Source organism: Podarcis muralis, chromosome 12, assembly GCF_964188315.1.
Source record: "Podarcis muralis chromosome 12, rPodMur119.hap1.1, whole genome shotgun sequence".
Classification (NCBI taxonomy): domain Eukaryota; kingdom Metazoa; phylum Chordata; class Lepidosauria; order Squamata; family Lacertidae; genus Podarcis; species Podarcis muralis.
Window position 1 is genome coordinate 44,971,605 of NC_135666.1, and position 144,179 is coordinate 45,115,783.

At 45.3% G+C, this 144,179-nt stretch overlaps 2 protein-coding genes across 7 annotated transcripts; one reads left to right on the forward strand and one right to left on the reverse strand.

The window, feature by feature from the left end:
* Positions 1-3,570: 3,570 nt before the first annotated feature.
* Positions 3,571-89,841, reverse strand: OSBPL10 (oxysterol binding protein like 10). 5 transcript variants are annotated; one of them, XM_028749997.2, is made up of 13 exons: positions 89,169-89,838; positions 68,925-69,100; positions 66,431-66,510; positions 58,927-59,121; positions 54,314-54,524; positions 51,490-51,641; positions 44,543-44,596; positions 35,263-35,409; positions 20,904-21,381; positions 16,179-16,365; positions 14,851-15,033; positions 12,795-12,948; positions 3,571-3,816 (listed from the first exon to the last, which is right to left on the reverse strand). In XM_028749997.2, exons 1-13 carry the CDS (start codon positions 89,504-89,506, stop codon positions 3,772-3,774), a joined length of 2,400 nt encoding a protein of 799 aa, XP_028605830.2. In that variant the 5' UTR covers positions 89,507-89,838; the 3' UTR covers positions 3,571-3,771. The 5 variants fall into 5 exon arrangements, 4 of the variants coding, with proteins under 4 accessions (XP_028605830.2, XP_077772468.1, XP_028605832.2 ...); XM_077916342.1 differs by lacking the exon at positions 58,927-59,121 and having other exon boundaries at positions 89,169-89,839; XM_028749999.2 differs by lacking the exon at positions 44,543-44,596 and having other exon boundaries at positions 89,169-89,836.
* Positions 89,842-108,043: 18,202 nt separating this feature from the next.
* GPD1L (glycerol-3-phosphate dehydrogenase 1 like) lies at positions 108,044-133,691 on the forward strand. 2 transcript variants are annotated; one of them, XM_028750518.2, is made up of 8 exons: positions 108,044-108,151; positions 113,771-113,948; positions 115,430-115,570; positions 116,830-116,968; positions 118,686-118,798; positions 124,317-124,550; positions 125,955-126,061; positions 129,401-133,691. In XM_028750518.2, the coding sequence occupies exons 1-8, from the start codon at positions 108,102-108,104 to the stop codon at positions 129,495-129,497; spliced, it is 1,059 nt and encodes a 352-aa protein (XP_028606351.2). In that variant the 5' UTR covers positions 108,044-108,101; the 3' UTR covers positions 129,498-133,691. The 2 variants fall into 2 exon arrangements, with proteins under 2 accessions (XP_028606351.2, XP_077772470.1); XM_077916344.1 differs by lacking the exon at positions 108,044-108,151 and adding an exon at positions 108,186-108,309.
* The last annotated feature ends 10,488 nt before the right edge of the window (positions 133,692-144,179 follow it).

A 144,179-nucleotide genomic window follows, 5' to 3' on the forward strand; every position in this document is an offset into this window, starting at 1 on the left:
ACCCGCGTCCCGCTGGCAGGCTATAACAACAACAAAAAGCACCCCCGTAATACAATCAATGAAGAGACCAGCAAGGAAATGGAGGAAAATACAATGCCAGTGGAGAGCATTTTCCATCTCTTTCAAGGCAAGTAGCAATTCTGGTTTTAACAAAAGCATTTGTGAGACTGACACTGAGATCCAAGAAGAAATCCCAGTTATGCTTATGTGAAGTTAACCAAAATGCCCTTTAGACTGGAAAAGCGAAAAACCAAGTATGGCCAGTCTTACTTGCTTCCTTACCTTATTATCCAAGGTGAACAGTTCCGCAACGTTGTTCATAAACTGAATCAGAACTGAATGGCAAGGTCCATCTTTTCAGAGCTCAGATCCACCTTTAGCCTCATTCATATAGTGGTAAATGCTGCTGGCAGGACCCACCTTGGGTCTGGTCTTGACCCATGACCAATGTTTAACTTCTAAGAAAAGCACAACTTGCCTGTTCATTATACACAAGTCTCCCAAGTCTTGTTAATGCAATGCCTGCAGGAGTGAGTGGATGTTTTAGCAATTAATACTAGCTACATGCTGGCTCCATTGTCAATACTGGTTTCCAACCCACACGGTTATGTACGAGCTGAACAAACAGCGCATCAGAATCAATAAATTCAAATAAAATTTATTGAGTGTTTCGTTTGTGAGTTCAGTTCACAAAATTATGAAAGGAAGGCTAATCAGAAGTGACTGCCAGAGAATTGGATCTTAAATAAGTATAAATTCGTTTACGAACAGTTGTGTTTAAGAAAAAATTTGCATAGGTCCTACAGCTGTGCACAAAGGTTAACTGCAAGAACATCAAAATTTACATTACCATTCAAAGTGTACAGCATCTACACTGAAAAGAATCCTTCAGTTGCAGGTGCAAGACAAACATGAAATAACTTACAAATAAGGCATGTTGCTTCTCCATATTCCAAAATAATCTGTCATAATTGTGAAATACAAGGAGCGGTACATAAAGTTGGAACGCAAGGGGAAAGTCCACCTGGCTTCCTGTTTGGAATCTCTTGTGGTTTAACTTTATCCAAATACGAGCCTGCACCTCTTAGTGCTGGAAAATAAAATTCTGGCTGATTTCAGTAGAGGAAGCAGGTGTTTAACCGACATGAGGAAAGAAAGGTATTTACTAGAACGTTAAACGGTGTTTTTTAAAACCATGCGGTGCTAAGTAGAAAAGACTCTTTAACACACCAGGAATTGTAAAGTGTTCATTCAAATGTAGCTTTATCCTGCAGTACTGGTAACCATTTTCAAATCAGAAAAGGAAAATACAACCTAGACATTCAAATTAACATTAATAATGTAATCTGAGGATGTAACAATTTCTTTGGCGAATGAGCAAAATACTGAGAGGTGATACTTTCGGATTTCAGGTGACACTGAGAGCATTTGTTTACTACTTGTGGTTTACCAGAGACTTAACAGGTTAACCTCTTTAAAACAAGAGTTTATACAAGCAGTGCAAATCAGGTTCTGCTGCAACTAGAGACCACTCAGACTTAGAATTTGAAAACAGAAAATCAGTATCTATAAAACTTTCCTTTTAAACAAGATTTGTATTACACTGAGGATGTACATTTCCCCCCTTTAAAATATGGTTTAAACACGTTTAAGAAAATTTTGCTTTTATAAATACAATGGCTTTCATATGCTGATACAAGTATACAACAAATAGGGACAAAGGTAGAGCTTGATTCATAGGTATTCAGGTAAAATGTTTGATGCTCTTCAAAGGCAAGAGCTAAAAGCAAGGATAATGCAAAGTTGTAATACATTCCTTTATATATAGATATATGTGTATAGTTTGGACTGCCACCTTACATTTCTGCTGAGAAAAATATTAAAAAGCTAACCAATGTATCTTTCCTTTTTTTAATATACAATCTGTGAGTAGTGAATCAGAGCAGACAAGGCACAAAAATAATACAAAGAAAAAATCAGCATTCCTAACTAATACGTAGAATGATTTAGGGGGACTGTAAAGACGATTTGATGGACTACGCAGAGAACCTTCTACACTGATCCATTATTTTAAATCAAGCCTATTTAACCATTAGGATATACGAGAAACTGCAGCTACAACTGAAGCACAACTAGAATTCCTTCCTCTAACGATCTCACGGTAAATTCACGTGACTCTTTTCCTACTCTGAAATGGATTCTGCAATTCCTTCCCAACAGGTTTTCTTCATGCATCCCGATCGCATCTATGAATGGTTCAAATGTATGTACAAAAAAGGGAGGGAATGGCTGCTGGCTCTAACAGAGCAATTACCCATTGAACCATTCAGAGTGATACATAAGCACCCCCAATCACCTCAACGTGGCTATGCTTAGTCAAGCATCTGTAACGTGTGTCCAAAGGACTGATGTACAGACAATTCTACTGCCCAGTGCTTCTTGGGTTATTCCAAATGCCATCAACCAGGAAATGAGAAATTAGGGGCCAGGGGGTGGGCTGGGTTTTTACTCCCCTGTTCTACCTTCTTAGCAGCTGATAAACAGTATTCCGAGCAACCAGTTTGGACCATAGATTTCCTACAAAAAACCAAAAAAACTTAATAGTAGACAAGATAGTACTCTGACAACCTCTGGCGTCACTTAACACTTTAGGGCATCTCTCTTACACTACAAAAACTATGGTGCAGGATTTCCCCCCCCCCCTTTCTAAAGCCCTTAACTTATGCCAAGTAGTATAGTCTCAGCATCTAAATTAAATCTCTATTGTAGAGCTGATATTTTCTTCAGGGGCTACACATACGCTCCCCCTATATGGAAGAGTATCAAAGCAATTAGTATCGCAAAAGAATGGTATACAGACACAAGGCGAATCTGCTTACAACTTGAAGGTACAATGAATAGTCTCTAAAGCAGGCTTCCTCAACCTCGGCCCTCCAGATGTTTTGAGACTACAATTGCCATCATCCCTGACCGCTGGTCCTGCTAGCTAGGGATCATGGGAGTTGTAGGCCAAAAACATCTGGAGGGCCGAGGTGGAGGAAGCCTGCTCTATAAAGCACGGTATAACAGAAGTCTCTGCTGCATCAGCTGGCAAGGGACTCACCAAGGAGATCTGGGTCTTCAAAAGAATGACAATGGGCGCGCATAGCATACAGTTGAAAAGATGAGGGCAACAGATGAACAAGGCTGCTTAGGTATTCCTGTCTTCCTACAAGATGCCAAGAAGTGAGTGCTTGAGAGTGAATCACCGACAGAAGCATTCTATTGTATGGATGCACAAAGGAAATTTTCTTGTGTCAGACAAAGCGAGTTGTTTCAGCCACAGGCTTGACCATGAAACTGCTGCCAGTGTCAAGTGGCCTTAAGTGCAAAACCTTTTTTATTCTTTTTTTTTTTTTTTTTTTTTTGCAATGTGAAAAATTGAAAATCTCAGCTAATAATAATACTAAAAGTGTCAATTACCAATACGAAGGCTGATCCTGCAAGCAGTGTGATGGACGTTGTGACTTGAGTGCAAAAGAACTGTGTCTTAATCATCGTCCGTGTATTTTTTGGGGTGCGGGGGGGGGGTTCTATAATAGACGTCTATATAGCAATACACTGTAAGTGCATATATCTAATATGAACAGGAAATGGCTCTTCAATAAACTTGAGCTTTTAGTTGTTTTGAGCTGCATAATTTGCAAGACTAAGATCACACCTGAAATTTAAAAAGTGCATCTTTTAATGCCTTAGAAAATGGGCTCCTTTCGAGTCCAGGTGAGTTGATTATCAATGAGTCTTCCAGAGGGGATCAAAGTATATCCACCCTTCACCCTGTAAAGAATCACAGAAATTGCAAGTCAGTCTCACTTTAGTGCCGTACAACAAATTTTCAAAAAGTTAAATACTCTGCAAAGTCCAGCATAGCTTCTGCAAAGCTTGCATGTTCTGAGTCGTGATCCCAAAGTCACAATTAATCTGGCAATAAGCATCCACATAGAAAATATTTCCTCTGATAGCCTCTCTGCAATATAGCTCCACTCCTGAGGAAGCAAGCCACTTCGCAGACTAAGGGAGCTTGCCTCTGTGAAGCTGGATCTACAACAGAGAAAGATTTAAAGAAAGATTCCCCTGTGGATAAGGTGCACTTACAAACTTGTAACTGCTGCTTAATACAGCAGTCTGCCTTGTTTTATCTCAGTGGCAGGGCAATTTTCCTACTGGGGTGTCTCTAACAGGGAATATATTCACCAGAGAATGTTATCTCGGCTCCTCTTGTTTTCTGTCTGCAAGGCTAATTGCACCTCGTGGCCAAAGCTACTCATTTATTAACCTTACTTTAAACCAGGGATGGATGAAAGTAGACCTTCAGGTGCTGGGTTAAAAAACTCCCTGCATCCCTGAGCAGGCTGGCTGGGGATTGGAGTTCAAAAACATCGGCAGGGGCACAGATTCCTACCCCCACGCTAAACGTTCTGTCTGAACGAAAAGATAATAGACAATCTGTTTGGCTTCCAGAAAAATGGTTTGCAATAAAACCGTCTTCTTATTGGGGGACAACAGTAATCCTGTTTCTAGATATTAGCTCTTCCACAAACCACAGAAAAATATCAATTGAGGGGGAAATCAATGAAAGGAAAAGGAAAAAGAGACAGAAAGATGCACACATTTGGCCCTGAGCTTATTGCTTTAAGCTTGTAGTGGCTCGTGACATTTCATAGAGTTGTGCAGAACTCCATAAAAGTCTCCCTATAAATAACTGAATAAAATATTTATTGTGGTAAAAGGCATCTAATAGGTTCCATCTCGCCCATTCTATTCATCTCCCGGCTTCCTGCATTTAATAAGAATTAATGGTTACTAAGATTAAGCAGAATAGCCTGAAAAGTAACTTTAAATGGCATCCAAAAATAGTTTGTCAAAATTCGCTCCAGTGTTGCTAAATGGGGCATTTGTCTTTCCTCCATCTTTATCTATATTGCGTGAGTCAACATCAGAGAACTTTCCAACAAGGCATGTTCTATGGCTAAGACAAATCTTAAAAATCAAAGGTCCTCGTGATCCTAACGATCCTGGCAGTGTTCAGATATCACGCTGAATGATATTTTCCTTTAGTGAAGGAAGCTAACTGCCTCCAGGGCTTGAAGGCTCTCCTCCTCTCCTTCCACACGGGGCCAGAGATTTGATGTAATTCAGAGGCAGTTACTCCCTATTTTAGTAAATATCATACGCGCTTCATGTTAACCATAGTTAGGTCCAGCAAGCCATGGTTTCAACCCATGGTTTTTGAAGTGGGTTTGCTTAAACTAGCCAAAGTTAACGATGATCTCAGTTCCAGGTACAGGCAACACAGCCATCTGTGGTTACCAAAAGGCATAAAGTCCTCTTTGAGGAGAGGACAAGTGAGGAGGGGAAGGAGACGCATGAGCACACAGGAGGATGCAAGGTTCATTCACGTCTTGCTAACCCTAGTTGAGCATGATGTCTGAACACAGTTGTTTAATGCATTGCCATTGTAAAAGGAGGTGATGGGACCAGTGGTGTGGGACCACTGGTCACATCACCTCCTGGCAAATAGAAGGGGAAGAAATGGAGGCAGTGAGAGACTTTACTTTCTTGAGCTCCATGATCACTGCAGATGGTGACAGCAGTCACGAAATTAAAAGACGCCTGCTCCTTGGGAGAAAGGCGATGGCAAACCTAGACAGCATCTTAAAAAGTAAAGACATCACCTTGCCAACAAAGGTCCGTATAGTAAAAGCTATGGTTTTCCCAGTAGTGATGTATGGAAGTGAGAGCTGGACCATAAAGAAGGCTGATTGCCGAAGAATTGATGCTTTTGAATTATGCTTTTGAATTATGGTGCTGGAGGAGACTCTTGAGAGTCCCATGGACTGCAAGAAGATCAAACGTATCTGTCAGGGGTTCAGGAGCAGAGGGACAGGAAAGGGAGGGATTGGAGACCGAGGGAGAGGAATCCGAGGGAGAGGTCAGCGATGATAGCCATCCGAGGTCTCTAAGTCTCTCCAGCGAATCAGAGGATTCACAGAAAGGGGCTCCCGTGGTCAGAGCTAGGGGGTTGCCAGAGGGAACACCCCAGGAAGGAGGGGCCAGAGGGGACTCAGAGAGCAGCAGCTGGAAATCGGGACCAGCTTCCCCACCGGAGAGCAGTAAGGGGGAGGAGTCCCAAGCATCGGCAGCAGGCAGCTTTCCGTCAGCGGAAGGACATGAGTCAGGGTTAGCCACGCCTGCATCAGAGAGCGAGGAAACGGTCAAAAGGAAGGTCAGGGGCAGCGCGCGCGCGCCAAGTTCAAATGTACAAGAGGGGGGCGCAATGAGCAGCCCGGAGAGGGAGCCGGGTCCTAAAGCCCGGCGAAGAGAAGGGGAGGAGTCCGAAGGGTCCGCTTCCGAGGCGTCCAGGAAGGAAGGCACCCAGGGGGGTAGTAGGACCCAGAGGAGGAAGGAGAAACGTAGAAGGTGGAGTAAGGCTAGAGTCTTAAACTGGTGTACAGGGGGCGGAGACTCAGACGAGGCTTCGCTGGTCTAGGGTCTAGACGTAGAGACGCACGCTAGGGTTTGAAAATGGGAACTAAACTTCAATAAAGACTTTGTACAGTTCCGCTGGCTAGCGTTGGTCTTCTGTGAGCTGAGACCTGGGGGCCGTCTCTGACAGTAAGCCTCATCCCTTGTTTCATCGGTTTTCTTCGCCTCAAGCATCGCTGCGGGAGCGAGGCAGGGAGGGCAGAAGACTGGTGCCTTGCGAGCTCACAAGAGTCAGGCAAGATGACCACAGAACAGAAAATAGCTTCCCTGCAAGAAGCGGTGACACAACTCAGCGCTGAAATAATCGCATCCAGGAAGAGGGAGGAAGAAGCGGCAGCTGCCTGCAAAGATCTTCAAGCCAGGTTGGAAGGGCTTGTGAAGCAGGGGCTACCGGGACCCAGATCCGAGGGAATTGGGCTGGGGAAGAGAGGAGGCAGCATTGTATCTCATTTTGATGGGAATTTGCAGCAGTACCCCAATTTCCGAGCAGATGTGCTGTTTGCGCTGCAGCTGCTGGATAGAGACTTTAGAGATGAGCGGGAGAAAGTGGGGTTTATTTTGTCTCATCTGCATGGGGACGCGAAAGCATGGCTGCGCAATCTGTGGAGGGATAATGATCCAGCGCTCCAAAGCGCAGATGCATTCATTAAAGCAATGGACTCCTGTTTCTTATCCAACATAGACATTGACATTGCCCGGAAAGACATATTTGGGCTAAGACAAGGGAAAGCCAGCGTAAGGCAGTATCATTCCCGGTTTTTTGCATTGGTCAACGCGCTGAATTGGGATAAGGATTCTCCGCCAGTTAGAGACCTTTTTTTGGAGGGATTGAACCCACAAATCAAGGATGAGATGGCACGGGGAGAGAGACCCACAACCACTCAGCAAGTGGTTGAAAGAGCGCTGTCAATTGGGGTGAGGCAGGAGGAACGCCCATGGAGCAAAGAAGAAGGGCGTTGGGGACGCACACCAGCGAGAGTGCCCTCCCTCTTGCCTAGAGAGGCAGCGCGTGCGCAGTCCAGGCCTCCACAGGGAGGGGGCGACGAGCAGATGGAGATTGGCGGTGCTAGGGCTCACTCAGCTACCAGAGCCTTAACACCGGGAGCAGTAAAACCGAAGCTGCCTAGAAGGAACAGGAAGTGCTATATATGTGAGAGTGAAGAGCACATGGCGAAAGAGTGTCCCCAGAGGATCCACAAGCACACTGCAGCTTCAGTGACAGTATTGGAAACAACTCAGCAGAAAGAAACACAGCAGGGAAACGACCAAGTCTGGCTGGAAACGGAGGCACTGGGGCCCAGCCAGACGAGTCAGTGAAGAAGCCCCCAGAGATTTTACAGCCCACAGACCCCCTCCCGCCCAAACCAGTGGTGCAGCTCACCGCATCGCTCCAGCTGCCCAATGGACTCACCTTAGAAGTGCCTATTACAATTGACTCTGGCAGTAATGCAGACTTTATAGGACTGGAGTTCATTCAACAACACAACGTAGCTTTACTGCCAGCCACGCTGCCCCTGAAGGTTGTCACAGTGGATGGCAGGGAACTGCCAGGGGGGCAGGTGGTGCAGCAGACGCCGCCGATGGTGATGCAAATTGGGAATCACCGGGAGGTCATCAGCTTCAATGTCACCCAACTGTCGGACACGCCTGTAGTATTAGGCATGAGTTGGCTGCACAGGCACAGCCCAGCATTGGCTTGGTACCAGCGCCAACTGACTTTTGGCTCCTCCTACTGTGCAGAACACTGCATTATACCCAGCCCAGAAGGGGAAGAGGAGGACCCGCAGTTACAGTTGGGCACGCTGCAAGCAGTACCCCTCAAGTATGCGGAGTTTTTGGAGGTATTCTGCGAGAAGGAGGCGGACAAGCTACCTCCTCACAGACCCTATGATTGCAAGATTGACCTCCTGCCGGGGGCGACGCTGCCAACTGGGAAACTGTACTCCATGTCTGAGGATGAACTGCAGGAACTCAGGGAGTTCATAGATCACAATTTGAAGCGTGGGTTCATCCGGGAGTCGAAAGCGGTGGGAGGCAGTCCAGTATTCTTTGTGAAGAAGCGGGACACGCCCCAAAGGAGGCTGGTGGTGGATTTCAGAATTTTAAATTCGAAAACCAAGCCCTCAGCTTTCCCCATGCCCAAGATAGACGACCTGCTCGCGACGGTGCGGAAAGGACGCGTTTTCACCAAGTTGGATCTACGTGGGGCGTACAACCTGATTCGCATGCGCGACGGTGACGAGTGGAAGACGGCCATGTTCACGCCTCTGGGCACCTACGAATACAGAGTTATGCCCTTCGGATTACAAAATGGCTCTCACACTTTCCAAGCCTTTATGCATCATGTGCTGGCGGGGCTCCTTTACAAGAAGTGCGTATGCTTCCTGGACGACATCCTGATTTTTTCAGAATCGCGAGAGGCGCACGAGAGGGATGTCAGGGAAGTTCTGCAGAGACTGAAGGAGCACAGGCTGTACGCCAAGCTGGAGAAGTGCCAGTTCGACGTGACGGAGGTGGATTTCCTGGGCTACAAGTTGTCGGACAAGGGGCTCGCCATGGACAGCGCCAAGGTTCGCGCAGTTTTGGATTGGAAAAGCCCGCGCAATCGGAAGGAAGTCCAGCGGTTTGTCGGCTTTGCCAACTTTTACCGCAAGTTCATCAAGGGATTTGCCATGCAGACAGCGGCCATCACCGACACGCTCAGCTCCAAGAAGAAGAAATTCATCTGGACGGAGCAAGCGGAGCAGTCCTTTCAGAAACTCAAGCGTCTCTTCGCGTCCGAAGAGCAGCTGCTGCATGTGAATCCCAGCAGACCCATGAGGGTGGAGACGGACGCCTCAGACAGAGCCGTGGGAGCTGTCCTGTTGCAACAAGACCAGCAGGGGGACTGGAGGCCGTGCGCCTTCTACTCGAGGAAGCTCAGCAAGTCGGAGCAGAATTACACTATCTGGGACAGGGAGTTGCTAGCCATACATGCAGCATTCAAGGCATGGAGGCACTTCCTCATCGGAGCCAGACATACAGTGCAGGTCCACACGGACCACAAGAATCTGGAGTACTGGCGCACGGCTAGGTTCCTCAACCAGAGACACATTAGATGGGCAGAGTTCTTCGCGGACTTCGACTTCAAGATAGAGTACATCCCAGGCGACAACAACGTGATGGCGGATGCATTGTCCAGAAAACTGCAATACCTTGAGGAGGCGGCACCGTCGGCGGCCAAGCACATTTTCGCACCGGAAGCGTGGGCATGCGCGTCGGCAACCGTGGACCTGGACGCCGTACGTCGCGCGCTGCGGGAAGACCCCTTCGCACAGGCCAAGATGGAGGAGGTGCACAGGGGCACAGCGAGGGCCGACGAGTTCCAGATACGCGATGGGTTGCTCCTCCACAAGGGAGCACTCTACGTGCCGGGAGACGACCTCCGCGCAAGGGTCCTGCAGCAGCTACACGACGCTCCCACCGCCGGGCACTTTGGCAAAGAAAAGACTGTCGAACTCGTAGCCAGAGACTTTTGGTGGCCCAAGATGCGGGGGGAAGTAGCGGATTACGTCTCGAGATGTGACACCTGCCAAAGGGCCAAGTCAGTTCACAAACCGCCGGCAGGACTGCTGGAACCGCTGCAGACACCGTCTGAACCGTGGGAGAGGGTGGCCCTGGACTTCGTCACGGATCTGCCCAGCTCGAGGGGAAAGACAGCGGTGCTAGTGGTGGTGGACATGTTTACTAAGATGGCACACTTCATTCCGTGTGCGAAGGTAGCCACGGCAGAGCAGACCGCCAAACTGTTCATAGACCACGTGTTCAAAGTCCACGGTCTGCCACGGTCTATTCTCTCCGACCGGGGGCGACAGTTCATCTCGAACTTCTGGCACAAGCTGATGGGCATTCTGAACGTCAAAGTCAATTTGGCGTCGGCGAGACACCCACAGACCAACGGGCAAGCGGAGAGGGTCAACGCCATCATGCAACAGTACCTGAGATGCTACGCCAATCAGCAGCCCACGACATGGGTGGACTACCTGCCACTCGCCGAATTCGCTTACAACAATACGAAGCACGTGTCGACGGGGGTGACGCCGTTCTTCGCCAACAACGGGAGGCATCCCAGAACCTTCCCGGGTTTAGAGAGAGTGGGGGAGGGGGAGCCACAGGCAGCAGAAGCCTTAGCGTCGGAGTTGCAGGAGGTCCACGAACAACTCAGGAGGCAGTTAGAACTAGCAAAGCACGCATACAAGGTGCAGGCTGACAGACACAGAAGAGTTGGGGAAGACATACAGGTGGGAGACTGGGTCTGGTTAGCAGCGCAAGCAGTGCCGACCAGATCGTTAGCGAAGAAGAAGCTAGGGCATAAGCAGCTAGGACCTTACCAAGTCCAGGCACAGGTCAATCCAGTGGCCTTCCGGTTGGCTCTTCCGGAAGGTTCCAGAATGCATCCGGTGTTCCATAGATCGGTGCTCACGCCCTACAAAGCACCTCATAGATTTCAGGAGCCAGACACAGCACCAGACCCGCTCAGAGAAAGGCCCAGACAGGGGGGGTCGCCTAGGAGGGGGCACATCAACGAGGTCACAGAGATTTTAGACTCGAGATGGGGGGAAGAGGGGGTAGAATATCTCCTAGCCAGAGAGGGTACCCCGGCCAGTGCCAACAGCTGGGTACCGGACTATGCCTTGGAAGAGCCTCTGCTCAAAGAGGAGTTTCATGCCCTCTTCCCGCACAGGCCCATGCCAGCAGAGTATTTCGACGACTGGCTCTTCACACCCACTCTTTCAGCCAGCACATTCCAGGGGTTCGCCTCGGACGAGGAACAGGCACCAGTCCCGAGCTCCCAGGTGGGTTCGCCACCAGGGTCTGCCTCAGACCACTCGTATTGGTGGGACGATCAACCAGAGGAGCAGTGGCGCAGGAAGTGGCTGCGGGGTCCTTGGCTGGGACCACCCGAAGAGGGGGAGGGGGGCGAGACGGACATGGACGTGTTGGGGGACAACGTGGGGTTCGAGCACGGAGACAGAGAGATGGAGGCAGAGGAGAGCGAGGTCGACGAGTACATGGGGGACGAACTGTATCCTGCACGCACCCCCGCTACGACGGAGCACCCAGTACCCACACCGGAAGGAGGGGAGGGGGAAGGGGGGGCTTCGAGGGGGGGATGGATGTCAGGGGTTCAGGAGCAGAGGGACAGGAAAGGGAGGGATTGGAGACCGAGGGAGAGGAATCCGAGGGAGAGGTCAGCGATGATAGCCATCCGAGGTCTCTAAGTCTCTCCAGCGAATCAGAGGATTCACAGAAAGGGGCTCCCGTGGTCAGAGCTAGGGGGTTGCCAGAGGGAACACCCCAGGAAGGAGGGGCCAGAGGGGACTCAGAGAGCAGCAGCTGGAAATCGGGACCAGCTTCCCCACCGGAGAGCAGTAAGGGGGAGGAGTCCCAAGCATCGGCAGCAGGCAGCTTTCCGTCAGCGGAAGGACATGAGTCAGGGTTAGCCACGCCTGCATCAGAGAGCGAGGAAACGGTCAAAAGGAAGGTCAGGGGCAGCGCGCGCGCGCCAAGTTCAAATGTACAAGAGGGGGGCGCAATGAGCAGCCCGGAGAGGGAGCCGGGTCCTAAAGCCCGGCGAAGAGAAGGGGAGGAGTCCGAAGGGTCCGCTTCCGAGGCGTCCAGGAAGGAAGGCACCCAGGGGGGTAGTAGGACCCAGAGGAGGAAGGAGAAACGTAGAAGGTGGAGTAAGGCTAGAGTCTTAAACTGGTGTACAGGGGGCGGAGACTCAGACGAGGCTTCGCTGGTCTAGGGTCTAGACGTAGAGACGCACGCTAGGGTTTGAAAATGGGAACTAAACTTCAATAAAGACTTTGTACAGTTCCGCTGGCTAGCGTTGGTCTTCTGTGAGCTGAGACCTGGGGGCCGTCTCTGACAGTATCCATTCTTAAGGAAATCAGCCCTGAGTGCTCACTGGAAGGACAGATCGTGACGCTGAGGCTCTAATACTTTGGCCACCTCATGAGAAGAGAAGACTTCCTGGAAAAGACCCTGATGCTGGGAAAGATGGAGGGCACAAGGAGAAGGGGACGACAGAGGACGAGATGGTTGGACAGTGTTCTTGAAGCTACCAACATGAGTCTGACCAAACTGTGGGAGGCAGTGGAAGACAGGAGTGCCTGGCGTGCTCTGGTCCATGGGGTCACGAAGAGTCAGACACGACTAAGCAACTAAACAACATTGTAAAAGGAAAAATAAAAAGCTGACTGCCACTCAAGTAGCGGTCTCGTTACCTCTTTGATGAAATATTTTGGTTTCCAGACCGTATTGCTAATTGCTCGCTGCCTTTCCTCTACTCGCTGCCGCTCCTCAAGAAGCTGTTTGTGGTCTGTTGCTGCGCTGATGTTGCCTTCTCTCAGGGCGTTCGTAACGTGTTGCCAAAGATGCCTGTCGAGTAGATCAGACCAGGACATAAAGGGAATTGGAGAGAATGAAGAAAATTGCCAGTCCGCTTTTTGGAATGGAAAGGAACCTCCTAGCCAACAGGTGGAAAACAACTGAAGCCTAGTAGGAGGGAACAGCATGCAACTCTAGAATCAGCTTCTTGTTTTTACTTTAATAATTTTTATTAAAGATTTTCTTGGTTTACAAAAGTACATGCCTTGTCTCTTTTTCGGGTTGTACAGTCTTTCTTACAGATCAGTTAAATTTGTTATGAGACATGAGTGTTGAGTCGGGGAAGAGGAGGGGTGGTGGGGAGACCTTTTTTTTTTTTTATAGCGTACATGTGGGGTTTTGTGTCAGTGTCAACCGAATAGGTTCTATTTCTATTCACTTGTTACATTTCCTTGGTCATGAGAGGGATTGGGGGTCCGGGGTGCGGTTGGTTGTCTGTGGCTGGTTGCAGTTTGGGTTTGTTTACATGGGGGGGGAGGGGCTTGTTGGCTCAAGAAAGCCAGATTGATTCATATGTTGTCAGTGGGTTCTTGTCGTCGTCTTGTTGGGCTGCGCATGTGATAAAGGGAAGCCATACTTGGGGAGAGGTGTCCTCTTCTATTTGTCCCTGTGTCAGTTTCTGTTTGTTGGTTAGCTTTTCTAGTTTCCCATACAATTTGGTACCAGTGGCCCATGTTTACTCCTGTCAGGTCTCTCCACTGTCTGGCTATGAGACTTCTGCCCGCTGAGAGTAGGTGGGTTATAAGCTCTGTATAATGTGAATGGTCATTATGATCTTGGAAAGATGTTCAGTAGGGCCAGTTCTGGGGTAAGTTCTAATACCTGTTTAGTTAATCTCTTGCATATCTTGTTAATCTTGTTTGTGTATCTCTTGTCGGACTGCTGTCCAGAAAGGTTGGATTTTGGGGCATGTGGAGGTATGTGCCTGAGAAGGTGCAGCCTCTACAACATTTTGGGCATATCAGCACCAGCTTTCGTGGTGTTAAGTACAGTCGTACCTTGGATATTGAACGGCTTAGTTGCCAAACCTTTTGGCTCCCGAACGATAACCGGAAGCGAGTGTTCCGGTTTTCAAACTTTTTTTGGAAGCCGAACGTCCAACAGGGCTTCTGCGGCTTCCGAATGGCTGCAGGAGCTTCCTGTAGCCAATCAGAAGCTGCGCTTTGGTTTCCGAACATTTTGGAAGTCAAAAAGACTTCAGGAACGATCCCCCCTTTTCTCTGGGCTACCCATCATTCTCCATCAGTTAGTGAGAAAAGGAATTGTATCTGAAAATTAGTGCAGGGCGGCAACATTTGGGAACAAAATCTCTGTGAAATTTTCATGGGTGGAGTGTGCGAATGTCATTGAGCTTACCTATAACTCTTGTTTTGTCTGCACTGACTTGGCAGCAACTCTCAAGAATTTCAGACAAAGAGTTTCTTCCAGCCCTACCTGAAGATCCCGGGACTCTAATTTGGGACCATTGCATACAAGAGAGATGCTCTGCCAATGAGCTATGATGGCTCTTCCCTAAACTACAGCCCTTCTCCCAATGATATCAATGTATTACGTGACTTTTCTTCTTGCTTGTTCTGGCCCCTCCGTATTAGAGGGATAAACATTCAACAAATAAAAATAACATCTACAGGAAAGCAGTTTCCAAAGAGCCTTTGTGCAGCAGCAATTAGCACAGTGGGTGGAAGAACCCCCATGCAGGCAGAATGTCAGCATGCTGATTCAGCATACAAGTCATTGGAGATAAACCGAAAACTTGGAAACATCCTTAGGGAAGCAAGATGTTGCTCTTTCCACACTGCTGTACAAACAGGGACAAGTGCTTCAATATATCCTTTCTTTTCCTGCTTCTCTTAAGCGCAACTAGTCATGATGGTTTTGCAAAAGCATCCTCACCTTGATTCAAATGGACCTTGTTTTGCTATCGGTCTGATCTTCTTGCGGATGATGGGTAGCTTGGTGGTGTCGATTATTTTGGTTTCTCCGTTGCTGTACGTGAACTCCAGCGTGCCGTTCCACTCCCCTTGTGCTTTACACACTATGGTGTTGGTGGGGTTATGCTTCACCTCAGCTGTAACCCTGCATCAAAATGATAAAACATGGAGATTAAGACACAGGTGAGTCCAGAAAGGAAATCACTTGCATGCACAGCAAATATTTCCACTGGACTCAAACTCAGAAAAGGAGGCCAAGAATAATCATTTTGTTTTTTTAGAAAAACCACAACAAGAACAATTCAGAGACATTTCTGAGCTGGAGAGCACTCAAGTTGCTACATTCATTATGTATTGACCGCATTCTCATAAACTTGATGTCTCCATTACAAACAAAATACCAGGGACCATTGCTCTATGCAAATGTATTGCCAATTTTGCGGCTCCTAGCTTAGTCTGGATTTTTTTTTAAAAAAAAAAGAGGGGGCACACTAAAGAACTATCTTGTTCTTGCACAGTGTCCTTTCTTTTCATCTGAATTACTTCCCTGTGGTTGGCGCTTCACATTTCACACAGCACCCAGAGTTAAAATATGGTGATTAGGGTTGGACAATATATCAAAACCAATTTGAAGTCCATATCGTGATACCAGTCTCACAATTTTCAACCTGGTAATATAATGTAAATCATGATGTATGTGTGTGCGCATGCGCTATGCAAAAATCACGATGCAGGGGAAACTGTGCAGCCAGCCAACCCTCTCCCCCCTTATTTCAAACATTGTGATATAGCGATATGTTGCGATATATACTTGGTGATTATATCACGATGCTGGAAAAAACAGGTATCACCCAGCCCTGCTGTTCACCTCTACACAGTTCCACATCCTTATTTCAGACACTGTGATATATCGGTATATCACGATGTTTAGCTAGTGATAGATCGCGATGTTGAAAACCAGGTATCTCCCAGTCCTGATGGTGATATGGATTCAAGACCCTGTGAAGTTTCAGCCACTGAGTGCCTGGGAGTCTCCTTCAGTTCCCTAAAGCTGCAGGAAATGGAACAGCCTCAAATACGAGCACATGTTGTTGTTGTTCTTATGAAAGCATACAGAACATTGCTTGCAAAGCACATTTCTAAAGTAGTATAAAATCACTAGCAACTGCAGCATTATAAACAGTAAGCAGTTTGGCAGTTAATATTGCTTGTCTTAGTATTTTATTTTTTTCCTACAGAGCAATCTTTAGAAAAGAAAAATAAAAGTATGCGAAAGAGCAGTTTCAGTACCTGTGTACTTTTCCCCCATAGAAAGGCTTGGTGTGGAATGTGACTGTAGCCGAATAGCCACTCTTGGCACAGAGAATGCTCACTTTACCTCCCAGCTCCACCCAAGGAACGGTAAGAATGGAGCGAGCATAGGCACAAGGCAGCGTGAACACATATTCCTCCCCATGTTCCAGCAGATAAAGAATACCTATGGATGGGGGCAGAAATGGGGGGGTGGGGATGGAGAGAAATACATTTCAGCACTGAAAATTTGACAATATTCTTTCCAGAAGGATGATCACTGTTTACCTGGTACTGAAAAGAAGCAACATAGTTTATAGTAAATGTTATTTATTTTCATTTTCCTTGAAGGGGAGGAGAAACACCAAGACTGATATAAGAGGAACGATCTCCACCAAGAATAAGATGCTTTTCGCAACTGCCCTTTTGTAAAATCCTCCTTTTCTTGGGGTAATTTGGTTTTAAAAGGCTACAAAATTTAAAACGAAAACCAGACATGACTGGTGAAGCCATTCAAGCAATCCAATCTGGTCTCCACATATCCAATCTATGTCTCTGTCATGGTTCTAGGGGTTGCTCGTGCGTAAGCCGGTGCTTATCTCCCCGGCTGGGTGCAAACACCTGGCTGGGTTGCCTGAGTGAACCTTTCCTGTCCGGACAGCCACTCACCCATGGCTGACTCAATCGCTGGCAGAATCCGTCAGTGGGCGTTTCTTAAACTTCTTCCAGCAAAGAAGTTCTTTGACGCCCAGTCTCCTCCTACTATCCCTGCTCGGAAGCCTTCTGCGCAAGGAGGGCGTAGGCAGCGGAGGACCCTTCCTCTCCCCGCTGGTCCCCGGCAAGGAGTCATGGGACCGCCTCGCCAATTCCCCCATCTGCCCCCCTTCTCCACTGGAGCAAAGCTGATTCCCTTCCCCAGAAGATGGGCTGCCTCTCCCACTCCCGGGACGCTCTCTGGGATCCCTTTGGAGCTTGCTCTCTCCCTCCAGCACTGATGGCAGTTCCCTGGCAGTCTCCAATCTATGTCTCAACATAGCTGCAAGCTTAAAAAAAAAAAAGTTGTGTTATATTCCACCCGCCAAAGAGAAAAGTGCCTAACTTCCAAAGTCGCTCTCCTGAAAATTTGATAAAATAACGTATCTATCCCACTTCCTGCCAGCTTTGAATAAGAAGCCTACATGCAGTGGAAGTCCCACCATGAGAATGACCTATTTGCTTAGATTCAGCCAAAACGTCAGGTACTACCTGACTTGCATATGAGGTGCCTAATATGGCAAAGTGATACCAACTGCAGGTAGCCTGGCAGTACATCTAACAAGGCTCCCCTAAAACAATATTTTAAAACCCAAGAGGAGCCTGCTGGATCTCACCAAAGACCCATCTAGCTCATCATCCTCACGGTGTCCAAACAGATGCCTGCCTTCTGGAGAAACCTGCAAGCAAGACTCAAGTCTTGAGTAGTCAAACCAAGAGACCCTTATACTGTATCCACCATCCGTTACCATTAACTAGAACTGACAGTATGAATTGATAAATACATTCAGCACACACAGAAAAATAAAAACACAGATTTGAGCTGGACATGTATCCTGGGATATAGTCCCAGCATCCTTGATTCTGGGCATTTAATGTGAACAAATTCTTCCAAATTCCCTAGCAGAAAATCTGAAGCAGGTCCAAGTTATTGTCATTGCTTATGTGAGACAAGGAAAGCTCTCTACAAGCATCCATTATATATATTGCTAAACGTATTATTCCCCCCCCCCCCTTTGACCCCATACTTTTGAGCAACATGTTTTCTGCAGGTCACATCGATAAAATACACAAGGTGATGCTGTAGGTCAAAAACCATGGGTCTGCAGTTGTTTTTTAGACTACAACTCCCATCATCCCTAGCTAGCAGGACCAGTGGTCAGGGATGATGGGAACTGTAGTCCCCAAAACCGCTGGAGACCCAAGTCTGGGAAACCAATTAAAGAGTTGGTGACAAAGTCATAAGGAGTCAGAATCAACGTTCCCTTTCGATTCTGTTCAGATTCATGCAATGAATGGTTGTGGAAGACGTCAGCAGTCTTAAGTGGTTTCCTACAAGAGAAGGGTCCTCACGCACATCTCTTATTTTTCAATCACATGGTACTCGCTTAGGCTACAACTTCAGTCAATTACGACAACCAGCAGCTACACTGATTTGCAGAACGAAAATAACTGTGAGCAGCACGGCGAATGACGCACATATGATGCAACGCCTTCATCACATGAGTATTTCTCTTCAATCCTAACAGCATGCAAACATTAAAGCCAAAATTCAACAAACCCAGATTAAGAACAAAGCAGGAAGCATCTTACAACCAGGAGGAACGGAATCAAATTTTCACATATTAAAAACCGTTAAAAGTTGTGCAGAATAGAAGCATGATCAATCCCCACCTATAAGCAAGCAGAGAGACTGATACCACCTGGGAAGACACTAATAATTTATTCCAAACTGCTTTTTTTCAATGAGCTTAAGATCGTGACAGTCTAATTGTATACACTGCTATCCTAGCAAATAAGGATTGGACACATGAGGGCTTGCCCTCTGAATTCAAAATGAAGGCTTCTTTCACACATTCCCAAGGAGAGAAGAGATGAGAAAATTCATACTTCCCAGCATGAAATTAATTTCTCAACTTGGGGAGGCTCGCCATAAAGAATCTCTCATATATTAACTTCCAATCAGCATGTTTTGTGAGGGTTTTTTCCCCTTTTGGCAGACCATGAAGTACAGTTGGCCTGGAAGCAGTTGCAGATCCAACATTATTCCAACATTCTTTATATCAGTCTTCTCCAATGTATTTCTCTCCAAATATTGTTGAACTCCAGCTCCCATCAACCCTAGCCAACACCATTAATGGTCAGGAATTATGGTAGTTGTGGTTCAGCAACATCTGAATTGGGACACGGGTGGCGCTGTGGGTTAAACCACAGAGGCTAGGACTTGCCGATCAGAAGGTCAGCGGTTCGAATCCCCATGACAGGGTGAGCTCCCGTTACTCAGTCCCTGCTCCTGCCCACCTAGCAGTTCGAAAGCACGTCAAAGTGCAAGTAGATAAATAGGTACTGCTCTGGTGGGAAGGTAAACAGCGTTTCTGTGAGCTGCTCTGGTTCGCCAGAAGCGGCTTAGTCATGCTGGCCACATGACCCGGAAGCTGTACGCCGGCTCCCTCGGCCAATAAAGCGAGATGAGCGCCGCAACCCCACAGTCGGCCACGACTGGACCTAATGTATAACTGGACCACGACTGGACCCTTTAACATCTGAATGACATCAGATAGGAGAGGCGAGAAAAGGCCCACAATTCTTAAGACGAGACTGAGCAAAGACAACTGTACTGTAAGAAGTAATACACAGTGAGCAAGAACAAATGTTCAAAACCATGTTACGACCCAAAGCTCAAGACGTATTCCTAGGCTATTAGGTCTGCCAGGAACCAAAAATGAGAAGCAGTGATTTACAACTTGTGTTATCGTTCCATTAGTATGTTTGCGCTATGTGCTTTTAATGGGTAAGTCGGAGTATGCCATATTTACTAATATTGTAATAATATGTTTAATATGTATTTGAAAGAAATATATGAAAAATCCAAGCCAGTAATGTGGCATTTTCTCACAGCCAAGGTGTGTTGCAAAGCCTGGGGTACGTACCGTATTGGACCGAATATAAGCCGCAACCACAAATAAGCTGCACCTTTAAAATTCAAGGGGGGAGGGAGGAAAAAGGACAATACCCAAATATAATCCGCTCCCTTAAAATTGGGTTACAGGTTGAAAATTGCTGTGGTTGGTAGAATTGTAACTCCAATCCAATTTAAGCCTTTGATCTTGCAAGCCGGCAAAAGGTACCGTACAACCGCTAAAAACGCAAATTGGTATTCAATTGCTACAATTCTGCAGGCACTCATACCTGTAAACGGAAAATGTAGAAGAAAATCATACAGGTACTATAGAGGACCTGTAAGTGGGTTAAACACCTGTTCGTAGCACCATAAATGCAAATAAAAAATCAATACTGCACTGTAAAATACGGGGAAAGCAATGAATGACATTAGAATTAATTGCACAACAGTCTCAAGCTCGCAAATCGGCAATAAAACATTTTTTGTTCCGTTTTACTTCATGTCTGTTTCAGCAGCGATATTGTAAAAGTCAATTTTTGTAAGGTCGCAAATTTAAGCCACACTTTAACTTTTCAAGGTTGGAATCTTTTGGGGGCGGGGGAGTGCGGCTTATATTTGGGCCAATACGGTAAGTCAGTTGGGGAGGAATATGAAGATCCAGAGATATAGCTCTGTTGGTGGAGCATGAGACTCTTAATCTCAAGGTCGTGGGTTCGAGCCCCACATGGGGCAAAAGATTTCTGCATTGCAGGGGGTTGGACTAGATGACCCTCAGGGTCCCTTTTAGTTATACAATTCTATGATTCTGTGACCACATGTTAAATTGTTGGGACTCCTGAAAAGCTTCTATAAGGGACATTTCCACTAGTTTTATTTTAGTGTCCTGAAGCTGAAAAGCACATAAAGTGCTTTGCTGCTATTACTCAGAAGTATGTTTCTTAATGGAGGATGGTAGATTTCAGGGTTTGTTTGTTTTGAGGGGTGCGGGACTTCTCTTCAATACTTCCTAAAATCCTGTGCAATAAGCAAGCCTGCTATAATATATATTGTATCTTTGTGGTATGTCTTACCTTCACCTACCATAGAAACACCTATAGACATCCCCATGAACTTGCTTTTGGTCCATACATGAACATTTGCGCACATCTTCTTCTCTTTGCACTCGCAGTAAAAGCAGGAGACTGGTGGGTGATGGGATACCTGTTCAGCTACAAACCGCAGCTTGTAGTTTTCTGGTGGTGGTGGCGACGGCGCCTTGCCCTTGGGGCTTGGAGAGGGAGAGTTAGTTCTCGACTGCTTCACTTTGTCTTTAGGCACATCCCAAGAACAATGGAAAGTTTCTCCAATAATTGGGTTGTAGGGCTTCTTGGCAACGGCTCCTTTCCGGCCTTCGTGAAAGGCTGTTAAGTAATACTCCACAAAGTAAATTATTCTTTCCTCAGGGGTGCTTCCGGACGAAACTGTCAAGAACAGGTCGGGGTGGGCCAGGAAGTTCGCGTACATCTCCAGCAGCGACCTCTTCTCCAAAATAAAGGTTGGAAGAACTACCTGTATCGAGGGCAGGGGAAAAGCAAATAATCATTTTTTTTTCCCCATGACTGCAACAGGGAGGAATAAACAGTTAAGGCAGCTGCAAAACTTCCTGTGCCAAAATAAACGTGCTATTTTCCTCGCACTGCCAGAGAGCTCGCTCTGAGGACTGAGAAGTGCAAATAATGAATGAAGGCAACACTCATTGCTTTGGTCAATTCTACAAGTCACTATCTATTTCGCCAGAGTCCTCGACGGCCTCACAAGGTCACGCTATTCAAACTGCCTGGACTCTTTCGTTGTCTTGCTCTGCTTAGCTAATAAGTGAGCCAATTGTTCCCTGACAGAGTTCCTTGTTTACAGAAAGTGGTACATCAGTTTGGTTCAAGTTAATTGAGTTCTACTAGCGACGTGCCAACTTTGGCAGCTGGCAGGCTGGATGTGGGTGGCACAAAGAAATCTGTATCTGGACACCGGTAGTTCTGACACATTTCAAATCAGAGCGAGGCGAAAGCGTTGCCCAGGATTCCACTCGTAAGAAAAACAAACCTGATTATAAGCACACACTGTTTCACATTAATTTTCCACCGCTCTCTAGTCTTGGCATGCAATGCTTCAGCTGTGCCAAAGAGCAGGTGTTTTGTAATGATGGCACTCTTAATGCCTCTCCAAAACTGACATGGAGCTTCATGCAGCAGAAAGTTTCTGATCCCACTTTAATTTTGTCTTTGCCAGTTGAGGATTGGCGTTATTTCTTTTTGAGAGTATTTATAGGCTGTCTTTCCAGGTCAGACCCTCTCTAGGTGGCTTACAACATGCAAATCGCCGTAACGATGAGCAATTCTGTGCCAAGGAACCAGAATGAACCATTAAAAAAAAATTAAGCCCAGAATACAACACTAAATTTAAATCAAACGCTTTAAAAAGCACCAAACCAAGTGATAGCACAAACAGTCCTAGGTAAAAGCAATGTTTTAAACAACTGGGTCTTTAAAGCGTGATATGGCCACATCATCATATACAGGGACTGCTAGTGGAAGCGTGCAATATTCTCCTTTAGGGATGTTACAAAAGTAGAGATGGAGAAGATTTTCATTCAGTCCACATTGCCAGTAGTACAACTTCCACTGCTCTTTAATATGCAGCGCAGGGCACCTTATTTGATTGATCCGGACCTTACAACAAACCTGTCCACATTAATATTTCAACTGCACAGATGGAAACACAGAGTTCTCGGTTACTCTCTCTGCGTCTTTATGGTTCAGCATTAATCTGAACCTAAGTCTTCACGGGGCCAAAGCCAACAATGGTGAAAATAACTAGATGTTTGCTTCTGCCTTCTCAAAACATGTTATCATGATTTGCCATTCTTATATCTGCACTAGCCATAAGGACACTAAATCAGGGTTGAGACATATGGAGCAGTCTGTAGGAACATGGGAACCAAGTTACTCTACCCCCATCCTCAGCCAAGCTTCAGGGTTTACAGCGTGATTCTGGAGTTTTAAGAACGGCACTAATTATAATTAGCAATTTCTAATCCAAAGCAATGGTACGAAAGAGCCAGGAGAAGAGAAGGGATTTATGTGCAAGAGAGAAGGGACAGAAGGGGGAAAGCATGCAACCCAGCAGCTTGATCTGTATACCTAAACCACAGTTATGCGTCACAGCTGCACCTGGTCTAAGCATGCATACAAATATTCGTCTTTACAAATAATCTCCTTTTCAGAGACCTGCTGATATAGTGCTGTCATTACTCATAGTGCCACCCATTTTTCCTGCTCACTCTGCTGTTGTCTCTGGATAAATAGGTTTAGAAGGTTACTGAAGCACTATTGAAGCCAACATGTGTCATTCGATCAGTGAATATTAGCACAACCTAAGAAGTGGTGTGTGGCACTGTGAAACCACAGAGCCTAGGGCTTGCTGATCAGAAGGTCGGCGGTTCGAATCCCCGCGACAGGGTGAGCTCCCGTTGCTCGGTCCCTGCTCCTGCTAACCTAGCAGTTTGAAAGCACGTCAAAGTGCAAGTAGATAAATAGGTACCACTGTGGCGGGAAGGTAAACGGCATTTCCATGCGCTGCTCTGGTTCGCCAGAAGCCGCTTAGTCTTGCTGGCCACATGACCCGGAAGCTGTACGCTGGCTCCCTCGGCCAGTAAAGCAAGGTGAGTGCTGCAACCCCAGAGTCGGCCACGACTGGACCTAACGGTCAGGGGTCCCTTTACCTTTAAGAAGTAAAATCTACCCAAATAATTCCCTATTCTAACACACACACACAGTGTATAACAATGCTATTTTGTAGACTTCCAGGCCAGATGCAACATGGAGACAAGAAGCAGCATGTGGCCGGGGCGGGAGGGAGAGAATCTGCACATCTACAATATCAATTTCTGGTAAGCAGACGCCTGGGATTTGGCAGGGCTGCCCGTGAAAATGGAATAGTAATAGCTGGGGAGAGAAAGGAGCATAAGCATCAGCTCTGGAATAATGCCCAGCATTGTCGGACTGATCTGACTACCCAACAGCCATGTGTGTGATTGATGATACTGTTTGCCAAACTGTTCTGTCTATTAACGGACAGAAATAGCAGCTGTAAGCATGCTGCAAGAATAGCTGTGTATTTTTTATTTTCAACAACAATAGATGCAATATTTGTTGCACTGAAAAGGCTAAGGAACAAGGAAGCTTCAAAAAGTTTGCTGCAGGCCGATTTAGACAGACAGAAAAGTCATCTGCAAATCCAATACAGAACTGGCCCTCCCCACCCCACCAGCGATGCTTGAATTTGGGAAGGCTGCCAGTGTAATAAAGCCCTTTCAAAAGGAAACTCGGCTACATTCCTCTTTAGCACCTGTGCAACACTCAGGGCTAATATTGACTTACAGAGGGAACGGAGTCAAAATTGCACGTGTCTAGGGGCCACTACCAACAATCTTTATTTACTGGGAGGGGGGTGCATGCTAAGTGATCCTACTTTTGGAAGAGCATACGAGCTTACATAATGAGCAAGTCCGTCAGGAGCAAAATGCCATTAAGTTTTCTGCAGAGGAGCTCTCTGGCCAAGTCTGCACCCACGTTGCAATTTCAAGTTTAATAAGGAAAAGACCCTGAGATTGCAGGTACCAGCATTTAGGTTACATAAAAGGTGGTTTATACAAGTAAAACAGCAAGTTTTTAATTTAAAAAGTGGCACCTCTTCTGTAATAACTAAAAGCTATTAATCTCACATTAGTGTCACGGGCTGGTTGGACGCAGAAGAATGGTGGGAGGAAGCAGCCGGGGAACCCCCAAGGGAAGAAGACTCACAGCCTGAGGAGTGGTGGTGGGACAACAGTGAGCGGTCAGAGGAGAAGAGGGAGAAGCCTAGGAAGAGGAAGTGTCAGAAGCTGAAGAGGCAACAGGGCTTAGTGAGCAGGGAGAGTCTGTGACAGAGAGAAGTCCAAAATCAGAGGCAGAAGCTGAAGCTGAAGCAAGTGAGTGGGAGGAGGGAGGCCAAGAGTCAGAGGCACAGGTGTCTCACCCTCCTGCTATGACAAGAGCAGTCTCCGGGGGAAAGTCCTGTTGAGGAGGCGGGGACTTTCAGTCTCGGCAACTGATTTTTGTGGGGGAAGACCATCGGGAATGAGCTGTTCTGCTCATTAGGCCTGACACTCAACCAAGCCTGTAGGGGTCGTGTTTTTGCTAATCAAGAGTTCGTTCCATCTTTGAACTGTGTGATGACTGAACCGGCATGCTCCTGTGACTATCAGGATACCCAGAGGTGATGCTTTTAAGGGGAAAAGTAAGGCCTGACACAAACACAGCTTTTTATCTTTAAAATATAACCACTTTTTCATAATACAGTGGTACCTTGGGTTACATATGCTTCAGGTTACATGCGCTTCAGGTTACAGACTCCGCTAACCCAGAAATAGTACCTCGGGTTAAGAGCTTTGCTTCAGGATGAGAACAGAAATCGCGCTTCGGTGGCGCGGCAGCAGCAGGAGGCCCCATTAGCTAAAGTGGTGCTTCAGGTTAAGAACAGTTTCAGGTTAAGAACAGACCTCCGGAACGAATTAAGTACTTAACCCGAGGTACCACTGTACAAGCAAGGTAAAGAAGGATGAATGATAGCAAGAGCAGCCCGGTTCCATTTGGTTCTGCTCCCACAGTGGCCAACCAGTTGCTTGTGAGAAACCACGGGTCACGGGTGCAACAGCTCCCTCCCCACTTGTGATCGTCACCCAATGATATTAAAGGGCATGCTGGTTGTGAAAGGTAGAAAACAGCCTTATCTTCCAACAGCTTGTCCAAATCTCCTTTCAAACCATTCAAGTTGGTGGTCATCACAACAACTTGCGGGAACAAATCCCATAGTTGAGTTTAGCTATTAGAAAACCCCAGAATATAAAGCAGGCTATTATCTGATGCCAAGACTGCAGTCCTAAACACCACTATACACAATGGGGTTTACATTTGAGTAAGCACGGGTAGGAATGCACGGTGAATGTGTTAAGAGCTTCCCTCCCCAAAATATAAGTGGTGTAGCAAATAAAGAAGGGCCAGATCCAATGCAGGTGGACTCTACCAAAACTGTAAGGTGGTGGTGGTGGTGATTTATTATATTTATATACAGTGGTACCTCTGGTTAAGAACTTAATTCATTCTGGAGGTCCATTCTTAACCTGAGGTACCACTTTAGCTAATGGGGCCTCCCGCTGCCGCCGTGTGATTTTTGTTCTTATCCTGAAGCAAAGTTCTTAACCCAAGGTACTATTTCTGGGTTAGCAGAGTCTGTAACCTGAAGCATCTGTAACCTGAGGTACCACTGTACTGCCCTTAATCATAAGAGCTCAAGGATCTTGATAAACAAGGAACTTGTTTGGTAAACAGATGCAGGGCACACCTAGCAACCAGAGGAGAATGAACCCCTTTTACCTGTCCCAATAAAAACCCCTCCTCATTGACTAGCTAACGGTAGATACATTTCCATAACTCACCTGCAATTGAGAATTGTACCACCACCAACCTGGCAGCATTTTGCATTGCAATTAATTTTTGTTTTGGATTCTTAAAGAACTAGGAGACACATTCAAGTGGAAAGCCCCACACAAAAGAGAAGACAAAGCAAGCAAATGAGCAGATGGGTGACCTAGACAAGGCCTCCCATGCTCCCTGTCTCATCGCGGTTGTCGCCACTGCTGACGGGAAGACGGGAAGTACACCTTGCTTCAAGTCCCCCACTACCACTGGGACATGGAAGGCTGCATTTCAAAACTGCAGACTTCCTTCCCTTGGCCAAGATTACAGCAGTCATTGCACAATTTGATCCAAAGTGGATATGCTTAGACAAAGCTGTGCAAAGCCTAGAATTCAACAGCGCAGTGACTAAAATCAACACAGATATCACACGATGAGCTTTAACGCTCTGAACTCTGCTATATTTACTAAATGATTAGGGTCCAAAAAAAATAATAATCTCCAAAGATCAATTAGGGTGCAGAATGAACCCAAATGGACCTGATTACTGGTGTGTAAAGAAAGTGAGATTTAGTTTCAATGCTTTTGAACAGATGAGTATATAGATGCTGGCGGTTTCCCTCTCTAACCCTATTATCTGTCCAATATTGTCTCTTCTCTTTTTATTTCGGCTATGTACCCAAAATGCTGAAACCCAATAAATATTTTTCTAAAATACAACACAGATCCTTCCATTGTTACCAAGGAAGAGAATTCTAAAACAATTTCACTTAGCCATATTTATTCATTCTGGCATCATCCTTAGATAACTGTCAGGGAACTGCCATCGGAAGGACAGGAGGTGCAAAGGCTCCCTCAGGTTGAAAGAGACGGAGCAGCTGAAGAGGGAACCAGTAGGGGGCGAGCAGGAACTTCCAGGGAAAGTGAGTCGGAGGGGTGGCTCAGAGACGTTTCCAGCGAAAACAGTGGAGAGGTCTCAGGACCTCCTATAGGGACACCCACGCCTCGCCGGAAACTGTCACGCAGAGAGTCCAGAAGACGTGTTTCCGTGAAAGAGCTTTTATGTTGGAAACGTTTCCGAAAGCAACCACTTTCGGATTCTACTAGCGATTGACGCAGCCATGCCGGAGGGGCTCCGTCACAGGCAGAGGTTTGAAAACCTGATCAAACTCTGAGGGACTTGCATTTTACGCACAAGCAGCTCATCATCCCACCACAGCAATCCGAAAGTCACTGAAAGCCAGCTTGTGCAAGCAGCGGCATCATGAGCGACCCAGCCGGAACCGGAGGAGCAGGAGCAGCTGGAGGAGGTCCAAGCCTGGAAGAAAGGTACAGGGCGTTGGAGATCCAGCTGGCCATGCAAACGGCGAGGCTTGAGGAGAGGAGGGCTCAGGATGCAGAAAAGGGAAAGGAGAAAACCACCTCGATAGCCAGAAAGGTGCCAGGATTGGTGCAGAAATTCGGGGGAGATCCCAGAAACTATCATGCCTTTAGAACTGAGATGCAATACGCTCTCAACCTGCAGTATGATGACTTCCCCGACGAGGAATCGCGAGTGGCTTTTGTAATTGGCCATCTCGAAGGGGGGGCGAAGGATTGGGTTCGACCCCTGATGGCAGTGAATAATGAGATACTAAAGGACACGAGGAAGTTTTTTTCGTGCCATGGACCTGATGTTTTCCAGTGACATTGAGCAGGGGGTGGTACGAAGGCAGTTAATGGCTTGCAAACAGGGGAGCCGATCTGTCCGTGAGTACTGGACTGAGTTTACTATGCTGATTCATAAATTGGGGTGGGACCTATCGGCGGAACCCATCCAAATGCTTTTTGAAGAGGGGCTTTCTTCGGCCGTTAAAGATGAACTTTCCCGGGGGCCAAGGGCGGAGTCTATGGACCAGCTGACCAAATCCGCGCTGGCCATAGGAGCGCGCCAGGAAGCGAGAGCTTTGGAAAGGCGGGAAGGGAAAGGAGAACGTTGGAGGGAACTGCGCATTCCGGACATTCCAGAGCCACCTTTCCCGCCGGCAGAGCCGATGGAAGTTGGAACAGCGCGGGCGCGCGCAGTTTCAAATCCCAGTGAAGGGCGGAAGAAGGAGGGAAAGAGCGCCAAGAAATGTTATCTCTGCCAACAGCCAGGGCACTTTGCCAGAGTCTGCCCACAAAGAAAGGAATGGCAAGGGATGGCAGGAGCTGTGGGGGAAAGGGAGGAGGAAAACAAGGAGCAAGTAAAAGCCAACGCCTGGCTGCCACCGTCGGGGCACAGCAGCCAGGCCAAAGAGCAGTGAAAGTGCCCACGCCAGAACCACCCAGACCTGCTTTAGTGATAGAAGTGTCACTAGAGCTGCCAAATGGACACCCCCTACAGGTCAAGGCGCTTTTGGATTCAGGCAGCTCCTGTAATTTTATGAGTAAGGAGTTTGCAGCTGAGCACCAGATACAGACCATCCCTTTAAGTAATCCCTTGCAGGTGACCACGATTGATGGCAGAGAGCTGTTGGGAGGAGAAGTTAGCCAACAGACTGTCCCGATGATAATGAGGGTGGCAAGGCACACCGAACGGATAGCGTTTAATGTGGCCACCTTGGGAGGAGCTCCCATCATCTTGGGGATGAGCTGGCTGGCGCTACACGATCCGCTAGTGGGCTGGCATCAGAGGGTGGTCTCCTTTGGGTCAGCGCATTGCCTAGAACACTGCAAGCAGGGGAAGGTTCAGGGCGGAGACAGAGTCACCCTAGCCGGGATGGAAGTAATGGGCAGAGGGAAGGTGCCCCCGCAATACGCAGATCTGAGCAACGTATTCAGCGAAAGGGAAGCAGACAAACTGCCGCCGCATAGACCCTTTGACTGTCAAATCAACCTACTCCCTGGGGCCCAACTCCCAGTGGGCAAGCTGTACGCCATGTCCGACAGGGAGATGCAGGAGCTGAGGGAGTTCATTGACAAAAACCTGAAGCGAGGTTTCATCAGAGAGTCCCGAGCGGTGGGGGGCAGCCCAGTGTTTTTTGTGGACAAAAAAAACACAGATAAGCCGAGACTTGTGTGTGACTTCAGGGCCTTGAATGCAGTGTCGGAACCCCTGGCTTTCCCTATGCCCCGAATTGATGACATTTTGACCAGGGTAAGGAAGGGAAAGATTTTTACAAAGCTGGACCTGCGGGGGGCGTACAATCTGATACGCATAAGGAAGGGAGATGAATGGAAGACCACCATGTTCACCCCTTTGGGAGCCTTTGAATACCTCGTTATGCCCTTCGGTCTACAAGGAGGCTCCGCGTGCTTTCAAGCGTTTATTAACCACGTTCTGGGGCCTTTGCTCTACAAGAACTGTGTGGCCTTTTTAGACGACGTGTTGGTGTATTCGGAGGATGAGGAGCAGCATGTGAGGGACGTTCGAGAAGTGTTGGGCAGGCTGCAAGCCAACCAGCTGTGGGTGAAACTGGAGAAGTGCCAGTTTCATACCAAGGAGGTGGAATTCCTGGGGTACCGCTTGTCAGACAAGGGATTGGCCATGGATCCAGGCAAGGTCCAAGCGGTACTGGAATGGAAGACACCGAAGACCAAGAAGGATGTGCAAAGATTCTTGGGGTTTGGGAACTTTTATCGGAAGTTCATCAAGAACTTTGCCCACTTGACGGCGCCCATCACCGACTGCCTCAGCAGCAAGAAGAAATTTGTTTGGACGGCGGAGGCGGAGCGAGCATTTGAAGAACTGAAAAGGGCTTTCGCCTCGGAAGAACAACTTCTGCATGTGGATTTACGAAAACCCATGAGAGTGGAAACCGATGCGTCCGACCGGGCGGTAGGGGCGGTACTTCTTCAACCGGGGAGGAGTATGTCAGAGTGGAGACCGTGCGCCTTCTTCTCGCGGAAGCTGAATAAATCCGAGAGGAACTACACGGTGTATGACAGGGAACTACTTGCCATTCACGAAGCGTTCCGGAGGTGGAGACATTTATTAATTGGGGCACAACACAAGGTGCAAGTGTGCACCGACCACAAGAATTTAGAGTATTGGAGAACAGCTCGAGTGCTCAACCAACGACAAGTGAGATGGGCACAGGAATTCTCTAAATTCAACTTTGAAATTTGTTATGTGCCAGGTCCAGAAAACGTCAGGGCGGACGCTCTCTCACGCAAACCAGAGTATTGGGAGGGGGAGGGGGCGATTGAAGAGAGACATGTCATCCCTGAGGACCGCTGGGTGTGTGGGGCGGCGCTGGTGGGGCAACGAGAACTGGTAGAGGAAACGGAAAATGATGAATATGCCCAGGATAAGCTCAGAGGACTCAGGGGGGAGGGCGAGAGCCCCGAAGGTTTTGAGGAAAGAAATGGGGCATTGTATTACAAAGGGGCACTGTATATACCCGAAGGTGAATTGAGGGGGAGAGTACTCAAGCAGTTGCACGATAGCCCCACGGCGGGACATTTTGGGCAACACAAGACCATGTGGTTGGTTACCAGGGAATTCTGGTGGCCCAAGGTGAGGGAAGATGTAAGGGAGTATGTAAGAGGGTGTGACCAATGTCAGCGAGCCAAAGGGGAAAGACGGGCGCCGGCAGGGTTATTAGAACCATTACCCACACCAGAACGGCCTTGGGAAGCGGTATCAATAGATTTTATGACGGATCTGCCGAAGTCCAAGGGGAAAACAGCCATCATGGTAGTAGTAGACCTGTTAACAAAGATGTGCCACTTTGTAGCATGCTCACATGCAGTCACAGCGGAAGAAACAGCGAAGTTGTTTGTAGAACACATCTTTAGGTTGCACGGGGCTCCCTTGAGGGTGATCTCGGACCGCGGCAAACAATTTACTTCCAGGTTCTGGAGGAAGCTCATGAGCTTGCTGCACGTGGAAGTCAATTTTTCAACGGCCCGGCACCCTGAAACCAACGGGCAGGCGGAAAGAGCAAATGGCATTCTTCAACAATATCTGAGGTGTTATGTCAATGACAGAGAGAACGATTGGGTCGAAAAGTTGGCGCTGGCAGAATTTGCCTACAATAATGCGGAGAATGTGTCCACAGGGATGAGCCCCTTTTTGGCTAATTACGGGTGTCACCCCAGGGCATTTCCAGGGGAGGGAGGGGAGAGATGGAGCGTTCCAGCGGCTGAACATTTTGTAGAAGAGATGGAAGCGATCCATCATCAGCTCCAGCTCAACTTAGAAAGGGCCAAGGCACAATATAAGAAGCAGGCAGACAAGAACAGAAGGGAAGGTGAAACCATAAGGGTGGGGGATCAAGTGTGGCTGTCAACCCAAGGGTTGCCGTTCAAAGGGGGTTGTAAGAAATTGAGGCCCAGAAGATTGGGACCCTTTGAGGTCATTCAGCAGGTCAACCCGGTGGCTTTCAAACTCCGGTTACCCAACCACATGAAATTGCACCCAGTGTTCCACAGGTCGTTACTGTCACCATACAGGGGGGGACGTGAAGGGGAGCACGTCAGGGGACCAGCCTTGGAAGAGAGGGAACGCAGCAACCATGTAGCGGAAATCCTCGATTCCAGGTGGAAGGGAAATCAGGTAGAGTATTTGGTGGCGTGGGAAGGGGAACCGGAGTCAGAAAACACCTGGGTGACTGCAGGGGAGGTCAATGACGAGGTTTTAACAGAAACGTTCCACCAAAGATTCCCTAGGAAACCACAGCCGGTAGAAAGGTTTAGGAGGGAGTACTTCGGCACCACCGACGAGGAACAGGAAATGGAAGGATTCACGGAGTCGGAGTTGGAAGAGGGAATAGACTCCGAAGACGAGGAGTATCGAGAGACGAGGGACAGTAGCAGGTGGAGGGAAGTGTTCGAAACTTCGGACGATGAGGAAGGTTCTTTCAGGGGTTTTACTTCCTCCCAGCCCGGAGGGGAGGAGACGGGAGGGGGTGAAGGGGGCCCTGGAGGGGAGGTGGATGTCAGGGAACTGCCATCGGAAGGACAGGAGGTGCAAAGGCTCCCTCAGGTTGAAAGAGACGGAGCAGCTGAAGAGGGAACCAGTAGGGGGCGAGCAGGAACTTCCAGGGAAAGTGAGTCGGAGGGGTGGCTCAGAGACGTTTCCAGCGAAAACAGTGGAGAGGTCTCAGGACCTCCTATAGGGACACCCACGCCTCGCCGGAAACTGTCACGCAGAGAGTCCAGAAGACGTGTTTCCGTGAAAGAGCTTTTATGTTGGAAACGTTTCCGAAAGCAACCACTTTCGGATTCTACTAGCGATTGACGCAGCCATGCCGGAGGGGCTCCGTCACAGGCAGAGGTTTGAAAACCTGATCAAACTCTGAGGGACTTGCATTTTACGCACAAGCAGCTCATCATCCCACCACAATAACCATTCTGACTGAAAAGTTCTCCACAATGTCCTCAAACATGCAAATGAATATTTAATAATATTCTGTCCCATGACTGCCAATACATTTAATTCACAGGGAAAACACATATTTCACTAATGCCTCTGCTTCAGCTGCCCTTTATACTTTCATTTGGTCTACGAGGTCAAACTGAGAAACCATTTTCTTTTCATGCATTATTCAGGAAAGTACTCTCTCGGTGTATTAGGTTACGACACCAATCAAAGTCAGTGGTTTTTTGACCTTCCCATGTTCAGAAAAACGACATACACTCAAGACGACAACCCAATATAATGAGAGCTTTTTGCAGTACTCCTGCTATATTTCACAGGCTAAATACTCTTCATTATTTACATATAGGGATGTGGAACATTTCCCCCAAAGTGTGGACACTTGTATATTAGCCATGTCACCGGCGTCCTGTGTTTGACAACTATTAGAGGCAATTTTGTTTTCTAACATGTTATAAAAAGAACGATTAAAATTAAATAAATTAGCCTTGCATGGTCAACAGATTTTGGTTGGATATGGTAGTCAGTAATTAAGTTTGGTCACTGACACCTCACTTGCTTCCCCCTCCAAGGCATGGGTCCCCAACACAAACATGAAAGACTGTTCAGGTCTTTACAGACTACTCATGGGGAAGGAGAAGGTCTTCACTTTGCAGTAATCCAGTTTTGATGACCAAACAATCCCTGTCCACAAACCGCTGAAGCCAGCACACCATCCCAAACTGCCAAAAAATGCTCACAGCAACTTTGCTTTCAGAAACATCCCCCCCCCCCCAAGATTATGCACCTGTTCTTCAGAAGGAGTGTGGCCTATCTGGGACAGACAAATGGCCCATATTCGCAGAACCACCTGCCAACTCCAATCTTACAAGGAATCAACGTAATGGCTCTCTGCCAGACTACCACCAATGACCAAACACCAATACCTGCATGGCCACACATGGTTCCAGATGTAATAGAGTTAGGTATCATCTGCATACTTCAGGTGTGGTTAACCTGTGAGGTCCCTTTAGGCTTGTTGTTAAAAACAACAACGACAACTGGCTGCTCCTATCCCAGCCACCCCTCACTGTTATGCCATGGTACCAAATGTTTTTTGCATCCCAGTTATTTAAAATTCAATTTGAAAAGAAACACTGACTGACTGCCCCCTGCCATGATACTGTAAGCTTTGTGACTTTCCAAGGTCCCTCAAATGTGTGCATTTAAAAAATAATAAAAATTCTCCTGTGGTTGTTAGCCCAGAAATGGAAACAAGAAGAAATTCCGATGAAAGAAGAATGGCAGACGAAAATAATGGACTATGCAGAATTGGACAAAATGACAGGAAGGATTCGAAACCTGTGGGACCAGAGATTTACAGAAGATTGGAAGAAGTATATGAACTATTTGAAAAGCAACTGTAACCAGCAAATTACGCTAGTAGGACTACAAGAAGTTTTGTAAGGAGGAATATATGAAGTGCTACAAAGTAGACAAAGAGTAGAGATATTGGTTATGAGTTTTAAATGTAACAGGGAAAATAAGAAATGCATACTAAGAGATTAGATTGGAAAATTTTCAGGACTGATGGAAGTCAAAAAAATTGAATAAGATGTAAAAATATGTTTAATTAATGTTGAAAATGGTATGTTAAAAAAAAACTTATATATATATATATATATATATATATATAGGTAAAGGTAAAGGTACCCCTGCCCGTACGGGCCAGTCTTGACAGACTCTAGGGTTGTGCGCCCATCTCACTCAAGAGGCCGGGGGCCAGCGCTGTCCGGAGACACTTCCGGGTCACGTGGCCAGCGTGACATCACTGCTCTGGCAAGCCAAAGCCGCACACGGAAACGCCGTTTACCTTCCCGCTAGAAAGCGGTCCCTATTTATCTAATTGCACCCGGAGGTGCTTTCGAACTGCTAGGTTGGCAGGTGCTGGGACCAAACAACGGGAGCACACCCCGCTGCGGGGATTCAAACCGCCGACCTTTCGATCGGCAAGCCCTAGGCGCTGAGGCTTTTACCCACAGAGCCACCCGCGTCCCATATATATATATATTAAAAATTCTCCTCAGGGATGGGTTCCTGAAACAATTCAATGATGCCTCAGTGACCTTCAAGATGTGTCTCTTAACAAAATTTAAAACTGACCCCATCTACTTCAACCATCTATTCACTTTAAATACGGCTCCTAGAGGGCTGCTGATAGATCAGTGAAACCCTTGCCCCCTCCGCAAAAAAGGGGTAGCCTCACTCCTGCTTTTACTTCTCCTCCTGATTTTGCCCATGAAGAAGCTGGAAGCTTCAGTATTTTCAGTCGTAAGAAACGGTGTCAATGTACATAGTTTGAGTCAGATTGAACTGCAAAACCTCCCACAAAAAGGCAGCACACTGTCAGTCAGTCCGTCAGTCACTGTCCGCTTTGTAAAGTGGATCAAATTCCTTACACTCATTAAGGGAGGCAACACTTGGACCAAATGTTGCCATAGCAGATTTTGCGGAGAGGTTTGCGGCAAAGTCCAATGAGACTGCCTGTTTAATAGCATGTGACTCTTAAGGAAGGCTTTGTTGGTTGGAGGAAGAGGAGGAAGAGGAGATGCATACCCTAGTTAGGTCCATTCCAAGTTTGAGTTGTGAGATGAGGTGAAGAATTACACTGCGCTGATCTTCCAGGACTCCTATATCTTCTTCTTCATTATCTTCAGTATCTGTCACCTCATCTTCAACTAGGATCAAGTCACGAGTGGAACACTGGTTTCGGGGTGGAAGGGAGAGAGGAAAAATATATAATCAGTATCACTAGCTGGACACAACAAAGAACAATATGGCGTGAATTCATATGAGCTTAATTACAGAGATCTCTTAGAACACCAGATTATTTCCAAATACTCACTCAACATTGCTAACTGACTAGCATAATCTTCAGTAAGTTATGAACAATTACCAAATCCACAGTGCTGAGGAGTTGGACAAGCCGTAAGGAAAAACAAAAAAAATTCCTTCCAGTAGCACCTTAAAGACCAACTAAGTTAGTTCTTGGTATGAGCTTTCGTGTGCATGCACACTTCTTCAGATACACTGAAACAGAAGTTGCCAGATCCTTCTATATAGTGAGAAGGTGGGGAGGGGTATTACTCAGAAGGGTGGTGGGAATGGGTGATTGGCAGATAGCTGTGATGAGCCTGTTGACGACTCTTAATGACTGCAGTAGGTCTTACAGGAAAAAGCAAGGGGTGAGAAGGTGAAAAATGGCTTTGTCATGTATAATGAGATAAGAATCCAATGTCTTTGTTCAGGCCAGGTCTCTCCATGGTTTTAAGTTTGGTAATGAGTTGCAATTCAGCAGCTTCTCAAAATTCAAAAAATTCAAGTAGAAGAAAAAATTCTCAAAATTAAAAATTCAAAAAATTCAAGAAGAATTTTTTTTGTTTTGACTATGGCAGACCAACACGGCTACCCATCTGTAACTGAAGCCATAAGGAGTTTGCAGAATGAATCTGAGCATATACTGTGAAGGCACCACTTTCATTTTTTTAAAAAGATATTGACATCTTACTCACTGAAAATTTTGGATGCTACACAGCAGGACAAATGTTCTACTATCACCTAGTATATCAGAGAAGGATATAATCATTTGAAGGGCTAGGGGTCAAATAAAGAATCAGATAGCTAACTATTTCAAGATTGGTTGAAATAGACAAAAACAAATGGTTCATTCACTATTTTAAGACTATGCATCTGTCAATAACAAGGCTGTGATGTTCAGGATGCTCTAACTTCCGGTGTTAAATGTTATGGCAACATTGCACAATGTGTTCATTTTTCAGACATATTGATGAGTGTTTCAAATACCAACTCCTGTACTTATTCAAGAAGAAGAAGAAGAGGAGGAGGAGGAGGAGGAGGAGGAGGAGGAGGAGGAAGAGGAGCAACTAAAGGATTCCTCGTCAAAAATGCAATAATCCGAAGCCTTTTAACTAAAAGCAACAGGATTCCAAATTTACTAAGATAAAGGTATTTATTGTTTTCAGGAGGTTGCATGCACAGTTCGTTCTACTCAAAAGTAGAAAAAGAAAATAAGAGATATGGTCCATTAATTGCAATGGGAAAACCTGGAGCAGAACTAGGGTTACCATATTTCAAAAAGGGGAAATCCAGACACAAAAGTTGATGAGCTTTTTAAGTTGTTGAGCTTTTTATTTTATGTTTATTTTATTTATTTAGGCCAAAGTTGTTGAGCTCCCCCCCCCCCAAAAAAAAACTTTTTCAAAAATGACGTTTTTGAGCTATTTTTAATGAAATTCACCCAAATCTGCACTTCTGTCATGGGTTGCGATACGTCTGGATTTTCCCAGACACTTCAGAGATTTCCTCCCAGACACTGTTTCCAGCAACCAAATCCCAGCTATGTCCATGAAATTCCGGACATATGGCAACCATAACAGAACTTAGTTGGCCACAACTCAAGGAGTTTCAGGAAATGGATCATTTGGGTTAGGCCAGGTATTTCTTGAGGCTATATTACTGCTTTGGTATAAACTAGACACCATGGGAAATCTTGCCTCATTTATATTTCATTTCATAAAAGCTCAGCAATAGTTCCATAGCAGTAACTGCGAAATGAACCAATAAATAATTTTTAGCAGTTATAAGAAGCAGTGTGATAAGGGAGTTGCTCTCTTGGTATAATGAGAGAACTGAAAGAAAAGGAACAGGTCAGATAATTTAAGGTCCAGAAGAAAATAACATGTTTTACTGAATGTTTTACTGACTTCACACAAAACTGAATCCATTTCTTTTTACCTCCCGAAAGCTACTTACTGAAGTTCAGTAACTTTCTAGTAGTCAAAAACACAGAGGGTTCTCTGATCTACATTAGACATCATTATATAAGCAAGTTACAGAGGAAAAATTCGCTCAGACCCCTCAATACCTTCCAAAACAATGCATTAAAATATCCTTGCTCTCCAAGCAACATATACAGCTTTATCTGGCAATATAATTCCATTAGAAGAGTAGCTGTAACGCTGCCTTCAAAGACAGCACTGCATTAACTACATTAGCTATATCCATTTAAGCTTTGTAGATTGCAGTAGCTCTGAAAGAGTAAAACAGCAACTGTTTCCCCCCCCTGCCAAGGCACTAAAAACCAAAGGAACAATATTCTTTCCTACGGTTATTTTACCGTACTTGATAACTTGAACGAGTGGCTTCAATTTCAACGGGATTTAAAAGTGAGCACTGCGCACAACCTAACGCTGCAATTTTATACTTGGGTGTAAACTAATATTCTGCCCAGAGTTAAACTTGCAAAGGGGAGAGGAGAAGACAGAACGGACTTATTAACGGAGCTTCAAAACTTACAGAGGATGTTTCTACTGCGGGTTTGTTTATCATCCAGCTCGACCTCATTGAGCGTCCTGAGCTACGTAACAGCGCTGCTGTTTTCGGTGGCTGCTGCCTAGCTCCTTTAATAACAGGCGAGCTGGAGCTAGGAATTAGTAGTACCAGGAAGAGTCAGGAAAAGCCTCCCCTCCCTGCTCTGCCCCCACCTCCTTTTTAATTTCCACTGAATTTGAAAAGCATGATGTCAATTCAGCACGAATCTGCTGCCTACCGTCCCAGTCATGTGACGCGGGATCAGCGAGCTTAAACTACAAATCGCTTACAACAGGAAAAATGATGCTGTGCTGCGGGGGCCCTGGGTCTCTTCCCCTCTGGGCACGGGAGCTAACCTTACAAAAAGAGCATCTTGTTCAGTGCTGAGAACAGGGGCGGATTTCGGCTAGCAGATGTTTTTGTGTTGTTGTTGTTGTTTTTTAAAAAATTCCCTATTACAGAGGGCTTTCATTCTTTCTTGTTTTTAAACAAGATGTCAGATTCCAAGGGCCTCTGCAGAGGCGGAAGAGCTACCCTATGCCAGATTATAAGAAGCATCTTGCAATTTTGCTAGAAGTTTATTAGAATTAAAGGAGAAAGGGTTACAAAATCATCCACACACACACACTCACACCCGGGAAGGTTTATATCAGGCTTCCTCAACCTCGGCCCTCCAGATGTTTTGGGACTACAATTCCCATTATCTCTGACCACTGGTCCTGATAGCTAGGGATGATGGGAGTTGTAGTCCCAAACATCTGGAAGGCCGGAGTTTGCCTATGCCTGGTTTAGGAAAATGCATATAAAGCCATCAGTCGAGAGCCACTTCATACATTAACTGTCCCCACAAACTTGTGTGTGCAGCCATAGTCTGTATCCAACGCATTAATCATGAAAAATATGCCCCTAAGCACAAACATGTGAGGCTTCTGATGAATTAAATTTTGTGTGTGTGTGTGTGTGTGTGTGTGTGTGTGTGTGTGTGTGTGTGTAAAAAGTAGAGGTAAAGGTACCCCTGACCATCAGTCACGGATGACTCTGGGGTTGCGGCGCTCATCTCGCTTTGCTGGCCGAGGGAGCTGGCGTTTGTCCACAGACAGCTTCTGGGTCATGTGGCCAGCATGACTGAGTCGCTTCTGGCGAACCAGAGCAGCGAACGGAAACACCGTTTACCTTCGCGCCGGAGCAGTACCTATTTATCTACTTGCACTTTGACGTGCTTTCGAACTGCTAGGTGGGCAGGAGCAGGGACTGAGCAACAGGAGCTCACCCTGTCGCTGGGATTCAAACCGCCGACCTTCTGATCAGCAAGCCGTAGGCTCTGTGGTTTAGACCACAGCACCACCTGCGTTTATTATGTACTACATAATAAATCTATATAACTGCATATTAGTGACCTTGAATGGGGAATGATTCTTACATAAAAGGTAGTATTCCTCTTTTTTTAAAAAAAATTACAAACCCAAAACTAAACAAGTTATATATAACCAGATTTCAGAAACTTCTTCCACAGCCACTAAATGGTGTTTGATGCATCAATTTAAGCTAGATTAGTTTGCAGTGATGTCTACCAACCCACAGCTCACTGTGTTTATCCTGAACACTGTATTAGTGTGTACAGAAAAAACCTAGCAATGATTATCAGTATAATGTCACCTTTTCCAGAGGACAGTCCAGGAAGTGACTGATCAATTTACTATTATGTTCTATAGAGAGGGAAATTATTGATAGTTTTAATGTACTCTGTCCTTGCTCTAAGTAACGATCAGGCAGTATGACCTATTGAATTTGTCAAAGCACATGGTCAATGGCTGTGTGTTGCGCTCCCAAAGAGAAACCAACTCATTAAGATCCTGTTAAACTCATATCAGACAGCGACGGCACAACCCTAGAAGTGTTTCCTCAGAAGTAAGCCCTACAGAGTTCAATTTTACCTCCAAGTGAGCAAATACCACTCTCAGCCCCAAAACACACACCTGAGGCAATGTTTGTTTTTTAAAAGAGGATTTTGCTTCTAATTGTAATTACAGTACTTGGCCAACAGCATGGTCAACAGCCAGGGATAATGGGAGTAATATGATCAAATAAATAAATAAATTCTGAACGGCCACAGGTTTCCCGATCCTTAATTTAATGGGATACATTCAAAGTTTTCTAAGTGTAAAGAAGATCTTCAGTTAGCCTGCTGTTTTTTATCTTCTTTTTCTAAGTTGACACTAAAACGTCTAGACAGTTATAATAATAGATTGTATATTTAGCATTCTTACAAAAAGGATTCCAATCCCCTTTTTAACATTCTTCTAATGAACAATGCTGGTGGCCCAATTCAAATACATGATATATTATGCTCTGAATTCTATTTAAGCTTCCTTCCAGCATTTTGCACCAGTATTAAACTTGAACAATGAAAACAACAGACAACAACACATTCTAGAGCGGCCAAAAAGGGGGAGAGGGGGAGGCAGTTCAGCCAAGCAAGTCTAGTCCCCTAAATTCTGCATGTAACCATGCGTTACAATGGGCCGTTTCCTTGAAATTTAGTATCAATGTCCACGAGGTTATAAACACACATCACAATGTTAACCTGCAATTAAAATTTCGTGGTTTCTTTATTATGGCCAGAATCTCCCCCAAAAAGCAAACCTGCCTTGTTCTACTCTTTCAGGGAGAGCTAAGGGCTAATGGCTTCTATTTCTCAAGCTGCAGACGTCTGTGAAACATGGCAAACTCGTTTTTTTAAAACTAAGGAGACTTTTCAAAAGAAGTTTCTGATATGGGTATCTGGTGTTCAAGTCAAATATTCCACACGGGTATGGTGTAGACCTTGGATGCGCCTAAAGTACCTCCTTGGATCCTGGCCAATAACATTTGGCAATGCTGGGATGGCAAAGAGAGAAAGATCAAAACTAATTACAATGTTCATTTTGAACACATGGCAATTCTCAAGGGCAATGCTTCTTAATCAGAGTTGGTATCAAATAAGCAAGAAACAGGCCAGCACCAAATGGAGTTGATATGAATCAAAGCAAGCAGCGACCCTTATAGGTTTGTCCTTAATTGAAAAGGAAGAAAGAAAAAGACTTAAAATTATTGCTGCAGCTAATATTGCTGGGTCTAGTTTAAAAAACCCGACAATACTAGAATCCCCATGGTTCACTGCAGGTTTTTGAAATTTGCAAACAAGAGTGAACACTCAGAACCTTAACGGATCAGCCTTAAATTTCTACCCAGTCCAGTATTCTTTGCAATAATAATAATAATAATCCAGAATTAAACAGTTCACTATGAATTGGTCAGTGGTCAGAGGGGGACCACATCCACCTTTTGCCAAACCCTGATATGCATATGCCACATAAAAATCCCAAGAATCTGATGAAAATTAGGGTTATGGCTTGGATCTTAACTTTTTACTCTGTGAAAGGAAGGAGTTACTGTTCATGGAAGGGGAGCAGCCCTCATGGAAGTTGGGTGAGTGTAACGCAACAAGTTAGCAAAACATTAGGTTCCAAGCTTATGCAACTATAATATATTTGCAGGGAGATATGCATTTCCTGTTTTTATTGGAGAGATTGTGCAAAACACACATCTTATCCAGGGTGTTCCACTCCCAAGAGAAAATAAAGGCAGAAGCTTTGGCTTAAAAGGCATTTGCTACAGTATAAAATATGTACGCAAACAGGTTTACCAGAGAGATTTTACTTGCGTGCACAATGTCTGTTGCAGCAAGCTATAAAAATCAAGATTAGTTAGATTGGAATAAGTCATTTCTGTCAATGCTGCTGCAGTGGGCTTAATGTCATTTAATTCTACTTTTAGTGTAATTGTACATTTAATCATTTGAGCTAAGCATACCTTACCTGGGACTTTCCAATTGATTATGTCAGATGTCATATTTGGGTGGTCCGATATAGCAAATAAGCTTAGAACAGCAGCATTTTGCCAACAGATTAATTTAGCCGTACGAATCATTACAGGCTAAAGGCATTTGCAGTACTATGCAGCCTAAAAAGGATTTAATCAAGCATAATGGAAAAAGACAGGCCACAGTAAGAAATCCTTTAATGTCTCTGCCACACAGAGAATGTGCCTTGCTATGTAATACTGAACATGCTCTCGTCAAAGCTGAAACTGTTCACTTTCTGGTAAGTGCAAGCAGCACTGACAAGGTACGCTTATCGTTTAGTCCATTCGGGATCATTAAAAGCTTGCATTTCATTTCAAGTGCAAGGCAAAACGAAAACATTCCGATCTCAGGTAATTCCTGTGTGTGTCCGCGTATTTCTGCAAGCTTAGCAACAGGAGTCCATGGAATGTCTATTTGTGCAACTATTTTTTATCATTCATACAAACCAAGATGCCATAAAGATCCAAGTCCAATATAAAGTCACCTTGCATTAAATATAAAGATTCAGAATATACTCTTTTTAGCAGACTAGCCAGAGCAGCAATGCGCTTCAAGTACGGCACAACACAACCTTGCTACTCACCTGGGAGGCATATGAACTGGTCCCTGGGCTGGCACCCGAGTAGCAAGATGCCATAAAAAAACCTAGCACCATCAGGGACAGGACTTGGCTAGATCTTTTCTCTCTGGTGTACTAGGACTGTACCACATGATGTTAGAATCTCTGGAGCATTGGTAGAACTTCTAAACTCTAGAAAACAAGAAAGCAGTGCCTGCAGTTCCTACCATGCAGGTCGAAAAACAAGGAAGTTATAGGAGATGGAAGGATGGAGATGATGGTCAGAGGGAGCTAGCAAGTGGCTAAGAAAGGGCCCGAGTCTGCAGCAGGGGGACAACTGGGGTCTGTGAGGATCAGAGCAGGGGAGAGAGACACAAATTCCATACTGGGTGAGGAGCTAATTATCCACTAAATCAGTGAGATGAGTAGGGAAGGAGGAAATTAGGAGGAAAGGAGTAAGTAGGAAAACGGGAGGGTTATTGTAAACATGGTGGGTTTTTTATAAGTCAGCACAAATGCTGGAACGGGAAGCAGAGCAACAAGGGGAAATTAAAATAGGAGCCAAGATAAAGGATAAGGCCTAGGAGAATGGTCTACCCACCTGGGGTAGGAAAAGAGCTGGTCCCTTAAAGAAACATGATACTGACAGGACAAGTTGCACCTATGCTGTCACAATGATCCTCAATGATGTATGCAAGTCATAAGCCATTAAAGTTCAGCTTGCTCAGGACAGGGGTGCTTGGGATTTGAACCGCAGGGCTAATTCGCTCACAGCCTGAAGTATATTAAATTCCATCACTTCCAATGCACAAATAAAAAAAGATTCTTTTCAAGCCTATGTAAAGAAGGTCTGAAAGGACTGGCAGTCTTCACAAACACCCCAGCACTTTCAGAAAGTAGCACGTTTGGCGATTATCAGGTTTTGTTTGAAGAGGTCGAAAGTATTCCCCTATTCACGAAGCACTGCCCCACACTCTGAAGGGGCTCCATCCGCCCTCAGCTATTGATATTGCATTGTTTACAATGGGATCCTCGATTAACATTCGAATTATGGTGCACCAATGCAGGGATGGGTGATCTATTCGCCACCATCTCAGCACCACATTTGGTGGCAAGAGGCTGCATACCAGGGGCCTGAAGTGAGCTAGGCCATTCACACATGCACACACAAGGGAGATTTACATGGAGATGAGATGTACGGAGGTGTCTCTCCCCACACGCCTTCCTCCCATCAGAGTTTTGTTTCCCCCCCCCCATCCTTCCAAACAGTGATTTCCATGGAGGGAAGGTACACACTCCCTAATGCACCCTTCCTCTTCATCACAATCACACTCCCCATCCTGACAAGCAGTAATATTTGGCAGCACACAGGGGGAAGCTGTCAGCCCCTGCATTGAAACAAGGGCTGGATGTGGCTTGATCAGGTGTGCAGTAATGAAAGCAAAGGGATGTCAAAAGTAGCAACCGAAATAGGCAGCAAACAAGACCTGAGAAGCCAATGATAAAAATGGGAGTGTGTGGGTTACAGATTTTTTTTCCCCCATTTCGACCTTAAAAGCAAATAAGAGGAGCACGTTCAGCAGAATCAGAGTCTCCAATGGCTCTCATCTGAAAAAGAACTCCCCACACACACCTTGCAAAGTTTTGCCTAGATTCAGAATAAACTCCTGCACATGGTATCATCTCGAGTCAACAAGTTAGCCACTCAGCTAACACCTGCCCAAGTTGCCTTAGCTTTGCACCTTGGGCTACACCTATCACAGCCCATTCATTGAACAGTTTTATGAGGGGGAAGGGGGAAAGTTGCGGAGTTGAGTGAGAACTGTGGAATAAGCAGAATGCATTCAGTAAAGATGTATTCTGCAGACAGACACTCCCCTGGAAGAACAGGGCAACAAATGTCCAATTGCTCCATTAATCAAGCTTCTTCTGTCCTTCATATCAATGTGTTGTCCCCTCCAGCAAGCATAGAGACCTTGGGGAGAGGTGGGGTCTTGCATTACTTGTGTGAAGGCTTGGACACTTGCTATTTCTTCTCTTACCAAAACTGGAGTGGAAGCGAGAACCTGTCTGCGATTTCTGGGAGTTCCTTCTTCCTAGAGGAGCAAAAGACACACACTCCTAGCAAGCAGAGCTGTGGGCAGCCACCTTGTATCTCATTCCAGACTAATAATTTGCTAACCCATATAATTTGTTTGGTTACACACACACACACACACACACACACACACACACACACAGCCCACTATCTCCCTCTGGTATGAATACACACAAAACAGGGGTGGGGAATGTTAGCACACCCCAAATTCAGAATAGATGCTGAATGAAACAAAAGTAATAGATATAAAACCCCTCAACTGAGTATTTTAAAAAAGAAATCCCACTTGACATCAAGAACCCAGATTCTACCAGCCACAGCAGTGTTTCCCAAACCTGGGTCTCCAGCTGTTTTCAGACTACCGTTTCCATCATCTTTGACTGCTGGTCTTGCTAGCTAGGGATGATGGGCATTGTAGTCCAAAAACAGCTGGAGACCCAAGTTTGGGAAACCCTAAGCTACTGGTAAGGTAAAGTGTAAAGGGACCCCTGACCATTCGGTCCAGTCGTGACCGACTCTGGGGTTGTGGTGCTCATCTCGCTTTATTGGCCGAGGGAGCCGGCGTACAGCTTCCGGGGTCATGTGGCCAGCATGACTAAGCCGCTTCTGGCGAACTAGAGCAGTGCACGGAAACGCCGTTTACCTTCCCGCCAGAGCGGTCCCTATTTATCTACTTACACTTTGACGTGCTTTCGAACTGCTAGGTTGGCAGGAGCAGGGACCAAACAACGGGAGCTCACCCCGTCACAGGGATTTGAACCGCCGACCTTCTGATCAACAAGCCCTAGGTTCTGTGGTTTAACCCACAGTGCCACCCGCGTTCCCCAAACTACTGGTATGAGGGGGCAAAAAGGAGCGTTATTATTTACTATTGGTAATATCTAGCTGTGTCAGTCTGTTTCCTCAGGGGCAGCATTAAATGGTTCGTTCTGTTTCAAGAGACAAGTCAAACCTCATTTTATTTAGTTACTTGCAATGTATATTTTGGATGTCAGCCAAAACTCTCCCCCCCCCCGCCCCTCCCAGTCAGTTCATGAACTCTAATTAAGAGAGATGCAATTTACAGCAACACACCCCAACAGAAGTCAGAGGAAAGCCAATTACTAGACGAAATCTGCCTGTAAATACTCAAGCGCCATGCCAACACTCCAGGAAGATGCAGCATCCTGCCATAGAGATCTATGTAAGCTCACTTGCCAGATATTGCAAAGTCAAAAGCATGCTGATAACACGAAGCAACAAATGTTGCAATCAATGCTATATTCTGCACTTGGGACAGAGGCCACAAAGCCTCTCAAACATTCTGCTATCTCTTTGAAAAAACACAATGAGAATCTAACAAGGTGGCAGGTGTGTATGGAAAGTGAAGCAGTTTTAAATATAATGTTGGGGGTGGGGGGTGGGGTGTTTCAGTCTCGATGATGCCCTAAATCCCTTCCAATTCTTGGGATCTTGTATTCCATGAATGTTAGACTCTAGTAGAGAAGGTTGCCAAACCAGTCAGGCAAGTTCCTTAGTAAGACAATGACCTAAGCTGGCAATTTGACTGCCCTGATCAGCATCTAAAAGAATGAGCTAAGTTGAAATAGCTGCAGCTAAGCGAAGGGGAATAATAGGTCCAAAGTGGGGAGGGCGGTGTTAAAGCTGAGATCTCATGCTTGGGTTGTGTACATGTGCAAATAAAACCATATATCCTAAAGACACCGCTTTCTCCGCTGACCTGCATTCCGTGGAAACCTGGGAAATCCTTGGAGCCTCTCACTGTTCAGAGACTGGGGTGGAATTTATAATCAGAGAACTGTAATGCAATGAAGGAATATGCTGCTGTCCCATATGGGGATTGAACCTGAAACCCTGATATCATCAGCAGAACGCTCTAGCCATTTCTATACACTTCATTCAGCAGCTTACGTACTAAACTGGTTTTTAAAGCTCTTTAGGTATGCCACTCCCTACCTATTCCAGCCTGCAGAAGTCATTATTCGTGGAGGATAAGACATGACAACCATCAGAAGATTGGGAAAGGGTGAAGGAACTTGATGATGACAAGTACCAGATGAGCAACTCGAGTCTCACTAGGCTAAGAGGGGAAGGGAATGAGAGATGGGTGCAACCATGTATTGATGATGTGTCACTCAGGATATCCAGACACCCTCCCTGAGCAGCTTCCTGTAGATATTAAACAGCTTAAAGGACAAGTTGCAACCCTGTTGAGACACCAGTGTTTAGTCTATGAGACAGAAGAGATGGTGGCTATAAGGGATGATTGAATGAAATTGATTTATATAAAGTGGTACCTCCGTCTGCACACAGGATCACGAGGAATCCGCAACTGGAGGTGCCTGTTCTGCGCATGCGCACGGCGCATAGACCACTTGCGCAGGTGGCAAAACCCACTAAACCGGCACAGCGCGGCGTGGGAACTCGCTTCCATGGTGCCAAAAATTGCATCTGCGCATGCTCAGACGCCAAAAATCACGCCTGCGCAGATGCAGGCGTCAAAAATCGTGTCTGCACAGATGCTGGAAATCGTGGCCGTGGGCGCAATCTGGCCCATGGAGGGACATCCGCTGGAGTGAACCAGCCCAGGCAAGGAAAACCTTCCCAACCCCTGCTCTACACCTCCACTGAAAGCACTGAAAGATTGTCTTAAAGGAGCAAAGTGCCTTTTGAAGCAGCCTCTCCCTCCTCCAGCTGCCGTAAGAGGGCACTTGGGCGGCAGCAGGACCAGTTCCCCGCCTGCTTAAAGGAGAAGGCAAAGGTTTGGTTTTTTTTACTCTCCATTCATCAGCTGGGAACAGGGTAGCACAGCCAATACAGGATTAAACCCTGCCCTCCCGCCCATCAGCTGATGTCAACAGTGATGTCACGCCCGGCAAGCAAAACTGGTCCCCCGCTGGTGGGCCAAAGTTGGCCCACAAGTCAGATATTCCTTACCCCAGTTACACAACAAACATTGCCTCATTCAGTCTGCTTTCAGACACTGACCAGGAATTAAAACTATTTTCAATAGGCTGCATATCTAAAGCGTAAAAGGTGGGATATAAAAAGTTCTACTACGTAATTTTAAAATTGAGTCTCTCTTTAAAAAGGGAGGGAGGGGGTTGAAGGGCAAATGTGCATTTACTTCTATAAATATCTAGGCCAAACCTTAAATTGTGTGTGGGGGTTTTTAAAGGGGGGGGAAGGCAGGGAGTCTGCTTCAAGCTCGGGAGGAGGGCCAAGCCTGAGGGGTGAATCAATGCTCAAAAATCAATGGAATGTACATCTGTTCTTTTCACAGCAAAGGCAGGGAAAAGCCTAGCTTACCCACCCTAGGAGAGGAAAATCAATGCACTCCCTAAGTGGAGTTTTAAAAGCAGCCTGGGTTGGTGGCAAAAAGAACAACTAGAAAGGAAATTCACCAGGTTTTGGGCGCATGGAGGGGGAAGAGAGAGAGAAAGTCAGAGTCCTTTGAAAAAGAAAGGAATTGTCTCTTTGGAATACCTAATGCTGTTGTTGGCATCCGATGTCTGCCTCAAGATATCTAGTGATGCCTATCTTAAAGGGTTATTTTAAGGGTGACTAAGTTACTGCTTTTCTGAAGTGGTTCAAAGCACCTTGCAGGTATTCAGATACTGGAAGCCAGGCATTAACTACAAAAGCGATGCTGCAAGACTGGCACGTAACACTAAGCCAAACTACAGCTTGGCAAGAACAAATAACTGCAGGAGAGGAGAGGGCAGCAGCTGAGCTTCTCCCCTGTTGTTTTGCTGCTGTGCTGAGCCAAGCCATGATCTGGCTTCATGTACCGTCCAAACCCAGGCTTGTGGGTTAAGCTTTCTTCAGACAAACCATGAGCTGCAACCGAGATTTGCCCTATGGCTTTGCAGCTTGTGGTGTGTCTTGGACAGCAAAAGCATGAGCAGAGGTGCCGATAATACTAACTTAATGGCTTAGTGTGTTATGTGAGAACGAGGGCATAGCTTCGCAAATGACACTTGGCTGTATCAGTTTTTCCATTTATCAGGTTTGTTGTTGTTGTTGTTGTTGTTTTGAAAGTGCAAATTATACTCCATGAACCATGGCCATTTCAAAGTATAAAGTAGACAAAAGTTGAGCAATTTTAAAATGTCTTCCTCATTACAAATTTTTAACTTTCATATCTTTGGGTTGTATCCAATGAAGTCATCCCATCTGCTTTGAGGGTTCCCCCAAACCCCAGATACAACCCTTGATGTTTCATAAATTGGGGTGCTCCAATGGAAGAAGGATGATCCACAAAAGAAGCAAGTTTCATAGGCAAAATCTGGCCAGAAATCTCCACAATCAGGTACATCTATATGGTTATTTACTCTAGCTTTACTCACTGTTAGGCAAAAATCATCTAGATAGGTAGATAGAATAGAATAGAATAGAATAGAATAGAATAGAATAGAATAGAATAGAATAGAATAGAATAGAATAGATTCTTTATTGTCATTACACAAGTGCAACATTGCACAAGTGCAACGAAATTGGATGCCATCCCTTAAAAACAACAAAAGCAAAACAACAACAACAACCAAACAAACCACATTCCAGCCACACCCACACCAACACCCATCAAACTCCCAGGTCACACTATCGAGTTACAGCATTCAAAAAGGCCACAGCTCTTGGATAGAAACTGTTTTTCAGTCTATTTGTCCTTGACTTGATGTTTCTATATCTCCTGCCAGAAGGCAGTAGTGCAAACAGACTGTGTCCCGGGTGAGATGAATCCTGCAGGATGTTGTTTGCTTTCCTAAGACAACGGGAACCGTACAGTTCTTCCAAAGGTAGATAGGTAGGTAGGTAGGTAGGTAGGTAGGTAGGTAGGTAGGTAGGTAGATAGATAGATAGATAGATAGATAGATAGATATTGCAATTCAAAAATTTACTTTCAAATGAGAAACTTAAGATTTACAAAAAAAGAATATTAATGTCTTTGAACAAAGGGAGGGAAGTCTACTTTGTTCATGCTATATTTGTTTCTTTATACAAGCCTGAACTTCTTCTTGTTGTTGTTGGTTTATAATTAAGAAAACGTGAGTTTTACAAATGCCTCATTATGAAAACAAAATCCTGCAGGATGATTTTTAATCAGCATAAAAGCAAGCAACAACTATTAAATTAGTTTTTACTTCAATTTATACAAAAGAGGGTACAATTGTGTACAGTGGTACCTCGGGATGCGAACGGGATCCGTTCCGGAGCCCCGTTCGCATCCTGAATGGAACGCAAGGCGCAACGGCGGGTTGCATTTCTCCGCTTCTCTGCATGCGCACGACGTCATTTTGAGCGTTGTGCATGCGTGAGCGGCGAAACCAGGAAGTAATGTGCTCCGTTACTTCCGGGTTGCCGCGGAGCGCGACTCAAATGCGCTCAAGCCGAAACACATTCAACTCGAGGTATTAATATTTTTACTTTTAATACTTTTACCTGAATAAGCATGAGCATCCTTGTCTCTTGAGCTTTTGACCAACTACACACATGACTTGAGTGACGCCAGGTATTGTTAGAATCTGCCTGTAATATGTTCTAATTCTTGAAGAAAAAACTTCAGTCTTCTACCATAGACTTTTCTATACAGTAAAAGGTTTCAAAGCGTAACCACTGGAACAGCGTTTGACCACTAGGTGGTGATCTATGGCAACACTACACTGCTTGTCAAGTAATCTCTTAGTGCAGCCTAAGAGGGAAGAAAATAAACTGGGATGTAAGTGGCACACATCCAAAGGGAATCTCAATAAGGCGGATCATGTGAGTTAAGGGGAGATGGGGAGCAGGGCTGGCTGCATGAGCTCTGACTGGCTCCCAAGGAGGCAGTAAACATATTCATCTTGTCTGAATGACTAGACATTATGAAGCAAAGGGCATAGAAAGCAATACCGCTGACTTGGATGAAGATAATGAGACTTGTGAAAATGAAAATCATTAACAGGCTTATGATGAGGGAAGCTACGGTGTTTATTAAAGCAATTCCTTTGTCAGCGAGGTTACCTGTGGATTATGCGCTCCCTGGGTTGAAAACGCCATTCATCACTTTCTGAAGGTTTTTATTTTTATTTTGGCAGAGTGAAGACTGAGCAAAAAGCTCCCAACTTCAGGTGTCACATCCACAGGCAACACAGACAGAATTTATGCAGCCAATTCCCACTACAGCAGCTACCCAGGAGCCGCTTCAAATATGCCACAACATTTCATTCTCAGTTCATAATTCAAGGGGGCCTTTGGAAACAATTCAGCACGAAAGGGAAAGAGCATTCTGCTTATGCTAGGTATTTTCTGCGGGCATTTGCTTCACTGCACAGTGAACTGAAAAAATAAAGGGGAAGGAATGAGGTCTCTCACAACACATATACTTAACACATACACACACACACTTAACCTGTTAATCAAAGGGCTCCACAATCTAATAAGACTGAAAGAACAGCATCCACAGCACTTGAGCAGAAGCGCTTAACTCATTTACCCACAGTCTTTATATTCTCCACCAAACATCTAAAAGGGCTATTTAAACCTCTCTGGTTACAAGAACCAATAGCTCCCAACCTATGTACTAATAATGTTTGCCCATGTGCTGATCTGTATGTCTGCATCCATGCACGAGAGGGAGGTATCAGTATAAAACAGGCTCATATATTTCTGCTATAATGGGGAGGTCTAAATGCACAGTATAAAATAAATTTTGAGGTTAAGTTCTAGTCCTGCACAGCAACTTGCATTCAAGTGAGTTCATATAAACCAGAACTCCTAGACTAGGGAGGAAACACGAGCATTAGTAAAAAGGACCTTTCAAAGGTGATCTGTTCAGCTACAGCACATATACACAATACGCCTAGAACACAGAAATACTTGGCCCAAGTGTTTTAATTGCACCACACTCACCAACAAAGACGATATGGTTTGTGCCTCCTGCGGCTTAGATGGGACTCCTGGCCAGGTAAGATTGGCACTAGCAACTGTCAAAGAACTAAGGGCACCATTTTTCAGCTGCTCTGTGGAATGTGACTTTGGCCCATGCCATCCCAGAAAGCTTTCTGAAACAGAAACAGAGCCAAAGTTACCAGCAATGTCATTCCTTCAATGCATACTCGTTTTCAGGGAATGGGAATCTCTCTCAACGCCTGAGGGAGGTCTCAATAAAGAACATCTCTCTCGGCCGCTTGTACCTCCGCCTCCCATTAGGTCACTTGTATTTCAACCTTGTTTGCGTCCCTTCTTGCTACTTGTAAGATCCTCCTATCACAGCACGAGTCTTCTTATTATTTGTAGCAAGTGCGGTTCCATTGCTGAGCAAGCACCAGCATAATAAGAGCACCTCTCTCGAAACAGAATGGGAGTTTGACTTGATTCGCTCAGTTCTGAAATAAGTACAAGCAATTTCACTTCTACCTTTTAGACAGTACTTAGGTGTCAAATATTAACAGCTGAGTGAGAGTCACTGACATTTTCCCCAGTGACTGCATATATTATATATATGCCCAAAGACACCATGGCACATAGACACCCAAGGGCAGGCAGCAGTATATCATCCCTTTTATTCAAGTGTTACCGTATTTTTCGCCCTATAGGACACACTTTTTCCCCTCCAAAAATGAAGGGGAAAATGTGTGTGCGTCCTATGGGGCGAATGCAGGCTTTCGCTGAAGCTTGGAGAGCAAGAGGGGTCGGTGCGCACCGACCCCTCTCGCTCTCCAGGCTTCAGGAAGCTATCAGTTCCCGCAGGGCTCCCTAGGCTGCGGATAGCAGCCTGCTGCACGGAGTGCGGGGCGCGCTGAAGCAGAGCGCCCCGCGCTTCGGGCAGACACCCACAGCCTGCTGTCCGGAGCACGGGGCTCGGGCTTCCCCCGTGGCTGGGGGGGGATATTTTTTTTCTTTATTCCCCCCCCCCCCAAAAAAAAAAAACTAGGTGCGTCCTATGGGCTGGTGCGTCCTATAGGGCGAAAAATACGGTATTTAGCTCTCTAGCTGTGAATGCTGCTGAACATCAGGTTTACTCCAAAGATTATCTTAATACCCATATTCAAGTTATTTAAGGCTAGAAGAAAGCTCTAGCATAAACATGTACTTGAGCAACTGGCCCCAGACTTTGGACAACAGCAGCAGCAGCAGTGGCAGAAGCAGTCCAAGACCTGCTTGAAGTAAAGGTGCATAGGCATTGGTAGGCAAGTTGACGTTAGCTTAAAAGATTAAGACTTGAAGCAGTTTCCACTCCATGATCAAAGGGAGGACAGGCTTGTGTGACAACACAGAATTCTACCAACCCTGTTTTGCTCACATCCGGTGTTTGTGATGGAACAAAGACAGGATTCCAGAATTTGCGCACTGTGACCCAGTGATATTTTCAGCTAAGGTGTTCGTGGTATACTTGTTGGGCAAACAGCCTCTCCACAGGCATATTTCATTGAAAACTCGGCAACACCGCCAATAAATTGAAGGCACCGTGGACCAGACTGTCCCATACAATCACGGATGGCAGCAATTCCTCACAAGAACAGCATATAGGAGATGCTTGTAATTTTAAAAAGGTTCTGGTTTTTGTTAGCTGCAAACACTTACTTCAACTCAAATCGGAACCAGGGCAGCATCATAACTCAGTAGCCATCATTTCCTGGTCACCACTGCTTTATTGCAAATGTAATTTATGGCTATTTATAGATCCAAAAGGTTAGGTACTGAACAACATTCAATGATAATGACGAGAGTGTTAGAATGCAAAGTGTTAGCTGTTTTATATATTTGCACTTGCAATGCTAAGTTTGTGGAATTTAGTGGATTTTGAGGATGTTCTGAAACTGTAGCTCAAATAAAAGACTGTCTAGAAATTAACTGCTAACAGTTTCAGAACTTAAAATGCCTCTGTATGACCTGCATGGGCTTAATAGGACCAAAGGGCATTCCTATTTTAAAAAACAGAAACAAAATGTGGCTACAGTTTGCATTATTATATTGTCACAGTGCATAAACAAAACAAGCTAAGCTAAATTTGCATCAGCCAATGGATTATGACAATTTGGCAGTGTGGCAACCTAATCTTCAGTATCTGTACTTGGAATGCAAGATTAAGGCTATGCTTTCACAAAGCACTGGCAAAGAAACTAGCATGACTTTCCTGGCTGCTTACTGGCCTGTGTTGCAAGTCTTATCCACAAACATTCCAGTTTGAAACCCAACATCAAAGCTCAACTGGCTCATTTCAAGAACACACAAGCATGCAAGTTTCTGGAAATGAGATCCCAGCTGCTTTGCAGCTCCCCAGTCTTTTTGACGCTGTGCCATAATTTGGCTTAGCAGCACAGCCAAACCTGGGTTCGTGATTAAGCTCTCTCCAGACTAACCATCAGCTGTAACTAAGGCCTGCCCCATGGTTTGCCACTCATGCGTTGTCCGGGAAAGGTAGACCACAAGTCCAGATTTGGTGAACATGGTAAAAACCAAATCATGGGTTAGCTCAGCAAAGTTGGGGAGAAGCGAAGCAGCTAGAATCTTCTCCCTGGGAGTTCACATTTGTGCAAAGCCATGGTTTGACTTAGGAGTGATGTAAGTACCCAGAACTGTGAAGAAATTTCACAGGTGCTCCCTTTATTTTACACTTTGGGTAAATGACTCGTGTGTGCTGTTGAGAGGTGAGTCTTCTTATTAAGAAAGGGGGCATTACGATACTATTGGTAACTCCCAGAGAGGAGTCGAGAAGGTTAGCATTGCTCACCTGAAGACAATGTCCTGTTACTGTGTTGGCTCGCTTGCTGTATGCTGTGTTGTAGCATATGCAGGCATTCTCCAAGGCAGCTGAGGGTGGCAGCAGAGGTAGCTTTTAAAAGCAGCAGGTCTTGATCCAAGGCAGAAAGAGGACCAGACCCTGGGAGGGATTCAATGGCTTGCACAAGGCTTTTCTGCTGTCCCTCCACCTGGCTCATGATCTGCAAGTATATGTACATATTTAAACATTCATATGTGCAGCCAATTTGTCAACAGGTTACTATTATCACTGCTTGCCAACTTCTCTGTTGCACAGTACAGCTGGAAAAAAAGATCCTGCTCCAATCCATAATTTAATACCAACTTTAATTCTACCAAATAAATACCAAAGGCACATGGCCTTACAATATATTTAGTACCTTTTCTTTTCCCTTCAAAAACTAGCATTCTAACCTGAAATGTAGAATTTTGTCCTGAATGTGCATACCAAATGTTATTCAGGTATCTCGTAAGGGTGTATCATTCTATACACTATCTTCACTCACCAATTAAAACTTTATTTTCAGTAAGTCTGTCAGTAGCTGAAAGCTAGTCTGTTAATACAGAAATCACATTGTTATTATTAAAATTTGCATACCACCTTTTACCTGTAAATCTCAGGGCGGTTCACATATTAATGGCAAATGCCATTAATATGATAGGTAAAGGGACCTCTGACCGTTAGGTCCAGTCGCGGACGACTCTGGGGTTGCGGCGCTCATCTCACTTTACAGGCCGAGGGAGCCGGCATACAGCTTCCGGGTCATGTGGCCAGCATGACTAAGCCGCTTCTGGCGAACCAGAGCAACGCACGGAAACGCCGTTTACCTTCCCGCCAGAGCGGTACCTATTTATCTACTTGCACTTTGATGTGCTTTCGAACTGCTGGGTAGGCAGGAGCTGGGACCGAACAATGGGAGCTCACCCCGTCACGGGGATTTGAACTGCCAACCTTCCGATCGGCAAGCCCTAGGCTCTGTGGTTTAACCCACAGCGCCACCCGCATCCCTTATTAATATGATAGTGAGTCTAAATAACAGAAAACCCCACTGTCTGTACACTGTCTGTACATCTTCAGATGTAACACAGTGCCCCAAAACCTACCCCACGGAGCCACTGCAGTAGGAAATCATAGGCCCGAACCAAGATTGGAATGGGTTAAAAAAATAATCAGTACCATTCAAGAAAGTTTGCAGTTGCCCTACTGTGACCCTAAGAATGACTCTACAACCTAAGAATGTGACCCTACAACCTAAGAATAGAGTATTTGTGACTGGTTGATATCTAGTTCAAAAACACCAGATCTAGAGATGGTTCCTTCAGGAATGGATACAGCATTGCCTCTTTCAATACAGCAGGGACCAACCCTTCATGTAATCAAGTGCCAATTGTGCCCTTTGCTTCTCTGAAAGCTTTCCAGTTCAAACTGAGGTTTTTCCACACTTAAAAGGAACTTAGGGTTGTGGCCTAGGGAGTTCGAAGTGAGTTACTTCTTACTAGAATATTTTCCACGATTACTTTGGTTGGAATAATGGTAGAACAGCAAAAGGAGCCAGGATCTATGGAAATGAGACCCACAATGTCTGATCTTTAGTACGTTTTGTACCAACCCTGAATCTACAATGCGCTACATTATTGTTCCAGATTTGTCTCAAAAGCACTATTTATGCTCTTCTAAAGATATTTTAAGTTAATGATCAATAACCTCACAAGTGTTCTGTCTCTTATAGCAATCCTCCGACTTTCTTTACCACAATTCCATTAGCAAAAAGCTTTTGGTGCTTCCCCCGCCCTCCTTCAGAAAATAGATCACATTTAGCATGAATATGGCAAAATGCTTGACAAGATTAGAATTGGACTGATGCAACCAGCTTCCAATGTTCCCCCAATACAAGTTTGAGAAGTCAGTGAAGCAGCTTGGTTAAAATATACACATTTTTCTGCCACAGGCAAGCATATGGCTGAGCTACATGTTCTTCCAGTTCAGCCCTTTGTCCAATATTGAAGCTTACTCTCTTAAGACTACGAGCATCTAGCAAAGAAGGGCAAAGATTCATCTTCTGAAAAGTAAAGTTTAAAGACTGTGTAGCGCTCTCTCTCTCACACACACACACACACAACCTTGGGAAGTATCCAATCCTATATAACTCAACCCTACATGCCACCAGAAAGGATTCATTCAGAGATTTCTCTGATCATGCCTACCCTCATGTATTTAATAATTTTGGTGTGAAATCCCTAATCTTTTTGCAATCAACAACCAATAAATGCCTGGTGCAAAATCGAAAATCTGAAGGTATAAGGTAAGGTAAAGGTAAATGACCCGTGGACAGTTAAGTCCAGTCAAAGGCAACTATGGGGTTGCGGCACTCATCTTGCTTTCAGGCCGAGGGAGCCAGCATTTGTCCACAGCTTTCTGGGTCATGTGGCCAGCATGACCAAACCACTTCTGGCACAACGGAACACCATGACGGAAACCAGAGCGCATGGAAATGCTGCTTACCCTCCTGCCGCAGCAGTACCTATTTATCTACTTGCACAGGCATGCTTTCGAACTGCTAGGTTGGCAGAAGCTGGGACAGAGCAACAGGAGCTCACCCCATCGTGCAGATTCAAACCACCGACCTTCCGATCAGCAAACCCAAGAGGCTCAGTGGTTTAGACCACAGCACCACCCGCTCCACATACATAAAAATGATTATCACTGATACCAGCAGGTGCTAAATTCTCTTACTGGCATTCCTATGAAATAGTGATAGCCAAGGGGAAGTCCCCTGGGTGGTGTTGCGGTCAGGAATTATGGGAACTGTAGTCCATAACGTCTGAATGATACCACATTGGCTATGCAGCATAAAAAAGGCAGTAACATTTTCGTTGTTTCATCAAGACCCCTTAAAAAGCTATGCCATAAGCTTAGTGACATTTTATCCCTGCGTAAAACCAATTCTGGAGCATATGTCCACTGCATGTAATAAAATTCAAATAATCACCATGCACGATAGGAAATTATTAGCAAGTATTACTAGTTATTTTACCCTGCTAGATTTATCTCTCAGAGGAAGCAGATCTGGCATACAATTCCTCTCTCCAAGCATCCCCAAAGTACCACTGTTACGTACTACTCATATTATCCATCAGTGCTGAATGGAACAAAATCCATCACAGGACACACACAGAGTGGTTCCGTCTTAGTAGCGCAACTGTGCCAGGTAAAAAGCACTAAAGCTTTCAGAGATCTCTATTCATCTGAAGCTACGGCACTAGCATCTCTCTCATTTAGAAGACAGCTTTTATTAAAGCTCCCAGGTAAAGTACTCCGTCTTGATCAAAGCTGTTAAAACCCCTAGTGCAGAGCCGTCAGCAGATAGTGGCAGCTTTCAGCCACGAGAAGAGTAGAAGTTCGATTGCAGCAGGTTCGTTTAGGGGAAAGCTCTTTTTGCCCACAAAGCTTGACCTCCTAGAATATCTTGATTGTAAATGCACAGGTTCATAAATAATCCCTGAGAAACCTCCTCCCTAAGACAGTCCTTTCATCTTCCCACTGCTGCAAGCAAGGAGACACCACCTGCACCCCTATTATCACAGCCTCCTGCCCGTGCAACTCAATTCCTGGCAAGCGTTTTTATCCAGAGAGATTGCACACAAGAGACAAGCCCTGGTAGAGTTGCACCCTTAGGGTTGCATGGATATCGAGAGCTTCTTCCTGCAGCAACGAAGCAGCTTGAAAAGATGGATTGTGGCCCACTTGTGGACCAAGACTATTAAGCAGTAGAGTCATTTTTCTTAGAACTTCATGCAGCAGGAGATGGCTTGTCAAGAGAAGCCAATGCAGTTGCTTTCCAGATACTGATGGACTTCCAACTTCCACCATCCCCAACCATTAGCCATATTGGTTGAGGCTGATACGAGTTGCAATCCAAAACATTTGGACGGTACCACTTCAGCTTCCCATGGCTGAAGTGAACTCTTTACACAGCAAAGACAGGGAGAGTCCATGCAATGTATGCATGAGCAGCTAACTGCACCCAAATGAGAACGCCCTGTTTCATCCTCTTTTCTTGATGCTTTTACAAAAGAAAGGCATTTTTGCACCAACTAGGAGAAGGGAGTCTCTAGCTGTACAGGTCCATTTTCATCCCTCTGATGGAACTGGCTGGTCCACACACACACAAGCTTCCCCTCAAACTCTGAATTCACAACAGCAGCTCTCCAAACCTGAACTAAGTACAGAAAACTTTCTCTGCAAAATAGGTAGCATGCTAATCACAGAATGAAGAGGACTTGCTTCTGTGAAGACAAGAGAAAGAGACAGAATGTACAGGTTTCCTGCTAAGATTCATTTAAGCCAATTCCCCAAGCAGAACTAAAGTACATTATTTTGAGTCGGCTAATCATCCATTTATTTTATTCACACACACACACACACACACACACACACACACAATGTTGCACTGATAAAAGGTAAAATTAGTATTTATCTTAAACCACAAGAACCTATTCAAGTTAAATATCTGAATTTTTAGAACTGGAAAACCCACTTGTGTCATGCTTTGCATCAACAAGAAAGCTCCATCTGTCCCCTACCTCTCTGACTTCATTGAGCTGGCCAGGACACTGGTTCTTGGCTCTTCGGGCTGCTGCAGGTGATTTGTGATGTGTGATGGTGACAACTGGTGGCCCAACTTGATTCAGGCTTTTCTGAGAACTCGAAGAAGATGTGGAGTTGGATGTTCCAGGAGGCAACAAAGACAAGCTTTTCGTTCGTGAGGTTGGGGTACTCTGGAATAATCAAGAAAAGCATAACATGACAGCATAAGGAACTCTCTCAATTAGTGAGGAGATCATAGAATTGTAGAGTCAGAAGCGATCCCGAGGAAATCTCAGCTAAATCATACATCACAGCTGGCCATCCAACCTCTGCTTTAAAACTTCCAAGGAAGGAAAATCCACCACCTTCCAAGGGAATCCATCCCACAGTTGAACAGCTCTTACTGTCAGAAAGTTTAGTTGGGAATCTCCTTTCTTGTAACTTGACTTCACTGGTTTGGGTTCTAGCCTCCTGAGCAGGAGAAAACAAGCTTCCTTCATCTTCCACGTGACAGCCGTTTAGATATTTGAAGATGGCTATCATATCTCCTCTCAGCCTCCTTTTTACCAGGCTAGACAAGATGTTTGTAGACAGTGCAAACACTGCTTTTCAACGGATGTTCAGCAGATTATAATCTGGAGATTGCCTGTGCACGGACAGTCAATGCTAGGCTATGGCTGTGTAAACTGGGTTGCAGCTGACACAGCTGGAAGAAGGCAGTCCACAACACCAAGGCAACCTGCATCTTCAGTGATGAAACTGGATCAAGAAGCAGCCCGTCTGGAAACCCAATCCTTTAAGGGACAGCAACCCCATTCAGAGAAAGGTGAACACCACTCACCTAAGCAGATGAACCTCCCACCAAAGTGAACCTCCACCTTGCCTACCTTCAGTTTCAGTTTATTGACTCTAATCCTAACCATGCCTACACCCAAGAACCAATTCAGAACTTCCCTTGCCTTGCCTTCATTAGAAGAAGGAGAGGAGTATGAGAAAAGAAGAATTGTGTGTCAGCTGCATATTGCTGGTCCTCACCCTATACCTGTGAATGATCTCTCACTCAGAGTTTTCATGTAAATGTTAAACAGCAAGGCAGCTAGAACTACCCCCCCCCTTACAAGGAGATGTTCACCTTACCCTAGACAGAGGAGGTCAAACCCTCTCTGCTTGATGCAACTAAGCTTCACAGGCGAAGGTTGAGCACACACATATTATTATGTCGGACTTGCCCAAATACACTGCCTGCATCTTCCAACAAGCAAAAGTCTTCCAACAAGCAAAATTCACCCATGAACAATAGACTAGACAGGGCTCTGGGCGCATTCATAGAGCGATTAGTAGCATCCAGGTTGCAGTGGGTGCAAATGATTTTTATCCTCACAGTGCTTTGCAAACTGTCATGGCACAACTCCAAAGGTTAGCTGCTACACTAAAATATACCATGTGCAGCTATTTGTCTATTAATATTGATGCTCTCATTTGCTTTCTCCTACAGACTTTGGCAGCACACATCTTTTGTTCGTGAGGAGCTCTCACAACGGAAGCTGGAGGAGAGATTATTAGTGTTCAAGCAGTACTTAAATCACAGAGCCTGAATGCAATACAGATTGCCTTTGTAAGCAGCCCTGTAGCAGTGACAGCAAACAAGGCTCTCCCCCCCCCCCTTCAGCTGTCAAAAGGACCTTCTAAATACTGAGGAGAGTGGCGAATGACCTGAAATATTCAGGACAGATACATCTACCCCAAGGTCAAACTCTGCTTCAGGAGCACAAACAAATCTATCACCTATTTTGTGCAAGAAATTTCACTTATTTAACCAGGCTCTGGACAGTGAAATCTGGAGGAAACACTTGATATGCCCTTTGTTTGCTAGGGAAGCAGGAGAAAGTCAATCACAGGGTGGGGAAAAGAGAAGAGACAAATGCAGTAAAGAGGTCTCATCCCCTCATCTCATCCCTAGAGCAAGTTGAGGCCAAGGGGCCAAGCCATTCCTCACACTTTATTTGGCTGTGGTTGGTGGCTCCCAAAAAGGGCTGCCCAAGCCTCCCCAAAACCACACTTTCACACCTCACAGCTTTTAAATATATTATATACTATTGTGTGTGTGCTGGCATACAGGGTTTGTACGCTGCAACAGATGTTGATTTTAGTTAAATGAATCCTTGCTTGGAGCACGCCTTTAGCTGAAAGGTATTCAGACTGAGACTTGGTAGAAAATTAAAAAAGCTTATGTTTACTAAAAGAAGCACATTCTCAGAATCATAGAGTTGGAAGGGACTGTGAGAGTTACCTAGTCTAGGGTTTCTCAAACTTGGGTCCCCAGCTGCTTTCGGACTACAACTCCCATCATCCCTAGCTAGCAAGATCAGTGGTCAGGGCTGATGGGAACTGTAGCTCAAAAACTGCTGAAGACCCAAGTTTGGGGAACCCTGACCTAGTCCAACCCCCTGCAAATACAGGAATCTTGTTGACAGTAAACCAGGACTTTAGAACTCCTTTCCCCCCATCTAGCTGGAGAAACATAGAAGCCACACGAGCACTTCTGTTCTCAGAAGATAGAACCATCAGCACCTCTTGCCTCAAGGTCTGGAGACTGTGTGTGAGGAGCTGGTAGTTGTACGCATAATGCTACCTAAGACTTACCACTCTAAACATCAAACAGACAGAAGTCAGCATAGAGATAAATAGGGGCAGGGAGCTTACTTTATCAGTCTTAACCAGGCATCCCCAACCTGCGGCCCTCCAGCTCTTTCGGCCTACAACTCCCATGATCCCTAGCTAACAGGACCAGTGGTCAGGGATGATGGGAATTGTAGTCCAAAACATCTGGAGGGCCGAAGGTTGGGGGTGCCTGGTCTTAACCCTGCAAGCTGAGTTGTACCCCAACTTCCAACAGTACGCCACCCTACAATTGCCAGATGAAGGCAGTCTAGAAATAAAATCATATAATCACTATATAACCAAGACTTCAAGGAGCCGATTGTGGGTTGATTTCCTCCAACGAAGGGAAACCCAGAATGGGAATATATTTGTTTCACCATAAGGGCCAGGCAGATTAGGTGGAACCCATCCAGGGATAATTCTGGCTATAAGCCAGGCCCATCTATCTTTGCAAATCCAACTGGTGGGCTCTCTGGCATATCACTCCTATAGCAGCCTTAAAAAGGTAAAGGTAAAGGTACCCCTGCCCGTACGGGCCAGTCTTGACAGACTCTAGGGTTGTGCGCTCATCTCACTCTAGAGGCTGGGAGCCAGCGCTGTCCGCAGACACTTCCGGGTCACATGGCCAGCGTGACGAAGCTGCTCCGGTGAACCGGCACCAGCGCAGCACACGGAAACGCCGTTTACCTTCCCGCTATAAAGCGGTACCTATTTATGTACTTGCACTTAAGGGTGCTTTCGAACTGCTAGGTGGGCAGGAGCTGGGACCGAACGACGGGAGCTCACCCCGCCGCGGGGATTCGAACCACCGACCATGCGATCGGCAAGTCCTAGGCACTGAGGTTTTACCCACAGTGCCACCCACGTCCCCATAGCAGGCTTAGAGATAAGCAATTCCAAATACAAGGACTCTGTAATGAACACTGAGCCTCTGGGCCATGTGCATGATATGTATGAAGCACCTAAAAACACACACTAAATACAGTGGTACCTTGGGATGCGAACAGGATCCATTCCGGAGCCCTGTTCGCATCCCGAATGGAACACAAGATGCGACGGTGCATCTGCGCGTGCCGCGTTTCGCCGCTTCCGCGCATGCGCGCGACATCATTTTGAGCATCTGTGCATGCGTGAGCAGCGAAACCTGGAAGTAACGCACTCTGTTACTTCAGGGTTGCCGTGGAGCGCAACTCGAACGTGCTCAACCCGAAGCACATTCAACTCGAGGTATGACTGTACTACAAGTCCTGCCCAATTGGACAAAAGCAACAAAATACAGTGGTGCCTCGCAGGACGAAATTAATCCGTTCCGCGAGTCTCTTCGTCTTGTGGTTTTTTTGTCTTGCGAAGCACGGCTATTAACGGCTTAGCGGCTATTAGCGGCTTTAAGAAAAAGGAAACAAACTCGCAAGACGTTTCGTCTTGCAAAGCAAGCCCATAGGGAAATTCGTCTTGCGGAACGACTCAAAAAACGGAAAACTCTTTCGTCTAGCGAGTTTTTCGTCTTGCGAGGCATTCGTCTTGCGGGGCACCACTGTAGGGAAAGGGAAAAAGGAGGGGAAAGAACTGTGGGAGAGAGACTAAAGAGAAATAAATTATTTTTCAGGAGCTGGATTTAGGTGTTTCTTTACAAAGAATCAAACTCAGCCAGCTGCAAAAAGAATTTCGCACAAAAAGGCCCATTTAGAGAAAAGTGTGCAAAGATACAATGAGGGGAAGAAATACGTGGTTTAACAAGCAGCAAAGAACTAGGAAAATGCAGAGACGGAGACTATCGAGAATGAATAAAATACCTTTCAATGAAAATATATTTCAATGAAAAATCAGCAGGAGCTAGAGAATGAAGAAACAGAGCCTTAAATTGAATGTGAAAGAGGAAAAGGGCAACCAGCTCAGAGAAACCATAAGAATGAGGAGAAAAAACCCATCATATCTGCAAACAAAGAGGTGGTGAGACGCCTCCAAAGAGGCTTACCGTGGAAATATAGAAGACAAACTAAAAAGAGTATGAGAATAACCCACTGGGACAAGATAAAAGACATGAAGAAAATAATGAAATGTAAGCAATACTTGACAACTGAAAAAGACAATATGTAGCTACTGTCTGGGAAGATAAAAAGAAAGATCTCTGCTTTGATGAGAATATGTGATTGCATAAACAGTTTAAAAAAGAATGGGAAGACAAGAACCCAAAGTCAAAAAAAAGGAAGTATATTTCAGTCCGGGGGGAAAGACTTAACTTCAAAACAGTGAGACACACAGCCATGAGAAAACAGTGGGAAGAAAGAAAGAAAGAAAGAAAGAAAGAAAGAAAGAGGTCAAAGAGAAAATAATATTAATTGTCTTAGCATTTACATGAGAATACGAAGAACTGAGAGGGGGATTCATGGCCTTCCAGATGTCAGACTCCAACTTCCATCAGCCCTCATCACTGGCCATATTGTCTGTAGCTGATTGATGCTGGAGTCATACAAGATAAAGAAGGTCACACATCTATAAGTTACATTTTAAATCACGGGGGAATAAAGGTAAGCGAATATTAACAATGAGTTTAAGACATGTAAAATTTCTCCTCCATTTATAAAGGTAAAAGTAAAGGGAGCCCTGACCATTAGGTCCAGTCGTGACCGACTCTGGGGTTGCGGCGCTCATCTCACTTTATTGGCCGAGGGAGCCGGCGTACAGCTTCCGGGTCATGTGGCCAGCATGACTAAGCCGCTTCTGGCAAACCAGAGCAGCGCACGGAAACACTGTTTACCTTCCCGCCAGAGTGGTACCTATTTATCTACTTGCACTTTGACGTGCTTTTGAACTGCTAGGTGGGCAGGGGCAGGGACCGAGCAACGGGAGCTCACCCTGTCGCGGGGATTCGAACCACCAACCTTCTGATCGGCAAGTCCTAGGCTCTGTCGTTTAACCCACAGCGCCACCCACGTCCCATTTATACAGACCCTTAATAATCAAGCCTGGTGTCCAAACATTTTCTGGACGAGAAAGGGATAAGCTACAAAACCTGATGGAAAATCTGGTGGAATTCACTCGCTGTTGTTCAGAACACAAAGCGTTTCACTTAAAATATATAGAAAGAGAGGGAGGTGAATACTACCATTTTTTGTTTTTGTTTTTTTGTACAAGGAGTAAAGCAAGGATTTCTTGGACATTGCCTCAGACATGCCTCAGAATTATTAAAGTTGTAGTAGGTGATTACTCTGACTCATGGTCAAAATGACAGGCTGACTGTAGCAGCTTTTGAATAAATGGTTTGTACTGACTTCACTTCTATTAATAATAGTCTTTTTGCATGTTAGATAAGACATTAAACATAACCGCTGACCTAGCACCCCTTTACTGTACTTAGTACGTTTTCTATAAAGACGAGGAATGCCGTGGCTATGAGACTGGGCAAAATTGCCACCTAGTCTAAAGACTAGGGCATTTTCTTTACAGCCCAATAATTTTTTTACAGTGGTTATTTTGTGTCGTTTAGAAAAGCCATTTCTTTTTCTACCACCTGCAATTAGAAGACCTTGGAAACAGCTATTGGCAGTTGGTTACGGTCATAAAGAGCTCACTCAAACATCACACTGAACCATCTATGGCTCTTGCTTTTATTTCATATCCTATGGCTTGAGATTCCAAGCATACGGGTGAAATCACGGAGTCACTAGAGGAACAAAGTCCTTCTCTCAGGATGCAACGCATTTTTTGGCCCCTCAGCTACCAGAGCGTTATCCTAAACCCCTCACTGCCTTGCCCGACCAATGGCAAAGCGCTACCGGAGGTATTTGAGCTCTCAGTGTCTCAAGGTAGTTTATAGAATTCCTATAATTTTACATGTAGTGAAAAGGAAACAAGTTCTTTTTAATACTTGCAGAAAATCAACAGTAAGCTCCCTCCTCAGTTATTCATCTCTCTTTCTCTTGGGTTCACCCTCTTGCATTTCAAATACTGCTTTCTATTAACTCCCTATTGTGTGTTTTTCCTTGCCACCTAGAGGAGCTCAAGTCAACCCACACCTCTTCCTTCCTTGCAAATAGTCATGTCATTGTGATGACCGGCATTCCTTATGGAATTTTTCTCGCACCTTTCTGAAATCCCAGCCACGCGCTCTCCAGTCACAGCAGCGACCGACAACTATGCAAAGTCAGAAAAGTTGCCAGCCACTGCCAACTCACCTGTAGCCTTCCTCACATAGCTTGATCCCCCTGCTTCAGCTGGGAAGCCAAGTAAATCATTCTCCTAGACTCTCCCTAACCAATCTTCACCTGAGCCACTCCCTGCGCCACACAGCTCTTCCCCACATTCCATTCTGACTTAAAGAGATATCAGATATGTTCTGTTGGACCAGCATTTCCTCAAACACCTGATAATCAAAGTGCAGCTACAAGCAGCAAAAACAAAACAAAACATGGGAGGGGAAGGTTTTCATCCTTCAGCAAATTTTAGATGCAACGTAACTTTCTTGTCCATCCATTTAGCAGACTTTTCAAAATAACAATTATCATGATTCTAATCAATACGTACTTCCCAAGCAGTATTCCTCAAAATAACACACACATTCCCTTCAAAATAACACAGAGAGTCATCCAATTGCTTTCTACCTACCACTTTCTTTCTGTTTTAACAGTAAGCAGTCCTAAACATTTTGCTGTTGGCTAAAAATCTGGCAAGCAGGTTGTATAGAGACAACTATAGAGACTTTGAAAGTGGGAGAATAACGGAAGGGCTCTACCAACTGTTGTGTTTTGTTTTTTTTACTAGTTTAATATTTCCAGGCACGACCTTCACTTACTCCAAATGACATGCAAGAATGCAATTTCCTGCCCTATAATTATTTACCTTCAAATTATTTTCCGTGTGATACTTGGCACAGGATCGGAGCTGAGTCACCCAGTACTGCCTCTCTTTTGCATCCCCGGCTGGAAAAAGAAATCACATACAGAAAAATAAATAAATCTGTAGTTTATTCTCATTTTAAAACCAACCAATTTTCCTGCTATGTACGGTCTATTTAATCTCAAACTCTCCCTATAGAAACAACCTAGTTATTGAGATTGATACAGTAACTGGCTTTTCTATCTTCATTTTTAACTTGATGCGTTTTAGCATACACCTGACACAATATTTTAAGGTTTGTTACTTTCCTGTGAACCACAACTTAAACTATTGTTTATCAAGCAATATACACTGGGAATGGGGGGGGGGGGGTTCCCCATGGAGAAATGAAATGGTGCTGTTCAGGGAAACCTTATGTCACACAATTCTGATAATAGCCTGAACTGGTCCCTTCATTAAAATCAACAACAGACTTTTGGGGGATGTACCCTTTTTCTCAGTCCTGAAAGACTTTGTTCTAATAAAGGTAAAGGTAAAGGACCCCTGGTGGGACGTGGGTGGCGCTGTGGGTAAAAGCCTCAGTGCCTAGGGCTTGCCGATCGAAAGGTCGGCGGTTCGAATCCCCGCGGCGGGGTGCGCTCCCGTTGTTCGGTCCCAGCGCCTGCCAAGCTAGCAGTTCGAAAGCACTCCCGGGTGCAAGTAGATAAATAGGGACCGCTTACTAGCGGGAAGGTAAACGGCGTTTCCGTGTGCGGCTCTGGCTCGCCAGAGCAGCGATGTCACGCTGGCCACGTGACCCGGAAGTGTCTCCGGACAGCGCTGGCCCCCGGCCTCTTGAGTGAGATGGGCGCACAACTCTAGAGTCTGTCAAGACTGGCCCGTACGGGCAGGGGTACCTTTACCTTTAAAGGACCCCTGACAGTTAAGTCCAGTCATGACTCTGGGGTTGCGGCACTCATCTCACTTTACTGGCCGAGGGAGCCGACGTTTGTCCGCAGATAGTTTTTCCAGGTCATGTGGCCAGCATGACTAAGCTGCTTTTGGTGAAACCAGAGCAGTGCACGGAAATGCCATTTACCTTCCCGCTGGAGTGGTACCTATTTATCCACTTGCACTTTGACATGCTTTTGAACTGATAGGTGGGCAGGAGCTGGGGCTGAGCAATGGGAGCTCACCCCATCGCGGGGATTCAAACCGCTGACCTTCCGATCGGCAAGCCCTAGGCTCAGTGGTTTAGACCACAGCGCCACCTGCGTTATTCTAATAGGGGCCTGCAATTCTTTGCAGACTTTGCTAAGGGGTAAGCTCAACAGAATACAATGGGATTACATTCTGAGTAAAGGTGCTTAGAATTGCACTTTAAATAAGGCAATCTAAGATTAATCAATTGAATGCCAGCATTCCAGTTCAGAATCAAGGCAACGTAAGTCAGCACAATCTTTTCATAGAACAGGTATTATGCAGTGCCTATTAAAATTTTAGTTGGATAAGGAAATGCGCACTTTGCACTTTTGAGATTTTGGGACGTTCTGTTTCCAGTGGAGAATAAAACCTACATCTTTCAGTTTTGCCTTGGTTCTGCAAAGCACCGTTCAAAGCAGCCACACATACAACCGGCACATATCACCTTGTACTGACCTTAGGACCTCTGTTTACAGAAGGAAAAATATGGGCAAGTTCCCATTAAGATAATCTTAAAGGAATTCAGATCTTGTTTTATTTCAGCACTGAAACATTCCATTACTGAATATCAATTAGAAATTCTTTCCTAAGAAGAGGGGTATGGATAACAGTGGAAAGAGCTTAGGTCTTCCTTGTGGGTTTCCCAGAGACATCTTGTTGAAAACAGGATGTTGGATTAGCTAGGCCTTTGGTCTAATCCATCACAGCTCATTTTATGCTCACCCTCCTATGCTGGGGGCAGGGGGAGGAAGAAGAGGGCGGATTCTTCCATCCCAGCTATATTCAGGACTTCCTCAGTTTGGCCTTGGGAAACAAGGCAACCATCAGTAGACTATTTATTTCAGAGAGTAAGCTTCACTTTTTATAAACTGGCTCTTGGGTAAACCACATTGCCTCGCTGAGTCTACTGCCTTAAGGTAGCCATTTCAACGTTTCAAACACAAAAGCATTACCTTCTCCAAACCAATTAAAAGCTTGTCACTTTTAAACAAAGAATAGCTGGGGAAATGCAACAGCTGCAGGAAAGGCAAGTTTAAAGAGCACAATAAGCCCGCAACTGACACACATTTGTGTGCATTCAGCTTTACGCAATTGGCAAAAGGGGTTTTTTCTTTCATTAGAAAGGGGTTGGATGTCCAGGGGAAAAAGACGTTGGCAATCCCACCCAACACTGAGCCCAATATGCTTTGACTATATGCAATTTTGGCTTTAGGCGAAATCTCCCGAATGTAAATCCAGTGTGAGTTGCGGACTTACTGTGCACACACACACACACACACCCCCAAAAAACAGCAGTGGTGACAAATAACCATACCTCTGAGTTTATACATTTCTCCATTAGCAGAGTATACCACCAACATGTGAGGGGCTTCATCGCTGAGAGAAACTACTGCTCCAGCCAAGGATAACAGCCCTCGTGGCTTCTGGTTTTTACTTTGTTCGTTCACAAAATATTGTAGGATTCCAGTCTCAAAATCCAGCATGAAATACCTGTTAATAGAGATGGAAATAAACAGATGCATGTAATCTAATTTCCTATGCAGCGCCCGAAAAAGTTTTCATTTTTAATATGCAACTATGTACTGCATATCAAGATAGAAGTGGACTACTGTACACATTTGTTCCGCATTTACATTTTTGCTGTAATGCTTAGAAGTGGACTAAGAATATGGCTTTTCAAAAGAATGCAAGCAATACAGAGAATCACAGGGTTTGAAGGGACCATGAGGAATGCAGGAATCTCCATGACAGATGGCCATCCAACCTCTGCTTAAAAACTTCCAAAGAAGGAGAGTTCACAACCTCCCAAGGAAGACTGTTCCACTGTCAAACAGTTCTTACTGTCAAAAAGTTTTTCCATGTGTTTCGCCAGAATCTCCTTTCTTGTAACATGAAGCCATTGGTTCAAATCCTACCCTCCAGAGCAGGAGAAAACAAGCTTGTTCCCTCTACCATCTGGCAGCCCATGAGATATTTGAAGGTGGCTATCATATCTCCTCTCGGTCTCTTCTGTTCTAGGCTAAACATATCCAGCTCCTTCAACCGCTCCTCATAAGGCTTGGTTTCCAGACCCCTGATTACCATATTTTTCGCCCTATAGGGCACACCAGCCCATAGGACACACCTAGTTTTGGGGGGGGATAAAGGGGGGAATTATTATTTTTCCCCAGGCGCGGGGTTGAGGCGGGGGAAGCCCGAGCTTCCCCAGCCCCCAGAACAGGCTGCTATCCGCAAGCCTTGGGAGCCCGGCAGGAACTCCTGCCGGGCTCCCAAGGCTTGCGAACATCTGCCCGAAGCCCGGGGTGCGCTCTGCTGCGCTCCCCGGGTTTCGGGCTGCAGGCTGCTGTCCGCAAGCCTTGGGAGCCCGGCAGGAACTCCTCTCGCTCTCAAGGCTTCAGCGAAAGCCTGCATTCGCTCCATAGGACGCACACACATTTCCCCTTCATTTTTGGAGGGGGGAAGTGCGTCCTATAGAGCGAAAAATGTGGTGTCTTTGTTGCCCTCCTATGCACTCATTCCAGCTTGTCAACGTCCTTCTTAAATTGTGGTGCCCAGAATTGGACACAGTATTCCAGCTGAAAAGTATTACGTTATCCCCCTATATTGTCCCCAATAATAGCCAAATCCTGCTCAAGTTACTTTATGCCTTTCACTTTAGAACTTAATGTGACTGAGGCAGATATTGAAGGATGGATGAGTTCAGAGAGAGAAGGGCAAGGTTTGCTGAGGCCAGGCTAGAAAAGAGCTCTCTTTCTATGCAAGAACCAAGATGGTGAGTTAAGCTTAGAAGACAGTGCAACCGGTGGATAACAGGTCTTATGTATCCCCTCAATTTCCAAACCCTGAGTAAAGACAGCCCCATGGAAAACACAATGTAGTCATTTATTCTTGAAACTGTGAAGATGCAGGCAATTCAAACCAAAACTCCAAAAGCAGCGCAGATTTCAAGGAGGCTGCTTGTACACAAACATTTGTAGACTAAGGCAAAAAGCCAGGAACTCAATGTTAGAAATTCAAAATTAATTGGCAAATCAAACCAAGTCAGCCTTTTTCTTGACAGTTTAAAAATACAGACCTGTAATGAAAATCCTGATACCATAAATGAGCTTATTCATTAAGGAAATCTTGCTTCTAAAGGTATTTTAATCTCTTGGCATTCCAGCTACAGCAATTATTATTTTATTTATTAAATCTGTTTCCTGCCCTTCTTCCCAAAGGGTGGCAAATATATAAGCAATGGAACAATGAAATTAAACCTCAGGCAGTGGAAATGGAACATGCTGCCCTGGCTACGGCTCCTTCCTAGTGGTGGCACGAGCTGTTTCATAGTTTCCCAGAATTAGTTAGCTGTCTTACAACTCCACGCGATTGCCTTTCGACTGGGAAGTTACTGAGGCAGCTTGAATCTTTGCTCAGGAACCTCAAAGGTTATTCCTATAGAAGTCTCAGTAATTAGGCTAGCCAGCTCAAAACTCACTGAAACAATAAACAGTGGCTTCTAAACCATGAAGTGGGGCTACACCACTGCAAGCCCAGGTCCCTCCATCACCAATTTGAGTACACTGAAGGGATGTGAGAAATCTGAGTAGAAACGGAAGGGAGAAGCAGACGGTCACAATGATCAGCGGCCCATTAGCTGTAGGTGCCAAGCTGAGCAAAACAGGTAGGTAAAGGTAAAGGGACCCCTGACCATTAGGTCCAGTCGTGACTGACTCTCGGGTTGCGGCGCTCATCTCGCTTTATTGGCCGAGGGAGCCAGCGTACAGCTTCCGGGTCATGTGGCCAGCATGACTAAGCCGCTTCTGGCGAACCAGAGCAGCGCACGGAAACGCTGTTTACCTTCCCGCTAGAGCGGTACCTATTTATCTACTTGCACTTTGACGTGCTTTCGAACTGCTATGTTGGCAGGAGCAGGGACCGAGCAACAGGAGCTCACCCCGTTGCGGGGATTCGAACCGCCAACCTTCTGATCAGCAAGCCCTAGGCTCTGTGGTTTAACCCACAGCGCCACCTGCGTCCCAGCTACTGTAATCCAAATTAGAACGTTCCTCAGTCTCTTTCACTTCTGCCACATCTTCACATCTGGATTCAACTGCTGTTGGCTTCGCGTAGTGTCCACATCCCCTTCAATTAAGCTTCTTAATCTGGAGAACAAACCAACCCCAGCATGAATTTTGAACACTATTATCATATAAGGTTCGTGCCCTTTCTTCATTGCAGTTCAAATAACAGGCCCAAATACATTTTCCATGCTTGCGCATTATCTTGCAAACCAGACTTTGCTGGGGGCGTGGAGAAACATGCATACTGCAATCAGTCCCAGAGAGATAAACTTGGTTTACAGAAATGCGTAAATAAATTAATAAATGGGTCGTTTGGTTCTGGCCGCCTTAGTAACGTAAAACTCTCCTAGAGCTTATTTTAATAATAAAATCCTTCAGCAGCTTATTGCTAAGAAATGGGCATGTCGCAGCAGCGTAGCTCGGCTTTACAAGAATGAGCCGCTATGAGCACTGAGCTCAGGCATTCTCCTCCTCCTCCTACACACACAAAATTCAGGGCTCTCCATTTTTGTTCTGAATAAATTGCAGTCCTTACATCAAAACTTGGTTTATTCCAACTGAGGTTAGTTAACAAACCAGGATCTGGAAGCATGCATTTGATCCAAGTTTGTTGAAAGCAATCGCCTTTAAAGTTTGGAATGAACTGCAGTTTCCTGATAGGAGCAAATGGAGAATGGAAGCTTTCTATCTCCTCCTTTGGGGCAAGTCCAAAGCTTGCTGGAACTTATTGATCACAATGTTTGGCATTATGAGAATATCAGATGGCCCAAATAGATTGATAGCTGACTATCTGCTTACAGAAGTTAACAGGAGATATAGCACCTTTATCAGCACTAACCAAACTATCTCAAAGTAGTGAGCAAGCTTTCAGGTTCCCTGAAACTCCTCTTCAAGATAGATGTTAAGTAGCGGGGGGAACGCAGAAGAAACTGCCGTTCCTCCTGTGAAAATATAAGGAACCAACACCTATTAGGATTGATTTGTAGGTCTGATCAGAACTCATGGGTCCCTTGATAAGTCAGAAAGCAAAATGAAGTCTGGTAGCCCTTAGTTTAGCAAACCTGATAGGAACCAAGTTGAGTAGTATTATTGTTGGTGGTGTGCATGTAATCCCCATAAAATAACCCCACATGGGGATTATGTACCCTCCAGCCACTAGGCCCCATGCACACCTAAAACAGACAGCCACTATACTCTCCAACAGAACAGTACCGTTAATTTGATAAGCCTGGGCAGTGTGACTCAGTATATGGCAGACAGATTTGGATCTGACAGGGCCAAGTTCACATGCCTCTGCTATGGGCACAAGGGTCATGTTGGCAAGTGATGCTTAGCACCATGAGGATGAGCCTCAATTAGCTTGAGGAAAGCACCATGACCCTCTCCTCTCTGTGGTCGGAAGAAGGACTTCTGCTGAAGTGCTTTGTGCACCACACGAACCAGGAATCCTGGCTTAAGACAAACACTGGGTAGTTTGATAAAGCAGCTTCATAGCGCATGGTGTGGCTTAGCACGAAACTCACCAGAACTTGTTTTAAAGCAAGATGCCCGATTCATGTACGATGCTAGGCAGAGATTGTTTTAAAGTTTAATTGAATTCAGCAATAAGAGTAGAAGCGAGTATGCAAGCCCAACAACTTTCTTTGGACTGTTTGAGGCTCGTCCATGTAGCACTAAACCACAGTTTAGCATTGCAAAGGAACTGGGCCTATAAAATAGGTTAGTTCTCCCATATAAAACTCCTCATTTGCATGCGATCAGCACGCGAACACTGTTTCTGGTCCTGCAAGGGGGAAGGGGGGAGCAGGATGGTCTTATGCACATCCCACTGACGTGAATGCAACCCCCACATAAATGGGGAGTTGCCCTTAGTGCAAACAGAACCAGTTTGCAAACACTGTCATGTACATATGATCCACAGTATAGGAGAAGCAGAAAACTGCACTCTCTGCTAACCACCACAGACTACCAACCTGTGTACATTCCTTCTTACTGAACTTTGGTCTTTAGATATGCATAAACAGAGACATACTCCAGGACAGAAGTCCATAGGACCCGTGCTGTTCAATGAGCTATCCCTTTAATCTTTATTAATACAGCAGCTTGCAGAAAACTTTGTGCTGATGACTTCATATAAAGTTTGCCTCGCGTTGGAAAACACCACATTAACTGATTTACTGCATATTAAATACACATACAGCTTAAGACCCATTAATTTGATTTTAATACACAAACTGCTAGGAAACTGCACTTTCAGGGTGAACTACTGAAACTTTTGGCACTTGCATTTCCAAGAGGTCAACTGTCATTGTGAATGTGAATATGATATAGATTAATTTAAAATATCCTCAGTCAGCAGAGTTCTATACTAAAGTCATGTTGGTTTCCCCCAGACCTTCATGGTTCACCCTTCACTTTAGCAACCCTCAGCCCTCAGCAAGAATCACTGCCAGACACCAGCAAATCTGCAATGTTACGAAGGAAAAGCATTAATATCCATAGACACATGGTCCCCAAGGCTATTTGCAATAAATAAATACATGAACAGGCTTATGCGCATCCACTGAATTTAAAGAAGCTAAAGTCAGAGTGCTGTGTGTCGCAATAAAATGCATATAAACATTTTATAAAGCGGCTGAGCAAACAATAAACACAGAAACAAAACCACTGAGAAGCCAACATGGTGTAGTGGGAAAGCTCCACCCTCTGGGCCACATGACGCCCAGCCATTTCCCACAAGCCACACCCACCTGTCCCAAACAGATGACATCATATGACATCAGGTGTGTGTGACAGGTAAAGAAACAGCTTCAAAAAAAATAAATAAGAAGAAGCCAGGATCCTTAAGGAGGGCTGCCAGTTGTTCACTGAAGTATTTTTAAGTTTAGGACTGAATACAAGTGCCACTGGGATCTGCTTCATTCAGGAATGAACTTGGCAACACCTGATCAGAAGCTCCTAAGTGCAGCCAACTTGGCACCAAGCGCATGGGAATTATGTGTTCCCAGTGTCCCAATCCTGCGAGGAATCACTAATCTTCAATTCTTTCAAATACCAGCCCCAGGAGTTGCAGTTTGAGGTATCATAGCTCTACTGAAGGTTAGAGCGCATCCTTTGTGGTTAGAAGGTCCCATGTTTAAACCCTGGCATGTCCGATTAAAAGGATAAAGGTAGAAGATGACGGGGAAGACCTCCAAGCATGAGACCTTGGAGAGTCACCAACACTCTTGCCAGACCGTTGCAACCAAGACCTGATAGACGAGGCCATTAGCATCTGGTAGAGCTGGTGAGAAATATGTAGTTTCAGAACCACCGCTGCAAACTGAAAAGGCATTCTTAGACCTAGAAGCACCCTGCGGCTTCAAAGCTGACACGGAATCATAATCCTCAACCTGAACAACCAATTATTTCACAATTCACTGGGCTTATTAGTTTCAGCTGGCCAACCCACACCCAGTCAGTTGATTACATCAAAAGATTTGATTCCTCACATCTCCTGCAGCTGGAGAAAGAAAAGGAAAGAAAAGCTTTACTGTTGTGTTATAGCAGTGTCTGAAACTCATATATATCAGCTAGGCGCCAAATGGCTCCTTAAACCAAGTTAAAAGGTAAAGGACCCCTGACAGTTAAGTCCAGTCATTAACGACTCTGGGGTTGCGGCGCTCATCTTGCTTTACTGGCCGAGGGAGCCGACATTTGTCCGCAGACAGTTTTTCTGGGTCATGCGGCCAGCATGACTAAGCCGCTTCTGGTGAAACCAGAGCAGTGCACGGAAACACCATTTACCTTCCTGCCACAGTGATACCTATTTATCTACTTGCACTGGCATGCTTTTGAACTGCTAGGTTGGCAGGAACTGGGACCGAGCAAAGGGAGCTCACCCCATCACAGGGATTCGAACCGCTGACCTTCCGATCAGCAAGCCCTAGGCTCAGTAGTTTAGTCCACAGCGCCACCCTCTCAAAACCAAAGTTACAATCACCAAAACGGAATGCCTGGTTGCCATTTTGGGGACAAGACGGCTCTAAAGTCTTGTTTTTCAAATGTCAAACTGATTGATTAGACATCTGTCTTTGTTCAGATGACAACCTTGAGCTAGGTTAAGAGCTTTGAGAACTTGAAGAAAAGTCACTTGATCCAAGGACAGTCCACATATATATTGGCCGATTCCAAGCTCTTTTTCTTAATGGTGACTGCTCCTGATCAGGCTGCACAGAAAAAGCAATTTGGTTCCAGAAATCCATTCCAAATTTACAGATAAAATATAACTGATATAATTCTACAGGATGTGGCATTAGTGTGTGAAAACAGTCCAGATCCAATGATCTCTAGGCATGCACTTCCAGATGGTGGAGATGTCAGGGGCCATCCCAGCACCCAGGAATCTTCACTTGGTGAAAAGTGGTCTTAAGCCAGGTGCAAAATGTGCCTGGCATCTGGCTAATTTCTAACACTGCAGTGGAAATGAACTGCCTGTGCATTATATATTGCAGATAAGGTGTTCACTGGTGGATTTCTTTTTTAATGATATAGGTGGGAAAGCAGCTTGTCATTGGTGACTACACAGGTACTGGCCAATGGGTACTCATTATTTTTTTGTTCAGCCGTATTTCATGCAGCATTTGCCTCCCAAACAGAGAGGAAGAATTAGCTAAGGCAGGGGTCGGCAAGGTTGACCTCGCCTGGGCTGGTTCACTCCAGTGGAGTTCCCTCCGTGGGCCAGATCGCAGGTGTGTGTGAGCGAAGGCGCCCGCGATTTCCGGCATCTACGTCTGCACAGATTCTATTTTTGGCACCGCAGTAGCGAGTCCCCGCGCCGCACTGGTTTAGCACAGGGCACGGGGACTCGCCAAGCAGGCAGCTTGGTTCAGGGGCAGCTCATGGGCCAGTTAAACAACCCCCATGAGCTGCTTGCGGCCCATGGGCCTTAGGTTGCCAACCCCTGAGCTAAGGGAATACAGTCATACATCGGGTTACAGATGCTTCAGGTTGCGTTTTTTCAGGTTATGGACGCTCCGAAACCCGGAAGTACCGGAACGGGTTACTTCCAGGTTTTGGAGGTCGCACATGCACAGAAGTGCTAAATCGCACTTTGCGCATGTGCAGAAGTGCCGAATCACAACCCACGCGTGCGCATCCTGCATGGATCACATTCACAACCAGCACGTCCACTGTAGTGGCACTTTTTTTCCTAGTATCAACAACTCATGGTTATTTCTGTGCTGGGAAAGTGAGATCTCTCTACAAGAGACAATTTTTCTGGGTAAGAGAGATCTGGAGCCCATTAAATAAAAACCACCTGACTGCCAATCTATTGCACAACAAAGCCATTGTCTGCAATGCAACTGCATTCTTCCCCAACCAGCTTTTCACAGTGCTGGCTTTATATTTAGCCTCAGCCAACTGGTTTTGCTGCTCACTTTGAAGGCACCCTCCCGAGACACAGTTGGGACCAGTCCCAGGCTCAGTGTTTTATATTTAAGCAGGAAACCATCTGTGGCACCTCCCACACTTGCCTAATGTCATAGCCTGATTTAGTCACAGCTTCTAACTGGAAAATTAAAAGCCAATGCCAACTCAGACCCATATTATCTTGCTATAAAACCGCACCATAAAAAAACTAATGAGTCCCTGAGCTCTTTCTAACACCAGTTGCTGAACTGTGTGACAGTAGAGTTGACCACATTGCCATAATTGGTCCAAGTCATTGCTGCCATGTATGGAAGTGCTCAAGAAAACCAGCACGTCCATATATTAAGATGCTAAATGAAGACAGATCAAGGAAGAAGATCCAATATGGCAAGTAGCAGGATCATGCCGTACAAAGAATACCAACCTTCCTTAATGGGAAGAGTTTATTGCGGGTGTTGTGGTTATCTTGGTTTTAGATTAACAACGTTCCTTATTTCTTCTGCAACAGTATTGGAAAGCAGCCCTTAAAAAGTTCTATGCAAAAAGTCTTTTTTTTTTTTTTGTCTTTTTTTACAAAATATTTATTTTACAAAAATTCAGGTCCCCAAGGCAAATTCCAAGTTGAACCGCAAAGCATAACAAATCAATTAAAAAACTAAAACAGCAGCATGAAAAGGCATACAACAACTGAATCTGAATATTGTTGACACTCAACTCCAAATCCACAAGATACCTCCCTCAGCACTTTCATGTGGATGTGTTAAGCATCCCTGGGTGAGGTGTAAAATCCCAAAAGCAGAAGGGCCATGGTGTGTTGAGCAACAATCCCCCAGCAATACCCTCTGATACCTACCCACCAGGTAAGTCCAGAACTGCCACAGAACAGTACCTCCAAGTCCCATTCCTGATAAGAGGCCCCAGTTAGTTAGTTAGTTAGTTAGTTAGTTAGTTAGTTAGTTACAGAAGGACACTGTGGTTAAGTCTATCAAAAGAAGAAGAAGAAGAGGAGGAGGAGGAGTTTGGATTTGATATCCCACTTTATCACTACCCGAAGGAGTCTCAAAGCGGCTAACATTCTCCTTTCCCTTCCTCCCCTACAACAAACACTCTGTGAGGTGAGTGAGGCTAAGAGACTTCAGAGAAGTGTGACTAGCCCAAGGTCAACCAGCAGCTGCATGTGGAGGAGCGGGGAATCAAACCTGGTTCACCAGATTACGAGTCCACCACTCTTAACCACTGCACCTAACTGGTCCTCCAACCATGTACATTAATAAATGTCCTAAATCCTTTCAGGAAACTAACTGTCCAAGGTAACAGATATTTCAAACCCCGCCCCCCAATATCCCAATCACCATCATCCTTTGCAGAAAAATAAACCCAGAGTACATCCTGCCACATGGACGGAAGCAGATATTAACAGAGACAAGACAACAGTTGTCATATGGGTTATGAAATCCTGAACCACGGCAGACAAGGAGGCCTTGGAATGGATGCTGAAGTCCCACTGAACAACTAAGCCGGGGGGACACTAAAACCATCCCTGGGACCCCCTTTGCTAGCTCAGGTAGGGAGACTGTTGATCGGGGGGGGTGCAACTTGTAGAGATAATTAACAGCAAGTTACCTAAGTTTTAGAACTCCTTCCCCTGTCGGTTTTCCCATTGTCCATCTTAGATGGCAAGCTCATCTATCAGACCATGCACACCAATGCTGTTGTGCATATGCAACTGAATAAATAAGGGACTATAAGGCATAGAGAACTCTAGAGCTCATATCTTTCAAACCAGCACTGCTGCCTCTTTGTACCACTCCCGTTTGATAAAAATGAATCCACCTTAAATTCAGGAATCCTTATTTCGTTTAATTATTCATTCACCTTCCAAAAAAACAACCACTGTTATCGTTTTGCTGACATAGGCTAAGTGCTGCTTCTTTGACCTGTAGCAGGCAGAGCGGATGAGCTTGGTTTAAGTTAGCGTTAGTGACAAGATTCAACATCTTTTAATATCCAAGCACCTCATATCTGTTGGGTTTAATCTCATAACACGTGCCATTGTTCTCTTTAGAGAATGGGAAACAAGCTGCAAAGAGCTGAGGCTGCGCATCAACAGCCTCTGGAATAAAACACAGAGAAAAGGAGCTGATAGGTTTCTAAACCAATTCCTCAGCCTCTCGCTGATATGTGGGAAACTCTTATATTAAGAATAAAAATGTACATATTTCTTCATCCGTTTGCTAAGCTTTCATTTGCCTACCCCAAAAAATATCTCCAGCCTCACTGTAGCTGCAGGATCATCCAATTTGATGCAGTTACTTCAAATCTGGTTACTCCTCAAGGAGGCTTGCAAACTACCATTTATGTGGTCTCCTGCAGCAAGAAAGGATCACATCCAAGCAACCAGGAACTAGGGAGGAGACATTTGAAATCAGATTGTTAAATTACTCTCATTTTTCGGCTTTCGTTCAGACCATCAGGCCACTTAAGATTGCCTACCTACCAGGCCTGGGTGATATACAGTGGTAAAGGTAAATGTAAAGGGACCCCTGACCATTAGGTCCAGTCATAGCCGACTCTGGGTTGCGGCGCTCATCTCGCTTTATTGGCCCTGGGAGCTGGCGTACAGCTTCCGGGTCATGTGGCCAGCATGACTAAGCCGGTTCTGGCAAACCAGAGCAGCACACGGAAACGCTGTTTACCTTCCCGCCGGAGCGGTACCTATTTATCTACTTGCACTTTGGCGTGCTTTCGAACTGCTAGGTTGGCGTGCTTTCGAACTGCTAGGTTGGCAGGGACCGAGTAACGGGAGCTCACCCTGTCGCGGGGATTCGAACCGCCGACGTTCTGATTGGCAAGTCCTAGGCTCTGTGGTTTAACCCACAGCGCCACCCACGTCCCGACATACAGTGGTACCTTGGTTGTTGAACTTAATCCGTTCTGGGAGTCCGTTCGACTCCCGGAACTGTTTGAAAAACAAGGTGCAGCTTCTGATTGGCTGCAGGAGCTTCCTGCACATACAGTCGCACCTTGGATCCCAAACGTCTTGGTACCTGGACTTTTGGCTCCTGAATGCCGCAAACTCAGAAGTGACTGTTCCGGTTTGTGAATGTTCTTTGGAACCCAAACGTCCGACGGGGCTTCCAATTGGCTGCAGCAGCTTCCTGCAGCCAATCAGAAGCTGTGCTTTCATTTCTGAACGTTTTGGAAGTCGAACACACTTGCAGAATAGATTCTGTTCGACTTCCAAGGTATTGTGAAGTTAAAACGGCTTTTCGAAGAGAAATGAGGGATTTGTTCTGGAATTACTTTTGTTGTTGTCACAGACTGCAGTTAAGAAATGGACAGAGAGATGCAAAAGGTGGAAGAATTTCAATCTTGAAAGAATCTGGCAAAGACCTCCGCTTGAAGATGGAGCACACAGGTGTTTCAGGCCAGGCGCAGCACTATGTACTGTCTAATATCAGGCAACATTCACATTATATTAGTTTGCTCATTGAATTGATTCACAGTGAATCCTATGCATATTGGGTTCAGGAATGAGCCCTAGGGAATTTAATGGTTGCTTACTCTGAGGTCAGTGTATATGGGACTGCAGTTTCAGTCCCGGTTCCAAAATCTCTCAGTTCACAGTTGGCTTTATGTACCAGGGGGGGAAATTAAGAGCTCTTTGTAATCAAAGAACTATAAATCAGAGATATAAATCTTGAAAAGTTACTTCTTTGAAAGAGTAACAAAGCAGGAATTACTACTCCACACGTATTTTAATATAACTTATCTGTGACAGAAATGATTTGAGATAGTAGAAGTCTAAGACATTTTACTAAGGCAAGGACAAAAGTAAAACGACAAGCATTAATATACTTCATTCTACATTAACTGAATTAAAGCAAGCTCTGTGTGAGATAATATATTAAATCTCCACAGTGCCTATGGAATACAAACACCCAGGGACATGAAGAGTGTATTTGACACAAAACTATTGTACCAGCTCATATTATGCAACACAGATATGAGGAGGTGTGGAGAGCGTTTTAATTAGCTGACAGCCTTCACCTAAAGTGTAAAGCCAGAATACATCAAGCTGTTCCATATCGTTATTGATACAAACAGAACAGATTTTTTTTTAACCTCTTGCTGAGGTTATTTATTAACAGACTGGGAGTGGGGATTAAATTATAAACTAAGAATGCCTTTGGATCTTATGATTTATGTGGAAATCGTTTGATTTGGTTGCGTACTTTTCGATGCTTTGTTTATTGTTTATGGCTGCTTTTTGTTATGTTTGTAGTTATGTAATTCTTTTATATAGGTCGTAAACACCCTTGAGCATGGTTTTAACTTTAGAAAAGTGGTATACAAATAAAACGACTGAACATCAAAAGCGGCGATTAAAATGCTAATGCTAATAATTTTACTAGCTGCCTAGTATTTTAATGTATCACACACACACCATGGTGATTGGTGTGGTATTGAAAAAAGCTTCTCATAACAGAGGTTTTAGGGATCGGAAGCTGGGTTTTCCAAACTTGGGTCTCCAGCTAGTTTTGGACTACAACTCCCATCATCCCTAGCTAGCAGGACCAGTGGTCAGGGATGATGGGAACTGTAGTCCAAAAACAGCTGGAGACACAAGTCTGAGAAACGTTGCCACATTTCTCAAACTACAACTCCCATCATCCCTAGCGAGCACGACCAGTGGTCAGGGACAATGGGAGCTGTAGTCTAAAAACAGCTGGAGACCCAAGGTTGGGAAATCCTGGATTAGAGCAATCATGTTCTGAAAGGGTTCTACTTAAATTGGTATATTCCATTAATTCCATTTCTGCTTAGCTGGCTCACAGACTCAAAAAAAGCGGACTGATATTCTGCACAGACGTTTTAATTCCTGCAGTGTGGCAAACAGTTAATGCATCACAACAACAGTGGTTAATTTGTATAGAGCATGTGCCCTAGGGAACTGCTCATTTTTTAAACTTAACTGATAATTTATAACCAGACTTGTAGCAAGAAGCAAATTCTGAATACATTAGAAACTGAGGGGATGACAACTGAATACAGCCAATAAACAACAGTCACGTGCTTCAAACATCTCGCACTGAAATTAACGAGACCTAAAAGTGCCTGTCTTTGACTAGATTATTCATTTATTATTTTGTTTATCCAATTTATATCTGTCTCTTCTTACTAAAGAAGCCCAGGGTGGATTGTGCCACAAATTATGGACCTACCAGGTTTACTTTTAAAAAATAATTACAGTGCACTCTATTCTACTGCAAAAGAATCACGTTTTCGAAAATATCACAGATCTTGAAGGAAGCAAATGTGGCTATAGTGCAGTGCCATTTTACACATCAGTTCCCACCAAGCTGTATGCCAATGGAGCTAAACTATTCACTCAGATATGGGCCTACAAGCTAACAGCAGGATGCTGGGTTGATGCCAATAAACAATTACCACAGACGGTCGCAACATCTCCTTCAGGAGACCTAACAACCACCACCACCCCTCTGCTTCATAAGCAACATTTGACATTTCCCCAAGTTTCAAAAGCGGCTTTTTAAGCCAAGCATATTGGGAAAAGTCAGGAACCCAACTGAGAAACACAATGGCTCAGTGGATATCAGGGCTGGGCAATATCTATTTTTCAACACTGAGATATATCACCAACGTTTGAAACTCCCATTGTTCTAGGAGCGTTTTCATAGAATCATAGAGTTGGAAGAGACCACAAGGGCTATCGAGTCCAACCCCCTGCCAAGCAGGAAACACCATCAGAGCACTCCTGACATATGGTTGTCAAGCCTCTGCTTAAAGACCTCCAAAGAAGGAGACTCCACCACACTCCTTGTCGTTTTGCGACAAGGAATTTCACTAGTGCGAGCAGTTTCTGAGGTCTGGGAGAAGTGCTGCACCTAAGATTTCAGATTAAAACAGCAGAGTGGAAGGAAAGGACCTTTGTCTGCCTCCCCACTTCCAGCTACTCTCTGAAGACTGAAGAAGAGACCCCCTTAGAAAGTATGGCTTTGTTTTTTGCAGTCTTCAGAGGAGGACTAGAGTCTAGACCATGTGAAAAATGAATGTTACGATTTTAGCTGCAGTTCATTCATTTTCAGCTTTGTATTCTTGTTATAAAAAAGTGCACCTAGACGTTCCATTGTTGCACCGCACCCATAACCTAGGTTTAAGGTGCCATTTAGCTCCCAGCTTTCATATCTCAGTTTCTAACACTGAATATCCCCAGCTAAGCATCGCGATACATCGATGTACCACAATGTCTGAAATAAGGATGGCGCCATGTAGAAGCACTGGCTGGCTTCACAGCTTTTCCTACACTGTGATTTTTGCATAAGTGCGCACACACACAATGAGTCACAATATATTGCCAGGTCAAAAATTATGAAACAGATATCACAATATAGACTTCAAACTGGTTTTGGATGATGTATCGCCCAGCTCTAATACACATCATGATTCACGATATATTGCCAGGTCAAACATTATGAAACTGGTATCCACAATATGGACTTCAAACTGGTTTTGGACAATATATCGATATATCACCCAGCCCAAGTGGATATACTTAAGACTCAGCTGTAGGACCTCAGCTAGTACAGGTTAGAATTCATACAAGGGAGGTCTTTAATTTTCCTAGTTATAGAAGCACAAGTCTTGAGGAAGGACATGTGTCACCAGCTTGGAGGTCAGCAGCAGGCAGCCTGTCCAGGACAGGGGAGGATGCAATAGGGCGTGGGACTACAAACTGCAACTTCTCTCCTCCCCACACCAAATTCTAACAAGCATCTGGGAGCCCTCACAAAAGATATATGCAGCTGTGAGTAATCTACATGATATCCAGACCAGGAACAGCTGAATCTGGATATCCCCTCTGGCGAGTGGGGCAAAAGAGGAAAAGTATTCTCTCAAATCAGCCTCTTTACCATACAACTAGATTAGAAAGTGGTTAAAGATACCAAGAAATTGCAAACCTGTAACTTCTTCTGACCTGGTCAATGAATGATCAGCAAGGGGATAGAAGGGCGAAACAAACGTGTGCTTGAGTGTAGAACAAGCCTTACCAAAAAGAACCAGCATGGCTTTTGTAAAGGGAAGCCTTGTCTAACTCAGGCAGCAGTCCCAACCCCAATGACCTGAGCGTAAGCTCCATTGAATTCATCAGGACTTACCTCTGAGCAAATGCAGTTAGGACTACATTATAAAGCAGGGAATTCCTGGATCCAACATTTCATTAGAGTCTCAGGCAAATGGGGTGCCTACTTCCAGCTATGCTGGTTTGCCAACTACAGTCCCTTTCAGACAGAAGTGATTTGACCGCTGTGTCCCATGTTCTGGTAACACATTCTACTTGGGGATGCCTTTGAGGTTGGCTTGAAAGCTTAAACAGGTCCAAAATGCAGCAGCCAGATCAATGGCGGGGGTTCCATTTAGAACTTGTATAACCCCTATTTTAAAACAGCTGCCCTGGTTTTGGGTTCATTCCCAGGCCCAGTTCAAGGGGCTCAAATTGGCCACCATGTACCTTGGGATATCTAAACTAGCCGTGTAAAGTCTGAAATACCTGGAATGATTAGGAGCATATCCTGAAGACTTAATATTGATCTGTTTTCCTTCTTGGTATGCTTTAATCACCCTATGTTTGTATTCTGGGCTGTTTTAACTGCATGCTTACTAGTGAAATGGAGGTTACAAAACATTAATCTGAACTATTGTATTCAATACATCAGACCCAAATATCTGAAATCTTGCCTCCTTCCCTTCTTCGGTGTTAAGAACAGCAGAGAGCCCAGGAGAGGCCTCTTCGTGGCATCCCCGGAGGTGCGCATCTGTCACCTACTTAATGTAGTTTTTATTGTATGCACATATTTACTCTGTGGTTTGACACCTCAGATATATAGGTTAGGACCTACTCAGCTCTCTTGGTTGTAATCTGTTTCAACTGTTTTTAATATTACATTTTTAGATTGCTGTAACCCTCCCTGGGACCTTGTGATGAAGGGCAGATAAGAAATCTAATGAATAGCAGCAACAGAAGTGTTCCATGTTATTCAGGGATGTCCCTATGCATTTAATAGGGAACATTTTCAACTTGATTTTTTTATTTTGGATGGGGGGACCTTTTAACACAGCTCAACACAAAAGGTTCCAACAGGACTTAATAGTCATAAAAATAATAACAACAACGTTAGATCCTTAACTGCTTAAGAAACAGTGTGTGTGTAGGGACAAAATGTCAGTGTCCACAAACAGGACACTCTGCTAGGATCTACATTCAAACCAGAACAGGTGGGTTTGTGTTGAGTCAGCAGTAGACAGTGAGGCAGCCAGGTGTGTAGATATCACCCAATTATACAGGATGGTGAATATTCAAGGCTGAGCAACTCCACTAATTTCTTCAAACTCAAAAAATCAGCAAATCATAAAGTACGGTATAACTCTAAAGCAGTGTTTCCCAACCTTGAGTCTCCAGCTGTTTTCAGACTACAATCCCCATCATCCCTGACCACTGGTCTTGCTAGCTAGGGATGATGGGAGCTGTAGTCGAAAAACAGGTGGAGACCCAACATTGGGAAACAGTGCTCTAAAGTAATACACACTGGGATGATGTTATCTTAACTTTAGATAGACACTACTTAGCTATTACAAAAACAAACAAACCTGTTATCTACCAACCAAACAGATCAAAGAATCAAGGTAGGAAGGAAACCGAAAGAATGATATCCATGTAAATTTATGAAAGTTAACAGGGAAATGGATTGAAACAGCAGAAAAGCAGGTTATCATAAGATAACAGCATGCCCATATTGTGCTAGGAAATGGTGCTTCCAGTCTGTAACAGAAAGGAAATTGCAAAGAAACAGAAAAGGCGCATCGAAGACCATTGGTTCTCGCAAGCTTTTTCAAAAGAATTATATTTAAGATCGTTGTGTAGAATCTATGTTCCCCATCAGAAATTTAAACACTGACTTAGAAAACCCCAGTTCCCAGTAAGGAAAAGAATGACTATAAAGATCAGCAGCCAGTAGTTCCTGGACCAAATCCAGCCTCCTAAAAGGAGTTGCCTGCCTCCCTTTCCCAAATTGCCATTTCAAAAATCAAAGAGACATGGAGTATACATGACAGCCAGCCTTGCTAGCAGGTCAGACAGGGAGCAGGGTCAGAGTCTTGGCCACCATAACCCCTTTTCTCATGTTGCCTCTCCAGCAAAATGAGTGGCTAGCCAAGGGTATACATTCTGTACTGAAACGAGTAAACATTTCTGCAAATTTACTGTTTTCAGCAGTTATTAAAGTTATTTGCTATTGAAACAAAGGAAGATACATACATACATACATACATACATACATACACACAAACATACACAAACACACACACACATATATATATAATCAATCTTAGGAAAACAGAAACCTCAGCTCTGATAAATTAAGAAAAAAGCAGCAATCAGCATTACATTCTCCTACAGATGGCTGCAAAAACATGGCAGACATTTTCCCCCTTCACAGTGGCTGTCTCCACCCGCATGCCCACAAAGGTCAGAGTGACTTTATAAGGGGCAGATTGCTCTTAATAATGCACCAGGAAGTTATGCAAACCAAAAGAATCAATACTGTCAATCCCTAGCTTTTTTTGCACATGAAATACAAGAATTTTTCTCTTCACCCAGTGAGTATTAAACGGAACAAGTTTTGTTTTTTCCCCCGGGAGTGGGGAGCGAATGGGCAGAAGAATATTGTGTTGCAAGACTGTATGCAGTTACCTGGGAGTAAGCCCTATTGAACTAGGACTCGGGTCAACTGAGAAGTGGTATGTATAGGATTGTGCTGCGGAACGTTGAATATTTCCTTCCATCTTTCCACTAATATGTCATTTGTAGCGGAAATTGCGCCATTTTGCACACAACAAATGCCATTGATCTTACCACCATACGAACAAGTCCAACGCTTATTGTCAGTCAAAATGACAAAAAAAAAATCAAACAAAAAATTTAAGTTGCCAGCATCCAACCATGACCATGCAAAAGTCTAGAAGAGTAAAAATAAAAATACAGTTGATAGCACAATCCTAACCTTGTCTACTAAGAAGTAAATTCGATTGCAGGTCAATTGGGGTTAGGATTGCAATTACTTACTTCCAGGTAAACTGGGTTTAGGACTGCAGCTTTCAACTCTAAAGAAAAAGTGACAGGACAAACGTTTTGACAGTGTATTATCCCAGAAGAGATGGGATAATTAAACACAGGAACCAAAAACCCGAAATGTTTTCTACTGCATACACAACTGCGCAATCTCTGCTTTCAAACTGCAAATTGGGGAATCCATGAAAAACAAGAGTTCCTTTTCTTCTATAAACTTGTATAGACAGGGTTAAGAACCCACTACTCTTTTCCCTAGTCAACCTGAGTGTGAAACAAGTAGTTAATGCAGTCTAATCTTAACTAAAAAGTAAGGAATATCACAACGATGCACTGAATAATTCAGAATTAATGTTTCGTAACCTCCATTTCACTAGTAAGCATGCAGTCAAAGCAGCCCAGAATACAAACATGACAGGGTGAATAAAGCATACCAAGAAGGAAAACAGATCAATATTAAGTCTTCATGCTCCTAATCATTCCAGGTACTTCAGACTATTTACATGGCCAGTTTAGATATTCCAGGTACATGGTAGCCTTGGGGAAAGCTTGCTCACATGCACAACTGCCACATGCAAAATTAAATTCTCAGCATGCACTAGAAAGCTTCAAAAAGCAGAGTCCTGCATACTAGCAGCATAGAATTGTGGCGTTGGAAGGGATCCTGAGAATAATTGAATTCAGGCATAGGCAAACTCGGCCCTCCAGATATTTTTGGGACTACAACTCCCATCATCCTTGACCACTGGTCCTGTTAACTAGGGACGATGGGAGTCGTAGCCCCAAAACATCTGGAGGGCCGAGTTTGCCTATGCCTGATATAATTCAACCCATTGCAATGTAGAAATATGCAGCTGTCCCACACAGGGATCGAACCTGCAACTTTGGCACACAGCACTGGGCTGCCTACACAGCCAATTTCCCAAGTGCTACCAAACACATGGCTTCTCAAGCTCTCATCTTGTTATTATCCCATTGCCACTGGAATCACAGAACTGTAGAGTCGGAAGGGACCACTCGAGTCATCTAGTCCAACCCCTGCAACGCAGAAAATCTTTTCCCCAACATGGGGCTCAAACCCGTGACCCATGAGATTAAGGGTGTCGTGCTCTACCGGCTGAGCTATCCCCTGCATATGGAACAGGTCCAGAGAGTTCAAATTTGGCATATGAATGCGTGCTGGAAGAGCAACCTCTAAAAGAAAGAAAAATCAGGTAAATTAAAAGTAAAGGGACCCCTGACCATTAGGTCCAGTCGTGTCCGACTCTGGGGTTGCGGCGCTCATCTCGCTTTATTGGCCGAATGAGCCGGCATACAGCTTCCGGGTCATGTTGCCAGCATGACTAAGCCGCTTCTGGCGAACCAGAGCAGTGCATGGAAATGCCATTTACCTTCCCGCCGGAGTGGTAACTATTTATCTACTTGCACTTTGACGTGCTTTTGAACTGCTAGGTTGGCAGGAGCAGGGACCGAGCAATGGGAGCTCACCCCGTTGCGGGGATTCGAACTGCCGACCTTGTGATCGGCAAGTCCCAGGCTCTGTGGTTTAACCCACAGTGCCACCCGCGTCCCTATCAGGTAAATTAGGGGTGGGGGAAATGGTGTTGAGGAACACTTGGAACAGCGTTGGACACCTCCTGAGCAGCCAGCAGGGGGAGACATAGACAGCTGCCCTGTGGGAAGCGGCCGTGGGGAATCCCACGGGGAAGCCGTCGCAGGACAGGGGGAAACTTCCACAGTTACCTCTGAGTCCAAGAGGGCGGGTGTGGGAGAGGCCGACGCCGAAAGAAGGGCGGGCGGGAAGAGGGGTCAAATCCTGTGGGGCTGAGGAATAGGAAGGGGGGGACACAGGGGGGGAGGAAGTAGGTCGACCCACTGAACCCCCCCCCCAAAAAAAAATAATGAGACTGAGAGAAGAGGTTATTCCCACACTTACCTGCTTTGCCAGCCCTGGATGAGGTTGGTGTACTTGCTGAGAGAGCCCTCGAGCACCGCCTCCGTCGTCCTGCCGGCCGCCAGCCCCCCGCTCCCTCCCGGGCTGGCCGCGGCTGAGCTGGGGCTGCTGCTGCTGCCTCCCTCCGGCCTCCCCGCTGGTGTAGCCGCCGCCGCCGCTGCTCCTTGGCGGCCGGAGAGCCCTCCCCGGCTGGCGGAGGAGGACGGCGAGGAGCCCGCCGAGGTGGGGCGGCTGCTGCTGCGGCTGCTGCTGTTACTGCCGCCGCTGGACGGGGCTGCTCCGGAGTCGCCTCCGCCGCCCTGCGCCGCTGCCTTCTCCATGGAGCGCGCGGGGAGAGGCGGCCTGGGCTGCCGACGGCGGGCTGGGAAATACCTGACTCATACGCAAGGAGGGGGAGAAAGAGAGAGAGAGAGGAAGGGCCGGAGAGAGACCCCAGGGGCAGCCGTCGCCGTCCTCTCCGCCGCCGCCGCCTCCTTCTCCAGGGCTTGCGAAAAGCAGCGTCGGCGACGCTTTGTGTCCGACGGCGGAGAGATCCGCCCCGTCCCTCGATGTTCTCGCTTCAAGCCCGGCCCCTCAGCCCAGGCGCGCGGCCATGAAGCGCTGCCTCGCTCAGGGAGCGAGCGCGAGGAGACTCCCACCACAGATGGGCGATGCAGGGAGGAGGAGGGGACGGAGAAACACCCTTCGCGCCCTCCAGACGGGCGAGGGAGGAGGGAGGGAAGGGCGGGGGCTGCTGCTGCCCCGCGTCGCGGCCCTCCTACGCCCTGGTGCGCGCGCCGCGCTTAATTGCGCGGAGATGTGCGGAGAGGGAGCTTGGTCGCTGGCGACGCGTCTCTCAGAATCGTCGAGTTGGAAGCGACCACCCCCTCACACACACACACACCCCCCGCGAGGGTCGTCTAGTCCGAGCCTTCTCGAGGCGATGGCTTCCAGGCGTCACCACCAGTGCTTTTTATCTTTAAAAAAAATGTTTAGGGGTACTCTCATTTTCCTACTCCTATTGAAAGACTGCCCCTCAATGAGGCCAAACTTTGATTCACAAAATAGTTAGGAGTATGCGTAAAGGTAAAGGAACCCCTGACCATTAGGTCCAGTCGTGGCCGACTGGGGTTGCGGCGCTCATCTCGCTTTATTGGCCGAGGGAGCTGGTGTACAGCTTCTGGGTCATGTGGCCAGCATGACTAAGCCGCTTCTGGTGAACCAGAGCAGCGCATGGAAATGCCGTTTACCTTCCCGCCGGAGTGGTACCTATTTATCTACTTGCACTTTGATGTGCTTTCGAACTGCTAGGTTGGCAGGAGCTGGGACTGAACAACGGGAGCTCACCCCGTCATGGGGATTCGAACCACCGACCTTCTGATCAGCAAGTCCTAGGCTCTGTGGTTTAACCCACAGGTATGTGTACCCCCAGGGAAAAGCACTCCAACTATCCAGTGTGTTTTTTCCCCTTAAAAATGTTTAGGGGTACTCTCATTTTCACTCAAGGAAACTACCACTTTATAGTTCAAATTGGGGGAAAATAAATACAGTAAATGGACAAAAGTACAAAGATTCACAAAATGTTTAGGGGTATGCGTACTCCTGTGTTTCCCCAGGGGGGGAAAAGCACTGGTCGCAACTACTTCAGGGCATAGGAGCCAACTCCCCAGCCCCAATAAAGGGAGTTATTAGTAGCCAGGGAGGCTGTAGCCAGTTAGTAGTAGTGAGGGAGGCTGTAGCCAGGATTTTTTGGGGAGGGGGAGAACCTCAGATTTGTATTGATTTGGGAGGCAGCTGTCCCCCCCTACACCTATGGACCACGCTCCCCCCCCCCCAAGTTAATGGGCATTGTCATTCAAATAATGTGGGTGCACCCCATCATGTGATCGATTATACGGGGCAGGGCTTACCTGGGTCTCCTCCACTCCCCAATAATTTATTCAGGTTGGCACCCCTGCTTCAGGGGATGCTTTAAAAGCAGCCTTCCTCCTCACCTTGCCAAAAGCAAAGCCCACATGCACCTGAAAGGTGTGGCCGGTTGCTGTGAGCTAATTTCACAGAATACAAGAGTTGGAAGGGGTTCCTGAGGGTCATCTATTTCAACCCCTTGAGATGCAGGAGTCTCAACACTAGGTCCTCCCAAGTTGAAACTGGACCCTACTTCGCTTTGCACATGTGCTAGCAGTTTTGTTGCACCACTAGGAGGCCTAAATCTGAAGTAACCATGGACTCTGGACGTGTAGGGTATGTTCCCCATGGGGCATGAAGCTAAGGTGCTGGTGGGAGGCATGACTTGAATTAAAACAGATGAACAGGGGCTCTGGGTTTATGAATCGCAAAATGACTGCCACCACCCTACATAATTTGAACTGGGAACCGAACAGGTCTGGTGGGATACAGAGGGTAATAAATAACATTCAATTGCATGGATTAAAACCAAACCGCAACCACTTCTTGAGCATAGGCTTTTGAAAGCGTTAGAATAATGCAACCCTGTGACTATTTGTGCAGCCCATTCCTGTGCTTGTCTACTTGGTGTAAATCCCAATCAGGCCCTGGTCTTCAGGCTGCCTATAGCACATAGCATTTGTTGAGTGCAGGCTTGCACAAAAAAACTCCTTGCAAATAGAAAGCTACCTCAGCAAGGAATGAGCTAGGCAAATAGTGCACTGCGATGAGTTTTTCAGAATAACTAGCAAATGCCTAGATTTGATTTCATCGGAACTGAGAGAAGATGGTGTCTGCCAGCAGCGAAATGAATTTTGGATTGATTCGGCATAAACACCAGCGTGTGAGGAGATACTGCAACAATAGGCTTACAAGCTGCAACAACAGGAGAGTCAAGCATACAAAATTCACACAGAAGCACATCATTGCTTACTTCAAATTGCCTGTGGAAACAACTCAGAGGCCATGAAAGAAGGAAGGTTAACAACAGGAAGATTTAAAGGAACTATTGGAAACTCAAGGCAGTGGAGATATAAGATGATCAGAGCGCCCACCCCCCCAAACCTGAAGCATGAGAAGTCCCAACAATTTATAATTTGGCATAATATTGGGGCTATATGATATGTATTTGTATAATTTTGAATATTTAATGTGATTTGATTGGATTGTTAAAATGGAATATTTAATAATTTATTTATTTTTTAAAAGAGTTTTTCAGAATAATTGCAACCGTGGTGCTGTCCTCCACACAGTCGTATGTGTGAATCAATACCACGTAGATAAACGTGAGAGTGAGTAAAGGAGTTATTAGTCTGTATTTAGTAATGTTTTAGTGTTCGTTTAAAAAAAAAGTGTTAGAACCCTGTAGCATTTTTTTCTAAAATAAATACCAACACCCTTGTATTGTTCATACTGAAGTATATAAATGTTCCTGCTATGCAGGTTGCTATAATGTGCTTGCTGGCAGCCTGGTTCCAAGTATTAGAGTTTCTGCTTGCAGTGCCTTCTTACTGATGTTGCATTGCACTTAAACACTTAATGGATCGATCCATAAGTGTATTAATTGAAGCAGAGGTAAAAGCCTGACCCCATTAAAGCACACAGAGCTTCATGTCAGGATTTCTCCTTCGTTTTGTCTGCAGTTCTGGTCTCCCCCTTACCTCTCATGATGCAGCTCGATCCAATCAAATGAGATGTGGGAGATTTGCAGTTTCACAGCAACTCAATATCTGCTAATACAAATGTTTAGGATAAACAGAGCCATCTTTCCCATTGGTGTCAGTGGTTCATTGCGCCAGGGCGCCAGCCTCTCAGGGGCGCCCTAGCGAGTGGGAGAGCTGTGCGGCTTTGCCGGCAGCCTCCCCTTTCCCTGCAAGCCCGCCAGCTGCGCCCCGCCAACTATATGGCTGGCGGGCACGCAGCTTCCCTCACAAGCCTCTGCATCTGCTAAAGATGGCCCTCTTCCTGTTCATTGTCCTCCTGCTGCTTCCTGGTGAAAGGTGGCGTGCAACCTTCCTGGGCTCCTTTCTCGGGCACCCCGACTCCGGACAGCATGTCCGCCAGCACGTTTTCCTGCTTGATCGCCGCCACCACGCCAGGGATCGGGGCAGTGGGGGTGGCAGAGGACATTTTCCACTGCCTCCTCCATTGGTTTGGAGTTGCCGGGGGGGGGGGCGCCGGAAGGATCTTTGCACCACAACGTTATATATGCTTAAGACGGCCCTGAGGATAAAGGTGACATTCTGTCAAGGTACATAAAGAGCACAATGCAGGACCTCTCTATTTATTTTCCAAGACCACCTGTAAAGGTAAAGGTACCCCTGACTGTTAGGTCCAGTCGCAGATGACTCTGTGGTTGTGTGCTCATCTTGCTCTAAAGGCCGAGGGAGCCAGCGTTTGTCCGCAGACAGCTTCCGGGTCATGTGGCCAGCATGACTAAGCCGCTTCTGACGAACCAGAGCGGCACAAGGAAACGCCGTTTACCTTCCCGCCAGAGCGGTACCTATTTATCTACTTGCACTTTGACATGCTTTCGAACTGCTAGGTGGGCAGGAGCAGGGACTGAACAATGGGAGCTCACCCCGTCGCGGGGATTCGAACTGACAACCTTCCGATTGGCAAGCCCTAGGCTCTGTGGTTTAGACCACAGCACCACCTGCGTCTCCTTTATGATTTAGGAACATGTTAAATGGATTACTCAGCTTTTGTGATTCATTTTTTTATATTTAGAAACTTCTCACCTCTTAAAGCTAATAGCTGCCATTGGAAGCTGTCCAAAATGTAAGTCAATGCAATGATAAAAGCCTTCAAAAATGAAGAAAAAAACAATACTGAAATGCACCAAGGAAATAAGCCAAAATGGTTCGCTGGATCGTTTGATGTATCTGTCATTGTAGGATTACAGACACAGAGAAAACATGCCAGAAAATGTGGGCTTGGGTTCAGAAGCCCATGCCTAACAGTTTGGAACTCAGATGAACTGGTGCATGCTTCCAAGTGTTCAAATCTTGCAAGAGGAATCCATTCTGTCCAATTCAATATAAAATGAAACTTAGCACCACAGATTTGGTCTTTGCTCTTTCCTCCTATACAAAGACCCAGAAGGTGACAATTGGATTTTCTCTCTCTCCCCCAACACAAGCTTACAATGTTGTTTGGCCACGATCCTAGGCAGGTTTACATGGAAGCAAGTAAGGTACTTTCAAGAGCATATGCGTAGAGACCTTACCAGTGCAATCCTATACTCCACGCTAAGTGTGCATAGCAAAGTGTTTCTGGGAAACTCAGTCCTATCCCTCACTATAGCTACTGTGGCAAAGGCAGAGACTTGGGGGGGGGGGGGAATCTACAGCCACATTCTCTGCAAGTTTCAGAACTTTTACGATCCTCTTCTTTCCTACATCTTTGTGCTCTTTATTTCTTCAACATATTTATGCCCTGCCCATCATTAACCTACATTTCGAGGAAGCTAACAAAGTAGCAACAAAACACTGTAAATCTGAAATTAAAACAGAGCAGTATGAAGTGGGAGGGTGGGGAGATGGAGGTAAAAAGCAGCCTCAAATAATTAAATAACAAACACCTGGAAATATGTCAATTCCCTGTATAGGGAAGTTTTAAATGTTTGATGTTTTACTGTGCTTAATGTGTTTACAGTGGTACCTTGGGTTAAGTACTTACGTAATTCGTTCCGGAGGTCCGTTCTTAACCTGAAACTGTTCTTAACCTGAAGCACCACTTTAGCTAATGGGGCCTCCCGCTGCTGCTACGCTGCCGGAGCACGATTTCTGTTCTCATGCTGAAGTAAAGTTCTTAACCTGAAGCACTATTTCTGGGTTAGCGGAGTGTGTAACCTGAAGCGTATGTAACCTGAAGCATATGTAACCTGAAGCGTATGTAACCTGAGGTACCACTGTAATTTGTGGGAAGCTGTCCAGAGTGGCTGGGGCAACCCAGTCAGATGAGTGCCATAACACCACCACCAACAACAACAAACAACAACAAAATAATTTGTCTACCAGGCAAGCCTTCTTGAGGAGAGTGTTCCAGAGTTGGGGTATGAACAAATGAAAATACTCTTTCCCCAGTCATCACCTGCCTTACTTGGAAAAGCAGAGGCAACAGATCTTCCAAAAGTAGCCTAGATGTTTGGACAGGTAGGTGTTCTACTGCCTGAGGCAAATAAAAAGCTGACAAGCTCCAACCCTCTGTCCTCCATTCCCTGTACAGAGGCTAGCAGGACTGGCAGTTGAATCTCACTTCAACACTGGTGACAGCCAGTGTGGAACTTGCTCCTACAGGGGCAGCGATGGCCACCAACTTCAACAGAGGAGTGGACAAATTCACAGAGGAGCAGGGTATCAATGGCTGCCAGCCATGATGGCTCTGCTCTGCTTCCTCGGTTTTGAGGCAGCATCCTTCTGAATACTAGTAATCCCCGGAACCATACAGAGCTTCTGTGGCAGATATCTTGATGTAGGGAAGGTTTCCTGTGGGTTGAACATTTGAAAAACTCCAGCCATTTGAAACACTCTTCCTTTGTTCTCTAGCCTTAAGGCTTGCTATGTTGCCAGACTTCTTCTTCTTTGTTGATCACTCGTAGCCGAGTAAGATTGTCTTCCATAAACATGGTTTTAACAGTGAGTCTGTAAGTGACTGTGGAGGCCAGTTATGGACCCACACGTCCTTCCGCAGCGGGGACATTGGTTTCCGGGCAGGAGTTGCTCACGGTGTGGATTTGCCAAGCGTGCCTTCCTCTTAGCACGTTTCTCCCTTGCGTCCTGAGTTCGAGTGTCTTCAAAGCTCATAACACCTTTGGTAAAGGCTGTTCTCCAAATGGAGCGCTCACAGGCCAGTGTTTCCCAGTTGTCAGTGTTTAGATTTGTCTTGAGACAGTCTTTAAACCTCTTTTGTTGACCACCAGCATTACGCTTTCCATTTTAAAGTTCGGAATAGAGTAGTTGCTTTGGAAGACGATCATCAGGCATCCGGACAACATGACGAGTCCAACAAAGTTGTTGTTGTAGAATCATTGCTTCAACACTGGTGATCTTTGCTTCTTCCAGTACACTGGCATTAGTTCACCTGTCTTCCCAAGACTACAACCTCTCATCAGCACTAGACAGCTTAGGTCAGGGAGGACAGAAGCTCTAGTCCAGCAATATCTGGGAACCCAAGGTTGAAAAGCACTGCCCTGAGGGATGCTGCTGAGAGAATGGATCTCTCCTTGGTGCTCTGCACGCCACCCATTCCCTGACTCTTAACCATGGCCAGGTTTAGGTTTGGTGAGGCCCTAAACTACTGAAGGTAATGGGGCCCTTTATATGTCCAGCTGTCCTTTGTCAACAACAAACTGTCACTGTTTTTTTGTGTTGAATATATGCTATATGGTAATTTATGGACCTAATAGGTATCTAAAGCCATTTGCACATGCAGAATATAGGCACCCTATACTGTATATTGAAATGAGCAAACCAGTGATATTTGAGGGAGCAGGCTAGCATTACTTACATCATAGGAGCCTAAACAACACAAAACACTGTTGCTGTATTCTATGTAGGTTTTATTTTTATTTGTTTTTTATATTATATTTTGGAAATGTACATCCAGGTGTTTTTTCCTTTAAATTTTTTTGGGGCCCCCAAGAGAGTGGGGCCCTAAGCTATAGCTTGTTTAGCTTATATGTAAATCCGGCACTGCTCTTAACCAGCTATACCTGCATTTCAAATGCGTACAAAACACACCTGTGACTTGTTTTCTGTTTATAGAGAAATGCATTACACAGAGAGGCAGCAGGGAATTCTTCCTACTCCTTTTCCTTGTTACGTTTCCCTTTTTAAAAATAAAAAAAAAATTGAGTCATACTTTTCACAAGAACATAGCTGTCCACAATTCAGGAAACTCCACCCTAAAGAAGCATTGCAAATAAGTTTATTTTCCAACTCATATGTTTCTGGTCCATTTCCTTTCAACATTTGCTCACCATAGTTAATGTTGAGTCCAACACACTAATGTACTAGGAAACTTGGAAATGTAATGTACAAGCATTTGATATAGAGTCTTCTTGCAGAATCTCCTTCCCCTTCAGGCAGTTCTATCCTGAACCCCGGGAGTCAGGGCAGAGCTCTTTCTGATTTTCTGCAGAACTGGGTTGGCATTGTTTGAAGGCTGGGGATGGGATTATCATAAAAGATTCCCTCCAGGGTGTGGCCTCCACTCCAGCAGAGTGACAGCAGCTATGTGATTACATCATTTGGGACAGATTACACTGGTGTGCATTAGGGTCGGACTACACAAAGTGTGCATTAGGGTGCGTATTTGGTTTGTTAAACTATTTCTTCTTTTTGGAAAAATACAGAAGCTCCTAACAAGTCCTCTTTGATACGGGGTGAATGAAGGGGAAGCCCCTGACCTCAACTTCCTCCAACCTTTGAAAATGCAGTTGTGTGAGAGGGCAAGAAGGACTCAAAAGGATCCTCTATATTGTATAAATCCCAATCCCAATGAATAACGGCAAACATACAGCCTAGACTACAAGGTCAAGAGGAGGTCAAAGAGACATTTCCCCTGGGATCTGCCACTGTCTTCCTCACTTTTTATGTTCACAGCTTAGGGTTGGAACATCTTTTCAGGTTAACATCAGATATTTGACCAGGCAAGTCCTTTCTCACATTTTAAGTCCTTCTTCAGTGACTTCTTTCAGAGACTCAGCCCTCCTTCTGCTCCGACTGGAGATCTGAGCTCAGAGGCATGTACTACAGGGCACATTTAGCTCACAATACCTGAGTATCAACCTGAGTGAACTGAGATGAGAGTGTGATGCAGAGCGTCCCCAGTGCTTTAAGGCTGAATGTTGGAAACTGCCTTACACTGAATCAGGCCATTGGTCTAGGGTAGCTCATGACTGACAAAAGCTCTCTGCAGTTTCAGTCATCCTCCACCCCAGGAGTCTTCTTCCATCAAGAACCTCTCCCAAGACTTCTTCTGGCTTCTGGGAGGAGGCCAATGTCCCTGCTTCCTTTCCATGTAGCTCTCCCTAACAATAATTCCACTTCTCCCTCTCTCTCTTATCATTAGTGCTTTCTTTGTTTCAGTAGAGAGAAAGTGTGTGTGGTGTAGTGGTTAAGAGCAGTGGACTCGTAATCTGGTGAACCAGGTTCGCATCCCTATTCCTCCACATGCAGCTGCTGGGTGACCTTGGGCTAGTCACACTTCTCTGAAGTCTCTCAGCCCCACTCACCTCACAGAGTGTTTGTTGTGGGGGAGGAAGGGAAAGGAGATTGTTAGCCGCTTTGAGACTCCTTCGGGTAGTGATAAAGCCTGTGGGCAATCCAAACTATGTCTACCTGGAAGTTAAGTCCTATTGAATGCAATGGGGTTTACTCCAGAGTTAGAGGCGTAAGGACTGCAGCCTAATTTAGGAAATCTACAGGAAAGAAATGAGTCCTTTCTAACCTTCTGTCCTCCTTCTGCCAGTGTGGTGTAGTGGTTAAGAGTGGTGGACTCGTAATCTGGTGAACCAGGTTTGATTCCCCGCTCCTCCACATGCAGCTGCTGGGCGACCTTGGGCTAGTCACACTTCTCTGAAGTCTCTCAGCCCCACTCACCTCACAGAGTGTTTGTTGTGGGGGAGTAAGGGAAAGGAGATTGTTAGCCGCTTTGAGACTCCTTCGGGTAGTGATAAAGCGGGATATCAAATCCAAGCTCTCTCTCTAAACTCTAAAGACCAAAAAGGTCACGGGCTACAGTTCTCCAGGCAAATGCATCTACTGCTCAAATAAAATAAAGTAGAGAACTGTAAGACAGGCCCATAAAAGTGTCTGCTTGCACTTTCCCAGGCATGTCATGTCATCTGTTTAATTTCCTCTGCACTCTGGGTGAATGTAGAAAGGTAAATAACATCTCTATAACAACCACCAGATAATTAGTACTGTCAGAGCTGAGTGAACAAATGAGTCTAAATGTTAAAGATGACAGGGGGGAAACACACAGGTTTTTTTTATTATTACAAAGGAAACTTACTCTCGGGTGAGTATGCTTAAGAGTGCAGCTAAGTACCACTGATTTACATGAGAGTAGTTTAACAACATGACTAACTTTTAAAATGCTCACTGGAAGGACAGATCCTGAAGCTAAGGCTCCAATACTTTGGCCACCTCATGAGAAGAGAAGACTCCCTGGAAAAGACCCTGATGTTGGGAAAGATGGAGGGCACAAGGAGAAGGGGACGACAGAGGACGAGATGGCTGGACAGTGTTCTCAAAGCTACCAGCCTGAGTTTGACCAAACTGCGGGAGGCAGTGGAAGACAGGAGTGCCTGGCGTGCTCTGGTCCATGGGGTCACGAAGAGTCGGACACGACTAAACGACAACAACTTCTTTTAAAATAAACCAAACAGCACTGAACTCAGGCTGAATGAATCACATCCTTAGAACATATTGAGTCTAGCAACGAGTCAATACTAGACTAATGAAACTTGCTCTCTAATGCACACTTACTTGAGAGTAAGTCCCATTGAATTCAGTGAGCAAATATGCAAATGCTCAGGGTACTAATGATGGGAGACATATTCATATAGAGCAGGCTTGCCCACATGTTCTCCAGATGTTCTGAGCTACACCTTGCACCATCCTGGGCCATTGGCCATGCTGGGTCAAGCAGATGGGAGTTTCAGGCCAAAACATCTGCCAATAAAGCGAGATCAGTGCTACAACCCCAGAGTCGCCGGCAACTGGACCTAACGGTCAGGAGTCCCATTACCTTTTACTACTAACAATAATTTTATTATTTATACCTCACCCAACTGGCTGGGCCTCCCCAGACACTCTGGGCAGCTCCCAACAGAGGACTAAAAACAGAAGAAAACTTCAAACATTAAAAACTTCCCTAAACAGGGCTCCTAGTTTTTCACCGGCTTCTGTTCAACCAGCCAGTGGCGTAGCGTGGGGGGTGCAGGGGGGGCCGGCCGCACCGGGCGCAACATCTGGGGTTAGGGCAAATCCACAGGTTAGGGGGCGCAAATCCACGGGTTAGGGGGCGCAAATCCCGTGGGGGTTAGGGGGCGCAAATTACTTGCCTTGCCCCGGGTGCTGACAACCCACGCTACGCCACTGCAACCAGCCTTTGATTTCCTCTAATTGCAGCTAGTTCCCTTCCCTATCTCCTACTCAGGGAAATGCCAGGATTTACAGAAATGCAAATTTTTTTTCCAAGGGGGGAGGAGCTCTAAAGGGGATCCCTTTTGTACCAACAGCTTGTGTGGGTTTGATCGTCTTATAGTACAGCGGCCACAGAACGCAGACTGACTTTGTTAGGAGCAGCAGGCAGGGGGTGAGCAGCAGCAGCCCCCACTGTGATATTTGGGTGCAGGGCCCTCCTGTCAATCATCTCAGTATCAAGATGGGTTTCGTAAATGTAAACAAAAGATGCTTCAAAGTCAGGCTGCCATTTCCTGAACATCTACTACATCATGACACCAGGAGACACACTATAAATTAGCTTTTCGGTTCTGGAAAAAAAGTTAAACGTATGCTGGGGTTATTTAATCCAATTAGGCATAGAATCCCAAAGGAGTTCAGAGCCATTAAAAGATTATAAGGGCTAGTATAATGTCATGTGCTGAGTTAATTACTACATTCCCAGTTATCAACTTAAATGTGATTTAGTATGTCTAAGAATGCTGGATCGCTTGTAATGAATTCTGAGTAGTTTTGCATCATATCGCCTTCAATGCCTTTTATTTCGAACTCTTAAAATCTTTTAAATTCTAGAGTGCAGAGCTGAAGTCTAAAGACTGCTGGGTCTCACTAATGTCAGTAGTGCATGCAAATAGGGGCAACTGATGTCCTCTTACATGATCAGTAAATAGGGACCATCTGGGAAATGGTTTATAGTTCTCTGTGGCTCTCATTAGGCTCAATGGGGCAGGTTGCAGTAAACAAGACTGTTAGAAGCCTGAAAACCAATTGCCTTGGAAAATCCGATGGCTGCAGGTCCCTTTAACTGGTCACATTCTGCTCCAAGAGCTTGAACCTCAAAGTTAACCTTCCAGTCCAACTATATTGTTCCAAGACACCAGCCTTTGTTAGCTGGAAGAAACAGCTGAACATGTTTGAAGTAAAGCAGTGAATTGTGGGGCAGGAGAGCTGAAAACAATGCCAATATATTTCACACCTGGCAACCAATGTGCCCTTTTGTTTTCAGATAGTACATGGGTAAGGTAAAGGGACCCCTGACCATTAGGTCCAGTCGTGGCCGACTCTGGGGTTGCGGTGCTCATCTCGCTTTATTGGCCGAGGGAGCCAGTGTACAGCTTCCGGGTCATGTGGCCAACATGACTAAGCCGCTTCTGGCGAACCAGAGCAGCACATGCAGTTTACCTTCCCGTTGGAGTGGTACCTATTTATCTACTTGCACTTTGTGTTTTCGAACTGCTAGGTTGGCAGGAGCAGGGACCAAGCAACGGGAGCTCACCCCGTCGTGGGGATTCAAACCGCCAACCTTCTGATCGGCAAGTCCTAGGCTCTGTGATTTAACCCACAGCGCCACCCGCGTCCCAGATACACTTCCAGAGTTAATGTTAAATATGTTATTTCTGGGGACGCGGGTGGCGCTGTGGGTAAAACCTCAGCGCCTAGGACTTGCCGATCGTCAGGTCGGCGGTTCGAATCCCCGCGGCAGGGTGCGCTCCCATTGCTCGGTCCCAGCGCCTGCCAACCTAGCAGTTCGAAAGCACCCCCGGGTGCAAGTAGATAAATCGCCAGATGCAGCTTGTCACGCTGGCCACGTGACCCGGAAGTGTCTGCGGACAGCGCTGGCTCCCGGCCTATAGAGTGAGATGAACACACAACCCTAGAGTCTGGCAAGACTGGCCCGTATGGGCAGGGGTACCTTTACCTTTTATGTTACTTCTGCTGCATGAGCCACCATTGCCACTAGAGGGACGTGAAAATTTGTGTCCTGGGCTTTTTAGACTCCTCTACCCATGTACTATCTGAAACCAAAACAATGCATTGGTTGCCAGACATGATTCCCCCCCAGTTCTCCTACCCCAGTAGAAAGAGAACCTCTTTTAAATTTTATTTTAAAAAGTGATTTGGATATTGCAGATTTGTCTAAGGGTGCTTCCCTTTGAAACTAAAAATATTTGGGGCTCAGGGTTAGAGACGATGGCTGTGTATACACTATGTGTTTAAAGAAAATGGCTCTCAGCCCCTCAAAAATATCCTGGGAATGGTAGTTTGTTAAGGGTGCTGGGAACTGTAGTTCTGCAATGGATAAACTAGAGTTTCCAGGATTCTTTGAGGGAAAGCATGTACAGTGGTACCTCGGGTTAAGTACTTAATTTGTTCCGGAGGTCCGTTCTTAACCTGAAACTGTTCTTAACCTGAAGCACCACTTTAGCTAATGGGGCCTCCTGCTGCTGCCACACCGCCGGAGCACGATTTCTGTTCTCATCCTGAAGCAAAGTTCTTAACCCGAGGTACTATTTCTGGGTGAGCAGAGTCTGTAACCTGAAGCGTATGTCACCTGAAGTGTATGTAACCTGAGGTACCACTGTACTTGAAATCTATGGTGTGTATGCAGCTGTCAGGCAGCAGAGGAACCAATCCCCACGGCAGGTTGCCAGGAACGGATAAGACAAGGAAAAATCCTTACCACCTGCTTTTTATTCACAGAGAGGCTTGGGAAAGCAGCCTCTTGGAATAGTGGTGTTTTCCCAAGTGACTCTCCAACCGCTTTTTCTCCCACTTCCTCATTCATCATCCCTTCTACAGGTGGCGCTGAGGGCCCTTTCCTTCTGAGCTCTTTGCTCTCCTACTTTCTTCCCCCCCCCCCCAATAAATTTTTATTATTTCCTTTACACATTCATTCTTACTGTACATTAATCAACCTATAAACCTTATGCTCTGCCGAGCTTGCATCTTCCTTCCCTCCCTTCAGTTGGTATCCCTTATCACATCCTGTGGCGTATTTTATCTTTTTACACCTAAATCACCTTGCTCGCATTGTAGGAGTTACTTCAATCCTGCTAGTGTCGTTAAGTTTTTACAGTTGTCCTTTAAATACACAATAAATTCACTCCAATTTTCCTGGAATCTTTGATTGTCCTGCATCTTGAATCCTGCCAGTCAGTTTGGCTAACTCCACATAGTCCGTCATTTTCGTCTGCCACTCCACAATGGTAGAAACTTCTTCTGATTTCCGGTTTTGGGCCAACAAAGTCCTTGCCGCAGCTGTGGCATACATGAATAATCTTTGATCTTTTGTCTTAATCTCCTTTCCCTTCAGGCCAAGCAAAAAAGCCTCTGGCTTTTTAGGGAAAGTATATTTTAATATTTTCTTAAGTTCGTAGTAAATCGACTCCCAAAATGTCTTTACTTTATCACAAGTCCACCACATGTGATAATATTCACCATCCACCTCTTTGCACTTCCAACATTTTTTATCCCTCATCCTATACGTTTTTGCCAATTTTGTCGGCGTTAAATGCCACCTATAAATCTTCTTTCAGAGCCGTACATGTCGTAAATTTCATACTTTCATTCCATAATTTTATCCATGCATCCAATTCAATGTTATGCCCAAAATCTATAGCCCATTTTATTCTCGCTTCTTTCAGTTCCTCATCTTTTGTAAACCATTCTAACAACAAATCATACATCCTGGATAGTGTGTTACCTCTGCCTTCTATCAATTCTATTTGAAATCTTTATTTATTTTTTATCCTCAAACCCAACTTTCCTCTTGTCCTCATTCGGTATATCATTTGCCTGGTGGTATTTGCTCTCCTACTTTCAAGGCTTGCTGGGTTCTGGGAAGGGGGCATGTCTGGAATGCTTTCTAAAGACACTGTGTCCATCAGCTGTTGCCCTCTTGGTGCTTAACTTCCTCCTCTCCCATTATTTGGGAGACCTCACCTGGAGTACTGTGTCCAGTTCTGGGCACCACAGTTCAAGAAGGACACTGACAAACTGGAACGTGCCCAGAGGAGGGCAACCAAAATGGTCAAAGGCCTGGAAACGAAGCCTTATGAGGAACGGCTAAGGGAGCTGGGCATGTTTAGCCTGGAGAAGAGGAGGTTAAGGGGTGATATGATAGCCATGTTCAAATATATAAAAGGATGTCATATAGAGGAGGGAGAAAGGTTGTTTTCTGCTGCTCCAGAGAAGCGGACACGGAGCAATGGATCCAAACTACAAGAAAGAAGATTCCACCTAAACATTAGGAAGAACTTCCTGACAGTAAGAGCTGTTCGACAGTGGAATTTGCTGCCAAGGAGCGTGGTGGAGTCTCCTTCTTTGGAGGTCTTTAAGCAGAGGCTTGACAACCATATGTCAGGAGTGCTCTGATGGTGTTTCCTGCTTGGCAGGGGGTTGGACTCGATGGCCCTTGTGGTCTATTTCAAATCTATGATTCTATGATTCTATTTCCCAGCCATCCCCCTCATCTGCCTTTGAGCTGTGACCTCCCTCAAATCCCTGTTGTAATTCTTAACTGTCTTCTCTTCTCTGGGAGGGTCAAGCTGGGGAGGTGGTCTCCACCATTCCTCCTCCACCCAGTCTCTGACAGCAGCCCACAGAAGCTTTTGAGAGCTGCAGGGCTTTATGAGCAGAGGCAGGATAACATGGTAGATGTGATGGTGGCAATGGGGTATTTCTTCTGGCCTTGCAACACACTCTGGGTGTGTTCACATTACCGCCTTAGTGTCAGTAAAGTTGTGTATTCCCCATCCCAGTGTCTTTCACAACTCTCTTTCCCCACCCTAATTGTTCACACCGTAGCTTCAAACCATTTATGTTTTCATTGTCCTTTCTGTTGGAATACAGTGGTTCCTCGGGTTACAGATGCTTCAGGTTACAGACGCTTCAGGTTACAGACTCCGCTAACCCGGAAGTAGTACCTCGGGTTAAGAACTTTGCTTCAGGATGAGAACAGAAATTGTGCTCCAGTGGCGCAGCAGCAGGAAGAGGCCCCATTAGCTAAAGTGGTACCTCAGGTTAAGAACAGTTTCTGGTTAAGAATGGACCTCCAGAACAAATTAAGTTCTTAACCCGAAGTACCACTGTAATGAGGGACACGGGTAGCACTCTGGGTTAAACCACAGAGCCTAGGACTTGCCGATCACAAGGTCGGCAGTTCGAATCCCCACGAGAGGGTGAGCTCCCATTGCTCGGTCCCTGCTCCTGCCAAGCTAGCAGTTCGAAAGCACGTCAAAGTGCAAGTAGATAAATAGGTACCACTCCGGCGGGAAGGTAAACGGTGTTTCTGTGTGCTCTGGTTCGCCAGAAGTGGCTTAGTCATGCTGGCCACATGACCCGGAAGCTATACACCGGCTCCCTCAGCCAACAAAGCGAGATGAGCACCGCAACCCCCGAGTCGGTCACGACTAGACCTAATGGTCAGGGGTCACCTTTACCTTTAGCTTACTACTGTAATAGGGGCATGGTTTGGGGCTTCATAATCTCTTATTCCAGCTTTATATAGCTGTACGTGGCTAGTCTTCCACATGGCTGGAAGTCTGTGTGTGCCGTACACATGTAATTTCCCCTTTTCCGCCAATTTAACTGGCTCTGTCCAAGAGGCCTTGAGTTTTACCCAAGGACTAACCACATCCCTTTCTCTGCCTGTTTCTATCTCTCAGGACGCCTTTGTGAGGCAGCAAGAGAGACGCTGGCTGCGAGTGGAGCAATAATATTGCCCCATTGCTACCGCACCAGTGCAACTTTCGGACAAAAGTTTTAAGGCACTGACCTTAGTGCCACATATTAGCTAGGGGGAGGGGCTCTGGCAAATGAAAAGCTTTCCCACCCCCATACGGAAATTAAAATATCAGTATGCCCACATGACGTCAAGCTGTCAGCTGCAATGTTTAAAATCCTGTCTCATCCACAGCTTGTTATGGTCAAAAAGGCTTGTATTCTTCTAAATGCACTTTCTCATGCTTTGAGAGTAAATCCTTCAAGCCAATATATCTTACTCTTCTTGACATACTCCATTAAGCCTTCAATGATCCATGCATCTCCCAGCTTTCATGTATGGCTGTATTTTTCTAGCGTTGCATTGTCCTCTCAAAGGAATTGATGGTTCCAATCTGATCTGATTTTACTTATGACAGTTTGTAAAGAAAAGGAAAGAGGGGGGAAAGACGGGGGGGGGCTCCCTAAAGGATAGGATGCAGGACCGGATTTAAGGTGGGATGGGCAGTTCCCCTGCACACATTAATAATAAATAAAAAGGCACATTTGTGTGTGTTGGCTAAATAAAAAAAGGAATTGTTGTGAAAATAAGAAATGTTTAGCGGGGGCACCAAATTTTGCCCTCGCTCAAGGCACCATATTACTAAAGGCCACACCCTGAATTAATGCCAACCATCCAAATGTGAAAGAGAATAACGGTGGCGCTCAGAGAAACGAATGTGACAACGATCAGTTAGGCCCCTAGTTTGGGAAAGGCTAAATCGAGCATCCCTTAAACAACATTGCCCTTGCCTGCTCTCCTCTTCTCTCTGCAAGACTATGCACCCTTACTTTGGAATTAAGGCACAATTGAATTCAATAGGATGCGGGTGGCGCTGTGGGTTAAACCACAGAGCCTAGGACTTGCCGATCAGAAGGTCGGCGGTTCGAATCCCTGAGACGGGGTGAGCTCCCGTTGCTCGGTCCCTGCTCCTGCCAACCTAGCAGTTCGAAAGCATGTCAATGTGCAAGTAGATAAATACGGTAGGTACCGCTCCGGCGAGAAGGTAAACAGCGTTTCTGTGTGCTTCTCTGGTTCGCCAGAAGCGGCTTAGTCATGCTGGCCACATGACCCGGCAGCTGTACGCCGGCTCCCTTGGCTAATAAAGCGAGATGAGCGCCGCAACCCCAGAGTCGGCCACAACTGGACCTAATGGTCAGGGGTCCCTTTACCTTTAGGACTTACTTAGGGGTGAGCTGCATTGCACAGCTGCAATCATTTGCATACTTATTTGTGATTAAACCCCATTGGCATTTTGTTAGAGCATGGTGCTGGTAATGCCAAGGTTGCAGGTTTGATCCCCACATGGGACAACTGCATATTCCTGCATTCCAGGGGGTTGGAACAGATAATCCTTGGGGTCTCCGAGTCTACCGTTCTATCAGTCTATGACTCCTGCACATGCAGGCCTAGGCATCAGACAACATGTGACCTGTGTTTCTGAAAACTCTACTTTCTGCCGTCACATGACGTCTCTTGCACATGTTCCCCAGTGGTGTTCTGCTAGCTAGGCTTTGTCTCCAATGCACAGAAAATATTGGGGAAAGTATGTAGATATTCAGGATAAAAACACACGCACATGTATGTATGTTATATTTGTTCTGCTACAATATATACAGTTGCTGCTACAGTAAAAACCTTAAGATGCCTTTGTTTAATCCTGCGTTAGAGAGGAAATAAATATGAATAACAGCGTCTGACCCACAAGAGGGGCAGGATCCACTCCCACGTGGAATTTCTCTCTCTCCTGTGAGTCAGTGCGCCTTCTAGGGAATATCCTGTGGCTCCTTGCAGCGCTTTCATTTTCTAGCAAGAGTAATCCTCTGCACAGACAGAAATAAGCGGATTGGATCTGCCAAGGTTGGAAGCCTCACCGTGCCTACTCAGAAGTAAACCCCATCGAGTTCAACGGGACTCCTTCCCAGATAACTGCAAAACGCTTGCCTAAACTCCTTGGGCTTGCAAAGAATGAGCCGCGCAAAGCAAATCCGGCGCAACAGCGCTACGTCCTCAGCATGATTTTTAAAAAATGAAATAAAAGCAATACCCGGCGGCACGTGTCTAGCCTAGGCAGTCGGAAGAGGACTATAATTCCCAGCAAGCTCCGGGTGAAGGAGGAGGTCCCTGGCTCTTGCTGGGGGGGCGGGATCGTCTCCTGCGCCGATTCTGCACGGGAGGCGGAGGACTGTTGGCCGCGGCCATTGGAGGGTCTCCAGGTGCCGTTCCCTTGCCGCTGCCGCCGCCGCCCCCATGGCTACAGCGTCGCCCTTGAAAGTCAGCATCGTGGGCTCAGGAAACTGGTGAGCGCAGCTGGGGGGCGCGATCCGCCCAGAGGCCACCGGGGCACCGACAGGAACCTGCGCTTCCTGGTCCTCAGCCCTTATTGCTTAGGATGCGCGGGTTATAGGGGCGCAGGCAGGGGTGGAGAATCAGGCGTCTCCAATTCCTCTGGATCGAGGTCTGTTTTTCCTAACAAAGAATTCCCTGCAAAATAATATATGCAGCTGTCATGAGCCGTCATCCTTCTTCTACTTCCTTGTTGGGCGGGAATAGGCGACACCCCTGATCACCCTTTTGCAAATCTCCTCTTTTTTTTCTGAATGGCAACTATTTATTTTTCCTGAGTAGTTAATCGCACGTGCGTCAGGTTTGCGTTTCGTTTTAATACCTCGAGGGCTGGGCCTGATCACCCGCTGATTTCCCCCCTCTTTCTTGTCCTCGCCCTGGCTTAGGATAGTGGAAGAATGATGGCGTTATTCTAAAGGCACCGATGACGGTTCTCTAGGTTGGGAGGGTTTTCCCGAGGCTGGTGGGCAGGACGCACGCCACCAGAGAACAGCCCACAAAACTCCCATGCACTCAACGTGAACACGGGTCCATGCAATGCCAAAAGGGTGCCATTCGTAGAATAATAGAATTGTAGAGTTGGAAGGGACACCGAGGGTCATCCAGCCCAACCGCATGCAATGGAGGAATCCTTTGCCCTACATGAAGCTCAGACCCACGACCCTAAGATTAAAGAGTCCATGCGCAAGAGAGAAATAGCTTTCCAGGGTTTGTGGAAGTACAAATAATTGGGGTTGTGAGGTGGGGAAGGTAGCTCAAAGCACCTTGATGAAGATGAAGTCTAAACATGCTGTGGTGGCAGAATGCTGACTGTTTAGGGAACCAACATGGGTCTTGAACCCATAGGTAAAAGGGACCCCTGACCATTAGGTCCAGTCGTGGCCAACTCTGGGGTTGCGGCGCTCATCTCGATTTACTGGCCGACGTACCGGCATACAGCTTCCGGGTCATGTGGCCAGCATGACTAAGCCGCTTCTGACGAACCAGAGCAGCGCATGGAAACGCCGTTTACCTTCCCGCCGGAGCGGTACCTATTTATTTACTTGCACTTTGACGTGCTTTCGAACTGCTAGGTTGGCAGGAGCAGGGACCGAGCAACGGGAGCTCACCCTGTCGTGGGGATTCGAACCGCCGACCTTTTGATCGGCAAGTCCTAGGCTCTGTGATTTAACCCACAGTGCCACCCGAAACGTTGACAGCTATGTGCACCCATGACCTCAAGATTAAGAGTTGCATGCTCTGCTGACTGAGCTATCCAGCTACACATGCGTAACATGTTTTTTTGCAGGACTCACTTGTTTTACATGCATATTCTATTCTTCCTCCAAGGGTGAAGTGAGTGGTTCTGTTCTCTCCCTCCATTTTATCCACACAGCAGTTCTGTTCTGCTGAAAAATAGTCACTGACCCAAGGCCACCCAGTGAACATGTTGGAGATGTGATTTGAACTTCGTTCTCCTGGGTTCTGGTCCAGTATGCTAACCATTGCACCACGATGGCTCCTTTTGCATGACAGTGCCTAGTCCTTCCAGCACTTAAAGCTATCAGATGAATGTGTGCTAGATATACAGTGAGATATTGCCTAGAAAAAATACATATATAAAAACAAGTTCAAATCCAACAGAGATATTACTGGGATAGCAGTTTTATCCCTTCGAATGGAGCAGCTTTTTGCGGGGAGGGGAGCAGTTCAGATTGCTCTTCAAGGAACCTGGATGATGTTTTGGTCTGTTTACAGAGGAGGAGGATAGAGCTGGGTGGTATCTGGTTTTCAACATTGTGATATATCACCAGCTAAACATTGCGATATACAGTAGTACCTCGGGTTAAGTACTTAATTCGTTCCGGGGGTCCGTTCTTAACCTGAAACTGTTCTTAACCTGAAGCACCACTTTAGCTAATGGGGCCTCCTGCTGCTGCCGCACCGCTGAAACACGCTTTCTGTTCTCATCTTGAAGCAAACTTCTTAACCCGAGGTAATGTTTCTGGGTGAGCGGAGTCTGTAACCTGAAACATATGTAACCTGAAGCATATGTAACCTGAGGTACCACTGTACTTTATTTTAAAAAGGGGGGAGGTGTGTTTATGTCCAGGCAGAATAGTGGGATATTTTTAACCTGCTTTTTGTCTTCCACCCACTGAGATATCTTCTGCAATGTCAGCTGACAGAGCCTGTTCAAATTGCTCAATGTTGGCAGCAGATTAGTGCTGACTTTGTTTCCTGAAGGGCATAAGTTTTACATGAGCCCCATTTCAAACTTGCAGAGACAAAACTTTATTTCGTGGTCACTTGTAGGAGCTGTCAAAAATCATTTTAGAGAGAGTTGCAAAACTACACAGCACACACTGGGAATGAGGAAATGGGAGAAGCTGGTCCGCTATTTTGCAATTTTGTGTTCCTATACTGGTTACTTGCTTTCATCCATTGCCATCGTGATACTGCAGTACAGTGGTACCTTGGTTTACAAACAGCCCTCTTTACAAACTATTCGGTTTACGAACTCCACAAAACCAGAAGTAGTGTTCCGGTTTGAGAACTTTACCTTGGTTTACGAACGGTGGAAGGGCACCAGCGGTGGGAGGCCTCATTAGGGAAAGTGCACCTCAGTTTAAGAATGGTTTTGGTTTAAGAATGGACTTCCGGAACGCATTAAGTTCATAAACCGAGGTACCACTGTAAATATATTCAGTAACACGACTGCTTTTTAACATGGGTGCCTTATCTGTTTGTTTTGTTTCCTTTGTTGTAAAGGCTCTACGTGAATACGTTATTCCATTTTTTACAGGTAGCATATAGGTCAAAGCTTAGCAATGTTGACCTATTTTATATATTGGGCCGTTGGAACAAAATTTATCATATAGATTTTATGAGGGCAAACTCATGTTCACAATGCATGATGCAATATTTAAAGTTACACAGGGCTTTTCCTCTGTTGGATGTCCACAAGGAATTTGAATAGGGAAAGTGTATTTTTGAGTGAGACTGAGGTCTTAAGCCCTGTTTAATTGTTTGTTTCAATCTTAAATGTGCAAAATATCTGAGGTAGAGCAAATACATGTTGGGACAGACAAGCAAAAAGAGGTTTCCAATTGTGGAAATACAAAAAAAACACACACACAAAAAAAACACATGCTGATCCTTGGCATGTAACAGGTTAATGTATTTCCAAAGAGATCAACCATTTGGTGGGGGGAGGCCTTGGAAACTCTTTCAGCACACCCTGAACATTAGTTCTTCCAGTTAAGGATTTGACAAGTACGTGAAAAAAGGTAAAGGTAAAGGTACCCCTGCCCGTACGGGCCAGTCTTGACAGACTCTAGGGTTGTGTGCTCATCTCACTCAAGAGGCCGGGGGCCAGTGCTGTCTGGAGACACTTCCGGGTCACGTGGCCAGCGTGACAAAGCTGCATCTGGCGAGCCAGCGCAGCACACGGAACACCGTTTACCTTCCCGCTGGTAAGCGGTCCCTATTTACTTGCACCCGGGGGTGCTTTCGAACTGCTAGGCTGGCAGGCGCTGGGACCGAAAGACGGGAGCGCACCCCGCCGCGGGGATTCGAACCACCGACCATGCGATCGGCAAGTCCTAGGCACTGAGGTTTTACCCACAGCGCCACCCGCGTCCCTATGCACAAGTATGTGCACATAACTCTAATTTTAGGAACTGCTGGTATTTGCCTTGCCTTGCATCATTCAGTTTAATTTAAATATATTAAGCAAAAATATTAATAGCTGTTCTGATAATTGTTTTACACAGTGCATTCAAGCTAAGTCATTGTTTGGCTTAGCATGACATGGCAACACGGTCAGTGGTTTGTCCAGAGTCACTAAGTGAGCTGAACGTAGCGGTAGTTTGAAAGTCTATGATCACTGCAAAACACTGGAAAAATTTCTCCTGATCAGAAAGAATTGATTCATTGATTGCTTCCCTAGCAATGGATTTTGTCAGCTACCTACCACACCCAAGAAAGCGCATAATTTTCAAATTAAAACCTAGTGGCTTTGATAGTCTTGCATTTAGCTCAGTATAAAACGTCAGTGTTTCATCTGCTTCCACAGGGGTTCCCCCGCCCTTTTAAGGCAGCTGATACTAAGAAGAAGAAGAAGAAAAAGGAGCTGTATCCTCAGTGTGTTGTTTTAGTGATCTATAAAAGCCTTCATTATTTCGGACCTCTTCTATTTCTAAATTTATTCTAGCCCCATGTGACACTTCCTAGGCAGAAGTCATGAAAGAGAGTTGTGTGTGAAAGAGATGGTTGCACACGTAAGACAGAAGAAGTCTCTTAACAGATGCATTTTTTAAATTTATCCGTTGCCTCGTGGCTCAGTGGGGCCTTGCATCAAAGAAAGCACATGCAGTTTAAATACCAGTCCTTATTGTCCTTAACATATAAAAGACATGTGACAAGTACAGAATGACTGGAGGCAAGTTGAGAACATAAAAGTGCTCTGCCTTATGATACAAAGCTTCAGGCATGAGTGTCCGTGACTTTGAGGCAACTTGTCATTGTTCAAAGGGCATAAATTTAAACGCTGCAGTGGGGCAGAGTTTTATGCTTCTCAAATTACCTTGCTTATCAGTTGAAGAAGTTTAACCTCCTCACCGAAGGTGCCAAACTAGTGCTTAATGCAAAATGCCTTGCTGTGCAGTTTGCCCGTGTAATTGGGCTGCTGTAGGCACAGAGTTTTGCATACACTAACCAGGGGTGTGCATAGGAGTGCAATTTCTGGTGCCACAGAAGCGAGTCCCCACGCTGTGCTGCGCCAGTTTAGCACAGCGCATAGGGACTCGCCAAGCAGGCAGCTCATTTCGGGGGTGGTTTGGGAGTCAGTTAAATGACCCCCGTGGGCCACTTGTGGCCCATGGGCCTTAGGTTGCCGACCCAAACCATACAAGAATTTTCTTAGCGTTGGACCTTGTGCGTTACAAATGTTCTGCTAGTATACATCAAGGAAATAAGGAGTTGACTTTCCAATGTAAGTGTGATGAAGGGTAAATGTGATTGTTGTTGATACGATGGTTTAGATTACTTTTGTTATCCCTTGCACAAGTTGCTTTTCAGCTCTCAGTGAAGTGAAATGAGGGGGAATAGAAGTACCGGTAAAAACAGGGCTTTTCCCCCCAGCCCGAACTTACTTCTGGTACCATTCTTGCTGGGGCTGATAGGGATTGTAGTTTGGAAAAAGGTAAAGGACCCCTGGATAGTTAAGTCCAGGCAAAGGCGACTATGGGGTTGTGGTGCTCATCTCGCTTTCAGGCCGAGGGAGACAATGTTTGTCCACAGACAGCTTTCCAGGTCATGTGGCCAGCAGGACTAAACCGCTTCTGGAACAACAGGACACCATGACGGAAACCAGAGCGCACGGAAACGCTATTTACCTTCCTGCTGCAGCGGTACCTATTTATCTACTCGCAGCGGCATGCTTTCGAACTGCTAGGTTGGCAGAAGCTGGGACTGAGCAATGGGAGCTCACTCCATCACGGGGATTCAAACCACCAACCTTCTGATCGGCAAGCCCTCTGTTTTAATGTGGCATATTTAATAAGGTGTCATCTTTTCTCTATTTATTACAGGGGTTCTGCTGTGGCTAAAATAATAGGCAACAATGTAAAAACGCTGCAAAAGTTCGCTTCTACAGTGAAAATGTGGGTTTTTGAGGAAAACATTGATGGACGGAAATTAACCGATATCATAAACAATGATCATGAGAATGTAAAATATCTCCCTGGACACAAGCTTCCAGACAATGTGGTAAGACATATATATTAGTTATCTATGTTTATTTTAAGCATTTTACTATTCTAAAAGTATTGCTTTAAAAGTTTTACTATTTCCCTCACACTGCTGCATTTCCCAGAGTTCTCTGGGAAGAGGGATTGACTGCTCAACCACTGGGAATTGTAGTTCTGTGAGGGGAATAAGGAGTCTCCTAGCAAATCGCAGCACCCTTAGCAAACTACAGTTCCCAGGATTCTTTGGGGGAAGCTATGCCTGTTGAAGTGAAATAAGAGAGCTTTAAATGCAGATGTGACTTTAGTGTGGGTCCAACCCCATTGGGCCCAACTAACAAACTTCTTCAGAACCTGGTGTTTGTGCGAGGAGAGGAACGGCGCGTAGTAAAGATAATAGGCTTAAAGTAAAAGAACCAAAGCTCTTATTCACATTTACGTTTTGTTAAATTCCAAAATAATAGCTGTCAGTCATTTGCAAAAATTGGAACCCAATGTGTCCTCCCAGTGAACAGAAGGAGACCTGCCATTTGTGGAAGGGACCTGGGTTTGGCAGGCCTTCCATTCATAGAACTGAGAGAAGATTGTTTCTCTGCTGTGCTGCGTCGCAAAACAAGTTTTTTTTCTGGAGCTGATTTTCATTGAGGGATGAGGGGGCTAACTAGGGGAGGAGAGGACAGAAATTGTTTCCATTCTGTGAGTGAAATTCTGCTCATAAACCTCTGATTCCAACCCACAGAGAATAGTAACCATTTACTATTCACAATAAGTATTAGATTTCCCCAAATACGACGTAAACGGTATCTTACTTAATTCTGTTTCCAACTTTAGAAGCAATCAGAAACTTTATTTTTGTGTTTTTATATTGTAAACTGCCCTGTGATCTTCGGATGAAGGGCAGTATAGAAATTTGATGTGATTTGCCATTGGTTTGTTTAAAATTTGGAAAACTAATAAATATTATTTGGCAAAAAAAAATTACAAATTGAGATAATAATAATAATAATAATAATAATAATAATAATAATAATAATAATAATAATACTTTGCTAGTTTACATTGGGTGGGAATGAGTTCCAAATTTGCTTGTGCCTTTATACTTGAAATTTGCTGTTATTATCAGTTGGCTTGCTAGGTATTAGCTTCTTACAACAAACAATATAAGCCACATGAAGACCAGTATACTAGATAGCACTGCAAGGTATTAGCTTCTTGGCAGTATAAAATATTTGCTGTGCAAATAAGTTTTCTGCAATTCCAGCTGGATGCATTTGCCAATGGTTGAGGCCAGCCAACAAAAGAGCCGCTTTTGGAATAGTAGAACCAATCTGTGCTTAGTTCTAATCTGTGCTAGTTTAAAATCTTTAAATTTTACGGCCATTATAATAATAATAATAAAGCATTTCTACAAACAGAATAAAATCGACGCATTGAGACAAATGTCTTCTTTCTTCTCTCTTTCTCATCTCTCCCTTTCTTCCTCGCTTGAATAAATTTCCATAGGTTGCTGTCCCAAATCTGAAGGATGCCGTGCAAGACGCAGACTTGCTGGTTTTTGTCATTCCCCACCAGTTCATTCATAAAATTTGCGATGAGATCACGGGGCGCGTAGCCAAGAAAGCTGTTGGTATAACTCTCATTAAGGTACAACAGATACAAGCCTTACTTTGGTGTCAAGGAGTCCTTTGGAATTGTTCAATGGGCTGTTGAACAAAAACAATTCTGAAGCGCCAAAGAGATGTATAATCCCTAGACTTACGGCAATGTAGATCCAGCTCATTTGGATCAGTAGTTTTGAGTTCTGAAAAGCGCTGTGCATCATGTAATTTTGTAAAGATGGCGAGTCAGTGATGCTGTGGCGTAATGCCACACACCCCTGTGGCAAACATGCTGTGACTGGAGCTCATCATTGCAGCGCTGTGGCACCCTCCCTCTTGAATTTTCTTCCCTTAGATGTGAAGCAAGCCCTACATTGTTCTGTTTTTGATGCTGCTGGAAACATTTATTTCCCCCCTAGCATTCTCAGATTGCTCCTATTTTATTTCTGAATTTGTTCATTGTTGATTTTTATGTTTTAACACTGCTTCTTGATTTGTGTTGTGTTTTGTTTTTCATTTCTGCACATCACTTGGGTCTTCTCTGCAAAGCAGTTTATGAATTCTGTTTTTTTTATTTAAAAAAACACAACAAAAAACCCACAGCTTTTAAATGGTCATTGCAGTTCTAAGGATTTGGCCTAATCTATGGACTCAGCTACACGTTAAAATGAAACGTTTTAAATGTGTTGTAAAGCGTACTATGGGTGCTAAACCACTGAGCCTCTTGGACTTGCCGATCAGAAGGTCGGTAGTTCGAATCCCTGCAACAGGGTGAGCTCCTGTTGCTCTGTCCCAGCTCCTGCCAACCTAGCAGTTCGAAAGCACGCCAAAAAAGTGCAAGTAGATAAATAGGTACCACTCCAGCGGGAAGGTAAACGGAGTTTCTTTGCGCTGCTCTGGTTTTGGTGTTCCGTTGCACCAGAAGCGGCTTAGTCATGCTGGCCACATAACCCGGAAAACTGTCTGCAGACAAATGCCGGCTCCCTCGGCTAGTAAAGCAAGATGAGTGCCGCAACCCTAGAGTCATCCGCAACTGGACTTAAATGTCAGGGGTCCATTACATTTACCTTTTAAAGTGCAATATGCAAATGTGACACTAGATGGTGAAAGTGAGCTATGCAAAAATTCAGTGTATTTTTCAAACTGTTTTAAAACCAAGCATTTTCACAGCGTTTTTTAATATGTGTGTAGATTCCACCCAGATGGCATATAGGCAGAATTTCATCCACTTGTGAGGATAATTATCAGTCTTCTGTCCGATGTTGATAACTGACTACAGTGGTTACCTTTTAATGTTTACTGCAGGGAATAGACGAAGGTCCAGAGGGTCTTAAACTCATATCTGACATCATCCGAGAGAAAATGGGAATAGACATCAGTGTGCTGATGGGAGCAAATATTGCCAATGAAGTCGCAGCGGAGAAGTTCTGTGAAACCACAATAGGTAATTTTTTTAGGATGCTTTATATAGGGTCTTCTCCCTGCTGTCATCTGGTACCAATCCTCTAAGGACTTTAGATTTTATTTATGACCTTTTTTTATCCCATCCTTCACCCAAGACGCTAACGGTAGAATTTGATTCCTCTGTACCCTTAGGAATGGTAGAGATCCAGGGAATTACAGTGGCGTCTTGAGCAGGGGTGAATGACATGCTTGAAGAAGGGGCGTGCTTATAATCTATATATATTCCGGGTTGAGTTTTTAAAAATTGTTTTTATGAGGGACCTATGTATATAAGATTGGACGCGGGTGGCGCTGTGGGTTAAACCTCAGAGCATAGGGCTTGCTGATCAGAAGGTCGGTGGTTCAAATCCCCACAATGGGGTGAGCTCCCGTTGCTCGGTCCCTGCTCCTGCGAACCTAGCAGTTTGAAAGCAAGTAGCGCAAGTCAAAGTGCAAGTAGATAAATAGGTACCACTCTGGCAGGAAGGTAAATGGCATTTCCGTGCGCTGCTCTGGTTCACCAGAAGCGGCTTAGTCATGCTGGCCACATGACTGTACGCTGTACGCTGGCTCCCTCGGCCAATAAAGCGAGTTGAGCGCTGCAACCCCAGAGTCGGCCACGACTGGACCTAATGGTCAGGGGTCCCTTTACCTTTACCTTTATGTATATAAGATAGCAATTTGGATGGAAGACACAGTCTACTGAAAAACAGAGTCATGCTTCATTAATATCTTTGTGATCATACCTGGAATTTTATTAAAATAGAGCAGGAGTGGGCCAAATTATATAAAGCCCTGCTAGATTATTGTAGGTATCTTGTGGCCCATGGATTTCTCCATCAGGCTTGTCTTCAGCATCCCGTAAGGCACTGGTATGACCCAGGTCCTCTCACTTTAAGAGCCCTTATGTGCAGGGAAGGCTTTGCAGCAGAGCGTTTTTGATAGTGCATCTGGCTCTTGGATAGGCGACAGACCATGTTGAGAAGACTTGGGTTCAAGTCATGAGGTGTACTGGATGGGTCACTGTCTCTAGGCCTGTCGTCCCTCGCAGGGTTGTAAGCCCACTTTGGATTCTACGGAGGAAAGATGAGAAAGTACCGTATTGGCCGGAATATAAGCCTCATCTGCAAATAAGATGCACCTTTAAATTCAAGTGGGGGAGGGGAGAAAAAAAGACAATACCCGAATATAAGCCGCTCCCTTAAAATCGGATTACAGGCTGAAAATCGCTGTGGTTGGTAGATTTGTAACTCCGAGCCAATTTAAGCCTTTCATCTTGCAACCTGGCAAAAGTTGCCGCACAGTTGTTAAAATAGCAAATCGCTATTCAGTTGCTACAATTCCACAGGCACTCACAACCGTAAATGGCAAATGAACAGTCTCAAGCTTGCAAATCGGTAATAATACAATTTTTTTTGTTCCATTTTACCTTGTGTCTGTTTCAGCAGCGATATCGTCAAAGATAATTTTTGTAAGGTCGCGGATTTAAGCTGCACTTTTTATGGTTGAAATTTGGGGGGGGGGGAGTGTGGCTTATATTTGGGCCAATACAGTATATGCCTGATCAAGGGCTTTAAAGGATATAAAAGTAGACATGGAGAGTTGCCTAGTACCTTGTTCTGAACAGTTCTGTCTTGTTTCTAAAAAGCCAGCATGCTAGCTAAAATAAAGCTGTCCGTTCTCCTTTTGCCCTTCACCTCCACACCCCAAAATAACAGGCTGCAAAATTTTGGAGAATGGCTTCCTCTTCAAAGAACTTCTCCAGACTCCAAACTTCCGAATAACTGTGGTGGACGATGCCGATACTGTTGAGCTTTGCGGTGCTCTTAAGGTAATATTTGTTTTTGGGCAGGGATGACATTAAAAGCTAAAAAACAACAACCCTAAAACTAGAGAGCAGAGAGCTATGGGAAGTTGGGTACTAGGCCAACACCTGATGCTTGCTTCCGCTTGATCCTAGAGCTCTGTTAGAGGGTGATGACAAAACTCCACTCAACTTGCCTTCTCTCAGATGGCTTCCTCATATTTTGTGTCTGAGGGGAAGTACTGTGATGCCATACTCAAGATCTTCCTTTTTTCCTATGCAGCAAGAAACCCCCAAACAAACCACAAGGGTAGGGATGGGGAAGCCTGCGGCCTTCCCGAAATTGTTGGACTCCAACTCACATCAACTCCAGCCAGCAGGGCCAGTGGACAGGGATTATGGGAATTGTAGTCCCAACAACTGTCTCCTTTGTGCCAAAGCAGAAGAATCTGGCTAAGCTTGGGACAGTGACCCAAACATAGACTTTATTTCTTTGTAAAGGGGTTTGGTGGTAGGGGCACTTCCTAATATGTTAAGATGTTACATTTTTCGTTTGCATTTGGCTCTCTTATCTGCAGGCTGGATTTCAAAAGGTGAGCACCAGAGAAATAGGCACGGGGCAATACTCCGAAGTCCTTAAGTATCAAATGAGTACCACCAACATTGTCCCATTGGCTGTTGCTGGACTAAATAAATCTGACTAAATAGATCCAGTAGCAGAAGGATTTTGGCTTGTGCAACAGACCTTCTCCTCCCTGCATATACCTCAGTGTTCTCCCCAAATCTGTTCCAGTGGGTTGGGGGAAAGTACGGAACAAATTTAGTTGGGTGCATCAGGATAGGAGAGGGAGGGGAAGTTATTTTGCAGAGCCAAAACTCCTTGCACTCACATATCTGTTTTGTGGGATGCGGCGCCCCACCCTTTTTAATTGGCTCTTCTTTTTCAATAGGGACGCGGGTGGCGCGGTGGGTTAAACCACAGAGCCTTGGACTTGCCGATCAGAAGGTCGGCGGTTCGAATCCCCGCAACGGGGTGAGCTCCCGTTGCTCGGTCCCTGCTCCTGCCAACCTAGCAGTTCGAAAGGACGTCAAAGTGCAAGTAGATAAATAGGTACCGTTCCGGCAGGAAGGTAAACGGCGTTTCTGGATCGCCAGAAGCGGCTTAGTCATGCTGGTCACATGACCCAGAAGCTGTACGCCGGCTCCCTTGGCCAGTAAAGCGAGATGAGCGCCAAAACCCCAGAGTCGGTCACGACTGGACCTAATGGTCAGGGGTCCCTTTACCTTCTTTTTCTAAAAACAGGGAAGGTTTCCCTAAGGATAGCTGCCTGAGGACTGAATCAAGCACCAAAAATAAATAAATTCTGCAGGTGGGATTCATGTGCCAATCATGATAATTTTTAGCTCATGACATTGCTTAAAAGCACATCTAAATGCAGTGCCTATAATGATTGCAGCTGGAAGATGATGAAAGAACATCTGCTGCATATCCGCTTCCATTGGATATATTTTTATCATGTCTGGCAACAAGCTGGTGGAGATACAGATGCAGCTAAAAGGCTCTGCAAATAGATTTCCCCCATTTTTTAAAAATAACAGATGTGTTAGATTGTTATCATTCATACTGGTGCCATAGATACAAGGCACTAGAAACGAGTGCCCGGCGACAAGAGCTTCCTGCCTGTTTTGTGCACTGGCCATTTTCATTGCTAGGGACCAATCTGGTGAAAAGCATGCATGAGTACTTTTGAAAGCGATACATTTCCCTTCTTTTTAAGAGAGTGGAGAAGTGCCACACTTCAGATCCACTAGAGATAGATTTAAAACTTTCATAGTAAGATCTGAACATCTGTGTGCGATAGAGGCTTCTTCTTGTACGTGGCACCAAGAGTTGTTGTTTATTAATTACTTATACCCCGCCCATCTGGCCAGGCCTCCCCAGCCACTCTGGGCGGCTTCCAACAGGATTTTTAAAAACACAATAAAAGATCAAACATTTAAAACTTCCCTAAATAGGACTGCCTTCAGATGTCTTCTAAAAATCAGATAGTTGTTTATTTCCTTGATATCTAATGGGAGGGTGTTCCACAAGGTGGGCGCCACTACCGAGAAGGCCCTGTGCCTGGTTCCCTGCAACTTCACTTCTCACAATGAGGGAACCACTAGAAGGCCCTCGGAAGCTGGACTTCAGTGTCCCGGCTGAATGATGGCGGTGGAGACGCTCCTTCAGGTATACTGGGCCAAGGCTGTTTAGGGCTTTAAAGTTCAGCACCAACACTTTGAATTGTGCTCGGAAATGTACTGCAAGCCAATGTAGGTCTTTCAGTGATTTGAAGCCCTTCCTTCCGCAATATGCGAGAGCAAATAGGGAATGGCAGTTAGAGGGAGAGAAGGAGAGTGAAGGTCCAAGTAAACGTTATTCTTTCATTCCTTCACAGTGAGTTCCTGTTGCCCCCTCCTGCACACTCTCTTTGGCAGTGATAGTGGGTCACCTCTCCTTTGCAGCCAATAGAATTATTTGGCCTCAGCCAGTGCAAGGGGCCACAGTAGAGGAGACCCCAGGGACATTTCCACCTGCCGTGCAAAAGGGCTTGGTCCTGCTGAAAGGATATACAGAGAAGAATTGGTGTCTTTGCGTCCCAATTCCCCTTTTGTTGTTGTTGTTGTTTAGTCGTTTAGTCGTGTCTGACTCTTCGTGACCCCATGGACCAGAGCACGCCAGGCGCTCCTGTCTTCCACTGCCTCCCGCGGTTTGGTCAGACTCATGTTTGTAGCTTCAAGAACACTGTCCAACCATCTCATCCTCTGTCGTCCCCTTCTCCTTGTGCCCTCCATCTTTCCCAACACCAGGATGTTTTCCAGGGAGTCTTCTCTTCTCATGAGGTGGCCAAAATATTGGAGCCTCAGCTTCACGATCTGTCCTTCCAGTGAGCACTCAGGGCTGATTTCCTTCAGAATGGATCGGTTGGATCTTCTTGCAGTCCATGGGACTCTCAAGAGTCTCCACCAGCACCATAATTCAAAAGCATCAATTCTTCGGCGATCAGCCTTCTTTATGGTCCAGCTCTCACTTCCATACATCACTACTGGGAAAACCATAGCTTTAACTATACGAACCTTTGTTGGCAAGGTGATGTCTCTGCTTTTTTTCAGTAAAGTTCCCCTTTACTGCCAAAAAAATACCTGCTGGAGAGAGACAATTAGGATGCACAATCCCAGCTCCTCCACCCCTTTCAGTCCTTCCAGCAGGGACATCACTCTTCTTCATTACCTGCAGCATCATTTTCCAGTGAACTCCTTGACGCAACACTTTGCTCATTCTCTTGTGGCCCAAGGCTATCCTAGTGCTGCTGAGAGCTGGTTCTGGAAGAGGTGTAGCTGTGCTGGACCACACACAAATTTTCTAGCTCGCTGCTCTTTAGCCTCCTGAACACCTGCAAGTTGGTCATCAGGGGGAGCGATGGTACTGAATCTTTTCATATAAGCAACATTTTATTCCAGAGAGATGGAAAGTGCTTTCTTTAAGGTCAGACTCACTACTTATACCTCCCTCTCCAGGCTATTCTCTCACTCATTCATTCCTGCTGTGTGTAGGCTCCCTTTTGAGTTTGCAGATTTGCTGCTGTTCCGTACTAACGTGAAATGCTGCCAGATTCTTTTAGGGTAATTGGGTAACAGCAGCAATTATGCGATGTACAGCACTGTAAATATATGTCTGCACTTCCTCTGCTGTTGAAGAGCTTAGTTTCTGGCTGTTCCATGCCCTGGAAATGAGGGAATGCAAGCGACAATCCATTATTCACATGAGCTCTCAGCTAAGCTTGCCAAGGCGCACGTTGGCCATCTATTCTGAATTTATTTCATTTCTGGCAAAGTTCTCTGCGGTTCATTGAATCTGAGCTCAACCTTGTGATCCACTGCCTGTCTCCCTGAGCTATGGGCAGTCTGAACGGGAAAGCCGGTCTCGGACAGCTATAGATATCTCCACGGTATTTACACCATGAGCATATGATGCTACTTTGTGAAGAATCGGACCATTGGTCTTGCAGCAGAATGCCAAGACCTCAGGCAAAGGTATTTCATTGAACTGGAGAGATCGGATTGAACGTGGGCCTTTTAGCATGCATAGCTGTCATCTCAGTGTCTGCTGGGATAGTTCATTCGGTAGAGCACAAGACTCTCAATCTCTGGGTTGTGGGTTCGATTCCCATGCTGGGTGTCAGATGGCAATGCTGTTGCTCGTGAGTAACCAGCCAGGACTCCGACCTGTCTTTTACAGGTTTTATTTTGGTGCAAAACTATTTACAGTGCAGAGCCACAAGTTCATGTCTGCCTCAATCGCTAGCAGAATCCGGGAGTGGGCGTTTCCGGGACCTCCCCCAACATAAGAGCTTCGTCACCCCCAGCCTTTTCCTTCCTTCTTTGTGTTTTACACCTCTGCGCAGGGTGGGTGACGGAAGGGGCGTGCTTCCCTCCTGGCCGGCTTGGCCAGGAGCGGTGCTGAGGATCCCAGCAGCATCCTCTGGTCCTTTCCCCTCTTCCCCACTGGAGGTGTGGCTTTCCCCACCACAGGAAGAGGAACTGCTTCGCAAGATTTTCTGAGGTTCCCTGTAACCCAGCTGCCCCTCTGCTTCCCTTCCCTGTTCCGACGGCAGTCCCCTGACACTGGGGAACAGATTCTTGCATTGCAGGGGGTTGGACTAGATGACCCTCATGGTCGCTTCCAACTCTATGATCCTACGACGATAACAAGTTGATCTAAGTGGTGCAGTGAAATGCTGTAAGCTGCTACCAAATGGGGATGGAACATTACAGAGCTCTCTGTCTCAAAGAGGAAGCTTTGTAGCCTCTGTATCCTGGAGCCAGGGTGGGGATTTTAAGCACGCTACATCATTTTGGCGATGTGCCTGATCATTTAACATATTTTTTGCTCTATAAGACTCACTTTTTCCCTCCTAAAAAGTAAGGGGAAATGTGTGTGCGTCTTATGGAGCGAATGCAGGCTGCGCAGCTATCCCAGAAGCCAGAACAGCAAGAGGGATTGCTGCTTTTGCTGCGCAGCGATCCCTCTTGCTGTTCTGGCTTCTGAGATTCAGAATATATTTTTTTTCTTGTTTTCCTCCTCCAAAAACTAGGTGCATCTTGTGGTCTGGTGCGTCTAATAGAGCAAAAAATACGGTACATAGCATTTCTAGCATGAGGATTTATTTTCCTGGTCCAGAACTGCGAAGTCATTGAGTTCTCTTGGGCAAGTCAGTGTTTTGCTTGGCGTAAGAGCAGGAGTAGTAGGGATCAATAAGAATTGCACATCTTTTTTTGCATTTAAAATTGCTCTAAAATTTTCCTACTGCTTTCTTGGAGCTTAGGATGGCACACATGGTTCCCCCAGGCACATCCACTCACAACAACCCTATGAGGTAGATTAGCCTGAGGTCACCCAGTGAGCTCTGTCACTAAGCAAGAGCCCTTCCACCTTCCTTGCCGCTTCAGAGTCTATTTCTCAAGCAGTTGTTTTCCCCTCCCTTTTTATCTTCTCCTCCATTAGAACATTGTGGCTGTGGGAGCTGGCTTCTGCGATGGCCTCCGCTGCGGCGATAATACCAAAGCAGCTGTCATTAGGCTTGGGCTGATGGAAATGATTGCCTTCGCGAAGTTCTTCTGCAAGGGGCAGGTGTCCACTGCCACTTTCCTGGAGAGCTGTGGCGTGGCAGACCTGATCACCACGTGCTACGGGGGCCGCAATCGGAGAGTGGCCGAAGCGTTTGTTAAAACAGGAAAGGTATGGTCCCTGGGACTCGCTCTTCTTCTCACTTGCTTTCCTGTGACTGACTCTTGAATCTCTTCCGTTGTTTGGAACCATCTTGTGACAGGTGGACACACAGAGTAAAATAATTGTCTGTCATGTGGGAAAAGTACAACACGGGTCTCGTGGTGATTTGCTGGGGTCTTGGGATGACAATAATGACAACCACAGCATTCTCTTAAGTAGTGTTCCATTGCAGGATGTATCAGATCGGACCTGACTCCATTAGCTAGTGTGATGAGCTCCTTAGATAACTGGTTTTGGAAGGGAACAGGAGGGCCAATATTATTTATTTAAAATTGGGGTGGGGGGACGGAGTCAGGGTTTGAGGCAAGGGAATTTTCCGAAGGTGTCCTACGATTCCCTCTCCCCTCCCTTCAGTAAATCTAGCACTGTACTCTACAGCTTAGATAGCTCAGTTGGTTAGATCAGAGTTTCCTAAACTTGGGTCTCCGGTTGTTATAAGACTACAATTCCCATCATCCCTGACCACTGGGTCTTGCTAGCTAGGGATGATGGGAGTTGTAGTCCAAAAAAACAGCTGGAGACCCAAGGTTGGGAAACACTGGGTTAGATTGGGGTGCCGATAACGCCAAGGTTGCAGGTTTGATCCCCGGATGGGATAGCTCAGGCTTCCTCAACCTCGGCCCTCCAGATGTTTTGAGACTACAATTCCCATCATCCCTGACCACTGGTCCTGCTAGCTAGGGATCATGGGAGTTGTAGGCCAAAACATCTGGAGGGCTGAGGTTGAGGAAGCAAGGTATAGCTGCATATTCCTGCATTGTAGGTGGTTGGACTAGATCAGTGATGGCCAAACTTAGCCCACCAGCTGTTTTGAGACTACACTTCCTATCATCCCTGACCACTGCTCCTGTTAGCTAGGGATGATGGGAGTTATGGTCCCAAAACAGCTGGAGGGCCAAATTTGGCCATCACTGGACTAAATGATCCTGAGAGTCCCAATTCTACAGTTCTATGATTCTGTAACCTGTGGATTGTTGCAATAGATAGAGCTTTGGATTTGGAGCATATCTCCACTCTTCTGATTTGGGGCATGGACTGATCTGTTTAGGTTCAGTCTACACTGGTTCTCCTCTTGGTCCAAAGAGTTGTGAAGTTTTCCCTCTAAACCAGGAATGGGGAACATCCAGCCCTCCAGATGTTTCTGGATTACAGCAGCCACCGTCCATAGTTGAAGACAAAGTGGTGTGATCTAACAAGGCAATTTCTGTCTTTTGTGGGTTAGCCTGGATACATGTAAATCTGGGGTAGCCAAGGTGGTACACTGCCCCCACCCCGACAAAAAAAAAGATATCGCTTATCTACATCTTATGAATCATTAAAAGATACACCTTTTTTGTTAAAAAAATTGTTCAGTCTATTGAAGAATTGGAGCAAGAGATGTTGAATGGACAAAAGCTTCAAGGGCCGCAGACATCTGCAGAGGTGTATCGCATTCTTCAACAGAAAGGATTAGTGGAAAAGTAAGTGAGATCGTGTTTAAGCCATGTTTTGAAATGTTTTCCTTCTCAAATATGCTGGCACTAGCTTCTGGTAACTTTATTTTTGGTTGTTTTCCCCCTGGCCCCAAATTATTCTTTAACATAATCTCCAGAGCAAATTATATCCCAGTACCCTGATAGAGATGCAGTTTGGCATGGGCTTGAACATTAGATGAGCAGGGTGGGGGGAAACAGTCTGCATGGATCCGCTGGGGGCTTGTCTGTGTCTGAAAGTGCGGGTGAGCACATCGACAGCTAGCATGTGGCCCTCAGATAGTTGGCTGAGCGTGAATGCGGCCCTCGAGCAAAAAGAAAATGAAAAAAGGTTAACCATCCCTATTATAAACGAACAGCTACCTCATGGTGCCTCTCACTAAATTATATTCATTGTTTATATCAGGCATAGGCAAACTCGGCCCTCCAGATGGGACTACAACTCCCATCATCCCTAGCTAACAGGACCAGTGGTCAGGGATGGTGGGTGTTGTAGTCCCAAAACATCTGGAGGGCCGAGTTTGCCTATGCCTGGTTTATATGCAAATAAAAGAAGCATTTCTACAGAACCCACTGACATTAATGTATTGACGAAAGATTCATCGCAAAGGTACAGTTAAAATGTAAGTTGTCTCTTCATGTCTGTCTCGGTGGAAAACAGGAGCACTGGTTTCATTGTATTCAAGTACTTGTGCATTTAATAGATGGCTGCTCCCAATGATGGAATAGGCTTTTGAATAATCATGAGAAATTCTAAGGGACTTTTACCAAAAGGCCTTAGAAATCAAGTGGTTCCCCCACTTTTTCATTGTTCTTTTTGTTCAATCTAGTCTCCCAAATAACTGCTGCTTTTGACTGGCAGTTCCTTTTAGGAGTGCCGCTTTTATCCATCAGCTTTAAAAGCAATTCTCTTGGGTTGTCATCTTTTCTATATTACAGGTTGCTGTTGTAGTTTTACCAAGGAACAAGATGCACATAGTAGCTTATTGGAAGAACTTGGAAGCTCCCACTGAATTTGGTTTTCTGCTCTTGTTATTGGCTCCCCCCCCCAAAAAAAAGAGTTGAAAAATGTTTGGCCCTCCCACTTATGCCAACTCAGTTATCAGTATTCTTGTTTTATCTGCTCCCACCTTTTAACACCCAGCAGGAGGCAAGGAAGAGAACTGCGTCAGACATGTCCAAAGTCCGTTTTGGGGGCTTAATCCTAAAAAAACAAGATTTGTTTTATTCCTAGAAGGAACAAGGAGATCCATGAGCAGAACTCTGCTTGTGGAACAGGGCACATTTGGCTACCATAAAGAGAAGGTGGGGAGACTATGTTAGGCAGTTCCCCCTGCATCTGAAAATCGGCCCTGGAGGATTGAGGGATGATGTTAGAGGTGACTACAGGTATAAGGTGGAATTGAGGAAGATTGACTTCTCAGCTCTGTTTACAAAAGCCTCCGCCAAACTGAAGTTCCTTCCTCAAATGGAAAGACTACGTAAGTTTGCAGAAGGATTTGTGTTAGATCCAGCCCTGTCTGGTGTTAGTAACAGGAACACGGTATGCTTACCTTGCTCAATGAGTCCAAGGCAGCATTTTTATTGCCACAAACGAAAAAGATACCTGGTTCCCAGGAATGGCAGCAAACAAATGGGCACGTTCTTAATAGCAGCCTAAGCCTCATTGTGGGACGCGGGTGGTGCCGTGGATTAAACCACAGAGCCTAGGACTTGCTGATCAGAAGGTCGGCGGTTTGAATCCCCGTGACGGGGTGAGCTCCCGTTGCTCGGTCCCTGCTCCTGCCAACCTAGCAGTTCGAAAGCATGAAGTGCAAGTAGATAAATAGGTACCGCTCCAGCGGGAAGGTAAACGGTGTTTCCGTGCGCTGCTCTGGTTCGCCAGAAGCGGCTTAGTCATGCTGGCCACATGACCCGGAAGCTGTCTGTGGACAAATGCCTGCTCCCTCGGCCAATAAAGCGAGATGAGCTCCTCAACCCCAGAGTCGGTCACGACTGGACCTAATGGTCAGGGGTCCCTTTACCTTTACCTAAGCCTCATTGCAAAGATTTCACACTTGCCTTTGAAGGAGGAGGGCAGATTATTTAACATGCACCCGTGCTTATTGTGTCATAGCGTTTGCACAAAATAACTTCTAGGGATCTACCTGATCTCAGACAAACCCACCACGGGAAAGATGTATCCCCTGCTTGCTAGGGAAAAGGGCAAACTACAGAGAAAAGAAGTGTGCAATAGCAGCTCTTCAGAACCTATGGCCTGATGTCCAGAGAACTCACTTCCCAATCACAGCTCCGACTTCACTCATTGTCTGAAAACACTGACAGGTGGAAGCAGCCAGGTTGGCTCATTTCACAGAAATAGGCTTAGGATACATGCATATTTTGCTTCCTAACTTTCTAGAAGGGTTAGGAAATAGGGTGGGGTGGGGGAAGAAAGCTCAGGCCGGAGCTGGCGACCCCAGCATCTACAACTAATTTTTCTGGGGAGATGAATTTTTTTGTTAGATGTTGTCTAAAATGTCCCATAAATGACTCTTGCATTAATTCATATACATTCCTCAAGCTCTGTTTCAGCAACAAACCTCTTTTCTAGATAATAGATTAGATAGATAGATGATAGATAGATAGATAGATGATAGATAGATAGATAGATGTATAGATAGATGATAGATAGATAGATAGATGATAGATAGATAGATAGATAGATAGATGATAGATAGATAGATAGATAGATGGATGGATAGATGATAGATAGATAGATAGAGATAGATAGATAAATAGATAGATAGATAGATGATAGATAGATAGATGATAGATAGATAGATAGATGATAGATAGATAGATAATAGATAGATAGATAGATAGATTGATAGATGATAGATAGATAGATAGATAGATAGATAGATAGATAGATAGATAGATAGATGATAGATAGATAGATGATAGATAGATAGATAGATAGATAGATAGATAGATAGATAGATGATAGATAGATAGATAGATAGATAGATAGATAGATAGATAGGCAGTTGTCTAAAATGTCCCGTAAGGAACTCTTGCATTAATTCATATACATTCCTCAAGCTCTGTTTCAGTAACAAACCTCTTTCCTAGATAAATAGATATAGATAGATAGATGATGATAGATGATAGATAGATAGATAGATAGATAGATAGATAGATAGATAGATGATAGATGATAGATAGATATAGATTTGTGTATCAAATTTTGTTCTGCCATCAATGCATCCTGAATGCTCGGCATTCTTAGCTTTTCTCCTCTCCATCTAGTAAAACGTTTGCCTTCCTCTCGTGTCTGTTTTTTAGGTTTCCACTATTTGCTGCTGTCTACCAAATCTGCTACGAAGGGAAACCCGTCCAGGATATGATTTCCTGTCTTCAGAGTCACCCCGAGCATATATAACGCATGCCTTGCCATTGTCGCAATTCCTGCCTTTTCATAGTAATACGTGGGTTCAAATGGATATAATGAAGTCTTGCAAAGCGTCAACTCCGTTAAGCAATCATGGCAAAATGAATGTCAATTTGTAGGTCATTTTCAGTTTGATGTAATAGTGCGACGCCTAGAATGTCAGCGGTCTTCTTTTTACTGGCTAACATTTTGGGTAGATTTCAGAATAACGCCGAGCAGGGCTTTCACACTCCTCTGAGTATCCATGTATGTGTCTTAGCAGTATGGAAAATGCTTGATGTTTTTGTAGCCTTCATTCTGATGCTTTCTTTTTCTAAAGGGACCCATCTGGAGCACTCCAGTGATTATTGTTGGCGGCAGGGGGCGGGGGGGAGAGAGACAGGTACAGATCCTTTTTCTTTTTTATGGGCATCGGAGATGGCCTGAAATGCATTCTGCATTGAGGCTCTTTGCTATATAAAAGAAATGAGCTTCTGTAGTGTACGCCCAGCTTTTAATCAGGGTTACATGCCTTTTATTGAGAATGTTTCTTTTTTTTAACAAATGTTTTGATGATAATCAATTTGATAGCATTTATTAGGCGAGGGAGGAGCACTTTGACCTTTTAACTTACTTACATTTTAAAAGAGATTTTAAGAAATTGAGGGGGGGGAATCAAATGTGTTTAAATAGTTGCAATATCTTTCATCTTTTAAAAAGGGGAAGTAATGTAGACAGGGCCTGTGTATCAAACGAGGGGCTATATATATATGGCTTTGGTGCTTAGCATCATCCCACATTTATTACCAAAACGAAACTGTGGTTTTGGAACATGCGAATGCAAAACTGGCCTTATGCCGGCTGGATTCAGGCAAACAGGTGTGTGTGTGTGTGTGTGTGTGTGAGAGAGAGAGAGAGAGAGAGAGAGAGAGAGAGAGAGAGAGAATTCTCTGATCCAGTGCATGTATGACGGAAATTGCAAATTCATTGCCACTTGGCTTGGAAAGCTATTCAAAGGAATTCCCAACAGATACTCAGATGCAATCTTGCTACTGATCTGCTGGCATGCTCTGATGTGTTGGAAATGGCCAGTACGCAGAGAGGAAAAACCTCTTGCGGTTTCGTTGTTTGTCCACTCCTCAAGTTACATTAGAAATAGCAAATTCCCCTGTATCCCACAGAAAGATTCCTACACAGGGAACTTAGCGCTGTTATACTGTTATCAGACAGCAACTTGTGTAGTTGTGATTCACAGGCCCTGCTTTCTAGCACTCAGTATGTTGTGCTTAGTGTAGGCTAGAGGTGGATAACTTGTGGCCCTCCAGATGTTGTTGGACTCCATTTCCCATCAGCCCCAGCCAGCATGGCTGATGGTAAGGGGTGATGGGAGTTGTAGTCCACAAAATCTGGAGGCGCACAGGCTCCCCATCCCTGGTGTAGGTAATATACCAGGGGTTGCTCAGAATACCACACACCGAGGAATGTGATGACAATTCCCATTAGCACATGATTGTATAATAAGCAAACTGTGTTCAGTTATGACTGTGGTTTATTTCAGTGCCTGTTATGACTTCTCTGCCCAGCTGTTGAAATCTATTTAACAGTACCCACTGACTTAAAATGAGAAATGTTTCTGGGCGTTCTTCCTCATCTAAACTGCCTTGACCTCCCTAAGCGTGTATAGGACTGTGGTCTTAAAGACTGAAATAATTACTTTATCTTGATTTAGAGCTGTTGAAGAATTTGATATATCCCTCAATTCCCTTGTTAGAATTGGACATTAAATGGTTCACCTGTTTATGTTGGAAGAAAAAATACCAAAAACTGGGGGGGAATGTTGTCAGGTGTATTAATATGATTTCATAACCTGGAGATGAAGACAATCCTGTGCTGATTATGGAACTTTCAGCATGGAAGTTATTATACATATATATCCCACTTTTCCTAAAAGGGATTGAAAGTGGTGTGTGTGGTCCTCAAGTTTAACTAACAACCCTGTGAAGTAGGTTAGGCTGAGATGCGGTTCCCCTAAGGTCACCCAGTGAAGCTTCATGGTAGGATTTGAACTTGGGTCTCCCCAGTTGTAGACCAGAATGCTCTCACCACTCCAGCACACTGACTTTTTAGCTACCTTTACATCCCCTCCTAGAGGGACGTGGGTGGCACTGTGGGTTAAACCACAGAGCCTAGGACTTGCTGATCAGAAGGTCGGTGGTTCGAATCCCCGTGACTGAGTGAGCTCCTGTTGCTCAGTCCCTGCTCCTGCCAACCTAGCAGTTCGAAAGCATGTCAGAGTGCAAGTATAGATAAATAGGTACCGCTCCAGTGGGAAGGTAAACAGCGTTTCCGTGCGCTGCTCTGGTTCATGAGAAGTGGCTTAGTCATGCTGGCCACATGATCCTGAAGCTATATGCTGGCTCCCTCGGCCAATAAAGCGAGATGAGCGCCGCAACCCCAGAGTCAGTCACGACTGGACCTAATGGTCAGGGGTCCCTTTACCTTTACCTTTTTACATACCCTCCTAGCCCTGAAAGGGTTTGGGTATGGTTATTAAGGTCTTTCTTGTTGGAAGTTCAACTCCTATATCATTCAGAAGACCCAGAATAGTCCTGCTTTAAAGACTATGGAAGTGCCCCGAGTAGTTTTATTGTGCAGCCTTTTGAGGTTATATGTTTTATGACGAAATGGAATGAATGCCTCATGTACATTTATTTACACAGCTGAGATAGTGCTTAAAACCTGAGAATGGAGATACTTTCACACGCCCCTCCCGCCATGCAGAGAAACTAAAAATGCAGAGCATGATGTTATTTGTGTGTGCTAATTGCATTTGCATGTATTTGCTACATAGGGAGCTTCTTTACACTGTGTTAGACCATTGATCCATCCAGTGGCGTAGTGTGGCGGGGAGGCCACGGGGCGCAAAATTGTTAGGGGCACAAAATTTCAACACCCGGTGCTGCCTCAATACAGCTGTATGTTTCCATTACTGGGCTCTGTTGAAAACCGCTTCTCTGTGCGAACCAGGAAATGACCTCTCCAGACAGTGGAATGACCCTTCTTTTCTTATCTCTGCAACTGCAATCTCCTGGGTGACGCAGACGCCATTAGGCAATTGAACGCACATGCATACTCCGTCCATTTCCCTCCCACCCAGCCCTGCCACGCGGCCCTAAACACTGGCAACCCATGCTACACCACTGGATCCATCTAGGTCAGAATTGCCTACACCAGGGGGTAGGGAACTTTTATTGCTCAGTGGGCCAGACCTTTATCTCTTCCCTCCTTCTGCAGGCCAACTCTGCCAGGTGGGCGTGGTTTGGGGAAAATGATGTCACAGGCCAACTTGGACTCCCTGGTGAGCCATGATTGACCTGAGGGGACGCTGTCCAGGATTTCTGGTTAGGGAGAGTCTTTCCCAGCCCTACCCTTTAGATTCTAGGGATTGAACCTCTGACCTTCTGCAAGCAAACCAGATTCTCTACTGCTGAGCTCTAGCCCCTTCCCCATAGTCACGTAAGTGAATTGCACACCTTTCCCCCCCGACACACATGTAATAAAAGCACATGTGAAACAGCCTTTGCTATAGCAATTAAAAAACCAAAATGATTCTGTAAACATGCTTTGTTAACTCTCTACACCACAAGTGTGCAGCTGCTAATTTTATGGACTGCATTTTGCCTTCATTTTACTGATTCCACTATTCTGTTGACTAGGAAAGATGGTCAGGACTTGAGTGGCTCAAATTTAATGTGGTCCTGTGAGATTTGTTTAGAATCTCAGGAGAGCATGTTTGAAAGAATGGCTGATCCAGCTGTTGGTGGGCTATATTGGGCAGAAAGCACACACTCCCCTTGATGGCATAAACCTTATTGGGTCTTATGGGAAATTATGACATTTCTTTTTAATTTTTAATTATCTAGCTTAATAATGGACCTGCCTTTATTATTTTTTTAACATACAATGTGTATGTCCATTTATGTTTTGTGTAGTACATAAAGGGCTATGTAAACTGAATGTAGCAAATTACATGTACTGTTGAATCACTTTTAAAGCTATTAACTCTGTTTAATGAAATGAATATTTGTTTTGTTTCTGTTAAGCCAGTTGGTTTTGAAATGCAATGGAAGTAACATTGAATGATTTCTCCAAGCTCCACTCATTGTTGTTGTTGTTATTGTTTTTTCAGTAAAACATAATAATCTATGCTTTGTGTTGTGTTTATTCCTGTAGGCATTTATTTGCTCAGCTAAATACTCCTATGTTACAAAGACTTTTTTCTTCCGTTGCTGTTTTCTGCTACACTTTAACAAGACAGAAGGAGGACAAAAGGTTAGAAAGGACTCGTTTCTTTCCTGTAGATTTCCTAAATTAGGCTGCAGTACTTACGCCTCTAACTCTGGAGTAAACCCCATTGAATTCAATGGGATCCAGCTGTTGGTGGGCTATATTGGGCAGAAAGCACACACTCCCCTTGATGGAAGAAACCTTATTGGGTCTTATGGGAACAAAATAGCTGGTGAACAGAGCTCTTTACCTTCAACCATGTAGTGTTATGTGGGTAGATATTTTCGTTAAGTTACAAATGAACAGCAATTCAGCCATTAAGAAATTTTATTTATTTACTTATTTTACTGTGGAATGGCTTTGCTGTCTAAATTCAATGTTGTTTTTTGTTTGTTTTAAATGTGGCTTCCTCCACAATTAACAAAGCAGGATTCAGTATTGACTATGCGTATTTGGCATAGTCATAGTATTTGCCCTGAGTGCTTACTGGAAGGACAGATCCTGCAGCTGAGGCTCCAGTACTTTGGCCACCTCATGAGAAGGGAAGACTCCCTGGAAAAGACCCTGATGTTGGGAAAGATGGAGGGCACAAGGAGAAGGGGACGACGGAGGACGAGATGGTTGGACAGTGTTCTTGAAGCTACCAGCATGAGTTTGACCAAACTGCGGGAGGCAGTGGAAGACAGGAGTGCCTGGCGTGCTCTGGTCCATGGGGTCACGAACAGTTGGACATGACTAAACAACAACAACAACAACATGCGTATTTGGGGTGCAAAGGCTTTCAGTGAGCAGCCACTGCTGCCCTAAAGCAGAGCTCCATGTGTGCTTCAGCGTACATATGAAGCTCCTGCACATAAACCATTCTGTTTGTTTCACATGTGTGAACATCTGCCAAGGTGAATGGGGTCCTGTGCAAGTGGTAGAGATCCCACGTTGGTAGCAAAAAATCATAACAATGGAAAGGGACACTTACGATTATCTTTATGAAATGTAAGACTTTCACCTGTGGCATACCATCCAATTTCTATTCCTGTTTATTCAACCATTGCACAGGTGATTGTACACCAACACATTTCATTGCAATAATGTGAAGCTCCACTAGAGGGCATTGCTGTGCAAATTGCTGGGGTGGTGACCCTAGCATTTTCTCTGCTATAGTTGCTGGGGTTGTTTTAGAATTATAGAATAGTAGTTGGAAGGGGCCACAGTAGGGTTCCCATGCGTCCGGACACAGCCGGAATACAGCAGTCGGAACCAGTGTCTGGGCAGAAATCGCTGGAATGTCCGGTTAAATCTGGACCCATGTCAGAAGTCTTGATTTTGGCCAAGTTCCTAAAAAATAACTCAAATTTTTTTTTCTTTTTCTTTTTTGAGATTTTGCTAGTGCTTTAGGACAGGGGTAGGCAACCTAAGGCCCGGGGGCCAGATGCGGCCCAATCGCCTTCTCAGTCCAGCCTGCGGATATATATATATATAGTTAGCATTGTGTAGTTTTAGCTTTTTCGGTAAAAGTCCAAAGGGCGCCCACTCTATATAGGTGAGAAACAGCTGGAAAAGTCCTGCCCACAACTCCTGTTTTTTTTAACAAGGCATGTTACATATATGCAATTAGGGAACTAATTGCATACATTGTAGCATTGTTATATGTATTATATATAATGATGCGTTGAACAGCTTTTCATGTTCAAAGGACTAAATCCCAGTTTCCATTTGTTCCTTGTTAATTATAATTTCTATTAAACTCTTTAGTTAACCCAAGACAACATCTTTATTCTAAAAGGAGCTGCGAGCATTGATTTCCTGTAGGTGCTACAAAGCACAGTTGTTAAGTTTTTAATTCAGCTCTAGGCTCTGTATTTGTATGTATGTGTACCCTGTACTTGCAATTTTGAGGCTGCTCTTTTGTAAGCAGTTCCTTAAAATCCAAGGTATTCAATCAACACAGAAAGAAAGGCAGAAATTATCCAACAAGCATGTATAAAACCAGAAGTTTGCCAAGGGTTCCTTTTCTAAAACAAAGTTACTCAATAATTTAATGCTAATAGAGCAATAGCAGAAAAAGGCAGTGTTGGGGAATGCTGCCAGGACTTCTTAAAAAACAACCCCATAAGCTGCCACCTTCTGCTGCCCTGGAGAGAGAGATTGATGGTGGAAAACAGGCTCTTCGAATACAACCTTCATCAATTTATCCTTCAGCAGTATCTCCCCTTATCCTAGCGTACAAGGAGTTTACATTAGAGTCGTCCACACAACCTCCTTACGTGCGCATGGGATGAACAGAATTGCACCTGCAGCCAGCATGTTTGATGCGTGTGTGAAGGGGACAGGTCTGCATGATGACTGATCCTGAACTCTCCCAGGATTCCCATTCATGTCAAGGATTCCTTCTGTGTGCATCTGTACACTTGCATGGCCCTTTCACACAGGTGCTAAGCATGCAGGCCGTCGTGTGCATGGCCGATGTGCATGTTGGTGCTCAGGGGAAGGGCCAGTAGTAAGTGCATTCCCACTCCCACATCACATACATGAACAGGTGAGTTTGGGCGGTGTGGGGGTGTGTGCGTGTGTGTGAACCTCTGTATAGTTTCTTAAAGCGGTAGGAACAAGCTACAAGTACAGTGGACGCTCAGGTTGCGAACGTGATCCGTGCGGGATACACGTTTGCAACCCGCAGCATTTGCAACCCGCGTCTGCGCATGCGTGGGTTGCAATTCGGTGCTCATGCGCAAAGCGTGATTTAGCGCTTTTGCGCATGTGCAACCGCCGAAACCCAGAAGTAACCTGTTCCGGTACTTCCAGGTTTCGGCGGTCCACAACCCGAAAAAATGTGGCTGTAACTCGAGATATGACTGTACCGTACCTTTCCATGTATAAGACTAGGGTTTTTTTTATTTTAAAATAAGGTTAAAAATCTGGGGGTGTCTTATATATGGATAGTGCATATGCCCATTTTCTAAAATTGGGTTCCCCAAAAGTAGGGGGTGTCTTATACACGGAAAAATACGGTAAGTCGAGAACCCTGGAATATAAACAATGCAATGCAAACACTGCAAGCCAGTAGTTTTTCAAGTACAGGGGGAAACACAAGTTCTCTTTCATCCTATAACTGGCTCTTATTCGTTTTGTTCTTTGATGTTCATGGGGCAGGGGCAGGAGAGAGAGAAAAGGTAACTGAAGTCATTCCTGCATGAAACTCAAGAGTTACCATATACTTGGTTCCGAGGAGAGATCTCTTTGAGAGTTTCTGTCCCCCTTTTGCTCAGAAAGTAATCAAGCTAGAGCAGAAAGTGTATAATAAGCCATTCCATCTTGCTGAAATATATCCCTATATTCTCATTGCAGACAGAAGGGGCTGCCACTTCTAGCAAATATTCCCCCAAAGGAGATTGCAGGTAGCCCAGAGCTACTTTAGGATAGACAAATTATTCAAGCAAGCACATACAGTTCTGGGCTGTCACCGTGTTTTTGGCAGAGAGAAAAACCTTGTTCAAAAATATCTAATTAAAGTGGCCGAGTAGCACCTGAACAATTTTATCTTAAGCAGTGTGCATGCACGCAAAAGCTTATACCAAGAACAAACTTAGTTGTTCTCTAAGGTGCTACTGGACAATGTTTTATTTTATTTTTTATATTTTGCATTTTATCTTCGTTTTTGTTGTAGCCTGGTTCAGGCTAAAACATGAGCACACCTCATTCACCTGAATTTCTCACTCTAAAATATTTAATATGCTGCCTTTCAGCCTGACACAACATCTAAAGCTGCTGAAAAATCAAGTTAATGCTATTCCACTGTTTAAAACATATGATTGTGTTCTGAAGTCTACTTTCTCAGACCCTCCAAGCACCCCTATTTTCTAGGGACATTCCTGGATTTACAGAAGCCGTCCTGGTTTCTGATTTGATCCTGGAATGTCCCGCTTTTCCATAGGACGCCCCTATTTCCATCGGAGAAATGTTGGAGGGTATCTATACATAAAACTATCATTAGAAACATGATTAAAAATGCTTTTGGGCTTCCCATCTGGTTGGCCACTGTGAGAACAGGACAGTGGACTAGATGGGTCCACTGGTCTGATGTAAAGATAAAATCAATAAAAGTTTTAAAGCAAACAAAAGTTTTCAACAGGCATCTAAAACAATACAGTCAAGGCATCTGCAATGTAAATAGGCAAGACATAATAGAGACTTCCTAGTCAAGGCTTAACAGAGATTTACTAGAAATAGCCAGATTATTTGTTTTTGCTTCTGACCGTTTGGATAACCGTCTCTCCTCTAGTCTCTAGTCCTCATCACACTAAAAGGGCATTTAACCTGCCGCCTCTTTGCTTACACACCAGATGTTACACCTTTCTTGTATTGACCTAGAGGCACGGACTTGTGGGAAAACTGGTGTAAACGCTAATGAATCATTCCTCAAATTGTAGCTCTCCTGTTGCTATAGCTCAGGCCTCAAACATGCCATCAGAAGTCACATGTGCACTTGACATGGTGATTTACTTGAGTTCCTGCATAGCACTTAGCTCTTCATATTAGTCCTGTTGCTAAGAGCTTTAATACAATGTTGGTTTGGTCAAAGTTTACATTACACAGTTGGAGCTATTCTTCTCGCTGATAATATTACAAGTGGATTAGTATTTGCTGTACCTGCCATCTGTATGTCGCCCCCGGAATTCAAACACATGAAGCAATAACATGGACGTGCTAATCTATTGTAAATAAATGCCTGCACAGGGTGGAGGTAAGAAGTACCTGGTAAATTAGGAACTGAGGTGTAAAATAGTGTATTAACGGTGCAATCTTGTGCACATCTAATCAGAAGTAAGCCCCACCTAAAAGTTTCATGGGGAGACTGGAAAGGCTGAGATGGAATAATGCATTGCTCTTCAAATTCTCCCTTTGTAATATGTAAGTAAGAATAATGACACAAAGGTAGGGGAGTATACCAGACCAATCAAACAGGACTGTTATATATTGCATTTTTAATATGTTGCCATTATATATGAAAAATATTAAGGTTTCCCCCCCCCCCCGCAAAAGAGAAGTAAGCCCCACTGGGTTGCTCCCAGGTTGGTGGGCACAGTATAGGTAAAGGTGAAGGGACCCCTGACCATTAGTTCCAGTCGTGGACGACTCTGGGGTTGCAGCCTCATCTTTCTTTACTGGCCGAGGGAGCTGATGTACAGCTTCTGGGTCATGTGACCAGCATGAATAAGACGCTTTTGGCGAACCAGAGCAGTACACGGAAACGCCGTTTACCTTCCCGCTGGAGTGGTACCTATTTATCTACTTGCACTTTGACGTGCTTTCGAACTGCTAGGTTGGCAGGAGCAGGGACCGAGCAACGGAAGCTCACCCCGTCGCGGGGATTTGAACCGCTGACCTTCTGATCAGCACCACCCTGGGCACAGTATAGATTAAGAAAATTCCCCAAAACCCTTAAGATTCCTGCAGGGGAAGTAACTCTCTCCCTTCCAAATATCCCTTCCCTTCTCCCTCGCCCACAAAGCTTTAAATTAGGCTCTCTTGCTGATCAAGGGGCTCTCCATAGAAACAGTTAAAAGAGAACTCCATAGGAACAAATCAGCATTTCTATAAAGAGTTTAAAGAAAAGAGATTTGGTAAGATTAATTTAAAGGCCCCCTTTTTGAATCATTCCAAGTGACATAAAGAACGCAGTGCTAATGAACACAGCTGTTTTCAAACTGTGAACAACCATTGCACATCCATTTATTTTAATTATTACACACACCTAAGAAACCCATTTTTTCCCTCTCTAACCTGGTCTTGATTAGGTTATTAGGATAATCGCTAAGATGAAGCATCTCTGGGTGAACTGTCTTTCTGACACAGGTCTCCCGTTCCTGTTCTAAAAGGCAGCAATAGTGAAAATTAGGAGCAGGAATATACTGCAGTGCAACTTCATAATCTGAGTGTTAGCAGTGTTCTTATAAGGTAAAGGTAAAGGTACCCCTGCCCGTACGGGCTAGTCTTGACAGACTCTAGGGTTGTGTGCCCATCTCACTTAAGAGGCCGGGGGCCAGCGCTGTCCGGAGACACTTCCGGGTCACGTGGCCAGCGTGACATCGCTGTTCTGGCGAGCCAGAGCAGCACACGGAAACGCCGTTTACCTTCCCGCTAGTAAGCGGTCCCTATTTATCTACTTGCACCCGGGGGTGCTTTCGAACTGCTAGGTTGGCAGGCGCTGGGACCGAGCAGCGGGAGCACACCCCGCCGCGGGGATTCGAACCGCCGACCTTTCGATCGGCAAGCCCTAGGTGCTGAGGCTTTAACCCACAGCGCCACCCGGGTCCCGTAGTGTTCTTATAGGCAAGTGTAAATTTGAGGAATCCACCTCTGTGCTACCTGCAATTTGTTGCCTTTAAAACATTGGGCAGCTAGAACAGCTGACATGCCAGTAGATATTTGGTGCTATTGATGATAGCAATTGTTGATAGCAATCAACTTCGTTGGACTGGTCATGTTGTGCGGATGCCTGATGATCGTCTTCCAAAGCAACTAATCTATTGCGAACTTAAAAATGGAAAGCGTAATGCTGGTGGTCAACAAAAGAGGTTTAAAGACTGCTTCAAGGCAAATCTAAAAAAAAGTAGTATAAACACTGACAACTGGGAAACACTGGCCTGTGAGCTCTCCAGTTGGAAAACAGCCTTTACCAAAGGTGTCATGGGCTTTAAAGACACTCAAACTCACGAACTCACGACACAAGGAAGAAACATGCTAAAGGAAGGCACGCTTGGCAAATCCACACCGTGATCAACTCAGCTACGAGTGATTGCCAAGGAAGAAGAAGAAGAAGAAGAAGAAGAAGAAGAAGAAGAAGAAGAAGAAGAAGAAGAAGAAGACTCCCAACGAATTCCAAGTAAATGCAAAGGGGCTTGATAACAATAAGGAATAAAACCACAAGATAAAACGATGGAACAACCTGTGTCAATAACAAGCTATATGGGCACTAAAACTATGGGGTTTCCAGCAAAGATTCGAGGTAAAGGTTAATTTTTTTCCCTACAAAGCTTTTAAAGCTCTGGTTTAGACTAGTTGTCTATCTAAGGAAGTTCCAGATGTATTGGGGTTGCCCCTGTAAAGGTCCATTTAGAGGCATTAGCTGAAATTGCCTACAAACAGGAAGTAAAGCAGCTGTAATAGAAAGGAGAAACTGATAATGCAGAATTTTTGCAAGGTGTGCTAGTCTAAACTGAGCTGCCGTTCCCCACGGCTCTTTGTTTTAGCAGCAACAGAGTAACACAGTGCCCTCCCCCACAATGTTTCTGTGTTTGCCATTGGGATTTGTCTTGAGTGGGCTGTACAATTCTGAAGATAACTGGAAATAGCACTTGGAGTGATATGATGAGATCAGTGGGTTGAAGCCCCTCTGATCTTGGAGTATTTACCTACAAACAAATGTGCAATTTTCAGCAGCTGAAAATAGATTCTCCACCCCCACAACCACACAGCTGCTTGACAAGCACCCAAACAACTACTGTATGGTAAACATTAAAAATGACCTATTTATATATATATAGTTATAGTGTGTGTGAGAGAGAGAGTCTGTGTCAGGAAATAAAGGAATTGGATATTTCTATACCCAAACACTATACAGTAGTTCTGGAGGTCCGTTCTTAACCTGAAACTGTTTTAACCTGAGGTGCCACTTTAGCTAATGGGGCCTGCTGCTGTACCGCCACCACACAACTTCTGTTCTCATCCTGAAGCAAAGTTCTTAACCAGAGGTACTATTTCTGGGTTAGCTGAGTCTGTAATCTGAAGCATCTGTAACATGAAGAGTCTGTAACCCAAGGTACCACGGTAAAGGTAAAGGTAAAGGGACCCCTAACCATTAGGTCCAGTTGCGGATGACTCTGGGGTTGTGGTGCTCATCTCTTTACTGGCCAAGGGAGCTGGCGTACAGCTTCCGGGTCATGTGGCCAGCATGAGTAATCTGCTTCTGCCAAACCAGAGCAGCTCATGGAAATGCCGTTTACCTTCCCACCGGAGTGGTACCTATTTATCTAATTGCACTTCGTGCTTTCAAACTGCTAGGTTGGCAGGAGCAGAGACCAAGCAATGGGAGCTCACGCCGTCGTGGGGATTCGAACCGCTGACCTTCTGATCAGCAAGCCCTAGGCTCTGTGGTTTAACCCACAGCGCCACCCATGTCTCTATACCCAAACATATCAATTAATTAACCAGATTTCTTACTCAGTGGGGCTGAAAACACTACTTCACCCTACCTAAATCCCACATATTAGAAAACAAATGTTGTTTATAGCTATTGACTTCATGGTAACTAGCAGATACAAATTACTGTTCCCAGGATGCTACTGGGGGAAGCCATGTGATATAAACACGTGACATGGATGTGACTCCTGTTGACAGGGATCAGGGACAAGGATGGGATAAGTAAGACTGTACAGTTGTACCCTGGTTGCCGAATGCCTTGGAACTCGTACGTTTTGGCTCCCGAATGATCAAAAACCAGAAGTGAGTGTTCCAGTTTCCAAACGATTTTTGGAAGCTGAACATCTGGTGTGGCTTCCAGCAGCCAATCAGAAGCCATGTCTTGGTTTTCGAACAGTTCCAGGAGTCGAATGGATTCCCGGAACGCATTATGTTTGAAAACCAAGGTACGACCGTACCTGGTAAATAAAGACATTTGGAGGTTTAGATCCATATTTTTGGCATGCTTTTTCGGCTGTTCTCCCCCATACCAAGAAAGAGATTTCCTTATCACCGTTTTGGTTTCGTCAAAAGCTGTTGTCAGGCTTCTATTCCACAATTTATTTCTACCTCATTATTTCAAAACAGAACCCGCGTCAGAGGTTCTGGGATTTTTTTGAGCCTTAGTAGATGCTTCTTTGCATAACCTTTGTTCCCGCCAGCTGAGGCTGGTTTTTTATCAAAAGACCACATCAGCTTGCTTGTTGTTAGAGAGTTATCAAAGCCCAGATCAGGCTCACATTAGCAAAGATAAGTCTCTGCATTGTACTGCTGCAGTCTGTTTTAAGGCTCTGCTAGAAATCAGTGTGTCATATTAAATTACTTGCTTTGTTTAAGGGCTGTGTTTAATGCTTTCACACCAACAGGAGCATACAATTAATGTATACTCTGTGAGTGTTTGTGTGTATACACACACACACACACACACACACACATATAAAGTGGAGGTACACAGTGGGGTCATAGGTGAAACTCAGCAGATTCCATAGCCTGCTAGCATTCTGGACCTTAGCATGGGATAAACATTTTGCTGAGTACCGGTAGGTTGTAAAGAACTGGAAATAGTGCCTTGCACACATTGTCTTCACAATGCAGGGATGCGGGTGCTGCTGTGGTCTAAACCAGAGCCTCTTGGGCTTGGCGATTGGAAGGTCTGTGGTTCGAATCCCCGCAACAGAGTGAGCTCCTGTTGCTCTGTCCCAGCTCCTGACAACCTAGCAGTTTGAAAGCACGCCAGTACAAGTAGATAAATAAGTACTGCTGTGGCAGGAAGGTAAATGGCGTTTCCGTGCGTGCTCCGGCTTCAGTCACAGTGTTCCATTGTGCCAGAAGCGGTTTAGTTATGCTGGCCACATGACCCAGAAAGCTGTCTGTGGACAAACGCCGTCTCCCTCGGCCTGAAAGCGAGATGAGCGCCACAACCCCATAGTTGCCTTTGACTGGACTTAACCGTCCAGGGGTCCTTTACCCATTTTTTTACCTTCGCTATGCTCTCCTTCTGCGCTTATTCTATCACAGAATGTGTGGATGGGAACAACTGTTAGAAGCTGCTAAGATTCTTACTTATACTCTTCAGCAGCCTCTGTTACACCTAAAATATAGGTAGATATATGCTAGTTTTTCTCTTCCATCTGGCCGTTGCATAAGGCACTGGAAGTGAACATTTCATCCAGGCTTTTGCTAAAATACAGTAATTGGTGGGGGAAGGACCAGTCAAGCCTCTGTTTCAGGTGAAAATGAAGATTTCAGGTGAAGACACATAACCAGGCAATATACAGGCAGCCATAGAATTCTTGATGAGATTTTTATTTTTATTTTTGGAAGCAACTATTATTATATACTTCAGGTGTACATAATGTATTGGTAATCATCTGGAAATAATGCTAAAGTGTACTGCTCATCAGAGTCAGTATGATTATTTTGCTGTTATTAAGATTCCAATGGGACAAATCCTTCCTTGGCATGGGATCCTTTGGGACAAAAATCCTTTGTGCACTTAGGCTCAGCTCAGTGCTGCAATTAGGTGATTTTAGAAGGAGGACTGAAAAGTCTAGTGGGGATCTGCTTCTTTAGATAGCAATGGGTATCCATTACTTCTTGCAAAAGGTGACAATCTGTGCTGCACTTGCTCTGCTCTCTTGCTGAATAGGGTCCTAGAGTGCTGCCCCCAAG

Bases quoted from the DNA above. Each gene is read 5' to 3' on its own strand.
- OSBPL10 (XM_028749997.2), bottom strand. From the start codon at position 89,506: ATGGAGAAGGCAGCGGCGCAGGGCGGCGGAGGCGACTCCGGAGCAGCC. The intron at 59,122-66,430 runs GTAAATAATTAT...TGATTATTCCAG, and splicing joins ACACGGAAAATAATTTGAAG to AGTACCCCAACCTCACGAAC. The intron at 51,642-54,313 runs GTGAGCAATGCT...TTTCTGTTTCAG, and splicing joins TAACAGGACATTGTCTTCAG to AAAGCTTTCTGGGATGGCAT.
- GPD1L (XM_028750518.2), top strand. From the start codon at position 108,102: ATGGCTACAGCGTCGCCCTTGAAAGTCAGCATCGTGGGCTCAGGAAAC. The intron at 115,571-116,829 runs GTACAACAGATA...TGTTTACTGCAG, and splicing joins TTGGTATAACTCTCATTAAG to GGAATAGACGAAGGTCCAGA. The intron at 124,551-125,954 runs GTATGGTCCCTG...AAAATTGTTCAG, and splicing joins CGTTTGTTAAAACAGGAAAG to TCTATTGAAGAATTGGAGCA.